The sequence below is a fragment of the Grampus griseus genome (assembly GCF_964374135.1).
Source record: "Grampus griseus genome assembly, chromosome: 13".
NCBI lineage: Eukaryota > Metazoa > Chordata > Mammalia > Artiodactyla > Delphinidae > Grampus > Grampus griseus.
In genome coordinates, this window is record NC_139007.1 from 54,389,708 (window position 1) to 54,533,886 (window position 144,179).

Below are 144,179 nucleotides of genomic sequence, written 5' to 3' on the forward strand. Positions count from 1 at the left end.
ACTGTGTACATATTTGAATTTAGACTTTAAAAAACTCTCAGCTGGAGTTTCACCAGAAAAGGAGGAAAATAAAAATGTTCCTCACGTACACCGATGCCACAGCAAGTGTTTCCCCACCTATTTTACTTGATAGCTTCCAATGACTGAAGAGATTTTAGTATCAAGTAGTTGTTTGTCAGCAACTGTGCCTCAAAATAATTTAAAAAATCTTTGTAGGAAAGCAGATTCTCCTTTTTTAGGTCCAGATGTTTTCTCAGGATGACATGGAGTCTGGCTAAATCCTCTATGTAGAGGTAAATCACTTTTTGTGCATGTTAATATCTCATCATCTTCGTTGTCTATGTAAAAATAAATGAAAGTTACAGATAATTTTTGATCAAATGAATTATGCAACATCATTTATATTTGGCTTTGGGCATAAGGGAATATGGAGAACTCGGGCAAGGGTTGTGCACGCGTGTGCACACACGCACACCCACAGAAACTCAAGCACTCTTCTCTGCCTCATTCTTATTCCTTTCTGAGATCAACCTATAATATCAATAACCCTCTATTGAAATAATATAAGATATCCCACCCCCAAAAAGTCTGCCAGGGAAAACTTCTAATCAAGTGCTCCTGAAATGTTTACAAATCCCTTAAATCCAGCAATGATGGCATAATAAAGGGTATGTTGAGAAGAAAGTGCCCATCCAAAGTAGAAAAACTACTGGTTAAAAATCACGATACATCAAACATGTATTTTCAAGGATAATTTCCATTTAACTCGTAGGTTTTTCCATAAAAATTGTAAAATATTTAAAGAGAGAAAACAGAACATTCAAATAATCTTTGTTTTAGTTTTTCCGTCTTTACAATCAAGGAGTTGGACTAGATGCTAAGTTTTTTTCAGCTCTAATATTCTATGATTTTTGTCAACACAAGATGTTAAAACGTGTTCCCCTCTTTCATTCAAATGGTTAGAACAAGTGGCATAAAATTGTGATGCCTGACAATATTACCCTTTTAATTTACAGATAACAAAGGCAAGTTCCAGAGAAGTAACATGACTACCCAATGGTGCCCATCCACTGGGGTATGAATCAATGTCACTGCTTCCAAATCTCCCTAATCATCAAATATTTTGCTTTGTTTCATTAAGGACTCAAGATTCCCTCCCCACCCTTGGAAATTCTGCTTTAGTAATTATGGGGTGAGGTCAGGATCTAATTTAAAAAACAATCTTCAATATTCTGACTTGTAATTCAAGTTAGGAACCACAGATCCACATCAGACTACCTGGAATGCAGTGAAGGAGAGGAGCAGCTATGTCACACAGCCCTTGGGCAGGCTCTCCAGTGTTACACAGCAGAATCTTCCTACCAGGTCCATCATTTTATGCCATAGGCTACCACCTCCCCAGTGTGTTCTCCCTTCTAGATGAAAAGCATATTATATGAGTGACATCATTTGACGTCCAGGTTACTTTTCTCTGATAGTCTTCCTATGGAAAAGGATATTCCTGAAAGAAACAAGAATTAAAAGACTGGATCTATAGCCTTTACTTATCATCTGCTCCAACCTCACATTCTAGAAGTTTAATTCTGCTCAACTCCTGGAAGCTCTCCTATTGGTAAGTATGAATCTGTCCATCATCATGCAACAGTCTTGAGCCTTTAAGGCAGTCTGGGATTTGAAAATTAATTACTTTACCTCAAGTCATGGTATAATGAAGTGAATCTCTCTAAATTGTTAGAATGTATCACAAGGAGAAGGTTCTTTGAATACTTTTGCCGTAAGAATTCCTTAACCTTTTTGCTAGTAAAAGAAAAGCTTAAATAGACTTACTATCTAATAATGTAGCTGGTTTTACAGAGACAATGGAGAGCAAAGTTGCTTCTAAGACCTTTCATGTAGAATTCCAAGCACCTCAACATTCATATTTCTGTCAGTTCTCAATATAGATATAATATGCTCACTCTTCATGAACTGTGGCCCAAAAAAAGCTTCTGCCCCTTATGCTGCCCCATGGATGCCAAAGGTTAGTTTAAGGCTTTTTTAATGTAGTACACTATAAGAAATATAATTCAGCTCTCAATGAAATATCATTCCTGATTTTCTTTGTTAATAAAAAATTGAATTAGTCTCTTATCTACTAATTTTAGGGGAAAGGTTAGAAAAAGGAAAAAGTGAATAACTTACCTCTCAATATGTAGGACTCCAAATAAAGTAGCTGAACAAAAATTTACTATAATTTTACCAAAGAGTAGAATTCAGCATAATTGAATTTCTTTTAATATCCTATTTAAGGTATTTTGTTACTGAAGTTGCCAAAATGAATTCACGGTTTAGTCACGTCGTTTATAAAGCAGTCTTAGGATGCTGGCTCTGAGGATCAAGTATACAGGGAAAGCCGCAATAGACTGCTGAATGATATATCAAAGCTTTTGTGAACATTTTATGTTTGCTTTAGAAGGTTAATCTGTTTAAACCTGTGACACTTTTATTTATTTAAAAGAGTAAACAAGGAGATCAATGGTATTAGTCTATCTTTATGGGTTAAGGAACTATGAGTCGTCTGTAGAAATCTACTAACGTTAGATATATGTATAATTAGTTTTGTATGTAGTTGAGACCAAGGAAGTGGTTAGTTAATATAGGTACCTCAAGAGCCTTAAGTGGATACCTATTAAAAGGTATAAAAAATATAAATAATACTGTATATTCTTAAAAATTTTAAATAAACACAAAGAATATATAGGTATACATGTTATAATTTCAAAGTCAACACTAGCACATAAGTTTTTCTTATCTAAATACATACTGATACTTCCTATATCAACACATGCACCTACAAAACACACGGCCATGCAAATAACCTTGCTTTCTGCCACTTGCAAGAAAGTTGGAATATACAATATAGTACATTGTTTCAACTTAAATCATATTGGCAAATTAATGAGGATGGCATTAAAAAATTCTGATCTAAAAAATCAAAATACAGGAGGATAATTGTTCCATAGATTAAAAACACTGAAGACTGATGGGAAGTTAAGATTTCAATTGTCCCAGTAATCTTGAAAAATACAGAAGAGACAGAATTGGTTGTAAACACTCAGAATACTCTGTTTGGCAACTGGGACTTTTGTAATCCAGCAATCCAGGCCAGAGACTCAGACCATCGATGCTTCTGATCGCAGAGAAATGGGAAAGTTGTGGACAGTTCTCCGCAAGGCAGGGGGTGCCGATGGAGATCTGGATGCCCACCTGGACGGGAGACGGCGATTTGCTGGTCTAGCCGGTCGGGAAAATCCTTTTCCATGTGAGCATTTCACTGCCACGGACTCCTTAAGACACAAATGAAGACATTCATCTCACTATTCAGGCACCAACGATGAGCTTAATATATTATGGATCCCAACTACAGGATTAATGTATTGTATTACCGTGTTTACAAGCAAGAAAAAGCATTGAAAATTAAAGAAGCTATTCCTGGTCTTGAATGTTTTAATCAAAACAATTCACTTTTAATATGAATATGGCATCTGATAATCTTGTAGATCCCCACACTGACAAGTTTTAATACAACTGATTTCTTTTTAGAACTAACTATGAGTTAATGTTATGTTAGAACTCAAAAGTTCATGTTAGATAAAATTGATATGATACAACTAAAGTTTTTCTTAGTGGAGTGTTAGGATATTTTACTGGGTTTTTTTTAAAGATAATAATTTAAAGAAGAATTAATTTATGTCCAGTTATTTTATGTCAAGTTGATATTTTTAGAGATCATAAGCAAAAGACACACAAACCACCAAATGAGTTGTCTGATGCTATCTTTTTTTTTCACTAAGAACCACTGTTACTATCTCTAAAAACTTTCAAAATTATCATCAAAATACTTTAAAATATAACTTCATTCTATTTGTTAAGAAAGAGTTGCGATCTATCTTGGGTATCTTCCGAAGACTGAAAACTTTTCCCTTCTCTTCCCTTCGCTTTCTTTCATTTCTTCCTACTTCTCTTTCTTTTTATTTTAATAAAAGAAAGCATTCTAGGAAGAAAAGCATTCTAGGACTCTTGCCATTAAGAAACAGTTAAAAAGCTTTCATGACACATTTTGTACTTTGATTCTTATTGACCTTCTTAACAAAGCCTGTGCTCTTTCACCTGAGACGGGCAGTAAGGACAACCTTTATTTCTATGAAAGTAACCTGCATTTGCTTTTTCTCTCCTTGGAGTCTTATTTCCTGGGGGTTCCTGGGGGGGAGGGATGTGTTCCTGGGGGGGAGGGATGGAGAACTACTCTTAACGATCGACAGCAGAGAACCCTTCCCAAACCTCCTATCAGTACAAAAATAGGAGATATTTAGTAATATTTGTTCATGAGAATTTTGGCTGATTATTGTATATGTGGTTTCATTTCCCATCTGAAGCCACAGGACCTTACAGGTATTTATGGGCTCAACTAAAAAAAACAGAAATAGAAAAGCAGGATTAATTATTTGTACTTTGGGCAAACAGGCAAAGTTTCTGATCAACTATATGTAAACTGATACTTTTGTAGGGCTTGAAAGCCTCATAAAAATAATTTCTTACACAAGAAGGAGGCAACCTGCCTCGTTTAAAACAATGGTGCATATACATCACACTATGTAAAACCAGGATTTTCAAAGCACTGGCTAATTATAACAGTATGTCACCTTGTAACTTTTTATAAATCATGCATAAAATGTGCTGATGGATAGCTCTTCATTGTAAATACAAATCTCTTCAACCTCTTTTTCTCCTCTAAAATTATACTCTTTTGCAAGCAAACTGGAATAAAGAAAGGATAACAGTTTATTTAAATACCCATTTTTTGGGGGGGGGCAGGCAATTTCCACACAAAGAATTTATACAAATAATAATGACCTTAAATTTTTTTACGCTATACTATCATTTTTCTTTCCACATACTGCCTTTTAGCTCCACAATAAGAGAACTGCATAAGGCACTATTTTAAATGATTTTTTTTCACCCAAACTCATATTCATGTGACTAATCCCCTGAGGAAGAACATGAATCAAATTCTGGGAATGACTGAACCAACCATAGCTAATAACCGAAAAGTGCAAGTTATTTATAAATACCTCCCATGTACTTTTAAAAATATAAACACTTTAACAGGATAAGATTCTATAAATGAACAGATGCACATTCAGAATGTTTTTTCAAGAAAGAAACACAGCAAACATTTGATCTTTTTGAGGTTCTTAAGAATTTAATTTATTAGATTGTGTTGTGCCATTTCAGAATTTAAATAAAAGTTATAATGTGCTAAACCCAGACTTAAGAACTGTGCTTTTAAAAGTTCATGTTGAGTTACAACTCTAAGGTTTATATTTATTCACAAATGAAGGGTCAAGGAACTAAGAAGATGTCAAAACACGTGCCTACCTTCTATTTATATGAATGGGCAACTGACTGAACTCTGAGCCATTGCTAAATATGGAAGCAGTTCTACCAAAATATGTTAAATTTCTTTCTCACCTCAGTTACCTTTTTCCGATCTGCTCCTTGCCTCACTTGCTGTGCTCCACACACAGCTGGCTTTTGCTGAAGCTCTTGTTCTATTTGGAGCTTTTTAAAATGCTGACTTAATGTGGCTCCACCACTGACCTCAGAATTACATTTGGTCCAATTAGCCTGGAAGCATTTAGAATTTTGCAATGTGGACCCCGCTGATGTCTCATAGGTTTTCAGCAGCTTTTCCACCACACCATAATTTGACCTGGGATCAGCTGACCTTGGTCGGCCAGACAAATTACTTGGTCTCCAATCATGCTCGTGGAGCATATTCCGGTAACTGCTAGGGCTTATGTGTTCCTGCATTTGTCTGAATAGGCCTGTTGTGGGTTTTTTGGTGGAATTATCATGCACATTTTCCCTGGGCACAGGCATGGGGGCACTGGTTTTCAGAATGTCAGAAACACTGTCACTTTCTGAGATGTTATCTGTGCAAGAAATTAAAGTATCACAGGGCTGAAGATCTTCAGATGGTTCTGAGTAGCTTTGACTTTGCTGTACTGCATGACAATTTCTATTTGTTCTAAATACGATTCTGTTAAATTCATCAGTCTTTGCTGCCAGCTTTTCATTCCTAGTAGTCCTTTCAAAGCCACAACTGAAACTTCTCAGCGGGCTGCTGCTCTGTGTCACCAAGGAGCTACAGACATTGCTTATGTGAAGATCAGGATGACATTTAGCAGGGTGATCTGGAATCACCTTTTCATATTTTGGCTTATTGGGAATAGAGCAGGTTTTCTGAAACCATGGTGTAGAGGGGCTATTTTTTGCACCAATCCCAGTGTCGCATGACCACACGGTAAGTCCAACATTTTCATTACATGAAGGCTTTTTATCTATTTTGGTTTCTGGTGCCAAAGAAGAAACTGTGATACCATCTTTCAAAGTCTTCCTTTCATTTAGACACAGCGTAGGCATCTCGTCGTGCCTCCACAGGAAATGAGGGTTGCAGTTCTTTTTGCCTTGACCTTCTTGGGCCACCCAGCCATTGTGGTCTGAACTTTCCTTCAAATTTTCATGGGCTTGTGCAGAACATGAGCTGGGAAAATTTCGAGATGTACTTCTTGGAGGAGGAACTGGTGGGGTTTCATTTCTTTGCAGATCAGTTTTATCAATTCCACCTTTTTTCTTAGAATTGTTTTGGAAAACATCAGTACAGCTCAGATTCTTTCTATTTTTCTTTTTCTCTTTTTCTAAACTGGTTGGAGTAATGCACTGGTTGTTGTTGATTGTGTGATCTCCATAAGGCATATTAGTTACAACTGGTGTTTCCTGGAGAAAAGAATCTGACTTCATCCTAGACAATTATAAAACAGGGTATATTAGTGATGACTTTATTTATGCTAAGCTTTTTTTTTTTTTTTTTTGCAGTACGTGGGCCTCTCACTGTTGTGGCCTCTCCCTTTGCGGAGCACAGGCTCCGGATGCGCAGGCTCAGCGGCCATGGCTCACAGGCCCAGCCGCTCCGCGGCATGTGGGATCTTCCCAGACTGGGGCACGAACCCGCGTCCCCTGCATTGGCAGGCGGACTCTCAACCACTGCGCCACCAGGGAAGCCCTACGATAAACTCTTAAAAGACACTGGGGCTAAAGCAATGGATTCTGTTATAGGAAAAGGAGTCACAACTTCCCTAAACATTATTTTTATATAAATCCCATAGTACAAAACTTCAAGTCCCTTTACTGCAGCATAAAGGCCACCTCTCAGTGTTGTATTCAACACTATATACATAGTCTGACCCAAGCTACCTTTTTAACTGTGTCTCTCATTGTTTTCTATTACCTAAACTTCACCTACACTCAGACTCGACTGTGTGTAGTCTCTTGGGTGTCTGCTATTGGCGTTCCCACTTCTCTAGGTTTTCTCTTGCCATTTCCTTATATCCACTTTGCCTACTGAATTCCTATTTATAACGTCTTCTGAGCTCAAACTCCTCCCCTTGAATTTGAAATAACATTCTAAGTAGTGTGACAGAAATCTGAATCAAAGTGCAAATAGACATGAGCAATACCAAATGGAAGGTGTTATTTGGGCATAAAAGAAAAGTGATCATCTTTTTTTAAATTTTATGAGTAAAGGACATATAAGCAAAAGAGAGCTGCAGTACAAATAGTGTGGCTATTCAAGGAACAGTGAGTACTCTGGTGTGGATGGAATATAAAAAAGTGGGAAAGATGACGGCAAATAAAAGAGAAATATTAGGTCAAACTGTAATGACTTTGAATTACATACTAAGGATTTTGAGCTTTTCTCGAAAGGCAATAAGTGGCAGTGAGAACTTTATACCAGGTGTGGTTTGTAAAAACAAATTGGCAAGTAAGAACTATTGAAACAAAAACCTAAATATTGCAAGAATGTGGGTTCACAAATTAACATTAATTAATCATATTGATACATATAAATCATATTTATATCTCTTCAACTTATATTACGAGATAGCTTACAATAAAGTGCAGACAAATACCCATTAGCAGAGAGTAGCAGGCAAAAGCTCAGTGGAAAAGTGGAAGGCAAAATTATGTAAAAATCATGGTTGGGTAAGAAAATCTGTTGTAAGTCAGTACAAAAATTCTCTCTGAGCTTCCAAAAAACTAAAGAAAAATAAGGGTCCACATTCCTACAGCTTCTAAGAGAAGTATACCGCCCCACTAGGAGATCAATGGTGATCTTAGAACAATCCATCTTTACTTAACTTGTAGAGAATTCCAATTTATTTTTCAATTTGGCTAAAACCTACCCTTACAGTTATAAGGGTGCTTCTGAACTGAAAGAGCATGTTTTACAGCACTGTATAAATATGTATGTGTGTACATACTTATAATATGTTATTCTGAAAATTATGAATGCTTCCATTATATATATAATAAATGTAGAAAAATAAATGGCTCAAAATGTTTCAGTAGAACATCATTATATAATTAAAACACCATTGTTAAATTTGACATAGTTTAAAGATGTATTTAACTAGATTAACCCAGGATACTCTTCCACTGGCCAAATACTCAAAATAAAAAAGAACTCCATTGGAGTATACTTGTTAATTTATTATGGTTAGTATAACTTCACTAAACACCAAAAAAGTAAAGTACGCCTAAGAGTCAAACTACAAAGAGAACTAGAAGATTTGCTTTAAGAATTAGTGAACAGAGAAACATACAATTTAAGTTTTTATCTCCTAAGATAACGTATTTTAACAGCATTATTAATTCTCACTAACAAAGTGTTAGATGCTAAAGGAAGTTTGGAGTCATTAACTAAAAACAACATTCTTTTTGGTTTTCCAACATAAAAATCATCATAGATGTACCAGCCTACCTTCTGTGGTTAGAACGCTTTCGAATTTCCTCTTGAAAGCTGCATAATTCTTCACTAACTTTGGCAAGTTCTTCAAGAGCCTTTATACATATAAGCAATAGCATGTTAGCCCTTTGAAATGTAAATATGTCTTTAGAAACAGTTCTAGGCCAATCCTGGCTTACTTACTGTGTTGAGGGCACCAGAGCACCTCTTGTTCTCTTCCTCAGAAGTCCTCAGGTCAGGCGGGGTCTCACATTCCTTTTGGTTGTCTGCGGCCACAGAATCCATTAACCCTACTTTTGATTTTTTGATTGTTTTTTGTTCCTTACACATTTGATTTCTTTCACTGAGTAAGCTCTGCTCTGTTTTACCTTTCTTCCCCAGACCATCCCTGTGATTCATCCCTGTAAATTCACATTGTCTTGAATTGGGATAATTTGGAGAAGATTCCATCATTTTGTCTTGAATGGCCTTTTCACGATCAAGATCAATAATCGCACGTTCACTCATGTTGATTTTCCTCCGAAGCTTTACTTCATGGCAGAGCTGTAAAGAAAGCAAAGATAAAAATTTCCCCCTAATCCGCTCTCTCAATATTTTTGATACTAAGCATATTGTTCTGAGTTCTCTTTGCCATATTACTATATACTACCCCATGGTATTAATGCTTATGCTTCCAAATAACATTTCTAAAGTCTGGATTAGCTGGAACAACTTTGAGGAACCATAAAGACTACTTTCAGTAGGTCAAAGCATGGATGGTAATTTCTATTCTTCTGAGTAGAAATCAACCCATTCAAAAATGAAACAAACCTGTGTTTATATATAGATATCATGATGATACAGAAGCACTGTTAACAAAATTGGAATGACTCGAATCAATTACTGGCAATGCTCTCTAACTGCTTTCAGAGAGAAGCAAGAGTTTAACTAACATTAAGGTCATATTTTAAAAATATATGATCCTATATGCCAACATTTAACTATCTAAATAGGTGACAATCTCATATAGTAACTCAGCTAATTCTGTCCCTAAGTAGACATTTTGCAATCAAAATATGTTACTTTTGGAAGTTACATTGTTGAGGGACAGGTAATTCTGAGACTTTTTTTTTTTCCCGAAGGCTACATACATTCAAAAAATGTTTCCTGTTGTAATTAAAACAAATGTGACCCTGTCCTAGGTAATACAATAGAACTCTAAGGCGTTGATCATCTATTAGTCTATGCTAAAGTGGGCCCCAAATTAGTTCTTGAGAGTTCAGTTTAACATGCAGGCTATTACTGGCTTTCTCTTCAGGCTTGTGTTCTGGGAAAGCTTGTCAAATTCCAAAGACATTCAGAGAACTATTAAAGCAAATGACTCTACGTTTTACAATCACAACGTATATCTGCACTACATCTAATATTCAAAGAATAACAGAGAACTTCTGCTCCCAGATCCTTGTCCTGGCCGTGAGCCCCAGCCGAGCCCTAGCCACCCCCCGCCTCTGCAGGATACCCTCCAGCATTAGCAGCCGAGTGGCTTACAGGGTCTTGGTGCTCCGGCCAGGAGTCAGGCCTGAGCCCCTGAGGTGGGAGAGCCGAGTTCAGGACATTGGTCCACCAGAGACCTCCCGGCTCCATGAAATATCGAACAGCGAAAGCTCTCCCAGAGATCTCCATCGCAACACTAAGACCCAGCTCCACTCAACAACCAGCAAGATACTGTGCTGGACACTCCATTCCAAACAACTAGCAAGACAGGAACACAACCCCACCCATTAGCAGAGAGGATGCCTAAAATCATACTAAGTTCACAGACACCCTAAAACACACCACCGGATGCGGTCCTGCCCACCAGAAAACCAAGATCCAGCATCATCCACCAAAACACAGGCACCAGTCGCCTCCACCAGGAAGCCTACACAACCCACTGAACCAAACTTACCCAGTGGGGGGAGACACCAAAAACAATGCGAACTACGAACCTGCAGCCTGCGAAAAGGAGACTCTAAACACAATAAATTAAGCAAAATGAGAAGACAGAGAAATACACAGCAGATGAAGGAGCAAGGTAAAAACCCACCACATCAAACAAATGAAGAGGAAATAGGCAGTGTACCTGAAAAAGAATTCAGAGTAATAATAGTAAAGATAATCCAAAATCTTGGAAATAGAATGGAGAAAATACAAGAAACGTTTAACAAGGACCTAGAAGAACTAAAGACCAAACAAACAATGATGAACAACATAATAAATGAAATTAAAAATTCTCTGTAAGGAACCAATAGCAGAATAACTGAGGCAGAAGAACGGATAAGTGACCGGGAAGGTAAAATAGTGGAGATAACTACCACAGAGCAGAAAAAAGAAAAAAGAATGAAAAGAATTGAGGACAGTCTCAGAGACCTCTGAGACAACATTAAACACACCAACATGAGAATTGTAGGGGTCCCAGAAGGAGAAGAGAAAAAGAAAGGGACTGAGAAAATATTTGAAGAGATTGTTTCCTATATTCCTTCCCTAATATAGGAAAGGAAAGAGTCAGTCAAGTCCAGGAAGGGCAGAGAGTCCTATACAGGATAAATCCAAGGAGAAACATGCCAAGACACATATTAATCAAACTATCAAAAATTAAATACAAAGAAAAAATATTAAAAGCAGCAAGGGAAAAACAACAAATAAAATACAAGGGAATCCCTATAAGTTTAACAGGTAATCTTTCAGCAGAAACTCTGCAAGCCAGAAGGGACTGGAAGGGCATATTTAAAGTGATGAAAGGGAAAAACCTACAACCAAGATTACCCAGCAAGGATGTCATTCAGGTTCCACGGAGAAATTAAAACTTCTACAGACAAGCAAAAGCTAAGAGAATTCAGCACCACCAAATCCGCTTTACAACAAATACTAAAGGAACTTCTTTAGGCAGGAAACACAAGAGAAGGAAAAGACTTACAATAACAAACCCCAAACAATTAAGAAAATGGTAATAGGAACATACATATCAATAACTACCTTAAATGTAAATGGATTAAATGCTCCAACCAAAAGACATAGACTGGCTGAATGGATACGAAAACAAGACCCGCATATATGCTGTTTACAAGAGACCCACTTTAGACCTAGGGACACATACAGACTGAAAGTGAGGGGATGGAAAAAGATATTCCATGTAAATGGAAATCAAAAGATAGCTAGAGTGGCAATTCTCATATCAGACAAAATAGACTTTAAAATAAAGACTATTACAAGAGACAAAGAAGGACACTACAAAATGATCAAGGGATCAACCAAAGAATAAGATATAGCAATTGTAAATATTTATGCATCCAAAATAGGAGCACCTCAGTACATAAGGCAATGCTAACAGCCATAAAAGGGGAAATTGACAGTAACACAATCATAAAAGGGGACTTTAACACCCTACTTTCACCAATGGACAGATCATCCAAAATGAAAGTAAATAAGGAAATACAAGCTTTAAATGATACATTAAAAAAGATGGGCTTAATTGATTTTTATAGGACATTCCATCCAAAAACAACAGAATACACTTTCTTCTTAAGTGCTCGAGGAACATTGTCCAGGATAGATCATATCTTGGCTCACAAATCAAGCCTTCATAAATTTAAGAAAATTGAAATCGTATCAAGTATCTTTTCTGACAACGCTATGAGCCTAGATATCAATTATAGGAAAAAATTTGCAAAAAATACAAACACAGGGAGGCTAAACAATACACTACTAAATAACCAAGAGATCACTGAAGAAATCAAAGAGGAAATCAAAAAATACCTAGAAACAAATGACAATGAAAACATGACGAAGTTTACAGCAATACAATCCTACCTCAAGAAACGAGAAATCTCAAATAAACAACCTAAACTTACACCTAAAGCAATTAGAGAAAGAACAACAAAATAACCCCAAAGTTAGCAGAAGGAAAGAAATCATAAAGATCAGATCAGAAATAGATGAAAAAGAAATGAAGGAAATGATAGAAAAGCTGGTTCTTTGAGAAGATAAACAAAATTGATAAACCATTAGCCAGGCTCATCAGGAAAAAAAGGGGAAGACTCAAATCACTAGAATTAGAAATGAAAAAGGAGAAGTAACAACTGACACTGCAGACATACGAAGGATCATGAGAGATTACTACAAGCAACTATATGGCAATAAAATGGACAACCTGGAAGAAATGGACAAATTCTTAGAAAAGCACAACCTTCCGTGACTGAACCAGGAAGAAATAGAAAATATAAACAGACCAATCACAAGCACTGAAATTGAAACTGTGATTAAAAATCTTCCAACAAACAAAAGCTCAGGATCAGATGGCTTCACAGGTGAATTCTATCAAACATCTAGAGAAGAGCTAGCACCTATCCTTCTGAAACTCTTCCAAAGTATGGCAGAGGGAGGAACACTCCCAAACTCATTCTACGAGGCCACCATCACCCTGATACCAAAATCAGACAAAGATATCACAAAGAAAGAAAACTACAGGTCAATATCACTGATGAACACAGATGCAAAAATCCTCAACAAAATACTAGCAAACAGAATCCAACAGCACATTAAAAGGAACATATGGGGCTTCCCTGGTGGCACAGTGGTTGAGAGTCTGCCTGCCAATGCAGGAGACACGGGTTCATGCCCCAGTCCAGGAAGATCCCATATGCCGCGGACGGGCTGGGCCTGTGAGCCATGGCCATTGAGCCTGCGCATCCGGAGCCTGTGCTCCGCAATGGGAGAGGCCACAACAGTGAGAGGTCCGCGTACCACGAAAAAAAAAAAGGGAACATACACCATGATCAAGTGGGGTTTATCCCAGGAATGCAAGGATTCTTCAATATATGCAAATCAATCAACGTGATCAACCATATTAACAAATTGAAGAATAAAAATCATATGATCATCTCAATAGATGTAGAAAAAGCTTTTGACAAAATTCATCACCCATTTTGATAAAAACCCTCCAGAAAGTAGGCATAGAGGGAACTTACCTCAACATAATAAAGGCCATAGATGACAAATCCACAGCCAACATTGTTCTCAATGGTGAAAAACTGAAACCATTTCCACTAAGATCAGGAACAAAACAAGGTTGCCCACTCTCACCACTGTTATTCAACATAGTTTTGGAACTTTTAGCCACAGCAATCAGAGAAGAAAAAAAACAAAAGGAATCCAAATTGGAAAAGAAGAGTAAAACTGTCACTGTTTGCAGATGACATGATACTATACATAGGGAATCCTAAAGATGCTACCAGAAAACTACCAGAGCTAATGAATGAATTTGGTGGTGTAGCAGGATACAAACTTAATGCACAGAAATCTCTTGCATTCCTATACACTAATGATGAAAAATCTGAAAGAGAAATTAAGGAAACACTCCCATTTACCATTTCAACAAAAAGAATAAAATACCTAGAAATAAACCGACCTAAGGAGACAAAAGACCTGTATGCAGAAAACTATAAGACACTGATGAAAGAAATTAAAGATGATGTAAACAGATGGAGAGATATACCATGTACTTGCATTGGAACAATCAACATTGTGAAAATGACTATACTACCCAAAGCAATCTACAGATTCCATGCAAACTACTCTCAAACTGCCAATGGCATTTTTCACAGAACTAGAACAAAAAATTTCACAATTTGTATGGAAACACAAAAGACCCTGAATAGCCAAAGCAATCTTGAGAAAGAAAAACTGATGGTGGAGGAATCAGGCTCCGGGACTTCACACTATACTACAAAGCTACAGTAATCAAGACAGTATGGTACTGGCACAAAAACAGAAATATAGATCAATGGAACAGGATAGAAAGCCCAGAGATAAACCCAAGCACATATGGTCACCTTATCTTTGATAAAGGAAGCAAGAATGTACAATGGAGAAAAGACATCCTCTTCAATACGTGGTGCTGGGAAAACTGGACAGCTACATGTAATAGAATGAAATTAGAACACTCCCTAACACCATACACAAAAATAAACTCAAAGTGGATTAGACCTAAATGTAAGGCCAGACACTATAAAACTGTTAGAGGAAAACACAGGCAGAACATTCTATGACATAAATCAAAAGCAAGATCCTTTTTGACCCATCTCCTAGAAAAATGGAAATAAAAACAAAAATAAACAAATGGGACCTAATGAAACTTAAAAGCTTTTGCACAGCAAAGGAAACCATAAAAGATACGAGAAGACAACCCTCAGAATGGGAGAAAATATTTACAAACAAAGCAACTAGCAAAGGATTAATCTCCAAAATTTACAAGCAGCTCATGCAGCTCAATATCAGAAAGACAAACAACCCAATCCACAAATGGGCAGAAGACCTAAATAGACATTTCTCCAAAGAAGATATACAGATTGCCAACAAACACATGAAAGGATGCTCAAAATCACTAACCATTAGAGAAATGCAAATCAAAACTACAATGAGGTTATCAACTCACACCAGTCAGAATGGCCATCATCAAAAAATCTACAAACAATAAATGCTGGAGAGGGTGTGGAGAAAAGGGAACCCTCTTGCACTGTTGGTGGGAATGTAAATTAATTCAGCCACTATGGAGAACAGTATGGAGTCTCCTTAAAAAACTAAAAATACAAGTATCATATGACCCAGCAATCCCACTACTGGGCATATACCCTGAGAAAACCATAGTTCAAAAAGAGTCGTGCCCCACAATGTTCATTGCAGCTCTATTTACAATAGCCAGGACATGGAAGCAACCTAAGTGTCCATCAACAGGTGATAGATAAAGAGGGTGTGGCACATATATACAATGGAATATTACTCAGCCATAAAAAGAAATGAAATTGAGTCATTTGTAGTGAGCTGGATGGACCTAGAGACTGTCATACAGAGTGAAGTAAGTCAGAAAGAGAAAAACAAGTACTGTATGCTAACAGATATATATGGAATCTAAAAAAAATATATATATATATGTGTGTGTATATATATATATATATATATATATATATATATATATATAGTTCTGAAAAACCTAGGGGCAGGACCAGAATAAAGACACAGACATAGAGAATAGACTTGAGGACACAGGGAGGGGGAAGGGTAAGCTGGGATGAAGTGAGAGAGTGGCATGGACGTATATACACTACCAAACGTAAAATAGCTAGCTAGTGGGAAGCAGCCGCATAGCACAGGGAGATCAGCTCAGTGCTTTGTGTCCACCTAGAGGGGTGGGATAGGGAGGGTGGGAGGGAGACACAAGAGGGAGGAGATATGGGGATATATGTATACGTATAGCTGATTCACTTTGTTATACAGGAGAAACTAACACACCATTGTGAAGCAATTATACTCCAATAAAGATGTTAAAGGAAAAAAAAAGAATAACAGATTTACTGCTGCTCGATACTTACCCAAATCTCAGATGAGTGAAGCACTATAGCATAGTTAATGCCTGAAGGATATGCCATGCATTTATGCCCTAAATACTTATAAATCTGTAGTTGGATGAAGTCAGGATAGCATCAAATTGCAGCCATGAATCAACTGCTTTGGCCCCTGTAAAATTATCTGTACTGAACAGTTGTGGCCATTATAATTTTGGCAGAATTTGAGGGACATCATAAGAAGCAACCCTCAAAACACCATGCTAAATCTAAGGATGCTATTGGTAGCACTGTCCTCTTTTAGAGGAGTCATGGGTGGACACAAAATTGCTTTAGTTGCAAAATCAGGGACGAAAGTGCTATTTCTGGGAAATAGGTTTGCTTTTGTTTTCTGAATACTGAGAAATATGCATTTGATCATTTTTTGTTACTTACTAGAAAGACAGATTTGCTGCATGCATTTCACAAAGGATCCTTCCTCTTGTCTTCATCTCATCTTTCTCTTCTAGTTTTGGAATACTTTACCTTACATAGAATTTTATTTGACATCCTAAATTCTCTTGGGGACTTAGGTGAAGTATGAATAAACAAATATCATTATATTATTGATGGAAAACCATTTATTTTGTAAAAGGAAATCTGTGTTACTTGGTACCTAGCTGTTTTCAATGGTTATCTGATCAAAGGAGACAATCAGGAAAGATGGCAATGTGATAAAAAAAAAATTGCCAGGCATCTATTAACTCTATTAAGGGCATCTATCTGGATTAGTCCAGGTTTCAAAGATCCAAGTACGTACATCTTTGTTTTGTAATAGCAAATGCAATGATTGTGGATAGTCGCTGAACAAAGAATCATTAGCATCTTAATACCCAACACTGATCCTCTCACTAAGGACATTTTTACTTGGAATCACAGAAGTTATATGCATGCACCGGGAAATGTATAATTTTCTAATATATGGCTTAATAAGTTGTGTCTGATTTAATACACAGAGCTTAGTGATAAATACGAAAGAAATACAGTCTATTATGCTTGCGGCATGTTACATTTTTTCCAAGTGTTGATTTTTAATTTTAGTTAAAAATATTGTCTTGATTTTCTGTGATATGTGAAGACAATTTCCTCCTGTTCTCTACTCCCAGCTTTGTAGCCTCTAAGAAGGTACATTCTTACAGGTACAAAGCTGGGAGTGGGAAAAAATACATACATACTATGCCATTTTATATAAGAAACTTGAGAGCATCCATGAATTTTGGTATCTACGGGGGCTCCTGGAACCAATCTCCCATGTATACTGAGCGACAAGTATATTAGTACGATAAGGGGAGCACAATGCTAGTATTCAGGTATTGAACAGCATCATCTCTGGGTCGGTAGTTTGGGTAAGCACATTATCTAAACATATTCCCAGGTATGGTGTTGTATACTGCAGGCAGAATGACATAAACAGCAGCACAGCTACTATCCAAGATAAAGAAAAAAATATTCCAGCCCTTCTGTCAGTATTTCTATGGACTATCACCTATGTTTAACGCCTGCTAATTGATAAGGCTAATATTTTCCATAGATGGAATCTACAGAGCTGTCAGAATAATTATTTGACAATAACAAATTTAACCAGACAGCAGAACATCTTAGCTACATGGCTTAAACAACTGGCTAGACTAATCCTGACTCCCTTAATTATTTTGCTTGGATGCTAGAATTATCTGAGATTGTTATTAACTGGACCTTCCAAACCTTTGGAAGCCAATGAGCTCAGGTTTCGAATTGGAGTTGTGGATTTTGATTTGACCTAGCCATCTCCCTGTTGATCCAATCTGAGCCTCTGGGTGGAGAAGTTAAGAGAGCAAGCAAAACGCATTTTCCAAACTATAGAAGGATGAGAAGTAAATTCTCCTTTCAATCTGTAATCATCTGCTACATGCCTGCCTTCTCAGCTCTATTTTAGAAGAGTCACATGGCTATTCTTTTTTGTTTTTCCTTTTAGCATGCCAATTTGTATTTTATTTATAACCAATTATAGGGCTGTTAATAAGAAAAATATTTGCACTATAAACACATAAAGCACCAGCTTTGATTGTCTGTGAATAAAGGCCAAGGAGTCTGTTAAAATAACTGTCTTGGCAATGTGCACAAAACCATATAAGTCAACAGCAGGGAATGTTACAAGAAAGCAAGATAAGTATAAATAATTTTCAGTTGGAACAAGCTTGAATATACATCAATGCAGATACTTAAAGGAAATATTCTGGGCCAAACAGCGTGAAGGAATAAAATTATTATTTGTATCAGAGTCTCGGCATGTCATTTTTTATAAATTCTTTCCAAATAAATGTGCCAATAAATGTGTCACACATTGCCAGGATAAATACCATGTCCACCTCCATTTTCTTTTTGATATATGATGCTCTTTTTGATTATACTGAATTATCTAATACATAACTGCCTTTAGTAGACATTATTCATAAGTCATCTCTGAAAAGATCTGTGTTTTAATGCCCAGTTATAATTTTACTAAAATATGTTCCACCAATTATGTTTTTCTTCTGTTTTCATCCTGGGCCCGGAATTTGAAAACTTATGCAAAATACATACCTCACTTTTGATACCACAGCACTCTAGTCAGAAAATAATAAATTGATACACTTTAGAAAGACATTTCAAGTTCCAATTTGCATGCAAAGCTATAAATTAGCATAGTCTCTACAGTAACATTGGGTTAGGTTATGCTATTTTTGGTCTAGTAAATATCACTGAGACATGCATCTTTTAGGTGAAATTGGAAAGTAAAAATAGTTTCCAATACAAAACAAACCAACAGAATTTTCATTCTGAGTTTTAAGTTTCCAGTGCATTCAAAACAAATCAACCTGTACCTCTTCTATCTTCTTCTGCATGATCTTCCATTGACTTTCCCATTCCTTTCTTTCATTGTCAAACTGGTCCAGTAATTCCATCTTTTCCTTGTGCCAGTTAGTCTCTGTGTTCTCCCACTGCTTATGTAGGTCCATGGCAACCGTGTTAGTGTTAGTGAAGGGGTGTTTCTGCCCGTCTCTGCCTTCTCTTAACTGTTTCTTGGAAGCTTGGAGTTGTTTTATTTGAAGCAGTCTCACTTGCCTTTAAAACAAAGCCTAATATAAACATAACAAGAGAGAGTTCCAAATCCATGTGCTTTCTGGAAACATTTTATCAGTTTGTCAAGAGCCATTGACATAAACAAACTTTAGGAAAATTGGACTCAAAAGAAGAGATGACAAAAATATCTGCCTAAGGAGAAACTAACAGTCAAAGAAAAAAGTATCATCCAAACTTTTTTTCTGCCCCTTTCTGAGACCAGACAGTAAAATTACAGTGGACAGGATGGTTAAATGCATGTGTGAGATATAAGTATTCCTTTAACTAACCACCTAATCTAAACATAGAATTTTTCATGAATATCTAAGAGTGGAAATATGAAATTCAACTGTTTCGTCACGTCTACACAACTGTGGTAGATTCTGCTGCAATGGAATTACTCCTTCTGTTCTGATGCAACCAGATTATACATTTCTGTGACTTAAAGTCCTGAGGTGGTGTTGGGCTACAATCTCAATTTTACACTCATAGAGTTCAAGCTTGTGGCAAACATGATTGCTGTATCAATAAGACCCCAATGTTGGTAGTAAGTCTGGGACTGATGTATCAGTAAGAAACCAAACTAAAGCATAAAAAAAAATTGTCATTATTTTATTTCATCAAGTAAAATGTAAAAGCAGCAAAATTATCCTGAAAGCCATATGTTAACACTTATCCATGCTCTTTTTTCCTTCTAATAGACTATATATCAGAACCTATCTTCTGATACTGAACACAGAGAAATGAAAAAAATGTTTTCATCAGTTTGCAGGGAAATTCTTGATCATATTAAGGAGTGACTGAAATAATTAGATTTCTAGCATTTAGGGCATGTGTTCATTCAGGCTCTGAAGAGGCACTTTAAAATACCCGATTGGCAACTCTGTTATAAATCACCTAAAATTTCTGAGATTTATTTATATTAAAATGGGGGATATCCACAGGGTTATTACGAAGATTAAATGACATATGGACTGCAAATTGGTTTGAGAAATATAAAATTTCCCCTATTTTTTGCTTTAAAAAAATCTTGTGCTGACATCCACTGAAAATATTTTTATTACTAAAGTCAGATACATTTTTTAATGGGTAGAAAAGCACATTTAAAATGTCTGAATCTCCTAAGATAATCACGCCTATAAGAAGTCTTAACTTTTTAGCTTTTAAAAAGCTGAAGAGTTGGCCAAAAAAAAGCCAATTTGGCCATGACCAAAATGCCTTAACTTACCAGGTGGTAGCTGATGCTAATTTTGAGCAAAGTTCTCGAGACTCAGTAGCTGCCTGGGTTCTGGGATTGTCTAATGAAGCCCACATAACCAGGAAGCAAGCCCCATTCTGCAGGCATAGAAGACGGCCGCATATTTTATATCCCAAATATAAGATAAACATAGAAGACATTAGATTTTTGTCAGACTGCTCTGAACATGCATATCCAAGTGGTAAACTGTTCCAAACATGTATTTTTGAGTTGCAATCTATTAATGAATTATAATAGACTAATAAGGATTTTAAAATGTCAGTGCTGTATGCAGGGCTCCACCCTCAAAAACACCCTAATATTGGGATCTATATGGTTACTCTTCTCTCAAAAATTTTGCTACAGATACTTTGATCATCCCTACCTATTCCTTTGGCACTCACAAAACTATGACTAATTCAGCCAAGAAAAACAAGTCATTACAGATTTAGCCATTAAAAACAGTATCACGTCTCATTTTATCCACTCAGCCGTGTCTTTTTTCTAATCTCATTTTCCATCCTCTGTCATCCTTCCTTCCTTTTGCTACCCTCCAATCCTGTGAGACAGTGACCACAAGTACCTGCCACAGCAAATGCAAGTTGCCCCCAAATAAATGTGTCGATGGAGACATAACAAAATGAAGATTGTAAAGAAAGTACAGAATTTTGTGTTTTGGTGAAGCTGTTATTGATCTTGATTACCTATTAATTTCTAGGTTCATCTAATAACTATTCACAGGCAATGCAGACGGTGCTAATTTTCAGAGACTGCAGACTGCTTTAAACTATATGTAATTAACTGTGAGCTGAAACTATCTTGCTGACTAGCAGGTATTTAACATTGAAACTTCTTAGGAAGAGTGAAGTGGTTTAAGACGTCAAGAGGTAGTTGCAGATAACAAAGGGTGTTACAGAAAGAGAGCAGACTAATTTCAAGCTACCTGGAGAAGAGGTGCTATGATACTCCATGTTTCATTCTGTCTTTAAACACTAAATGTTCAGAAATCATCATGAAGTTTCTCCTACAATTATGTAGCAAAGGGCTCCAATTTTTCTTTTTATTTCTAACTCTTCTTGAACCACTTCCAGGTCCAGGTGAAAGGGCACCAGACCCTTTTCTTTTTTACCTACCTGAAGAATATCATTCAGGAAAACCCTCAATCAGGCTTGCTCCTGGTAACAGGACTATACATGAACCCAGATAATGTTCCCGAAGCAGACAGAATCCTGCACTTAATTGCAAAGCGCCAAATTCATCACTTAATACGGAGAAGGGCCAATCTACAGGGCTTCCCCTTTCCAGGACCAGAGCAATATCTAGTGCCTTAAAATGTAATGATTATGGATAAAAAACAAGCCTTGGAAGAAAATTCCTATAGGGCAATATCTGTGCCAGTTTCTGTGGGAGGGTTTATTTCACCTTTCTAGTATCTATGTCTTGTCATAAATGTCAAATGTAATACGGTTGAATATATTGCTTTCTCCTCTAAAAATAAAGTGGGGTCCATAGAGTTTTGGGAGAATTAAATGTGCACGAAAGAGAATGCTTAATCAAAGCGACTAACACTGTTTTGGATCATAATGCTCAGTAAATGCCTGTTTCTTGGTTTCTTCCTTCTGTCCTTGTCTCCCTCCCGTTTTGTGTTCCCCCTACCTTCCTTCCTTTTATTTTGTGTTCCCCCTACCCTCCTTCCTTTTATTTATCTTCCTCTAGAATAAAACTGATTTTGATTTCATTAGAAAATTCATAGAAGCAAGTGTAATTGTGTGAACTCATATTTTTAACAGTTTTCCTTTGTCCTCAGTATTTTTCAAGTATTTTAAGAATACAAGGCAGGTTAAATATTTAGGAAATGTTTTTATTGTTAGCAAAAATTTGAATAGACAAATCTTATATAAAACTGCTTTTGTTATAATTCTCCCTAAATGTTAAAAAAAAATCCAACTAATAGAGCAATCTTGTAGGGACATAACGTTCTGTAATGAAAAGTTATGGGGTAAAATGGCTCAGCCGTTCAAAAACTCAATTTCAGTGCTTTCTGCTGAGGCAAATATAAAAGTTCTCTTTGTTCCTAGTTGTCACTTGTTTTCGCCCACAGATATTGGTATCTCTGTGGGAGATAAGGAAGAATTTCTGCAATCTGCACCCTTCACTCTCCATTTCATTTCACTCCCTCCAGAATTTCATTCAGAATAAAATTTGATTAGAGCAAATATAAAAGGACAGAGGGAGCTGCACTACTTAGTCATGCACACGTTCTTCCCCCAACAACTCTAAGTGAGCATTACATAATCCATTTTAACCTACTTCCCCCTCCCCAAGGCCGGAAGCCAGAATTGTAGAGGGTTGTGAGTGGGTTGCATAAGTATGGTGACGGGAGGAAAACAGTTCTGCTAACCTTCCGGCCCTACTAGGAAGCAAAATTTAAGATTAACACAGGAGTTTCACAATAAATCATTTCTATTTCCCATGTTAGCCTCAAGTAGGTCATGGTAACACTTCTTCGTCTGAGGGGTGCTCCCTTCTTACTACACCTTGGTTGTTACCATTTCAACCTTCATCTCCCCCATTGAAAACTGGACTTTAGCCAAACAAATGAAACAGCGTTAGGGGAGTTGACTCGATTGCAACTTCTCTCTTCTGAGAGTTTTGTTCAGAGTGTTTGTTTCTTGCTCTCTGCTTTCCTTTTTATAAACATACTGCTTTTCATATAATTGAAAAATTTTCACTTGTAGGAGGTTACATATTCCAATAGGAATGCCACACACAGTAGGTACTGCCAATCTCACAATTCCTAGAACCATCATTTGCCCTGGAGATGCTTTGCTTCCTCTTAACTTTGAAGAATTAGGAATCCCCAGGTCTATACCCATCAAAGTTATGCACCATTTGCCTCCAAGATTCTCTAGCCCTTTCTCTAGGCTATTATGAATCACTTGCATCATTTCAACTGATTATAAGACCTTATTCCTCCCCTACTGTTCACTGGCGAATGCATTTTTGCAAAGAAAACTATGACTTGATTTTGTTACAGTGCAAAAGGGAATTTTGAGAAATTGCTATTTCTTGCTACTTCAGCATCGTTCCTCATGTTCCAATAAGGTCAAAGGAATACTACCTCGTGCAATTCTGAAGAAATCAATTTTGCCTTTTCATTTTATTATCTTCTCCTTGTTTTCTCTCCAGTTATATATTCAAACTAGAAAATATCCAACATACAGGGGCACCGATTTTACTTCTCTTAGCTCATAAAAGCTTTGAAAGACGCATTTGGCTTGGATAAACAAAACACCTAAACTTAACCAGCTTAAAGAGTAGAAGCTGTAGTGCTAAGGTTCCCTCCTAATTGCAGATTAACCCATTATGAATGGCATGCACTTCAACTCAAACCACAGAAGCACTTATCATGCAGTAAGCAAACCATCAACTTGGATGAAATTTCACTGACTTATTTTTCACTGCAATTTTCAAATACCAGCAATTTCAAGGGTTGTGAACTTTACTTTGCAAATGTTAAAAAGTCTTCATCCTAATGAAAATAGTGTTCTAAAAAATAAATTCAGTGAAATCTTATGGTAGGGAAAGTGGTGTTCAAAGTACTGAGAAGCAGTGTTTCAAAAACCGTCTCAGAGAGCATATGGTACCATCAGTCCGGAGTCAGGAAATCCACTCACAGCAGCTGGACCTTCTCTTCCCTGGGAGTCAGTAAAATCCGTTACACACCCTGCCCCACTGTTTTTAAGCCAAGACACAGACACTGAATCAGGCAGATGTTGAAATCACCCTCCACTTAAACAAGTATCTACAGTTTCAAATATGTCAACAGCGGCCCCTCTATATTTTGCCACAATTAGTCACTTGCTTTCAAACTGCCAGAAAGAAACATACCTTTTTGCTCCGGGGAGAAATCCTATGGATGTCCGACCACTGGTCAATCTAGCAATGGGAGGACAGCCGGTTGTTTTAAAAGAGAAAAGTCTCAGCACGGTGACTCTTGCTTCTTTGCACAAAATGGGGATGCAAAATGAGTCCAACCATTCAACAGAGAGATACTGACAAGTCCCTTTGAAACCTCCACCATCTCACAGATCAAAAAGCTGCTCAGCTAATGTCACAGCAGCAGCTGAGGCTACTGTGACGTCAGTTTCTCGGAGGCGGCCTTCAAGCCATCTCTTCCAACCAGAGCTCTGTAACTTTAGAGCAGCTCCCACTCTCGGTAAACAACTCCAGGTCCAGGACATTTTTAACTTTTATAAGGGAGCCCAGTATTTCCAAACTTGCCAAAAGAGCTGGTGTTAATATCACACAATGACAATGGCCAATTTTACATTCCATTTATTTGGAAAAGTTAACTCCTTTTTTACAGGCAAGAATCATCTCTTTGCCTACCTCTCTCTTTCCCCTTTTCAAAATGTACTTTGCGGTGCCTTTGGAAGTTGGTCTCTGGATGTGGCAGAATATGTGTAGAAATTTTATGTATATAATGGCAAAAGATTTGTGAAAAGGTATCAAACTTCTGTCTTGAAATAAAGTAGAAATGGCATATATGAAGACCAGCCTTCTAGTTCTTTGTGATTCTGTGGCAGTTTGCTGCTTGTATCTATAGTGATGGTGATGTCTTTCTGCTAGTGGAAATCAGAGCCCGTGGGAAAGGATGATACGTATTGTGGTAAGGAAAAAACCAATGAGATCCCCATGTAGTTGTTTTCAGTGAAGGTGTGCTGCAACCTAATTCAGCAAATAAGCTACATAAAAGTTTAAATAATAAGGGCTTATCCTCAAGTCTAAAGTCTGTGTGGTCATTAAAGCATTTAATAATCCCTGTCACATTATTTTTGCCTGCTTCCAGATTCCAGATAAATATTTCATGGGGAGTTAAAAAGTTTACTAAGAATAACCTGCTCATAGTAGAACTTTAGTACATGTAGGACAATTGAATGAAATCATACTCTGTGTTTTGAAAGCCTGGCATCAAAAGCAAAAAAAAAAAAAAAGCAACCCCCACCCCCCGTCCCCAAATCTCAAAAGCAATAACAACAACCATAATAGTTAGAGTAATAATAGTGATGACTCATGGAGAGACAGCTCTCTGCAAGGCTCTGTGCTAAGTACTTCTAATATCTAATGTATCTTTATCTTAGCTCACTCTCACAGAAAATGTGTCTGTAGATATTAACCCAAGTTTACTGATAAAACCAAGGTTCAAAGAGGCAGAGTATCTTGCCAAAATTCACAGAAACTCGACCACGCAGAGAAGTAGGTCTTGGAACCGGTTTCTCTAACTGAAGACCCTGGAATTTTGTCACAGAGATATTGGTTTCAAATTACTGCCACTACTTATCAGTGTGAACTTCGAGTTTGTTACTTCTGTAAGGGGATAATTATATTTAATTTGTAAGGAGGTTGTAAGAGTATGAGGGGGTACTTACAGTGCCAGGCACTTAAGAAATGTTAGTTCATTCTGCCTTTGCCCTTATCAGGACACTCCGGACCTCTCTTCCGCTCCAGACCCCTTAATTTCCATGTGTCATTGGTAAATCAAATTAAGATTGTTTTCTACACCCCATCAGAACTTCAGATAATCTGTAGCTAATTACAGGAGGAATTATGCTGTGCTGTCCTCTATACTATCCCTCAATAGTACCTGTTTCAATGCCCTTTTTCATGGATGTCCCAGTAATTATTTATTGCAGGTGCTTCATCTGCTTCTTGTCATGGTAAAGTTGACCTCAAATTATATCAAAAATAGAATAAAAAACTAGGCACAAAAAACTTTGACAGAATTTCTCCCAAGTCTACCATTAACTGTAGTTACCAACCCTTTCTGTTGAACAATTTTTATGTATATTAGCTAAAATTTCCATGCTATATTTCATACCCCAGAGAAATAAAGCAATGCAATTAGATGACTGCATACAAAGGCAATAAATACTCAGCTCAGGTATTTCTGAACCTTTCCACTAAAAACTTCTAAGAAAGCTTTGTTTTAAAAAGTTCCTGCTGTTATGTACATAAAACGAATGGATTTTGAAAACAGATGCTGGTATACCCAGCCCTATAGTGATATTCAGACATCTTGAAGCGTCTGACATTTTCAAGCAGGTGTCAAATGGCTGAAAGCCTTATGGAAAAAAATGCAATTTGTTGCACAATCCAGGTCACTTTTAATCCATTTAAATATTTAAACCTTCAAATATGAAAGTGACTCAAATTATTGCTCTATATATTAGAGAGAATTTGGAGGAATCATTCATATCTGATGTCATACTAATCCTATTTCAGTGTATAACAAATATGTAAAGAAATGCATGTAACAATTCTTAATGTAAAGTAAATGCAGAAACACGAGCTGCTATCAAGAAACAAAAAAAGAAAATCCTGGAAAGGGTTTGAAAAGATCTATATAAATGATGCTATTAAGCCACAAACTAAAACATTTTGGAAAGGGGGAAAGAGCAATGAGTGCATAAATGTCACTAGCAGGTGTTTCCAGACTTACAGAATTTTAGAGCCAGAAAGAACGCCTGAAATCATCTAGCCACGCTTCTAATTTTACAGCTGAGGAAAGAGGCCCTGATGTTAAGCCATTTGCTCAAGGTCACAAAGGCACTAACTAGCAATGCCAGGAATAGAATCCAGGTCTTCTAATTCTTGGAGGAGTGCCTTAAAGTTTAAAATTCCAAGGAGCTCAAGGAAGGGAATAGAACCCAGGGATAAGAGTTTGGGGCGTGAGACATTTATTTCTGGCTTTATTAAATCTTAAATTCAGTTCTCTTCTAAGTCCCAAATGAGGGAGCTAATACTTCATCTTCCAAGTATAACATAGGAGTCATATAACAGAGTATTTATCTTCATGGCCATTTATTTAAAGAGGTTTGTATCCTTCAAAAATGTAAATCCTCGGTCGGAATACGAAGACAAAAGAATTTTAAATTAGTGATGGAAGAAAATCTAGGGATAAATGCACCAACTTTGCCTTTAGTATCCCACTGCACATTTAATTTACAGTTTTCTGTCTGAAGGATGATCTTGAAGCACCACGAAGCAGTTATTTATTTAATCTCTTTACACTGGGTGGCTTCTGATTTCTTGCTTGTATAGTTTTTCAGCCCCTTCTTCTTTTACTCTTTAAACATATTTACCAGTTAAAGGGGTATTGTATTTCTATTTTCATTGTAAACGATATGGAAAAAATTGGAAAAGAGATTACTTTGAAATATGGAACTCATTCTTATAGCATATTATAACTTAGAAGCTAGGGGACTTCGCTGGTGGCGCAGTGGTTAAGAATCGCCTGCCACTGTAGGGGACACGGGTTTGATCCCTGGTCCGGGAAGATCCCACATGCCGCGGAGCAGCTAAGTCCGTGTGCCACAACTACTACGCCCGTGTGTTCTAGGGCTCGTGCTCCGCAACGAGAAGCCACTGCAGAGAAGCCCGCGCACCGCAACAAAGGGTAGCCCCTGCTCGCTGCAACTAGAGAAAGCCCGTGCAGCAACGAAGACCCAACACAGCCAAAAAAAAGAAGCTATTACATGTGGCATTTACAATTTTCAAAGCGCTTTACGATACATCTCAGTTGTTTAGCAGAACTCTCTTGAACATTAAACGATCTTCCATTCTTAGGTAGAGGTCTTGGGCATTCCAATTAACATTCCACTTAACAAATATTTGTGAGCACCAGCTCTGGGCCAGCTGTAGCGTTAGATCCTGAGGACCGTTAGAAGAATAAGACAATCTTTGATCTCAGCAAGCTCCATCAACTCTGAAGATCCCTGAAATGTGACCTGCAGCATGACTGTCCACTTCCTGAGTATTCCTTGAAACAAATTTATAAGCAAATGTGGGGTGCTTCTCCTGGTCATCTCCATAGCGTTCCACCAACGGGACCACAGTTCCGTGTTGTGTTACTCTCAGGCCTTGCTGCACCCTGCAATCGCTCAAAGAATTATTTAAAAGTTCCTAAAGCTGGAACTTTCCTCCACTTTCTGAACTAGACCATCCAGGGGTGAGGCCCAGTTTTCTTAATTTTTATAAAGTTCTACAGCTGAGTCTGTGAAACTTGGTCCTGTGTTATTTGAGTCCTAGAATGACAGAGTTCGGACTCTGTGTTAGTAAAAGAAATAGGTTGACACTTATCAGAATCTGTTTTAGATTATAAAATGATGAGAGTCACACACAAAGTATTTATTATCCATGGAAGTTACATGCTTAGGTTGTTGTGTTTCAGCTAACGTGCTCTTTTCCCAGTGCTGAATGTTTTTCCTTAGAATCACGGGATGCTGGCTGTCTCTCCTATTCTGAGGGATGGTGACATGTCAACAGATTTTTTAGCCAAGCAAATCTGTCATGGGGATTATGTACAGGCATTTCCAGATGACAGAAATATTCAAAAGAAACAGTTTCAAACTATCTGTTTTATTTTATTTTTTAAAGTACTTGTCTATATTTTGAAGAAACAAAACAATAAAACATTTTTTAAACGTGAGCTATTTAAGACTAGAGACAGATCTTCCTTACAGTTTTCAAATTTGTTTTTAGCATCTCACTATATTATTTCCAGATTCTTTACTTGGGAGATATTGATAATGATGACAACAAAAGCTAAGTGATACAGGAACTGTTCTAGGGCTACCTCTCATTTCATTCCAGAAAAGGGCCTTGGGAATGCCTTTCCACCACAAGAGGGCCACCCTGAGTCACTTCTGTTAGGAAGTTCTAGCAGGAAAGCAGGGCTGAGAGAGGCCATTTAGGGAGTATAATTTGAAGGACAAAGGAACTGATCTGTATTCTCCCCGTCCTGCCCCATCCCAGGGTGTTGCTACCCCACCTATATCTTCTACCAGAAATAGGAGACAGCATTATATTTTTAGTAATTGTCTAATCAAATGCCATTGACAAAGGAAGCGATTACTGGCTAGTCACAACTTTGCTCAGAAAAGGAGAGCTGCTACTCCCAATTAAAAGAACAAGAGAAATCCCCTGAAACAACAAACAGTGAAACATCTCTCCAGACTACTAGACCCCTAGTTCAAAGAGGAGGTAATAAAAATGCTAAAGGAGTAAGAAAGAGGATTGATAGAAGTGCAGAGCAGTGTAACAAGGAACTAGAAACTCTAAAGAGGAACCAATTGAAGTTTAGATAACTCAGTTGCTGTGATTACAAACCCATCTAAAAGAAAAAAAGGAACAGCTAACACACAAAAGGGCTGGAAGGAACAGTCAATATAGGTAAGCTTTGATCGGCGGAGCCCGGTGGGCCGTGGAGCAGGGAGAGAGACGGAAGATCAAAAAGAGGAACTGTTATGAGTGGTGCTAGATTTTGAGGTGCTAATGTGAGAGGTCTTGGTGCCCAGGTGCAAAGGAATATGGCATCATGATGTGAGAAGGCTACGGTAAAGGATCTGGAGATGAGGGTCCAGGAAGGGAGGCCCACAGTCACACTTCAGTGTAGCCTTGGGTCCACTCCAATCAGAGGACTTCTGCAGAGACAGCTGGACCCACTCTCTACACCAAGATCTCTTTTTTAAGTCCACAGAGACTCTAACAATGCCCTGACGCCTATGCTTGGCCCTTACACTATATTCTTTTGTTGTCGTTGCCACTGAAATATTTCGCACAGTAAGATTCTTTCGTTCTTTCTTTTCCAATTATTTTGCATCTATCCTACTGTTTTTAATCCATCTACTTTCCACAAATATGAGTACTTCAAACAAATAGCTACTTGGGAATAAATCACATTCCCTCGAAAGTGACAAGTGTGACCAGAGGCATGAGTTTCTCTTCCTGGAGAGCTTTCTCACTCCAAGATTTGAAGGTCCATTGCTGGGGGATCCTCATTTTCCTTCAACTACCTCCTCTGGCTGCTTTCCTGGGGCTTTTTCCACTACATGGAGTCTAAGCAGGTAGAATAATGCTAAGACCTTCCATACAGTGGTTCTGGTGCTTCTGCAGATACACATTTCCTTTCAGGTAAAGGAGCTCAGATTCCAAAATCCAGAATAAATTAATTTTGCTGACTCATTATGTTAACCACCATCCCCTCCCCCCTTCAAAGTTCTAAACAACTGATCTAGGCTGACACATAGGATGTCTATTTAAATAGTCTAAGTCTGTTTTATCTGTCCAGGAGTTAATAATACAGAGGGAATGACAAAGGGAATGGATTGTACAAAAATCGCACATGTTCATGAAAAAGAAGGGAATTACAAACTAGATGCTAAACTGAGTTTTCTGACATTAACAAATAAAAGACACTATTTTTTTTTTAAAAAGCTCTTAAATTCTCTTTCCTTACTAAGCCATTTGAGGCAAGTGGACAAACTGATGAGCTTCTCTCTGCCCCTCAGTCTCTTTAAATTTTCAAACACGTAGGTTAAGGCAGGAACTTTCAACATGGACTCAAAGAGCTGACTTGCTGACTTCACAGGTACATTATGAAGAATCTCAGAAAGGAACAAATGTTTGTCAGCCTTCAATGATCACTCATGCCTCTTGCTTGTTAACACAGATTTTATAAGCAGCTCAACCCAAAACACTCAGAAGAGACTACAGGAAAAAAAACATGTAAAGACACTTTTTCAGAATCAATGATTTCCAGAGTTCCATCTTTGGAGTCGGCAGTATAACAAAGCTCCTGAAATAGTCATATAATTCCTCAATACTTCAGGGTCCCTTCCCATTTTGTGAAATGAGTAACTCTTCTAAACGTTTCTGAAAGGCTCTAGTTTTTCAATTAGTGCAATCCTCCAACATACTGTTTATTTAATATCTATCTTGGTACAAGATAAAACTTTTAAATTATTTACCTAATATGCCTGAAAATGTTCTGATAATTTAAAAGAAAAAGAATCAAAACAAAAGCAAAATATTATGAACTGAACTTGAAATACCCTAAACAGAAATTTTGGTTTAGACAACATTCAAAGAAATATTCTCGTCCACAAGTCAAAACAGTTACATGAATATTTTTTGAAAGGCTGAAAAACTGCTGAACACCACTGATTATATACTCTTATAGTAAATTTTATGAATTTATAAAATCTTACAATTTTATCTTCAGATGTTGGATTTTCATGGTATTTGATTTAGCTATAGGAAAACTCAGATAACTATGAACTAAAAAAACCTTTTATAATTGTAACAATGAAATTGAATAATCAAGAAATGTCACATTTAAGCTTAGTAAACATAAACATCTGAGTCATAAGATAAGATGAGGTTCTTTGAGACATCACAGCCTGGTCTGACAGTGGAAAGTGAAAGGTGGAGATTTTTCCTTATTTTTAACAGGCAAGTGTTGCCTTTGCTGCTCCTGTTCTCTGATCAAGCGAGATGATAACAGCACTCTACTTGAAAATTGTTCCTAAAAGTGCTGTCAACTTTTCCCACTTTCTGATATTACCCTCTACCACTTTCTCTTCAACCCTTATATTCAATTAGAGCACCTCACCCAAAGCATGACTCTACCAGAGGAAAGTGGGCTGTGGTTCTATAAGAATATAGCTACCAACACTGCATGAATATTTAGAGTTAAGGCTTAGCTACCAAATTGACATTCCAAACTTCAACGGCAACTGATGAAATAACCGCATCCCACTCTACCACACAGATTGAAATGAAGGCTGGAGAATGCAAGCCAATACACATTCCAGGCTGAGCACTGGATTTTCCCTTGTTTTATGAGTTTGAGCCTGTTCTGCTTAAAAGTAGCCAATTGAATTTTTTTTTCTTAAATCTAGGCCAAATTATCAAAGACACTCCTTCCTACACCCAAGAATGTGCACACAAAGGAATTTTTTGTTTGTTTGAACTTATTTTCAGTGTGATGTTTAAATAGCACAGATTCACAGATTCAAAGGTGCAAATATGAGAAGATTCCTTGTCTCAATAATTGGAGGATTTTGTTTTCTTCATGAACAAAGAAGCCTGGGTGTTCCTCTTTTAGAGCTAGCTGTATACAACAAAGATAATGCAAGGAACAGGATCAAAGGGGAGGGGAAGGAGATATTAGGGACTCTCTTTCTGAGGTCTTGGGTGCCATCTTTGTTAACTTTTCTTCCCGTGACTATGCCCTGTGGTGTAAGGGAGAGATGCACCCTAGATCCTTGGTGCTCACACAACAGCCTGAAGTGCCAGGGAGAAGAAAGCAAGGGACAAGGTCACCTTGTGCCCGCTGGCAGTCTGCTGAGACCACCTTCCAACTACCGGCCCCCAGCAGGCCCCTAAGATAGATGCAGGTCTGAATTCTCTGACACTAGGTGCATTTCCTATTGTACACCACAGTGTGTAAAGGTGTGTGCACACACACAGGCACAAACTGAGAAGCCGGCTTTGCAGTGGGTAGAGCACAGTTGGAAAGAGCCTCCAAGTCTGTCCTGTTTCCCCTCATCATTATCTTACTGGGGTTGCATATATGAAGAGCCTGGATGGAATTCAAAATTGTCATGAAATTCTTCTTTAAAGTCAATGCCTTAGGAAGCCATAGGTAAGATTAATACCCTTGTTGCCAGGATGACTTTAATTCCTCACAAGAGATCTGAGGGCAAGGCTGGTGTTTTGGTTAGCCCAGCCATCCCTCGGTTAGCATCTCCTTTCTTGTCCAGGTCACAAGATATTGTTGAGGTATATGTACCAGCCCTGCATTGATTTATGGTATTATTCCATCCAAGAATGCCTAGGGATTTTATTGTGCTCTCTTAGGGAAATCTAACATGCTCTCAGGTATGCAATGAACAATAAATTGCAACCACAAACCTTTTCTTGCACTTCAATAATAGTACCTGTCAGAGTTAGCTGTTTACATGTCTGTCCTGGTCAATCAATCAATTGAAAGCTGTGAAAAAGTAGAAACTGAACCTCAATTTCCTCTATACCTAACATAGGGACACTTCAAAATGTTTGTTAAGTAGGGGCTTTCCTGGTGGCGCAGTGGTTGAGAGTCCGCCTGCCGATGCAGGGGACGCGGGTTCGTGCCCCGGTCCAGGAAGATCACACATGCTGCGGAGCGGCTGGGCCCGTGAGCCATGGCCGCTGAGCCTGCGCATCCGGAGCCTGTGCTCTGCAAGGGGAGAGGCCATAACAGTGAGGGGCCCGCATACCGCAAAAAAAAAAAAATGTTTGTTAAGTAGACAAAGGATCCATGCTCTATCTTTTTGCTCCGTTCTCACATCTCTTTGTGTATGCTTTCTCGTCTGGGTTTGGAGGGCAGAATCAGTTGGCATCCATCATTCTTGCTGGGACACCATATCCTCTCTGTGGATCACATGGGGAAGCTTTGTAGCAGAGATGACTGTATAATGACAAAGTGGTGGTTTGTTAGGGTGCGTGTGAGATCATCTTGAGGCTTTAATTCAGCATTCACATGTGTCTGTATCTCCAAGTGTGTGTGTGACCCTGCACGTACACAATATTGACCTCGGTTCTCCTTTCTGTCATGTATTATTCCTATTCGTCTTCTCTGATATTGTTTGCTTTGAACACCTGTATGAATTCAAGGGGAGTTTTCTAACACTATCACCAGTGTGGAAAGAGAACTGCTTTGTCATTAGAGGACTTGTGACAAAGGCCATATGACAAAGGTGGAAATGCCTTAGAGAGGATGTGGATATCCAATGAATGCCTGGAACTTTAAGGTCTACTAAAACCTAGACGACTGATGATTCTATACAGCTATTATCACATGGTTTACTATATAACCTTGGTATAAGCTGTATCTACATATTTTTGATAATTCAAACATCTTAAGAATTAGTTCTTGGGAGTTAAAAAATATATATATATAAATGCTTGGGCTCATACATTCAGTTTCAATTAGTGTGAAGTAGGGTCTCAATTCTAAAAGCATGCCAGGAATTCTGATGCATGGCTAAGGTTGAAAACCACTGATGTAGATATTTAGTTCTTGATTCTCCTTGTGGTAAAGAAAGTTTCAATTCTAAAGCCAGTTTCTTAAAGCCACACAGGGTACTGAACATCCACGATCCTTCTGAAGTGAACAAGCGCACCGCATGCCATGCTTCCCCACAGGGATAATGTTAGGAATCTGGGCAGGACAATTATTTGAAATTCTGACCCCTTTCCTCTAAATGCCAATGAGCTTCCAGTCATTGTGACTGGAACTGGCAACACCTCCATAAGCTACCAAATGCTCCATAGGTAGCTGAGAGTCATCGCTTAGCTGGCTGTATCTGGCTCCCAAGGCAATCAATATTTCAGATAAATTTCAGCCTCAAACATTTACCTTCAGTTCCACTTCCATTGCCAAAATGGTTCCTCTGAGATGGTGGTCTAGGGGTTGACCAAGGATCTAACAGACAACTTTTGATTTTTAAAGTGGTTGCTTTTCCTAAGATGAAAATTTTTAAAATGTAACACTTGAATAATTAAGTATAGCATTTATGTTATTTCATTTGTTCTTGTCATGACGTTCTATCTAGCCATTTGAATCTCTAAGACAAAAAGCCGCAAGTATGTAGTGACAGATTTGAACTGTTGGTCAACCACTCCTCACTCCCGGTCTCTCCTCCCCTCAAAACAAAACAAAATGAAAACCAAAATTAAACTGAAAAACATGGAGATTAAGAGCAGGTATTATAAACTAAATTTTAAACTATTATGTAGTTTTTCTTTTTATTAAATTAATACTCAAAGGGAAACTGACGTGCTGGGGGATGAGGACTCAAAAGACTGTTGCCAGTACCAAATTTTGTATTAGAGCCAAGATTTTCCATATATTATTTTTTATGCTGAGGGCAAGACACTTCACTTTACTACAGATTTTCATATCCACCAACCAACGTACAAGTATCTCTACGTCTGTGACGTCAACGAGTGCTAGTATTTCTGAATCTTGGTGACAGTAGTGCAGTCCAGCTTTCCACTCTGTAAATTGCCAATTGACAGGTTGACAGAATAGGACCTTCTGGGTACAGGAAACCTATCCAGGCCACTTTAGGTAGGAGGAGAAAGGGTAATGTTGAGGTTCATCAAAGTAAGTTTGTCTAGAGAGCAACTCCCACTGGAACTATGCTACTGGCTTTGGACTGTGATTTAATGAAATTCTACAGAATGACTATTCTTTTCCCTACTCAAAATATTTAATATACTGTATTTCTAGCATACTTCCTGCCCCAGAAGCAATTCTGTGTGGTAACCTATTATAGAGGACAGGACTCCAGGCAAAAACTTGACTGGCAATCTATGGCTCCAGGTATAACAGGTAAACGCAGAAGTGGTTGGTTTGGTTGGAATGGTTGAAGCTGGTCAAATGTAGCAGGATGAAGATAATTACTTTCTCAATGGACTAAGGCCTAATCCACTCTCATGCTTCCAAACACATCTTTTTAGACAGAACACCATCAGTATCACAATAAATAGTTTAGTTCCCATGATGGTCACATTTCATTTGTTCACCATAATTTTCATTGGTATTTATTGGTTATCAAAATTATGCTGTTAGTCTGTTGCAACCTAGCAAAAGTACTTTATAAGTCTATATATTTTCTAAGATGTGACCAACTTGTGAATGTCCAGCTTTTGAATTATCATAGTAGTCAAATACTGAGAAATAATTGAGAGACCTAGGCAATTTTTACAGTCATTCTTACAGTGATTTAAGAAGAGTGCAAATCAAGATGTAAAAGAAAGAAGTAAAAATTAAAATGATTTATAAAAAGAGAAGTCATACTTACTCCCTTACCTGAAACATTTAATGCTCAGCTTCTTATTGAATTTAGTAGTGGTAAGATGTGTCTTTTTAAAGAAACAAGCAGTCTTCAGTGTTTTTACAGCATTGGTTACTACAGAAATTATACTTCTTTTACTTCTTGTCTTGAAGGGTGAACAAAACAAACAAACTGAAAATACTACAATGAATGGTAAATGATGAGAGATTTACAGTACAAAAAACAGTGTAAAAAGGAAGACAAGTTTAAATATTGTTGTGTAAGAAAGTGATGAAAATAATACAAGAATGAGAATAAGTAAAATGATAGGCTGGAACATCTGGGAAGGTAAATGCAAAGACAAAAAGAAGAATTCATTAATAATAATTTTTAAAACTTAAGTTTATATCAACTAATCTAAGCATTCATTCAACTTACAATAGAGAACCCTCCCTTATATACATTTCCAAAGTCTGAAAACCTACTATTATGTACAGTACTTTCTCTCACTCTGATTTCTATCTCTTCACCCTGAGAGTATAATTGAAAAGTCACATACTCAAAGTATTCAAAAATCTGAAACTAGAAAACTAAAAACCAGCTATGTGATATAATACATAGAGGAAAAAAATCTTTAATATTTTGAAATTCAACAAGTTTTATTATAAAAGTTTGTTTTTTTTTTTTAAATAGCAAAGCAAAGCAGCATGCGAGATAAATAAGCGATAGGTTGCAATTTTTCTAGTTGTGACTAACAGGCAGTTAATCTAATATCATGCTTCTGTGTATAAACTGATTTTTAAGTTTAACCCTCTTGCGTGTTTTAAAAGCCATGCATGCTGTTGTTCTTCCGTGGGTTCTCCAACGGTTACAAGATACCAGCCTTGCTAGAGGAGTGGCACTGCCTGTTTGTTTTATAAACTCCCTTCCGTGCTTAACCCTGACAAAATGCATCAGTCTTTGGCTACCATACCTGGCTAGAGCAGATCAGTCCAACTCATCGGGTGTGCCTCTACAATTAGGATGAAGGAAAAATGCTGGTTTTCCCTGTTCGGGAATAGTTATTACTATTTCTCTGAATTAGTGTTGCCTTAAAGCTAAGGTATAACACTCCTTCCCCAGTCCCGAGATTCTCCGTTATAGAGCCGACAGTGATTTTCTCTAGAAATAAAGATCATGTTACTTCGACGTGTGGTAGGTACATCAGCGGCTCCTATTTGCTCCTCTTGGTAGGGATCCAGACACAATATCATCTCTCTTTACCTCTGGTTTCTACATTCTTTCCAGGAGTTATGCATCAATCCTGATCATTTAGTGATTTGAAAATATTTTAAGCTTAATTTGAATCTCGGCTTGAAAACCACAGATGAGCAATTGAAGATTTCTATTCGGAATCTTCTTGCAGCTCAATCTATTAGAATCAGTAGAGTAATATTGAAAATGTCGACCTTCAATAATCATATATTTTAGAAATCCTTTCATCTTTACACAAAAACTGGGGGTGGGGGGTGGAGAGAGGGGGAGGCGGGTAAATTTCCCTTTTAAGCAAAACAGAGGGAGAATAGTTGCTAAGTGATTGGATTACGAAAACCTCAGGCCTGAAGAAGGACAGTGTAAAAGAACAAGTGCGCCATGGGGCTTCCAAGCCCAGAGAGGCTCTGAGCTGGGACTTCCCTAAAGCGGGGCTTGGAGGTCGGTGCGCGGAGTCGCCCCTCCAGGGACCGCGGCTCCGCGGACCGGCCTCGCCATCGCCGTGGCTCGCAATAGGCAGAACTGTACCTGACTCACGGATATGGGCTCCTCGGCGCCGGCGTCGTCCGTGGACTTGGGCACCTCGAGGCGGTCGATGAAGGTCTGCAGCTCCTTGCGGAAGGCCTTCATCTGCGCGTTGATGCGGTAGAGCAGCTCGTGCTCGCGGATGCGGCTGCCATCGTCCTCCTCGTCCATCAGTCCGAACAGGTCCCCATTGGCCACGTAGATGCGCGCCTCGGTGATGATGGTGCTGGTGTCAGCGATAAGCCGGTCGATGGTCTTGCCCAGGCGCTCGGCCTCCGAGCGGATGTCCTTCATCTGCTGCCGGTCTGAGAAGCTCTTGGGCCAGGGCCCGGGCGCGGGGTAGAAGGAGCGGGTGGGCGTGAGGCAGCGGATGTTGCGCACCTCCTCCGAGTCGCTCTCGCCGCCGATGGGCCCTTCGCGCTTGCGGTGTGGCGGCCGCGAGTCGTCGTCGCTCTCCTTCTTGCCCGCATCGCTCTCGGCGTCGCTGTCGCGGGGGCTGCCGCGGATACCCAGGTGCGAGGCCAGGTCGTAGCGCTGCATGTTGGACATGAGCACGCGGTTCTCGTACTGCAGCTGCATGACCTTGCCGCTGAGCTCGTTGATCTGCAGGCGAGCCGCCTTCAGCTCCTCCTGCAGGGCCTCGGTCTTGGCGCTGTCGTGGTGCCGCGCGCTCTCGTGGCCGCCCGACTTGTACTTGTACTTGTTGAGCTCCGCCGTGATGCGCTTGTTCTGCTCCTCCAGGTCGGCCACGTTCCTCCGCAGCAGCTCCGTCTCGTCTTCCACCAGCTGCAGGTGCTGCCGCAGCTCCGACAGGGATTCGCTCTGCTCCCGCAGGAGGGGGTTGGCCGAGCCGTTAAAGTCGTCGCCCTTCAGGTCATCCAGTTCCGCCTTCAGGCCTCTGTTCTCCACCTCCAGTTCGACGATTTTTCTGCCGAGGATGTTGGCTTCTTCCTCCACCAGCCTCAGCCGCAGCTTGAGCTCAGCCTCTCTGGTGCTGGGAGGCCCCCCGGCTTCTCCTTTAGGCAAAGGACTGTCCAGATCCCCATAAAAGGATCTGTACTTCTGGAGCTCGTGTTCGAATCTGTCCTTTTCTTTATCAATCTTGGCCATTTTCTTTCTCATCAAAGCAGCTTCTTCCTTCACGAACTGCAGCTGGCATTTCAGATCTTCATTGTCCTCCTCATTTGGGGAAAAAAAAAAGGGAAGCGGACAGGAGATCATTTTTATGTAAATAAAACAACCAAAAAGGGACACCTGCAAAAATAACTCCTTTTTCTTGTAAATAAGATTTAATGAGACAGAGAGACAGAGAAGTAGATGCTGTACATTTTTTCCAAATCATTTAAATTCTTTGGCAGAGAAAAGACTAGGACAATATTACATCCTGGAAACCAAAAGAGAAGGGAATATAAAAAGAAAAAGTGTGGTCATCACTATTCAGAGAATTATACGTTCTCACTGCATACAACTGTTTGGCTGTCATTTTCAACAATGTTCATTTTGTTTGTTTTGTTTTTCTCATGGTTTGAGTTCCCCTGACTGTAGTAAATATGAAACCTCTTCCCTGGAAGGAGCATGTGGCTTAATATGTACTCACTGCCATTTATTGAGCTCTGACTCTCAGCCAGATACTGTAAAGTTCTTCACACGTATGACCTAATTTAACGTGCAGAGTAAGCTTATGAGTAGGTATTAAAATTCCTGGTTTAAAGCTGTTCGATAGCTTGTTCAAGGTTACATAGCTCATAAGTGGCAAAGGACAAAGATGAAACTGGAATTCGGTTCTGACACTAAAGCTTAGTTTGGTACATGATCACTCGGCCATACAGCAAGTAATTTGTCCCCCATCTTTATTCAAGGGAGAATTGTTTTTAAAGGGCTTTAAAGTAGGGAAAGTTTAACACTGGAACGGTCCATCCAAGAAGAAATTGGTAAGTGTTCCATCTAGATCACTTTTAAAATTGGATTTATTTCCATCAGTCTGAAATGGATAGAACTGGTTCTGCCTGGTAAAAGGATGATGGCGTAGACCGTGTAGAAGTTCTTCTCACACATTCTTAGGACAACCTTCAAACCCTGATCATTAACTAAATGGAAAACTACAAACAGAAAAATGGAAATCAACTCTTTCTCAGAGAGCTAATATAAAAACACGTTATTATATCCAAGGACATATTTCCCAAAACTCTCTTTTAAGTATGCACTTTGGGCATACCATGTAACTTCTGTGGACTTTGGTTTCCTCATTTTAAAAAATGGGAAGGAATAAAAATGCCTTTCTTTTCCAGCACTGAGTCAGCTGTGTTTGAGATGAATTCTGGTAAAAAAGTAGCAACCACTGATGGTGAAGGTGAGGAGAATAATGAGCTCCTGCCAGAGATGCTCAATAAATGTGGCCCAGAGCTTTTGCGAGAGAAGAGATGGAGAGCAGGGCACTGGGCTCCTATGCTCCCATCCACTAATAAGAATTAGATGGGGACTCCTATGCTCCCATCCACTAATAAGAATTAGTATGAGAGTTGCTGAGTGTGCAGAGCCTGAATATCACATTCCTTATATCATTATATCCTCACATGAGCCCCACGAGGAAGATGATATACTATGTCTACTTTGCAGATAAGGCAGCTACATGGTAGAGGGCAAATTAATGTGACAGAGCACATCTGTATTCAGACTGATTCCAAAAATCATATTTTTTCCACTGCACATGTTGCATGAAAAGATGCATGAGAGGAAAGAAGTAGGGCAATGAGGTAAAATAACAAAATCAGATGTGCTGGCTTTTATGCTTCCCTTTAGAAGGAGTTTAGAAGAAAAGAGAGAAGCACAGAGAACTGAGAGAACTCCAGGAGCATAGTGAAAAAGGATAAGAATATATGTCACAGATAGATTCGATGTGAGAATCCGTTTCACAAGCAAAGAAAGAAGCTGCCCTGCAAGAGACTATGTGTTCGGGTCCCTGAACTAATTCTGTGAGGATGAAACCAAGGACGTATTACAATGTCTAACATCACATCAGCAGAAGAGTCAAAGATAACCCCAATGTTTTGAGCTTGGGTGTCTTGATGGATGTGTTGCCAATAATAGGGACAGAGACTGAACAAAGAGGATCAAGTTTTATGGGAAGAATATGGATTTAAGTACATTAAAATGCTGCCTTTGAGGTGTGTCGGTGGAGGGATACCCAGTGGAAACATCTATCAACAGGCATGTGGAATCTCAGGCCCAAGGTTACCAAGATTACAGCGCTGGACCTAGAGGACAGCTCAGGCCCAGAGGGGAGGACATGAGGATGAGATGCATAGAGGTGATGATTGAAGCTATTGCAATGGCTTCAGAGGCAATCAAAGAGGAGAAAAAAAGAAAGGGAGACTGAGAAGAAATGATTAAAAGTTGGAGCACAGAGCAGGAGAGTCAAAGGTCACTAAAGCCAGAATTAGAAATAATGTTTGAATAGAAAGTTGACCAACAATATGCATATCAAATATGCTTTTATCTAGACTCGGCTCTGTTGGGAAGTAAGAGCAGGTGAGACTGGGAAGCTAGCTGGGCTGCATGTTCTATCAAAGTCCTTGATCGCAAGGCAAGGTCTTTATTTGCTAGTAAGAAGAAAAAATGTTATAATACTGCACTTTGAATCTAACCAAAATGGCAATGGATGTGATATAAATCACAGACTGGAACAGAATAACACTTCGCTGGACTATGTGAAGCAAATATAAAAGAGGAGGATATTTGATTTGTGTATGTGTAAGCTCTCCTGCCCAAAGGGATGAAAACATGAAAAGTATTTTAAGAGTTGGACCTATATTTCATGTAACAAAGTCATGATAAAGAAGGAAGGAGAATGATGGGCATGATGATTATTTTATTTATTTTAAGAGAAATCTTTTCAAGATACCACGTATGGTAGTTTCTGCAATGACCAAGGTTTAAGAATCCTGTATGCCAATGTGCCTTGCATCCTCATCCTATAACCTAACTATTGTAGGTTCCGTTTGGAACTGGGCAGGGAAATCCCATATATAAATGTGAAATCATTAAAATCAGAGATTGTATGGAAAGTGCCTGGTTGAAATGTAACTGATCAGAAACGCTTGCTCCTGTTTTCACAGTGAATGCCAGTCAAGAAACATAACAAAGCTTTGAGATGTGAAGCAAGCTGTCTCTTATTTTTGTGTATGTTAAAGACTCAGTCTTGAGAAGATACAGATGACGGAAGAGGAAGGGGAACATAAAGATGATGAGGGCCCAAAGAAGTGAACTGAGCTTGGCTTTAACCTAGCCACTACTGGAAGCTAAGTTGCACTCTGATAAATTACATATACTAACTCATTTAATCTGTACAACTCTCTATTATGACCCCATTTTAAGGATGACGAAACAGCTTGTCTAAGGCCATGCAGCTGGTATGTGGCAGAGAGTTCCATGTAGGCAACCTGACCCTAAAGTTACTGTTTTTAACTGCTATGCAATACCATTTCTCAGTATATAAAGTCACTGTGCTGCTGGAGGAACATGTGAGGAATACATAGAAGAAACTGAACAAAATGAAATAAAAAGCTATATAAATAATAGCAGGTTGAACCATATGAAATTGCCATTCGTGCAGGTCAGAACAACAGCATTGGCAATTTCATATGGCTCATCTAGAAAAGGGGGACATGGGAGTATTCAAAAGTGCATATTGATCCCGCTGCAGAGTGCCAGACACTAGACACTGATGAGTGCAAGCTGGATAAGATGGCCCCTGCCTACAATATGCCCTGGCTAAGCACGGGAGATGAATATGTAAATATGAATTACAACAATATAGGATGCTTGCCCTAACGTAAGTATGTGACTCAATGGTCCTCAACCTTGACTGAGCAATAGAATCAACTATGGACTATTTTATAATTGAGATCTCCCATCTGAGACAGTCCAATCAATCTTCTGGGGTGGGTTTTTGAAAAAAGACAGGTAATAACCTCTGAAAATAAATGAATTGAAAATGATAGCAGGGACTTCAAAGGCCATAATAGCGTCCTTGTAAATTTCCCAGGACATTTATGTGCATGAAATAAAAACTGGTGGATTGCAACATGTCTTGACTGCTTTAAGGCCCCAGGTCCCACTGAGAAGTTGATGAAAGCTGCATATGTCTTTGGCAGAAAAGTGCCCCTGTACACATGGAGTGGGGGTCCACAGAGCCAGGAACAAACAGTTAAGAATTCCTGGATTAGAGAATGTTGTTGAAAAAAATAAATAAGCTTTACCATGGGAAGTATAAGAATAGGACAAACATGAGTTAAAAAAAATAAACTGTTGATTAAAGCTGACTTAAGATTTTTAGAACAGGGAGCATATAGCACCTCTCCCTCAGTGAGGTGGGGAAGAGAACTGATGCATAAAATTATGGCAAAGACACAGTGGGAGAGTTGTGGTGACAGAGCATATATGAACTTATTACGGGGATGATGGGAAAGGTGCAAAAAGGAGACGACTTTGGTAGGAGACTCTGGGATTCTAGAACTGCTGAGGTCTATAAATGTTCATGTCCAGCACCAGGGGAAAAATTAACCAAGGACAGAGCAGGGAGAGGAGGGAAAGGAAAATGAACAATTAATATGTTATGCTTTTAAAAAAATGAGTGAGATCAACTTTTTCAAATTTTGAATATTTAAGTATTGCTTTAGTTAAAATTATTATCTAATGAGAAAACCCCTTGTAAGAATAAAAAAAAGTACATATGCTACAGTCCTATAGATCCCAACATTTAAAAATCAATATCTAGCCAAGTATTTTTTTTTTTTTTTGCGGTACGTGGGCCTCTCACTGTTGTGGCCTCTCCCGTTGCGGAGCACAGGCTCCGTACGCGCAGGCTCAGCGGCCATGGTTCACGGGCCCAGACGCTCCGCAGCATGTGGAATCTTCCCGGACCGGGGCACGAACCCGTGTCCCCTGCATCGGCAGGCGGACTCTCAACCACTGCGCCACCAGGGAAGCCCTAGCCAAATATTTTTAACGAGCCATGATATCATAGCTGTCCCTAAATATTTCCTCTTCTGTTTTAAAATCTCCTTTATTACATCCACCAGCACCTCTGCTCACCCTAAAAGTAGACCTAGTCTTTACTGTGGCTGTGTTTCTAAGTCTCTTAACAAGCCCATGTTGAAGACATGTTTTAAGTTTTATTTTTATTCCTTAATTTCCTTTCTTTTGCTTCCCCAGTCATTGGTAGAGAGAACTACTTCATTCTAGGACTCTCCAAAGCCATCAGGAGTCTCTCTCTCCCCTCTGCCACCCTTCCGACAACATTCCTTTCTTTACTCTCTCCTGATACTATAGGAATAGCTATTTTATTGTCCTTATTAATTATGAGTGAACAAGATCAGCACCATGGGTACAGTTCTTAAGTGTAGCAACACATAAAGTACTAATGACATTCTGCTGTGTGCTTACAATGCAAAAGCAATAACAACAGGGATGTTAGCGCTAGCTTTAAAGAAAAGATACTGAATCTTTATATTGTCTCCTGCATCTACAGCTACATAATTGATATGCATAATTTAACTCTGTTTTACATGAGTGTATCTGGTTACTATGTCTACTTATAGATGTAGCTTATTATTATATACATTTAGAGATGTCTGATGTACTAGCTGAAATTTTATTTCCACATACCTCTGTGGGAGTCTGTTGAGCCTTCTTTTCAGATTTTGGCAAATCTTTGCTTCCTCTTCTCTTTAAAGATAGCTGAAATAAAGCATGAGTAGATTTAGTTTGGTAAACTACAATTTTAATTCAATTTTATATTTTTAAGTATCCTAATTTCCTACGATAAAACCAAGCCAAATGAAAAGTGTTAGTTTAATAGCCATAAGGGAGGGAAAAAAACCCCAAACCAGATAGATTTAGATATATTTTACTTTGGATGGGGATACATATCACAATAGAAGTGTAGCTGGCAATTGTCAAGGTGATTTGAGAAATACAGGAAACCTACTATAAAAACGCAGAAAAGCAATTTGGAGAAAATTTAGATCGATAACTCAATATATTATATTATTCAAATGAAAGAAATCCTTGTTAGCATTCTACATCATTAAAGAAAAGAAAGGAATACGGTATTATTTGCAGTTGGACTTAGGTTGTTATAAGCTTATAAAGACAAACTTTCAGTGGATTTATGTAGAATTCGAAGAATTTCCTCACCACATATGCATGTAGACAAACATGATACACATGTTCATATACACTCTTCCACACACATGTAATACAGCAGGGAATAGTAGGGGTTATAGTAAAATGGAGATGGCATGCTCCATCTAAAGGAGCCAGCTGAGAGGGAATTAGGAATGTAGGCTTTTTCAAAAGAAGCCGGAGATCTGGATTTTTATGTAAAATCTCCCCCATTTTATTGGCTGGCTCTAATTGAAATTCAAACAAATAACACTTTGTAGGTCAAAAAATACACATCTAGTGTCAAATCCTTTCATGGACCAGCAGTATTGATCTCTGGTGCTCAGTTCCATTTCTCACCACCGTTAAAATAAAGTTCCTCTGTATGAACAGTAACTGTATGTATGAGTATCTACCATGTACCAAATACTGAGCTGGATACACAATTAAATAATGCACCTACCATTAGTAAGCTCACAATTTAGCGTGGGAGACAGGGATGCAAACAAAGTACAAGTTGGCAAATGCCGTGCTTTAGGTTCTGTAAAGAAGCGACTTTGTCCTAGTGTAGCATCACCACCATGAGAGTAAGAGCTGCCACACAGCAGACGTTGAAAACAATATTTGCTGAACTAATGAGTGAATATGAAATATGAGATTCTGAGGTCAAAGAGGAGGACGGCGGTACAGGCTGACAGGAAAAGGAGGCACGGTTTCTCTGAAGAGCAGGCTTCATGAATTTGCCAAGAACTGCAAATTAAATTCTTCACATGTTAATTTCTAACCCAGTTCCAGTGTTAAAGGCTGGCATACGTTCGTGCTGCAACTGCTTTCATTCAGCATAAAAAGGAAACTACAGAGCCAAATGAATAGTCTACGTGGTTATTTATTTCTAGTTCACAGACATTCTCCATGTTGCTTGTATAATTTTCTTAGAAACAGAAGCTGTGGGGACTGATTCACCATAACCAAAAGTGATTTAGGAACCAAGCAGCAAAAACAGTCTCAAGAAAACCAAGAATATAGTGAGAGCTGAACTAGGGAATCCTGGAACATTCTGTATAGGGGCTACCTACAAAGAATCACCTAAGTTTATTTTGTTAAATATTTATGGAATGCTCTTACTTTGAATTTACTCCATTATATGTTTATTTAGCACCTACTAATGCACTTCATAAGGTACCATAATAAAAACAGCACAGTCTCTGCTCATTATGAGGTTCCTGATTTACTTGGCAAATGGTCACTTCAGTGGGCAATTTAATACAGTGCGATGAAAGCAATGATAATGCAGAAGCAATATTAACTGGCATTGATTGAGGACTAATTCATGTCAAACACTTTATATACATTACCCCAACTAATTCTTAAAACACCCCTTTAGGCTCCTTTTGCAGATGGTAACACTAAAGCTTAGAGAGGTTAACTAGATTATTTAAATCAGTGGTTCTCAAAGTATGATCCCCAGAACAACATCATCAGTGTCACTTGGTAACTTGTGATACATGCAAATTCTCGGGACCCATCCCAGAACTACTGAATCAGAAACTCTGGAGATGGGGCCTAGTGAGCCACAATTTGACCAGCTCTCCAGGTGATTCTGATGCATGATAAACTGTGAGAAGCATTGGTCTAAAGTCACTGCTTGGTAAGTAGCAAAGTCAGATCTTGACCCAAGGCTTTCTGATCCTTATTATTTACTAGATCACAAAGAAGAAAGGCTTAATCCAGTCTAGGGCTGGAGATGGTATGGGGACCTAGAGATGATTTCCAGAAAGAAGTAACAGCTTATCTTGAATCTGGTAGACGAGGACTAACACAGCTAAAGATGGAGAGGAGGGCGAAGGGAAGAACAAAGCATTCCATGTAGAAAGACCATTTCTGGAACACAAAGAAATTTGGGATGGCTGTAACAAAGTGTGAGGAGAGGGTGACATGGGATTTACTATCAGATCTTGAAGGACATTGAATAAAGTTTGGATTTTTACCTCATCAAGTCAAATTATTGTCCTAAGGTCAATTAGAAGTATTAAGAGGTTTAATTACTAAATTATTAATTTACTAAATTTAATTATCCAATTAATTAGAATTAAATAATTAAATCATAATGATTAAATTACATTATTAAATTAGTTAAATTTAATTATTAAGTTATTATTAAAGGAGTATCCATAATCAGATTGCCATAGAAGAAATACAAAGACACAAAGGTGGCAGTCCAAATGACCATGAGGTAAAGGGATGACATGCAAGTGAAATGAGGGAAAGTGTGCTCTGGTTCTGAGAACGTTTGGGGGGGGGTTGTTTTTCATTCATTCCACATATATTTGTTGAGTTCTGGCATATATACGGTACAGTATGATTATACAAATATGAGAAATATTTTACTCTCCTCCCAAAGAGCTAACTGTTTATGATGGTAAAAAGAATGCAGATAATTAGTTAAAAGAGTAGACAGAATTAACTGCATTTATGAATAAAGAACAAACAAACGACTGAGAGAGCAAAGAAACAGCTATGGTTCCAGATGTGGGGAAATCAGAGAAAATCACCCAAGAGCGCTGACCTTTGAAGGACATGCAACATTTCAACAGAAATAAAACCAAGTCAACAGCAAGGGCAAAGGTGTGGAGGAATAAGCATGCCTTACAGATGAATGGAGACAGAGACACTATAGAGACGAGATAGAAGAAGATGCTTCAGGGACTGAGGTCAGCTTGTGGAGAAGAGAAATTTAGATTTTATCCTGTGGGCAATGTAAAAATGAGTCCTCTAAATTAATACAGGAGAAATGCTGAAACTAGACCATCCTTTCTTAAGAGGCATTTTCTATTTTACTTCTATTTAAACATCACTTAAGTGGTGGGTCAAACTCAAATAAAGCTCTGAGAGAAGGTTTCCCCCTAAATAAAAATATATTGCCTTTAAGGAACCCCCAGGACTACCTGTACCTTTAGGTATCACATTTAAATTTTCAATAAATATTTAATCATCTTTTCGTATTCCTGTAAGTTTTTATTAACTTTCTGAGCCCAATGAAACAAAGATGAGAGATTCATTTGGGAAGAGAAAGCTGGAGAAATAAGGTAAGTCTAAACAGTCTCTCCTTCCCATGAGGATAAAATTTTGTCACCGCCCCCCCCAATCATACCATCCCACATTCATGCACTAAATCTAGGAACCTCTATAAGGGGACCAGTTTAGGAGGCTAGAACTAAATCTCACATTTTCATCTTTGTTCTCAAAGTAGGCGCTTCAGGTGGCTCTCTAGATAAATATGTTGAAAACATGTCTTGTCCACATCTTAATCCTTTGCATTCCCATCCTCAGCTATCCAAAAGAGACTGCTGCTCTTTTTATCCACGTGAAGGCCAGGAATTAGAAAGTTTTACCAAAAATTGTTTGCACAGCAATTATATAAATTGGATTTGTGTTCTAAAATGTTTTGAGACTGACTTTCTTCCTCGATTAAAATTTGGTACACTTCTTAATATGTGATCTCTTTGTGTTTTTAGCAATTCAACAACAGAGAAGAACCTGTCTAAAATGTTATTTTTATACATATTATTTGTACAAAAATCTCCTATGTTTTTAATAAAATTAAAGAGGGATCCATTTGTACGGTGATTAAATCAAGTAGGAAACTATAACTGTATTAATATAGGGTTTATGGAGCACTAAATGTGTGCCGTGTACTTCCCTAAGTACTTAATATGTATCCATTCATTTCATCTTACCAGTCTTAGGAGTTTGCCACCATTATCCAAAGCACACAAAGGATAAACCACTTAGCTAGCAAGTGTTCGAGCCAGGATGTAAGTTATCCAGCTTCACAGCTTTTGCTCTGAACAATTACATCCCACTGCTACTCCAAAAGAAGTAAAGTAGAGGGTTATATTATTTCTGGGCATATCCTTCTGTATGCTATTACCTCATAGCTGCATGGGTTTGAGGCACTAGTTTACATATATTACACATGAGCAATGTATTTTTCTATTGTCAACAGAGAAGTCAGCAGAAGTGACATATACACTCACTGGTTCTCACAGTCATCCTGTGAATGCTTGTGACTTCAGGGTGACATTGGAAGTGACGCATGGGGATTTCTGACTGAAGGCTGGAGGAAAACTGAAAGAGCCAGGAACTCTGGCTCTGCTACCGTCTGAATGTTTGTGTCTCCTCAAAGTTCATATGTTGAAATCCTAATGCCTAAGATGGTGGTAACAGGAGGTAGGAACTTCGGGAGGTGCTGAGATCATGAGAGTGGAGCCCTCAACAATGGGATTAGCGCCCTTTTAAAAGAGACCCCACGGAGCTCTTGAGCCTCTTCTGCCATATAAGTACACAAGTTTGTGACCTGGAAGAGGGCTCTCACTTGGCCATGCTGGCATGCTGAGCTGGGACTTCCCAAACTGTGAGAAATAAATTTCTGTTGTTTATAAGCCAACCAGTCGGTGGGATTTTGTTATAGCAACCCAGTTTGAAAGGGAACAGGAGAGGCTCTTGTCCCTAGAAGTCCTCCTCCTTGCCTTGTGTGTTACATCCTTGACACCTGGCAGAGGAGGGGCAGGTAAGAGCACCCAGAGATCTTGCCCACAACCACATTCTCCACTCTCTCCCCTCAACGTATGAGGCAGGGTCCCAAGCTTTATACAAGACATGATCTTGAGAAGCAAAGGGAATGTGGGTGAAGGAGGCATGCTAGGATGATCAGGTCTTGTTACTCTTCTCTGGCAAATCTTCCAGTGGTTTTCCAGCTCGCTCAGTCAGAGCCATGCTTTACTAAGGCACAGGAGACCTTGACTACACACTGGATTTGTCCTGGTAACATTTTAAAAAGACATGACCAGGCTTCAACCCAGACAAATTTCAACAGATTCTGGGGTTGGGCTCAGGAATTTCTTTCAAGCTCCCACAGTGAGTAAAATGTACAGCTGGCTCTGAACCACAACCCTGCGCTATGTGGTCAGCCCTGCCCCCCACCCCAAACAAGCTCTCCAACCTCATCCCCACCTCACTCCTCCTCTGCTTTCCCGGCTCCAGTGTCACCAACATCCCTGTGGTTCCTCAAACATGCCAAGCATGCTCCAGGTCGGGCCTTTCCTCTGCCTGCAACACTCTTCCTTCATACACTCTCACCACCCACTCCCATAGCTCATTCAGGGTCCCTAATTAGAGAGGCCTTCCCAGACCACTTGGTATAAAAAAACAGGGAAGCCCCTATAAAATACCTCCTCTACTCTCTTCTCCACACATTCCTTGTCTTCCTAACTCCGCTTTATTTTTCTCCAGACCTCCTCTCACCCTCTGACGTGTGTATCTGTTTCATGTCTGTCTCATTCTGGGATGTGAGTTCCACCCATGCAGGGCCTTTGTAATGTTCTGTGATAGCTCTGGCTCTTAGAAATATACCTGGCACAAAGTAGTTGCTCAGACAATGTCAGTTGAATGAGAAAACAGCTACTTCGACCTTATTTTTTACGTAGCTTTGTTTTTGAAGCATCCTAATCCAAGAAATTGGTAGGTTAAAACAAACAAATAAGTCCATTTTAAAAGTTCCATTTAAAGCTTAGAAAAACAAAGTGTCTCAACCTTTTCAACAAAAAAAGAGTAAAAAATGTATGAGCTGAAAAGTATTTAAAATGGGACATATGATACACCTTTGTTCTGTTCTAATACTTTTTTTGATTTTTACAAATTCACTTTCCCAGCGCGATAAATTAAGATTCTAGGTCTCAAAATCATTTTGTAAAGGATATTTGGTACCAACACTCTTTGATGGCCTATCTGCCTTTGTGGCTTCTTCTCATCAGCACCTCTACAACAGTTTCTCTTCTGCCCCTGGCCCTGGAAGTTTACAGAGTCTCTGCTTCTCTTCCTGCCCTCAAGTCCGGATCAAGACACTCTACACCAAAGTGCATTCTTAAGTGACCTCTTCTTAGCTCTCAGTCGTGGAAGGAACCAAGTCAATGACTCTCCATACTCTTTCACTTTCCCTAGCCTTGGAGAAACATCAATGTGATAATTCTTATGTGAACTAAGTTACTTTCCATGTAATATAATTCACCAAGGATTTACAAAACATAATCTGGAAATTATGGGCATAAAGGAACCTAACCTTTGGGTTCCTACCAGTGTCTCTTATACATTAGACTTAAGACTTTATTAGTGATAAAGGCTTTCCACAGTAAAACTGTTTACAAAACTGGCTGTATTTTTCCCCTCCCAGTAAATAGTCCATTTACAATGTGCCCCATTAAGAGGCAGAGTCTTTTTCTGCACCTCTTCAAACTGGGCTGGCCTTGTGACCCGCTTTGACCAATAAAATACAGTAGGAGTAAAATGTGGTAGGAAAGATGACATGCTAGTTCTGACTCTACCCTCAAGAGATTGTGCAGATTTCTGCTCATTCCCTCTTGGAAACGTGCTGCCCCGTGTGACAAGTCTGGGATAGCCTGCTTGATGAAAAGAGTCACATGGCCTAGTTATTCCCATTGTCCTAGCCAGCAGCCAGCCAACTCCCAGAAGCAGAGCTTCCCAACTGACTGTCAGCTGACCACAAATATATTCGGGGACCCAACTGAGACCAGAATAATCCATACAGAGGGCAAAAGAATTAGGCAAATAAATGATAGTTTAATGCCACTAAGTTTTGTGATAGTTTGTTGCACATAAACAGCTATTACATTTACCAAATATTTTTCATCATTGAGTTTGAAAAATATTCAGTTGATATTTATTCAAAAAAATCCTTTATTCAAATCCCAGAAAAACAAAAGACATACATAAAAGGCTAGTAGAAGAGCTGAAGGGAGGATCAAAAAACATAGGAAAAAAAGAAAATCAATGTACTTTCTTTGTTTTTATTTTTCCCCTATTTTTGTCAATATTTTGATTCCATAAAATATTTTTTTAATAAAACTGAGCTTTAAATAAGTTATCACAAAAGCTTACCTTTCAGTTCTAAAAGGTAGATGCTTCTCTTAAGATACTTCTTTTAATAGAAGAAGGTGTTTAATTAGCACCGAAGGCGTGATACAAGTTAAATGCTAATAAAGTTCATCCTAACAGTCAAGCTTAATACAGGGTCTGGCTCAGCACATTTTTGAAGTACTACTATTTGAACTTAGCTTTTATTCTTCCCTTTTCAGAAGAAGTGATGTATACATCTTTACAGTGCTTGCCTTGATCTAGGTTTCTAATTTATATCTGTCAATTTTATTTGTCCTTTTGTTTCTATAGTTTTCTTAGGCAAGGGAAGAAAAATAATTTTACAAAACTTCCTAATTAAGTCAATTTACAGAGTTGAAACATAAAAAATTCAAAGAAAGCTGTATTGAGAAAATTCTCAATTGCATTTTAAGGACTAGATTTCCCAAACTCCTACTGATTGTTAGTTTAAAAGGCCAGAATTTAGAAAAGAATATTATAGAGAAGAGAGGAAAAGAAAGCTGTCATTAATAAATCTATTCCAAGAAACAACTTTGGAAGATTTGGGGAAGAAAATTAATCAACAATTTAAATCTGGGATTTGTTCCCAGAAAATACTAATATTTATTAGTATTAGTATTTATTTAAAAAACTGCATTTTTCATTCTTGGGGAGGATGGGGATCCCCTTCTGAATATTATCACAGAGGTACATGTCACACACGGAGAGGTGTATCTGGCATACAGAGTGTGTGTCATGGAGGTGGAGACCCACATCTGCAAGAATAAATCAACCCTCTTCTGCCAGAAGGTTATCTTCTCCTTCTGTCCCATAAGCCCAGGCCTCTTCTGAGTTATGAGGCTTCAAAACTTATTTTTTTTAACCTACAGTGAATGCCTAAGTAAACACTTTTAAAAGCTGGAAAAGCTAGATTTCTGCTCTACTTCGAACCAATGCCAAATTGAAATAGCTGGGATCATATTCTTTGTTATTTAAAGGGTTTTTTTTTAAAATAAAAGAATCCTATGAATTTTCCTTTTCTTGGCTCCTTCAGCCTTCTCCCTTTGTGCTGATGTAGATATCCACAGCAGAGGTCAGACTGAATATAGAGTTGTATAAATTCTTTATTGCTAAAGAATATTAATGTGTGGATTCTGTAGAGCATGCTATCAAACCAAACCACCAATGAAAGAGAAAACATTAGAACTTTTGCCTATGTGGGAGTCAGGATTATCTCCTCAGGGCCACATGGCTTTGAATGGCTCTAGAGTTGCATAGTGTCTTTCCTTTTTAAAAGTCGTTCTTTGGTGCCAGTCATTATTTTAGATCTCTTCTGCTCTCTTCCTAGAATATTACTTGTTACTAGTGCTTAAATGTTGTTAGATTGGAACTCATTTTCCATAATTAGTACAGTGAAATTTAGGTAAGCCAGAAACTTGAAAAGCAAAATACTGAACTTAACTCCAGAAAATCCAAAAGGTCTGAAGGACCATGTGATGTCAGAAGGGAAAAAAATGAAGGTTTCTCCCATTAATGGGATGTGGTTGCTATAGAACTAGAGGAAATGAAATTGGGAGGAAACTGGAGATAATACTATAATAGTTGGGGCTTATAAAATCTTTGTAAAAAACATCCCTTTTAAAAGTTAGGTTTGGACCTAATAATTCCCTGCCTTCCATTGTGTGCCTTCCATTGTGTGCCTTATACTATACGACCAAACACCTCCTGTTCCTTAGACAGAATTAGTCTCTGTATTCTCTAAGCTACTTGAAGATATTCAAAGGGTTCAAGGCTACTGGTGAGAGAGTTTCTGATACAAGAATCTCTTACATCATTTTAGAAATCCTCTATTGGAGTAGGGTGTAGGTTGTTAGAAGGTCTTCCAAATTATCAATAATAAACTGATCCCCAAACAAGACCACCTTGCTTTAAAAAAGCAAAGGCAACATGATAAGAGTGCTTCTCTGATATTCATATCACATATTACACTTGGATAGGTAAATCCTGAAAAGGCCTCAGAAAGTCCCACACAAATGAATAGACACAGGACTGGAAGCTTTCTCAGTTGAGACTATTTTTTTTAAACCTGAGAGCCTGGTTAATGACTTTTGAAGTAATAATCATTAAAAAATTATTTTATGTCTTACATACTTGATCCACAGTAAATGTACGCTTACTAAGCGATGAATGTCATCGGCAAATGCGGAGATTTACATTCCCTTCTAATTTGCTCTAGTTAATGAATTGAGTTCTAAGCACCACTGCGTTTAGTGATTAAAATGCATTTAGAAATTAATGCATTTAGAAAATTATGGCTGGGCAGTGAAAGCAGTTTCTTATGGCTTTTCTCTATAATAAGGCAAAGAAAACAATCGCGGCCAGCATTTGTACGTTAAAATAATGATTTGTCCAGTTTTTATATTGTGTATCGACCAGCTTCTACTTAATTAATGCAGTGATATTAACATCATTTTTGTATCAACTTTAGAATCTTGTAAGAAATAGGTTTGAAGTGCCATTAAAGATGACAGGATGCTAAGGGGTGGGTATTACAGGTGCTTTAAAATTATTCTTTACACAGTCACACATTTAGATATTTCGTGATAAAATTTCAAAGGTCAGAGTATTCAGTAATTCCCAAAATGCACTTCGGAGGCGGGGGAGTAGAAGCAAGTTTCTGGGATAATTCCTAAACTAAGTTAAAAAGTGATAGCCCATAATTGTGCTTTAAAAATTTTGGAATTAGTTGCTAAATTTTAAAATGTGGACAGTTTACATTTTAAAAATTAAGATTTCTAGTTTCAGTTGAAAAACTGGAAGACCTGGTAAAGTTGGGTCCTGATTATGGCGTGGCAACCTTAGATTGGAACTGACTACTGAGACATACACAATATCCACTTAGCCCCATCACTCAACACAGATAGCCTCACTCATTCATATAACCTGTTTGACCCCTGAGTGACAGCAGAATGATCAAACTCTGCTCTGGACTGCTAAGGTCACATATGTGGAAGGAGCCCAGGAAACTCAATCTTCCATTCAGTACCTTACAGGAATGCTTTCTATACCACCTAGACCCTGCCTGTGCTCTTCCAGGAGCTTGCTTCAGTAGGAGGCAGGCAATACAATCCCTTTACAAATGGCTCTAATGGATAAGATGTCTTTATTTTCATCTCAAATCCACTTAAAGTAGAAATCACTTAAAGTGATTCAAAGAATAAATCTACTTTATCTTCTATATTAAATCCTTTCATTTAGAAGGGAGTGATCACATCTGTATATAATACCCAGTACTGTATATAATACCCAGTACTTTTAAGCATTCATCATGTGACATGGTTTCATGTCTAGCTTACAGTCAGCTTAACTCCCTAAGCCTATTTTGTGTAAATAGCTATGAATATATTTCTCTCCTTTTTGTATTTCTGTAAATTTTAAAAAATTAAATTGTAAGACATCACATTTATTCATATTAAATTTCATTATTAATTTGGGTTTACTGGTCTAGTATGCTAACAATTTTTTTTTGTTCTGTCCTTGCCTGTATTTTTCTTGATTGCTACAAGAAGATTCTGCCTACATATTCTTTTATTAGAGTATAATAGGTATGTACTAGACATGTAGTTGAAATAACATGAAAACATTTATAAATACAGCATGCCAATCAAAATCTCTGTAACCTCAATACATGCATCAAGTAAAAATCATGGATAAAGTATAATCATAGACTATTTTCTCCACAACTCTTAAATAGATTGGAAAAAAATCTTGTTTCCATGGTTTAATTCAATGATAATCAACTTATTCCTGGGAAATTGGCCTTTTACCATTTTTAAAGATAGAGAAAGTAGAGGCAGAAGTAATTGGTTTTAAAAAAATTCACAGAGTATATTTAAAAGCACAAAGAACTAAATCCAAACTTTTAAAAGCAAATAATACATCCACAGACTGTATTTTGTTTGCATGTATATATGCACATTCATAGAGCAAGTGAGTATGAGTGTATGTCTATGTGCATACATGCATATGTAAATATGTGTGTGTATGCATCGGACCATGTGAGAGTATGCGCATGTGTACACATGTATGTGTTTTAGGTCCTGGAAAGAATTTCTACACATCTTAAAAATTGCTCAGTGAATTCTAAAACACAAAGATAGTCAGAATCTCTGTAACCTCTATCCATATACCAAACACATAGTTTGAAGTCTATTAGAGATATGAGAACACACGCTCACTGAAATAAGTTATAATCTTATTTTACTTTATATTAAGGGATATCTTGATATCCTTTGGAAGTGTACTGTTTTTGATCAAATCAGCTCATTTCAAAGTTACTTTGGAATAAATGGAAAATCACTAAATTTCTGAAATTTTAATTTGAACAAAAACAAGTACCATATTTTAGGCTAAATAAATTTACTTAATTCCTTAATACAATGTTAAAGAATGCACACATATTCACACACATCTTCTTTAGACAGGAGAGCAACTTAACAGCTACACATACATTAGTCCCTTTATAAATAATAAATAAGTACCTGGAAGATACATGCATGAACATAGAGCACGAGCTATCACCGGAATAGGAAGAAAATATTCCATATATTAAGGAAGTTATGGAAAGTAATCACAGATGAACCAGATTCATTTCCTAATTTATTATTTTTTAAAGAAAATCTACCCTGTTCACATTGTTACTCTAATTAAAAGAATTTGGGATAACATGACACGAAGCTATCTCTTTCTTCCTATTAAAATATACTTGAAGGCAAAGATTAAAATGTACATGCAGTAAGACTGGAAACTAAGATTAATGGTCAAACATTTGTCAGAATCTGAGAAAATTTTCCTTCAGTGATAGCATCAGTGGAATTCAACAAAGAAATACTGTATCTTATATGTAGTCTTTACGGTCTGAAACAAAAGAATTGGAGCTGCAAATGAACCAGGACTAGACATCCCTGTTTCTTAAAAGTTAAACACAAATTTGCCATATGGCTCAGCAATTCCACTCTTAAGTATATATCCAAGAAAAATGAAAACTTATATTCACCAAGGACTTGCACAAGAATAATGTTAAGCATTATTCATAATAGCTCAAATGGGAACAACCTAGATGTCCACCTACTGATGAGTAGATACATAAAGTGTAGTATCCATGTAATAGAATACTATTCAGCAATAAAAAATGAACTACTGATACATGATATGACACAGAGGAGCCTCAAAAACATTATGTTAAGTGAAAGAAGCCAGGCAGAAATCATACACTGTATGATTTCGTTTATGTGAAATGTCTAGAAAAGGGAAATCAATAGATATAGAAAGTAGTTTAGTGGTTGGGGATTAACAGTAAATGGGCATGTGGGATCTTACCGAGGTGATAAAACTGTTCTAACACCGAAAACTGTTCTAACACCGATAAAACTGTTCTAACTGTTCTAACACGATTTATTGTAATAATTGTACAACTTGGAAAATTTGCTAAAGAAAAAAACATTGAATTGTACAGCTGTAACGGGTTAACTATATCAGGGGTCCCCAATACCCGGGCCACAGACTGATACAGGTCTGTAGCCTGTTAGGAACCGGGCTGCACAGCAGGAGGTGGGCAGCAGACGAGTGAGCGAAGCTTCATCTGTATTTACAGCCGCTCCCCATTGCTTGCATTTCTGCCTGAGCTCCACCTCCTGTCAGATCAGGGGGGGCATTAGATTCTCATAGGGGCGCGAACCCTACTGCAAACTGTGCATGCGAGGGATCTAGGTTGCACGCTCCTTAAGAGAATCTAATGCCTGATGATCTGAGGTGGAGCTGAGGCAGTGACGCTAGCACTGGGGAGCAGATGCAAATACAGGTTATCATTAGCAGAGAGGTTTGACTGCACAGAGACCATAATAAATAAGCTGTTTGCAGACTCATATCAAAGCCCTAACAGTGAGTGGCAAGTGACAATGAAGCTGCATCTTACGGAGTAGACTGGACATAAGCAACATGCTTTGGGTGTCACTGTCTCCCATCACCCCCAGATGGGACCATCTAGTTGCAGGAAAACAAGCTCAGGGTTCCCACTGATTCTGCATTATGATGAGTTATATAATTATTTCATTATATATTACAAGGTAATAATAATAGAAATAAAGTGCACAATAAATGTAATGTGCTTGAATCATCCCCAAACCATCCCCCCCTTACCCTGGTCCATGGAAAAATTGTCTTCCACGAAACCGGCCCCTGGTGCCAAAAAGGTTGGGGACCACTGAACTATACGATATATAAAACATACCTCAATAAAGTTATTTTAAAAACCCCAAACAACTAGGCAGCCAACACTTCTACATCCCTACTTTCCCCAATACATGCAAAAATATTGCACAAGCTCTACTTTACCATGTATCTGGAGAAATGGCCTGGCCCCTTTGCGATCAGCAGCTCTCTGGTTATTAAAACTCCAAAAACAAGTAGAAACCAAGTAGGGAAGGAGTTAGATAATTAATTGTGCAATGAATCAAGAGATATACTCTTTCCTTATCCAGGGCATCATGGGTAGAAGCATAGACAGAAAAGCCTTGGGGGCACCTATATTGGGGTTTATTGTTTTTCTTATACTAAAGTAGGAAAAGAACAACTACAAGCTGCTTCAAATGTTTCTAAGATTCAAATTTTCCTCATGGTCAGTGTGCCTGAGTGCTGCAGTAGTAGACTTTCCTATGTTCTTTCAGAATAGGCCAAAAAGATGAATGTCTACTAGCCAACAGAAATTGGGTTGGAGTTGTGCATATCAAGTTGCACCACAGCTTTGGATCTGAGAACAGGCACCAAGGGGGACTAAGAAAAAGTTACACAGTGAGTGTCTTGAGCCAAGATTGAATTTAAAAAGAAAATCTGACATTCAATGATAACAGTTTCTAAAAAGAAACAAAAATTAGAAAAAGAGACGAAAGTGCATTGGACAAAGACACTTCAATAGGGAAAGGATAGTCTTTTCCCCAAATGGTGCTGGGGCAACTGGAACTCCACATGCAAAAAGGTGAATTTAGAAACCTAACTCACACCATACACATAAGTTAATTCAAAACTGATCGTAGACCTGAGTGTAATTTCTAAAACTAGGAAACTCTTAGAAAAAAAAAAACAAAACCAGAATGATTTTCCGGTGGGTTAGGTGAAGATGTCTTAGATGTGACACCAAAAGCACAAGTGATAAAAGAAAATACTTTTATAAATCGGACTTCATCAAAATGTAAAACTTTTGCATTTTAAAAAGCACCATTAAAAAAGTGAAGACAATCCACAGAAGAAAACATTGCAAATCATACATCTGATAAAAGGTTTGCATCCAGAATATATAAAGAGCTTAAATTCGAACTGAAGAATATGTAGACTAATAATCCAATTCAAAATAAGCAGAAAACTGAATAGACATTGCACAAAAGATATATGAATGGAAAATAAGCACATGAAAAGATGTTCAGCATCATTGGGGAAACACAAATTTAAACCACAAAGGTATCCCGCTCAACGTTCAATAAAATAGCTATAATAAAAAAGGTAGGTAATAAGTGTTGACAAGGATGTTGATAAATTGGAACCCTCCTCTCCATTGCCGGTGAGAATGTAAAGTGGTTGGTAGAGACACTTTGAAAAGAAGTTTGGCAGCTTCTTTAAAAAGTTAAACATAAATACATCGTATGACCCATAAATTCTACTCTTAGATATCTATTTAAAGATATTGAAACACAGGTCCACACAAAAACTTATATGTGAAGGCTCATAGCAGCATTATTAATAAAAATGGAAAAAAATCCAATGTCCATCAACTAATGAATGGGTAAACAATGTGATGTGTGTATACACACACACACACACACACACACACACACACACACACACAATTGAGTATTATTTGGAAATAAAAAGGAATGAGGTATTGATAAACGCTACAACAAGAATCAAGCTCAAAAACATTAGGCTAATTTGCAGCAACATGGATGGACCTAGAGATTAGCATACTATGTGAAGTAAGTCAGAAAGACAAAGACAAATGCCATATGATATCACTTATTTGTGGAATATAAAATATGACACAAATGAACTATTTAAGAAACAGAAACAGACTTAGGGTTACCAAAGAGAAAAGGGGTGGGGGAGGGATAAATTAGGAGTTTGGGATTAGCAGATACAAACTACTATAGATAAACAAGGTCCTATTGTATTGCATAGGGAACTATATTCAATATCCTGTAATAAACCACAATGGAAAAGAATATGTATATATATGTATAACTGAATCACTTTGCTGTACAGCAGAAACTAACACATTGTAAATAAACTATACTTTAATAAAAAATAAAACAAATCAAAACATTAGGCTAAGTGAAAGGAGCCAGATGCAAAAGGCCACATATGGTATGATTACAATTATATGAAATATTCAGAAAATACAAAGCTATAGATGTAGAAAACATATTAGTGCTCGACTGAGGTCAGGGGTGAGAAGAGAAGGTGACTGCAAATGGCCACTAGGAATCTCTGTGCAGTGACAAAAATATTCAAAAACTGATTAAAGAGATGGTTGCACAATTCTGCACATTTACTAAAAAACATTAAATTGTACACTTAAAACAAGCGAATTTATGATATGTAAATTACACCTTAATAAAGCTGTTAAAATAAAATGTATTGGGTCAATTTTAAACAACTATTCAGGGAATTCCCTGGCGGTCCAGTGGTTAAGACTCAGTGCTTTCACTGCTATGGGCCTGGGTTCCATCCCTGGTGGGGAACTAAGATCCTGGAAGCCATGCGGCATGGCCAAAAATAAAGAAAGAAAGAAAGAAAAGAAAAGAAAAAAGTTCAGAAAGAAAGAAAGGAAAAAAACAAAAAAAAGGCCTGAATATTATTTTGAAATAATTTTCAAAGTACAGAAAGCAGCTTTGAAAACTGCTTAATATGATAATAAATTCTTAATAACCTTACTCTTAATAAGATAATAAATATGGCCTCTATGAACCAAAAATAGAACGTCATAGAAGAGATTAATCTCTGAAATAGGGAACTGTTGGGAATAAGAAAATTCACAAAGGACACTAAAATTCAATGCAAAAATTAAATTTTGCACTGGAATCTTTAAAGAGCATGACGTGATGAACACAGCAATTAACTCAGTGATATTAAGAACAAACTTGAGAAATCATCCAACACAGGTGGAAAGGATAAAAAAGGTGAAAGGATGAGAAAAATAGGTATAAGAAGTACAAAGTGAAGAAAATCCTAGGGAAAAAATAGAGCATATGTGATTATCAAGCCTAGACTACAAGAAAGTTCCTCTGAAATAATTAATAAATAGATGTTAATTTTCCAATTAAAGGGTCTATACATTTTGCGTATATTACAAAGACCATCACCTAGATATATGCCCTGGCAGTGTTTTTAAACTGGTTATTCTCCTTCAGCTGTCCAGATTCATTCTTGCCCCTTCTCTGCCCTGCTCTGCACTTTGAGAAGTTGACCTTTGCAGACCATTTTACCCAGGCTCCCTCCCCTATCAATTACCTTCTATTTGGGTTTGGCCAATTGAAGGCACTGGCAGAAATGCTGAGGGATAGAGGGCAGGAAGAGAGAGAGTTCAGGGGGCTTCTCCTTGCTCCCTCACTTTTTTCAACACCACATCTTAGTAGTAGATAAGACCCCTCCAGATGACAGCTCCCACTAGGTGGATCCTCTCCACAGTTCCAGCTTTCACGGGCCCCTGTAACACTATTTCCTCAGCAATGTCCTCATCTCTAGAGGTATTGATGGCTTCCAAGTGTTGTTGCTAGTCTTCTCTGAATGCCTCATCAGCTCAAATTAAGAGTTTGTTCCCTTAATCCTACCTACACCACTGTGAATAATCCTATTCATTTGAGCCATCTAGGGTGAATTTTACTTCCTACTGAAGGACACTGATTTATACAAAGGGTAAAGAAAAATAAACATGCAGAGAGAAAATAATTTGATATACAAAGGACTCAAAGTCAGACCAATCACACGCTTCTCCACTGCAAAACAAATGCCAGAAGCTAATGGAAAAAATACATATAATATGAGAAGAAAAAACTTTGACTCAAAAATTTCATTCTGCGTTCCTATGTGAAGTCAACCAAATGCTAACTGGTTGTATTAAAGCTGTTTGCTATGTATTAAAAATAAAAAACAAAACTCAAAGTTAACACTAGTAGAATTAAAAATGTCTTTAAAACTTTTTAAAAATTTATCTTCTGAATCACTGTAGAACATAATTATTCTAATTTAGCCTTATCTCTAAGTCAATGAATTTGATAATTGCATTTTATCCTTGAAGGACAATACTTTCCATATAACAGATCCTCCTAAATACAAACAGATGGCTACCGTTTCATAAAGTTCTATGAAAACCCTTTTTCCATGTGCAAGGAGGCAGTGGATATAATCACATACCAACATATTAGTCACTCATTATGCACTTGAATGCAATAATCAGTTGGGTTGTCTAATTATTTCTACTATTATTCAAGGCTCTTGGCCAATGTAAGAATGCTTACTTTGTGAAGGAAAGAAAAAATAATGTACTTAATTTTATTTACCACTATGATTGATGGGCTAGACAAATTAGAAATAACTGAGCTAGCCAGAAGATGAAGATAGAACACTTTGGATTTTTAATTTTAAGCGCTTCTGAGTTGTCATGCTGAATATGGATGGCTCCATTAAGTAAAATATATAAGTATAAAATGGAAAATGTCAGGAGAGCAGCTAAATGACATCTTTAAATGTCATCTTCAAATGTCATTTACCATCTGGATAAAGATCACTTTAACTGACCCTGAAATGTAAAAATCAGAATCAGAACAGACATCAAATAAGTGACTGTATTTCCATTAAAATGCAATCAAGTATAAAATACTCAATATATGACTGAATTTTAAATTTGGAAAATACTTCCTAATATACAGTGAAATTGCATGTTATATTTACTCAAACGTAACACAAGTATTGGAAAACAGAGGAACCAAGTAAATTCTAACTTTAGGAGCTAAAGCTGGGCTCTTCTGACAGCAATCATGTCTTCTGAAACACTGCTTCTCTTGCCTGTGCATTTATTGATAGCTTTTGTATGTATAACGGTGTGTGTGTGTGAATTAAATGAAATAGGGTTCTTAAATTCAGAGAGCATAGAATTTAGCTGTGGAGTCAACAAAAGCTACAAAACAATCTAAAGTATCTTGTGCTTGAATACAAGAGCCCTCTACTCCCTGCTAAGATGTTTCTTTTTAAGAAGAATGTTTATAGGGCAGCAAAGGTAGGAGAGAAACATTTATCCAGACAAATTAGTGCTGTGAGCCCCTTTGATGGATGCAGGGGCAGACAGTGCAGCCTTGTTGTAAGCATGTCCCCAAAACCATTGCAAATGTGAGCTAATGGATGGTGAAGCAGCAAGGACTCAGGACATGCCCCATGCCTCATACCTCAGGACAGACAGAAGTTAGAATGGTTCCATAGTGAAGCTAGATGTAAGGGGGAACTTCAGAAAGTAGCAGACATTCACGGGAAAAGAGAAAGCAAAAGTGTTTCAAAGGCCTGTATAAAAGAATAAGCACCCTAGATAGATCTAAAGTTTCAACGTCATGGACTTAAAATTTCTTTCTAGGAGCTGTCTTAATCAGCTAATCTAGAGCTATGTGATAATAATAACATTATTAACACATATTCTTATACTAACAACAACACAATCTGATGTCTATATCATACCTTACAGTTTTTCAAGCACTTTCACCCATGTTACCTCCTGTTATGCTTGTGAATAGACTGGATAGGGAAAATATTTATTTTCCTTTAAGAGGTGATTAAATTGAGAATCAGCCATTAAATAACCTATCTGAAGTAACACAGGTATTAAATCTGTAAAAAGAAGAGCCAGGATCAACAGACCTGAAAACATTTTTCTAGCTTTATGTTCTTAGTTGTTTGTTTTTGGTTTTTTTCCTCCAAAGACTCCCTTTTTGTGAGATAAAATAGATTTTTCCTATAGACACACCTTGGAAGTATTCTCTCAAAGCCTGCCCAGAGCAATCCCTAAATGTGTGCTACAGGTACAGAACTTAAAGATTCTAGGAGTACTGAGGTCCCTACCGAGGGCAGGTCATGTGTGGGTCAGGAAGAAGACGGAAGGGGCAGCCTGAGTCCCTGCAGTGAGGCCAAGCTGGCTAGTGGAGACCATGGGCTTGGAGGCAGATGGACTAGTGTGGACCTGGCCTGCTTTCTGAGCATTGAGTGTTCAGCTCTAAAATGAAACTATTAACAACACAATGATACATAAAGTGACTGGCTTATAATTAGTACTCAACACTGGCAGCTATTGAACAACTGCAGCCCTGGGGTAATTTTCCACATCTCCCCAGCCAAATTAACTGCTGAATTGACTGTCCCAAACATTGAAAATTGAAAGCAAATTTAGGCAGTTTTTGGGAGTGAAAGGATCTGCAGCCTTCTCCCATTCTCTAAACATGCAGTTCACACTTTCTCACCAGAGAACACAGAAGTTAAACTGCAGAACTGATACCCCAGATATCAGGGTTGTCCTCTTGTTTTTGAACTCCCATCCTCATTCCCCTTCCCAAGAAGCCTATGAGATCTTGTTTCAGGGAAGAGTTGCTGCTTCTGGAGAATAACTGGGGTTTGCGAGAAGCAAGGTAGAAGCCTGGAAATTTCTAGGAGGTAGCAAAAATCTCAAGAGACCTCTAATTCTGGAAGTGGGGTGAGGCTGGAGTTAGTCATCTGCTTCCTTCTCATCTTATTTGTAGAGCCTCAGCACCATGGAAAGAGCCCTGATTCTGAGTCACATTTTTTGTTCTCTCTGCAAAATAGGGCCTGAAACACCTCTCCTAATTTCCACTCACTCTCTCATTCAGAATTATTTATTGTTTGTCAAATTTTGTCAAGAACTTCTGGTTGTTGTGGATACAATGATGAATAAGACAGATTTAGTCCTTAACCTCAGGGAATTTACACTCTAGTGCAGGAAAAAGTTCTAGACAAATTCAATATGAAATAGAAGTTGTTATAATATTACAGAATATATGGTCTAACTGACTACAAGCCAGGCACTGAACTGGACGCTGAAGGTGCCACAGTGATCAAAATAGGTAGGGCCCTGTCTTCATAGTGTTCACCACACTGAGACAATGAACATCAAAGTATTCAGTACTCAGTATTCAGTATTCAGCAAATACTTTGCTGTCAAATACAACCTCTACAAGGTTGTCTTTTCTATCAGAAAGTAATTAACTTTCTGATAGGAAAGACTACTACTCTCATGGCGACATTAACTGTTACTCCCTTATACACACTATACACATACTCAGTAAATGTTTGTTTAAAAATATTTGCTAAACTAAAGTCAGATCAAAGTCTGGGGATTTTAGCCTCATGGAAAAGGCTGAGACAGAGAGTAGGTGCTATTTTCTGCCACTGCTAGAGGCAGGGCCATTCTCAGGCAGCCAAGGGTGGCCGTGGGTAGAGGGCAGTGGTAGAGAACAGTATTGATAATTACTGCCCCAAAGCCTAAAAGCACCACAGGGACAAGTTAGGTCACAACTACACCCCTGAGTAAGGAAGGGACTACGTTGTTTAATGGGGGCTGGTTCTACATGAGGTTTTTGTCTGTCATACACACAACAAAGGCCAAAGGACCTCAGAAAGATTCTTATTATGCTCTTGGAAACATAAAGACTTTCACCTTCAAAAAACATCAGAGAAGTCTCATATTATTTTAATAATAGCTAAAGACAAATGTTTGGATGTTTAACTGATGACCAGCACTCATTAACTTGTGCCACACACCATAGGGTGAGAACCTGGCAGCCTTCTGGTGGCAGATTTCACTGCAGAGAATTATACGTTTAAAGAACTCACCTCAGAGACTTTCCGCACAACTTAGAATGTCTAGGTACCATCGTTCAATACTCTGGTTTATTTCTTATTGGAAAAGATGGTGAATTCTTTGGTCATCATGATGTCTTATTGGCCTCCTGGGTTGGAGAACTAAGACTACATACAAAGTGGGGCTCAGATTATTCAGAAAACTTCACTTCTTCTCAGCCCTGTACATCGGGTCTTCAGTTCTGATTTCGACACTAAACCAGGTCCTTGAATGCTGAATAGTAGCAACAACCAGAGAGAGTGTTGTAGGTCTTGGTCTCTGTGGTTGAAAACCCTTCAGCAGAGCCCTCAGTGAGTGCAAACTCTCAGTTTAATGCAACATTCTGATATCTGTGTGTGTGTGTGTGTGTATGTGTATATATACTGCCCAGTGTATATATTCTGCCCAGTGTATATATTCCACTGCAGTGGAAGCACAGAGTCTTAACCACTGGACCACCAAGGAAATCCCCTGATATCTGTATATTTGTAGCCTCCATGGTATCCATATGGCCACATTCTAGCAGATAATAAATTACTGTTCAATAAATACCTGTTGATTGAATATACAAAAAATTACAGTAATAAAATAATAGTAGTGATATGAAGTGGCATCCTGACTATGAACAGAACTTTCAGGACGCACAGAGATGGATAACTGATAATGTCGAAAATGACATTTTCATAGAGACCTTTGAGAGCATTCAGTTTAATTTCTGCATTTATGGATAAAGAAACTGAGGCCTAAAAATTTCAAATTATTTGCTCAACATAACAGGGAATGAGAGGTGAGACTTCAAAGCCAGTTTCTAGACTCCATGACATACGTGATTTTTAATGTCACCCTCAAATTCACAGCTAATGACAAAATGTCTTAACTTTATTTTCTGAAAAATTTGAATTCCTAATTTATTAAGGGTATAGGTGAGAACTGACAATTTTGACAAAGGCTCATCCATCCATTGGTTGCCATCCATCATCACATAAAGTCTGTTTATAATTGTCAACATTCTGCTGTACTGTAATTGATTTTCTTCACGGTTATTCTGGAGACCTCTCACGAAACCTGGTGTTACCTCCATATTAGGTCACAGCTAGGTAAGAATTTCATTCAATATTTCTCTCCCTGACTTGACTGCTACTAAACTTAGATTAACAGTGTACATCCCCTGGACTAAGTTTTCCTTCATGTTCCCAGAATTCTTCTGTGACCAGTTTTAAACCCTTATTTCAATGGTTATGATTTACTAAGAACCATTTCAAACCCCTTTTTAAAGTAGGTTGGAGGGCTTCCCTGGTGGCACAGTGGTTGAGAGTCCGCCTGCCGATGCAGGGGACACGGATTCGTGCCCCGGTCCGGGAAGATCCCACATGCCGCGGAGCGGCTGGGCCCGTGAGCCATGGCCGCTGAGCCTGCACGTCCGGAGGCTGTGCTCCGCAACGGGAGAGGCCACAACAGGAAGAGTCCCGCGAACCGCAAGCCACAACAGGGAGAGGCCCGCGTACCGCAAAAATAAATAAATAAATAAAGTAGGTTGGATAGAGAAGTCAGAGAAGTAAACAACTCTTCAAAAACTATGTGGCAACGGGCTTCCACGAAGATACCGAAACACAGGTCAGCTGCTCAGTTTTCAGAGGCAGATCACTCCAAGTTCGGCCTAAAGCCCCAGGTCCTCTGTTAAACCGGCAGAGTCCAGGGTGAGAGACTTAGCGCCCATGGATATGGTTTATCAGTAAGTGCAACAACCATTTCAAAATACATTTATCATTTATTAAACAATTTCTATGGAGCCATGGGAACTGCATGTGTCCTCAATGGGAAGTGCTTAGTCCATTATTGTAAGAGTTCATCATTTGTACAGTGCCTTACTCTTTCAAGAATATAAAGTTTGAAATTCCAGCCAAGAAAAGAACTGAAATCTGATCCATTGTACAGGGTAATGCTGATGTGTACTTTTATGTAAAACAAAACCCAGAAATTTGTGGTTTATAATAAAAAAATCAATATTTTTCACAAAATAAGCCACCAACAGGGATTTTCTGGTCTGTGCACTACTTCACTTTTACTGAGAACTCGGCATCAGGGTAAAAAAAAAGTGCCATTTACCCAAATGAGTCTTGGGACTCACTTCAAAGTGCATATAATTGCATATGTAATTTCGTTTAAAAAAATCCAATAAGGTTTATAATTCCGAAATCAATATATATTTAAAAATGCAACAATCGGTAAAACCTGGAAGACAAGCTTTTCTATGCTTACCTGGCACATTATTCTTTGCTTTTAATTTAGTTTCTTTTATTCCTGCCTATGTTATTCAACAAACTACTGCCTCTGAGAAGATGTGACTAAAGTCACAGTGTTTAATTGATGCATTTCAAAATATTTACAGTAATTTCATCAAAAATATCAATGATTACTGTTCCATTTTTTCAAATTATAAGTTAACTACCAGAACCAGGGGAAAATACTTGAATGCCAAAGAAATTCCCCATTTAAACTGTCTTTTGGGCTGCTTCTTTGCTGATTTATCACTCAGTATTTCTTTTTGCACTTTATAACTTAAACATGCCCTATCAAAACCAAGTATGGTTACAATCAGTTCTTTATTTTATATAAGAAAATAAGTAGGGTGGGAGGGAGGGAGACGTAAGAGGGAAGAGATATGGGAACATATGTATATGTGTAACTGATTCACTTTGTTATAAAACAGAAACTGACATACCATTGTAAAGCAATTATACCCCAATAAAGATGTTAAAAAAAAAAAGAAAAGAAAATAAGTAGGTAGTTGTAAACAGTCAGGACAAGCATTTGTTTATTAAAGTGTTCTGCCTGTACAGAGTCTGAGTAAACAGATATATTCTCTATGTACTCGATAAAATTTTTTTTAAAAAACAGAGGCACTACTGTTGAAATTTATAGTACTAATTATTTTTGTGTTCTAGAATGAAAGTTCATTGTAATAGATAGGATATATTAACCAAGTGCACAGAAAATAGAAGTCCCAAGATAGATGGTGCTATTGCAGTAGGCCAGTTAACAGCCCCCTAGAGCAAAGGCCAGTAAAAGCTAAGAAAATTATTTTCTTTTAAGATTCTTGGGTCGGGGTGAGGGATGAGACGACACAAAGAGATTCTGAACTGAAAAAGATCTAACAGAGTTCTCATCGTCATCATCTCAGTTACTGTTACTCTTTTTTCCTTTTCCATCTTTAAAGATCCTCTGTTGGTTCATTCTTTTCTCAAATATCTGTCAGCAGTGCTTCTCCAAGTACCAGACTTTAAAGGTGACATGAGAAGACACCTTCCTCCTGAAGAGCACAGGGCTTTCAAAGCTTTGAAAATAAAGGTTGTTCCCACAGCAGTAGGACTTCAGAAAGGGCAGTGATCCTCAATTAACTGTAGCAGAGACTCACCCCTCATAGAACCTCCTCCATACTATATATAGCCTACTCTATATTCTCACTATGTGTGCATTAACCCATCCTGGCATTCAAAGAACTAGTTGTAGTTTCCATAAAATAACTTTTACAAAAACCTCTGTCTCACTGTTTGTGATGCTGAAAGATAGAAAAGCATTTTTCCCAGGTTACATAAAGGTAAAGGCATTTTTCTACTGCAAGAAAACATAATGCCAGTAGTAATCAATGTTTTATAAGTGGGATGAGAATGCCATTAAGATTCTAAGGCAGCATCCTAAGAGATCCCTCTTGTTTACAGGTGGCAGAACATCAGCTGTTCAACACAAGCAATGAGTAGTAGTAGAGTCAACTAATTACCTCCATCCTGCCTCTGCTCAACTCTTCTTTCCCCCAGTACCGACTCCCTACTCTCAGGGGGAGAAGATAAGCAGATGGATGTGAGCAGGTGCACAGGACCTTGTGCAGCCACCAGCCCTGAGAGCAATTGGGCAACACCCTTGAAGCCAGTTAAACTCTTAGAAAATGGTTTCCAAACTCCAGCAGATGGCCTACTGTTCCCAGTTGTGCTGTTCTACATCTATATGACTCCATACAGGAAACTAAAATCTGCGAGTTGGAGGATTGCTTCTCTGTAGTGTATTCTATTGGGCATTTTATGATTTTACTCCATAACTAGTGCATTTTCTTCATAATGGAAAGCTTGGCCTGGTTATGTTTTCTCCACTGGTGGAACGCCTCAAAGTGATAAAAGTTGTGTGGTTAACACTCACCAAGGACTTGAATATATTTTCATTTTACAAACAAGAAAGCAGATGATTAACTGAAGTTGTTGAAGTTAGATGGGGACAAGTCAGGCTTCAAACTCACAACCTCTACCGCACAAAGTAAGCCAGTTATGATTGCAATTCAGTTTTTATATTTATTTTTTTGGAGAATAACAAAATCACCATTACAAAAATCTTAATTTTAATGAAACATTTCTGATTTCTAAACTACTTTTAAACTACTTTTTCTATTTCTGACACTTTTCTGAACACTATGAAGGTCAACCTCTAGTGAATGATTATGGAACTTTTCTGCCAAAATATATTTCATTTTCTTTTTATTGTACCATTTAGAATCCTTCAGATATTTAATTTCTGCTTTCTCTCCCTTCTTCTCTATTTCTATTTCTTTTCCCTATCACCACTCACCTACTCAAACTGTGAATGCTATTTTAGAGTCCATTTTAAAAATAAAAGGTCACTTTAAAAGCCAATGTCCTGCATACCTGCTCCTAAATTTTTTACACTTTTATTGTTGTAGTCTCTAATTAGGGATTGGAGTTTGGCTTTTGTAAGTCCAAGGAGGATGAGAATTTCTTCTTTGGCATGAACATATACCCACACTGCCTAATGCAGCAAGAGTATCTTCCTAATTCAGAGTTAGAACCCTGATGGGGGAAACAGTTATAAGAAAAAGTGTGGAAAACAAATGGAAAAGCATTTTTACAGTGATTCTCCTGAGGACATCCCCAGATTCCAGTCATTTTTTTCTAGTAGCCAGATTATCATGGCTTTTATTTTAAGATGGGAAAAGTCTCATCTCTCTGGCTAATGGACAGCCAGTCTATAGGAATTTCCCCCTTTCCTGGACACAGGATGAAAATCAGAAAGCTCTTATGCCATTCTTAAATCCAACTTTCCAGATATCCACTTGAAAAACATTGATATAATGCCAAATCACGAGGCATTTTTTTAACCCTTATAATCAGTGAAGTTTGTTTTTACTTGAATTTTTTTTTTTTTTTTTTTTTTTTTGCGGTGCGCGGGCCTCTCACCGTTGTGGCCTCCCCAGTTGCGGAGTACAAGCTCCGGACGTGCAGGCTCAGCGGCCATGGCTCACGGGCCCAGCCGCTCCGCGGCATGTGGGATCTTCCCAGACTGGGGCACGAACCCACGTCCCCTGCATCGGCAGGCGGACTCTCAACCACCGCGCCACCAGGGAAGCCCTGAATATTTTTAATTGGATAAACAAAGAGTATGGAAGAAGGCAAGTGAGGTGTGAATATGGAATGGAGCCTTATGGAACTGACAATGAGCTTTCTTTTTGCTTGTCCATAAGAAGGTATTTAAGAGCTATTCTTATAGGTTGAATTGTGCCCCTGCCCCAATTTACATGTTGAAGTCCTAACACCAAGCAAGTACCTCAGAATGTGACCTTATTTGGAGAGAGGGTCTTTACTGAGACAATCAAGCTACAATAAAGCCATTACAGCAGGTCCTAATCTAATTTGACTGGTGTCTTACAAGAAGGGGAAATTTGGTCATAGACAGCTATGGGGAGAATGTCATGTGAGTGTGAAGATGCATATACATAAGCCAAGGAGAGAGGCCTGGAATAGATCCTTCCTTCACAGCCCTCAGAAGAAACCAACCCTGCCAACACCTTGATTTTGGACTTTTAGCCTCCAGAACTGTGAGAAAATAAACTTCTATTGTTTAAGCCACTCAGTTTGTAGTACTTTCTTATGACAGCCCCATCAAATAACAGCTACCTACTTAATTTTTTCAAACTTCCAATTTTTCACAAACTTCAACTGTACATTATTATCGAAGAAACCTATCCTTATATTGATATTAATTTAATATTTGATCTCTCAACTTTAGAATAAAATCTATGCTGTTCTTTAATGGTAGTGTCCTGGACTTCATGATAAAAGTCATGATAGCTGCAAGACGTACAGAGTTTCATTGAAAATAACATTTTATAACTGAATACACTGAGGCAAGCAGAAGTTAGAGGACTTTTAAGTCAGCCGATTAGTTACTGGTGAAGATAGTCCCACGGCTCCCAGTCGCCATGTTTTTCTGCTGTAGCACACAGCCACCCTTAGGTATTAGCTAAGAGTCACATATCAGTACAATGATTTTTTTTTTTTTTTTTTTTGGTGGTACGCGGGCCTCTCACTGCTGTGGCCCTCTCCTGTTGCGGAGCACAGGCTCCGGACGCGAAGGCCCAGCGGCCATGGCTCGTGGGCCCAGCCTCTCCGCGGCATGTGGGATCTTCCCAGACCGGGGCACGAACCCGTGTCCCCAGCATAGGCAGGCGGACTCCCAACCACTGCGCCACCAGGGAAGCCCCAGTACAATGATTCTGCCCTAATTTGTCATGTTAAAAATGTTTAAATTCAGGATAATATAAGCAGAAACTTAGATCACAAAACAGGTTACCCCACTGAAACAGTGTTCTACAAATTCCTGCCACACATTCTTAATTGACAACTGATCACTGTTACACGGTAGTTATATTTTTTTACCATTTCGAGATAAACACAGCAGTGGAACGTGCCAATATCTCAGTTAGTCTACGGGAAGATTAGGATTTTCATTTAAATTCTGCATATTTAAGCAGAGGAAGTGTTCAGAGGACCACGTGTGTATTTGCTAATTCTCAATAATGGTTTTCACAAGTTGCTCTGTACATTTTCAGGCAGTTTTCAAGGAAGAATATTATTTCAATTCAAACTGTTACTTATCACAAAACTATTTCTTTTTTTTTTTTAAACGTCTTTATTGGAGTATAATTGCTCTACAACGGTGTGTTAGTTCTAATTATTTCTTGATACATCTTTCTGTTTCTTTTATTCTCGTTATTTTCTTTGATACTGATTTTGTGCTTTGAGAAGATTCAGGGGAAACATGGTAGGAATTTTCTAATAGCTAATGTGGAAGAGAACTCTGACTCTTGTACCCGAAAGGGTAGGACCGAGATGAATTTATTAAAGTTACAAGTAGATAGATTTCAACTCAAAACAAAGAAAACCTTAAACAGAGCTATGCTGTGATAAAATTGGCTACTGGAGATGATCTTAAGGGCTAGTCACTGGTGAAGTTCTAAGTATTAGACCATTTGGGGGGGCTTTGTTATAAGAAGGAATCAAGCAATGATTAGATTAGATTGAATGGCCTTTATGGTCTTTTTCATCCTAAAAGTCTGTGCTTCTATGAACTCAGTAGTAATCTCACAGGATTAGCACTTCCCCTCAACTAACAGAAGGCTTATTCCTTCATATTCTTGATATCCTTTGTGTTTGGTATAGCTGTGTAATTTATTTAATTAACATCCATTTAGATATCACACACGAAGCATCCGTCACAGCTCATATATGTCAAGTCAGAGGCAGGGTAGAGGTCAGAATTTCTTCTTTGCTACTTATTTATTACTATGAAATCATGTATCTGTTACTATATTGGGTGAGAACAACAAACTGTCCTATAATCATAAAAAATTTAATTATTTTAACAGTCATATTAGTCTTTGGTACGCTCTATGAAGAGCTAAATATATACAGCACGCCATGAGATAACTGATTACTAACCTCCTTCATTTTTTCCAGTTCATTCTGCAGAGCTTGCTTTGCTATCTCAACTTCTATAAGCTGTTGCCTCAGTTTCTCATTTTCATCTTCTGTTGTTGTTCGCTTTTCTTCCACATTTTCCAATTCATGGTGAAGTCTCACAGATACATCCTTTGCTACCTAAATTAAAGTGTTTTTAACAATAAAATGTAATTAAAGACAATACAACAAATGGGCTAAAGTTATATTAAAAGTACTAGAACCAATATGTATATAGTGTCTACCATGTGCCAGACATCATTCCAGATGCATTACATATAAGCCATTTCACATACATAAACCATTTAACTCTCTCAACAATCCCATGAAATAGATCCTATTATTATTCCTGTTTTATAGATGAGGAAAACTGAGTCTCATGGAGGTAAAGTAATATGCTCAAGGTGACACAGCTAGCAAGTGGCCAGGTAGTCTGGCTCTCCACTCTGTTCCCTTAATGTCTACGTGGCATCATGGTTATAAATGTTCAATTGTGTTTTATCATGTGTAGAGATTTCACAAGTCTCTAATTCCACAACAAAACTATGAGGTAGATGCCTCCATTATCACTTATTTTAAAGACTAGAAAATAAAATATTCCCAGGTAGGGTCTGGGGCTTGAATTTTGATCCTAACATTCCAGGTGCTTAGTTTTAAGAAATATTTTAGTCTTTGAGAATTTTGTTTGTTTGTTTAAATTAGTGTGTGCATTTTTGCCTCCTGTTTTAAGATTACCTCAGAAATTTTAGGGTTTGGAAGAAAAGTGGGGCAGTCTGGTGCTGTAGCTCAGGACACAGGCTGTGGTTTTGGACTGAGTGGGGAGCCAGCCTGACCAACTACTAGCCAAGTCCCAGGGCTAGGGGCTGGGCACTTAACTTTCATAAAAGGTTCATTGTGGGCACCTGTAAAATGATGCTATTCATAATCCCTTTCTTACAGGTTTTTCTCCTTGAGAACTAAATGAAATAATAATATGGGTAACAATGGTTGCCACAGTGCCTGGTGCCTAGTCAACACTTGACAAATGTCAGAAAAAGGAAAAAAAGAGAAATGATACAACGGCTTTCATAAAATGTTTTCCCATGGCTTTCTTTTTAAAAAAAATACAAGATAATTACACTCGGCTTTTAAATCTTCATGAAATTAATACAATTAAAATTATATTTCGTTTGCTGTCCCAGACCATGAAGATAACATCTGATTTGCGTTGTCAGTGAATCTGCCTACAGTAAAACCGAACGAACAGACCACACCTATCTAAAAAACGCACTTCAAAGTTGAAATTTCTCCACTGGGGGAGACTCTGAAGAAGCAACCTCCCTAAGAACATGGTTCTTTCATTTAGCGCACTCTCCCTTTACTTTTCCAAAAGGGACCACAAGCTGGACAGTTTTCCTTTCTGGGAGTTATCTAAGTGGTAATTACAGAAAGGAAGGAGTTCTGGAAGAAGGCGTTGGGGACGGGGGCGGCTTTCAGAGAGAAATCTTAACTCTAATATCTTTCCAGTGCTGTTCCTATTCTGGGCTTCAACTCCACTGAAGGAGTCTTCACCGCGCTGCTCCAGAGGGCCTGACTCCATCTGGCCTGCGCTTGGAGGACAGTCTCTGGAAGTCAAATCAAGGCCTGCGCTCGGCCACGCCGTTTCCGCCGCGGAAGGAGGCGCCCTCCTCCCACCACCTCTGTAATCGTCACCGTGGCTCCCAGGGCAGCCCGCAGAGCTCGCTCTCTGCAAGACCCTCCCCCCACACAGGACTCTTCAGACCCACCTGTCCGTTTTTCCTCTTCCCTTTCCGGGACCTTGACATTCTGTGATTGGCGCTGCGAAACTCCGTGTCCCTAGAGCTCTTTGCCAATCACCACTGAAGGCCTTTCAACGCAAAGCGCCCGTGACCTGAGTCCCCACCCACCGCCCCTGCCGCGCGCCCCCCGGGCCCCGGCGCCGCAGACCTTGAGGTCCTGCTCCAGGCTGCGCAACAGCTCCCCGTCGATCTCCCCGGTCTGCGCGTAGCGGAGCCTTTTGCGCTCGGCTTTGCGGAGGCGGTACTGCAGGATCCGGCAGTTTTTGTTGGCTCTCTCCAACTCGTGGCGCATTTCCTGCAGTTGGCAGGCATCCTCCTCGAAGAAAGTGTCCCTCATCTCGTCCATCTCGGTCCTCAGTTCATCGATCTCGTTCTGAGGCGGTGACAGGCCGCGGGTCAAAATTAGCTTCGCCTCCCACCCCTCGGACATACACCGTCTACACCCCATCCCAGCTCCAAATTCTCAGCTTTACTGCTCCCTCTCCATGAGACAGGAATGACCCGGAGCTGAATGAACAAGAAGAAACTAGAAAAAATGGACCCTCTTTAGGCCTTCCCTCGCTCTCCTACTCCAGCTCTGTCCGTGAAAAAGTGAGCCAAACCATAATAATAGGAGAAACGAAGGCCCAGATTTGGATCTAAATAAAAACCTAACGCTGCTGATCGCAAAGCCCTTTTAGATGCGGAAAGGGCCTAGGGACCCCCTCCCCTCATTTCCTGTTCCCCTCCCTCTTGAAGGCTCCCTAACAGGTTAGCAGCCTCTCACTCCCGCCAGGACACGCCCTAATGCTCCGAGGCCCACACCTCCCCTCCTCCAACCCGTCCCCCACACCCTCCTCACCTTGAGAGTCTCGTTTTCCTCTCGCAGCTTCTCCATCTCCTCCTGCATTTCCTCCTGCTCCTGGAGCTGCTGCGGGTGCGGCTGCGACGAAGGGGGCGCCGCTGCCTGCATGCCGCCGCCGCCGCTCGCGCTGCCCTCTGCGCCCTGTTGGGGGCCCTCTGCTGCCGCCGCCATTGGGGAGGTGGGAGGGACTGCGAGGGGCTCACAAATGGCAGGGGCGCCAGCGACCGGAGAGCTGCGGTTGCTGCCGCCGCCGCCGTTCTTACTGTGCATCTGAGCCGCCGCCGCCGCCGCCGCCGCCCGCTCTTTCTTGAGATGGAACTGGATGAGCTCAGACTGCAGACATCCTTCCTTCCAGTAGCTCCCTCCGCCACCGCTGCCAGGCCCCACAACGCCAATCCCAGAGTTTCTGCTGCCGGAGCCTGGGGTTTTGCCCGCAGAGGAGGTGGATGGCGAGGGGGAGGCCCCCTCCGCGCCGCTGCCGCCCCTCGGCTGAGCGCGTACGCTTTTCCCTCGCCAGCCCCTGGGCGGCGGCGGCGGCTGCGGAGCGCCCCCCTCCCTTTCCCCAGAGCCGCTGCCGGCTCCTCCTCCTTCCCCACCCCCTCCTCCTCCTTCTCCGAGAGGAGGGGGTTCCCCGAGTTTAGAGGACGCGGGCTCTAGCTCCCGGGGCGGCTCCTCCGACGCGCCAGGCCTCCTGACACCCACCGGGGCCAGGGTCGCCACGGGGGCCACTTCAGCACCAGCCAAGGACTGGACAGCTCCCGGCGCGGCCCCCTTGGGCGCCAGGGGCGCGGCCTTCTCCGCCCCTCCTCCGCTTCCTCGGGCGCTGGCCGGAGGCGCCGTGCGGCTCCCGGTCTTGTTGCCCTGCTGCTGCTGCTGCAGCTGCTGCTGTCGAATAGAATTGAGTTTAGTGCCAGCCCCTACCGGGGACCGGGTGGCCGCGGTGGTCTGTCGGACCGAATTGTCTCTCGGTCTAGCGGGTGACTGAGCACGCTGCTGCTTTCTGCTGCTGCCCTCCGGGTGCAAGCGAGCCTCAGTGACAGCTGTGGCGGCAGAAGCTGCGGCTGTGGCAGGGGCAGCGCCCCCCGTCGGTGGCTGACTCATTGCGGTCTAGGAAGAATCTATCAGAGGCGATTTACAATAGTCTATCACCAGGTCACTCTCTTCCCTCCTCACTGCCAGCAACCTTCCTTTCTAATCTGGGACAGAAACAAAAGAAGGAAAGCACACAGCGTGTCTGCATTGTTACAGAGCAAAGAGTGATTTTCCGTAACAAGAGAAGCCCTAGAAAATGAGATTTGGACGGCGCTTAATAGAAGACTAGACTTTAGAACTAGGATGTAGAATTGTCAATTCTCATTTTGCCCAGGGAGGCGCTATCTCCATCTTACGCCACCTCAGTAAAATGAAGATCTGAAAGCCGCTGAACCTCCCATTCTCACGGTAGCAGGTTATGGCAAGGATGGAATCAGAAAGGAACTGATGGGAAGGGAGTTTTTTGTTTGTTTGTTTGTTTAAGAAGATAAGGTCAAGAAGCTTCAGAAGGAAAAGAAGTCCAAAGGCTAGAACTGTCAATACCCTGATTTTTCAGCTTTGGTTTCCTCACTATCAAATCTGCGTTTCAAAGCCTAATTTCATGGAGAAAGTTTTAATTGATATTCCCAAGTGTCAATTAGATGAAAAGAGTTATGAAAGGGTTTTTCTTAGAGAACACGTGTTATGGATAAATGATATTTTTCTCAAACAGCTCTAGCCCTTAATGTTGCATTTTGTGAGAGAAATACACCCAATTTCCTTTAGACTAGAATTAAAAGAAAATATAAATAATGAATGACTTTAAGCCAACTTCAGTTTCAAGAAAATATGGCATTAAAAATCATCTATGTGGTTTAGTCATTAGCAGCGCTGAAGGGATTTTTCTTTTAATTTATTTATTTTTTAGTTTTGAGAAATAAATTAAAAATCATTTGGAAAAATTTATTGGTGGCTCTGCACAATTTCTTAAATTACAGGTGATAACTTTTTCTACACTTATCTAAATTTCAATGTTCTTGTGAATTGCTTTAGTTTTAAGTGTAATTGCTAAACAAAGTATTTTCATTTATTAAGCACCTTCTCAGATGGTACATAACAGGCAAAGGTGTACTTTTAAAGTGCCCAGTCCTTTCCATGAAGCCAAATGCTAAAACAGAATGACCCTGCACCCAAGAAGGCTGGTGCATCCTCACTCACGGTGGTAAGATCAACTTCTGTTTTGTATTTTTTCCAAGATAAATCCATCACTGGCTTTTAAAATCTGGAAAATAGCAACTCAAAACCCACTGCCTCCTGGTTTTTTCTCCCTAGTGATCCAGCTGCTTAGCTAGTCAGTTAGGTGCGTTTTCCTTAGAAATATAATTTCTCTCTAAAGGGCATGACTGAAAAGGGCATGACTAGGCAGAAAGTTCTGCTTAAAAAAAAATCCTCCTATTAGGGGAGGAGATACTTGCTAGTTACTTTACTAGCATTAGTCCTGTTATTGTCTAAGTATCATAGCTTAGTCAATGTGTAGTAACCCCTCATTTTATAAAGAAATATTACTGGAAGGCTCCTCCACCTCCCTTTCTCTTTCTGGGATCTCCTTCCAACTCAATTTGGAAAATAACAGTGAACAAAGAAGACATGGGGAGGGAGAGGGAGGAGTCATCCATCAACTTATTTTCTACGTGTTCTCCCAGAGCAACATGCTCCTAGAATATCTGGTCTAGTTCACTAGCAGGTCACACTAACCGGGATCACCCAAATAAGTTATATTGCCAATGCAAACTTATTTTTGTTTCGAATTAGGCAGAACCACTCTGAAGCTGAGAGCCACCAGAGAACGCTTAATTCGGCCCCCATACAGCTCTATCGCAAGAGAAAGCTCGAGTTCCAGGAACTCGGCTCCCACAATCAAAGGTACCTGGCTGCTGTCACGTGGTTCTCACAAAGTACCAGGATGCCGTGTCTCTTTGAGGCTTCTCCTATGAAATTCGCCAACCCAGCAACCCCAGCACGGCCTAAACCAACAATTTTAATCTCAAGTTTTATCTGCCCACTCACCCTCCCCATCCCTTTAGAAAATCCAGAACTGCTCACTTCTTGGCAGAGGCGATGTTTTGAGGCTGGAGCAAATCAACAGCGCTTTCCTTCTGATCTTCCGGGGACCTCAGGGTTCTTACTGTGTCTTTTCGGAGACGAGGAGAGTTTAACTTCGTAGTTTTATATATGCGACTATCTGGCTGAGCACTTTTGACTTTGGACCGGTTCGCCCCAGTTCCACACCCACTCTGTTTCTCCAAACAATGGCGTTAACGTGGAGGCTCAACGGCCGGAAGAACGGATTACTCCTTGGCGGCCCGCGGCTGGGCTGGAGATGCGGCTCTGAGCAGGCGAACACGCAAGGTACCAAGCCGTGCCAGACGCTCCCCGGGAAGTGCACTGATATTCGTGAGCTGGCCTCACCGGACTGGGCAGGGGAGGGGGCGGGATTGCAAGGGAGGACTGCGTAGAAGTAACCAAAGAGAGGCTACTTTCAAAAGGGAAGAGAAGAAGGCGGAGTGCGGAGGCGGAGGGGCGGGCGGCAAGAAGACAAAAAGACCAGAGCCACGCCCGCGATGGAAGACCGGTAGCCAAGCTCACAGTCCTCGCTGCACTCGCATACCCCTTACTCGGCGGAAGATTCCCAAACCGCTCGAAATCGGATGCACTGGCTTTCCTCAAAGCTTTGTCCTGGACCGCGTCAATCGCCATCAATTATTTACTTGAGCTTTTCGCAGGGAGGCGGATTCCAACAGCCTTCCGGGCTTGACTGACGTCTCCTGATGCAGCGGCAAGGCGCTGGCGGGCGGCTGCTGGGAGTTCTCTTTGTTCGCTCCCTTTAATTCTCAGTCGAGCTCTCCACGCGGCGCGCCTTCCCCACCCCCAGCCCGGGCGGAGTCTTCAGACGTCTTTTCCACGGGTAGATGATGGTTGCCAGACCAACGGTCCCACAGACAAAGGGTTCTTGTCATGCCACGACTAATTTAGTACAAACCGAATAAATACCGGTTTACAGCGATCCTTTACAGATGGGTTTGCCTTCGGTACATTTTCTTCTCTCCTTTATTAAGTTCCAGTTTCCACTGTGAATACAAGGAACAATTACCAGGATCCATAATCTTTATAGTAGTGCATGCGGGTAACAGGAATCATCTAATATATTTATTATAAGATAGGCATTTAAAGGAAATTCAGGGGGAAAAGGGAATTCAGAATATGTGCCTTTACGATGTACAAGAATCCATAATACTTCCCAGTAATAGTATTTTTAAATGACCGGAAAATTCTCTCTTCCCTTCTAGTTTTGTTTATTTTTATTTTTTGGTGGTGATGGGAGGGGGAGTGGTGTGGAGGAAAGTATGAAGTTCTTCTTACCTTTAAGAATTCCTTGGTGAACTTGAAGACAAGAATGAAAATAAACACTGTTTTAGAAAGGGCATTTTATTTATTTTAAATTTCTCTTACATTAATATTGTGGTTTTGTATGTAGAATGAGGTCAATATCTTGAATAATTTTTTATATTAATATGAATTTAAGTGTAACAGATTTTATTTTCCAGGTGTAATATCTTGCATTAAAAATGAAATAACACAATTTAGGAGTGTTTTGCATTCAAACAATATCATTAAAGCAAAATAAAAAGATGTTCAAGCCCTGGTGATTAGTATCTCCAGCAATATATAAGACAAATATAGCAGCAGGACAAAATCATTCACGTACTCATATGCTCCCAAATAGATAAATGCCTAGTTTATGCCTGGCACTGTCCAAGGTCCTGGGTATGCAAAGATAAGAAATAGTTCCTGTTTGGGAAGGCTTAAGCATATTGATGAGAATTGGGATAATTTCCATATAATCCTTTAAATACTTTTGGAAGGTGGAAATGTGATGTCTGTGACTCTATAATGAATAGCTCAGACTTTGGCTAGCATACCAAAAATACAGAGAAAAAGGCAAAGTAAAATGTAATCACAGTTTACTTGGAATTTATGCTAAATAATAAATTGTCATTATGTACTCAAATTTGAGTTGCGATTTCCTTAAGAAATATTAAGATTCATTTAACCAAAATGGATAAAAAATTTTTCAGGTTAATCTTTACAAATCAAATAATATTATAAACATAGTCTGTGGACAGAAAACCTACCTGGTCCTGCTTCTTTAAGAACTTGTACTCTGTTCAGGCATCTATGTTTCAATTTTTCCTAAGGCAGTATTATTTATTTCAATGCAATTAGTAACTTTAAGTCTAATAAAAATCAAGAATTCATTATCATGCATTCTTAAGCACATTCTTAAGCACATTATCATGTGCTTAAGTGTGTCATTTTATAATATAATATTATGCAATTTCAAGGTTTAAAACTTTTTAATAATAAAGATTAAGTATGAGCAATATTTAGGATGCTTCTTTACTCATGTAAATATGCCATAAGAAGAACTTTTGAATTGGAAATTTCTCTGATTTATTTTATTTTCTAGTTAAAATTATATTTCTCCAATTAAGCAAGCACCAAAGATGATTATTCAAAGATTTTGTCAGAATTTAGAAAGGCTTAGGTATTATGTTTACTGTGTTTCAGAAGCAGACTGGCCAACTGACCTTTTAATGTGTGTAATAATAAATCATCCACTCTGTAGCACAGTAATGTGGATCTTTGATCAAGGGAAGGCTAAGGTCTCAACTTCGAAGCCCTTAAGAAATACGTAGCTTAAAATATCTACCTTTTGATTCTCATGACTTTAAATATATAACAGCTCTTTACCTACATAGCTTTACAGTTTGCAAGGGCATTTCACTTTGTATGCTCAAAATACTGTGAAGTAAATACTATTTTCTCCATTTAAAATGTGGAGTAACTGAGTTTCAGTGATGTTAAGTGACTTACTCAAGTTCAGTTTCACAATCAGAACTTGAACTTAGGTCCTCTTCCATTGTCTCCTTTTTCATATTTTTCCCACATGTTTTTCATACCATAACTTAAAAATCTTAATCTCTAAGCCTGATTTTTCACCGGTATCCTAGTCTGATCTTTTCACATATGCACAGGCTCTCTACATGTGGAAATAATACTATCACCTCAAATGTCATGTGAATTTTTCCTCTTTCCCCTAACTAGCATCGATTTCTATTCTATTTTTCTTTTAGTTGAGAAAAACTGTATTCTATATCTTTTTTCTTTTAGTGAAATCATCATTTTATATACTTTCCCACTAAACACTGAGTTCTTCATTGCTTAATATTTTTCCTTTGCTTCTATATCCATTTTTTTCTTTCAAACTATTTCCTAGGCTTATCTTTTTAATTAAACTTCCTGTGCAATCACTATCAAAACCCAGATCCTAAACTACTGCAAATACTTTCTATATTAGATAGATTCTTTTTTTTTTTTTTTTTTTTTTTTTTCCCGGTACGCGGGCCTCTCACTGTTGTGGCCTCTCCCGTTGCGGAGCACAGGCTCCGGACGCGCAGGCTCTGCGGCCACGGCTCACGGGCCCAGCCGCTCCGCGGCATGTGGGATCTTCCCGGACCGGGGCACGAACCCGTGTCCCCTGTATCGGCAGGCGGACTCTCAACCTCTGCGCCACCAGGGAAGCCCTAGATAGATTCTTTCTGCTAAATCCACACTGTCCAATGCTGCCAGTTTACACCTTTATTAAACAAAATTTTCCTCATGTCACTCTTATAGTCACTGCGTCATGTTCAAACTCTTCTTCTTAGACTTTAAGGGGCTGCACTGTCCCCATCCTATGCCAAAATGTATTCCCTAATACATATTCTCTGTCTTCTTAGACTTATAGTCTCTTTTCCCCATAAGTATGTGGTCTTGTTTTGCTTGTGTACTTTTCCTCTTGTCATTTTCCATACTTGGTATGTCTGTCTTCCTTTCCTGTCCAAAAGTTACCCATGTTTTAAGGTTTAGTTTAAGTTTCAAATCCTTCTTTCATATGAATTTAGGCAAGTTATTTAAAATTTCTGAACCTCAGTTTTCTTCACACTAACTCATTCATTCATCTATTTATAAATTTAACATATATTATTGAATTTATTTTAATAGACCTAATTTATGTGATAATTAATACAATGGTGAAAGTAATTCATATCGCAGTGCATGAAACATGCACTAATTATAGCTAATGATCAGTGATAATTACTATGTGCCTGGCACTGTAAGCTATCAATAAATGTTAGCTATTATTGTCAATTAATACTTTAGGAATATAATTATATTATACCAAATTCTACTATTCTTGAATTTCCACAGAACTAATAAACAGTGTGACACTGTTAGAAACGCTTGGTTAATCTTGGATTATTTTATAATTATCCACTCAGATAGTAAATATCTTAAAATTATACTCTTGTTTCCCTCATTGTCTTCAGCAGAGAGCTGGGCACATTGAGGCTGGTTAGTATAGAGATTGGATTGGTTGGTAAATTTCTAGTGACGGAGAAAAGCTGATATTTTCAGATCCATCCTCTGTTTTTGGAGAGTAATTTAGCTTGGATATGTGCCATTGTCTTGACCTTTACTGACATAGGTATGCAGCCACCTACCACATTTGTTATCTGGATTACATTTTAGATAATAATTTAAGAATCATAGACTCTTTGGGTTGTAAACACCATGATTTATCTTTTTATCTCTAAGCAGGCTACCCACACCATATAATACTTTGGGTTTAGCCTAATTTCAGCCCTCTCAATAAAGTCTGTTCTACAATCTCTTGGACTAAATGTACACATATTTTAATTTAACATTAGGACCAAAAACCTATGGTTTAATTCGTATACTGGATTAAGATTGCTACTTGTGAATGGCAGAAATTGCTACTCTACCACAGATGTTTTATTCACTCTTGCTTTTGCTGTTGTGGAAGTTTGCAGTTGGGTATTGCATAGCCAACGTTCTGTTGCATTACTTCTATAAATGCTCATGAATATCAACCCTTGCTAATTCAATTTAATGTCATTATAGCCAAAATATTATCAGGCATCTGATTTCAATCCCATTCCATATTCAGTCTTAATCTTACTGGAGATTTTTAACAAGTCTAGTAGTTATTATGTAAATGTTATACACATTTAAGTTTGTTATTAAATTTCCCCTAATTCTACTAGTTTAATAGCTCAGAACTGTCAAATTTCATATGGCAGTGCTTTAATAAATTTTTATCTTCTTACCCTAAATCCTCCTTCATCAATAATTAAATTTCCCTAATATGAGTATAGTAGCCATCCTAAGTTACTCTATACTTCACTGGGAAATCTGAGTACAACTTTTTCTATATTCTATTTGTAAATATTGTCTCCAGAATGTCTTTTGTCTTTTGACTTTATGGCGTTTTGCACAAAATTTTTAATTAATATGTGGATACATTTTTCAATCATTATATTTATAGCTGTTAGTCTTTATATCTAGCTTAGAAAGGTCTTCCCATTACAAAATTATAATTATATTTTATGCATAGCTTTAATTCAGATATCATTTAAAAAATTTTTAAAATTAGTTGTTTCAAATAAATCTGGAAATTATTTTTGTGAATGATGTGATATAGTAATTTAAGTCTGGTTTAAGTAAACGAATAATCAGTTATCCTTTCTCCACTGATAATCGTACTAGTTGTTGTTGTTCTTTGTCTTACTGTGATGATGAATGTTATAAATAACATCTTTTGATTGCTGATGAGGGTAGTCCAACCTTTCAAGTATTTTATATGATTTATCAATTTAATCTTAAAAATACATAGGTACTGACACTACCCCCATTTTATACATTAGGAGATCAAGGTTCAGTGAGATTAAATAATTTTCCCAAGGTCACAGTTTAGTGTCAGACTCAGACTTGAAACCAGCCATGCTAGATCCAGAATGCATGCTGTTAATTATCATACTATTTTTATAATATTCTATATTCCGATAATAATGTTGTCTTTTCTGCATACCCAGTCTGTTCATTGATCTATTCCTATGCTGATATATGCTACTTTAATTATAATAAATTCATAAACCATGTTGCTTTCTGGTGGGGCTTGTCCCCTCTTATTCGTTTAAATCTTTTCTTGTTTCCTTATTTCCATTTTCTCTCTCATGTGAACTTTAGAATTAGCTTATCAAGTTTTATGGAAATCCTGCTGTGATTATCTAGCTTTATACATTTACTTGGGAAAATTCATGTCTTTATAATATTAGAGTATTTTTGCTAGGAACATAATCTACCTGTTGATTTTGATTATTTTAAGTGGTCCTTAATAATGTTTCTTTTTTGTCGTTGTTATATAGTCTTGCACTTATGTATTGGCCTTATTTTCAGGTATTCCAAAATATCTGTTTCAATTGTAAACAGGATATTTCTCAACTATATTTTCCAATTATTTGTTGCTATGTATGAAAACTATAATTAGTTGATTTTTGTCTCTGCCATGTAGCTGAATGATGTTGTAAATTTCGTTTTTATTCACTATTTTAAATGTTTTGTAGAAATGAAGAATATGAAAACCTTTTGAATTGCCTTTAGAAATGAAGAATGTAAAATCGTTACACAAACGAATAAACATTCCCTGAATCTACCCACTAAAAGTCAGTAAATTTTATGGATTTTGAGCTAGTCGATGTGCGTGTGAACAAATTTTCTTCACTTGAATGATTTTTTCTTTGCTGTCTTTTTTTTTTCACTTTTTGTTTTTCTTTTGCATAAAGAAGTCTAAGAAAAAATGATATGCCTGTTTACATTATTAAGATAATCTCAAGTCTTGCTTAACCAACTACAGAGTGCCTGACAAAGTGAAAATATCAGTATTGTGCAGTGATTTCTTTCACTACGTTTTGTCAATCTCAGCACTTTTAAAAGGCAAAAACTTCATACTATGAAGGTCATTGATGGTCTGAGACAACCTGAAGAAAATTTTGTTTAAAGAACACACACAAATACACACACACACACCACATAAAAGTATACACCTCTGAAGTGTAAAAAAAATCATCAACGCAACAAACTAGTGTCAACCATTCTAGATGAAAATCCCCATTTTGACCAAAAGCATCTTGCCAAAGATGGACAGAACTAGCATAATAGCAGGTTTTAGTAGTTTAGAAAAATATGCTACCTTTACAGAATGCTTCAAACTCTATAGTGTTTCCATACGTTATTTCTTTTAATCTTTATCACAAAGTCATAGTGCTTTAAATCAGAAATATTTCAGAGGAAGTTAAAGTAACATGCAATGCCTGATGAAAGGAACCTTTAAATCACACATCTCATGATTGTAGCAATTGTACGGAATATGTGGAAATAGTGCAGTTGCTTGATTTAAAGTCTAAGAACTAAAATTAGGGAACAAGCATTGTACTAAGTCTTTCAACATTTAGTGGATTCCTGTTTGGGATGATATATATATATTTGTATATATAGACAAATATATATATATATATATATATATATTCAAAAGGTGGAAGTTTTCTGGACTTTTGGGAAGACTCTCCTACCCTTCCACACTCCTTTTCCAAAAGCATTTTAAAGCAATATAAGACATTTTATAGTATTCAGGTATATTTTGTAATGTTTTTACAATATTTAGTGTTCACAAATTTCAAAGGAAACTAAATAAGATGAAGTTCCTGCTTTCATGTTTACATTCAAGAGTATAACTTATGGATACTTCTAAGAAAATATAAACCTAAGCGAAAATCGATGAGTGCTGATTTTATGTAGGTGTTCAGGAAACTTATTGGAGAGACATTTAGTTAGGGAAAACCTCATGGAAGGATAAAACTCAAGCTGGCCTTGAGAGAACTGCAGGTTTGACCCATTTACTGAATTCCCCTGGCTGACAGTGATCTATTTCTGCCTTAATTCTGTTTCATTCTTTCCATATTTTTCATTGAACTTTCACTGAACTTTCAGCATATGTTATAAGCTTCTTGAAAACAGGGGCCATGTCTTGCTCATAGTTACATCCCTACTGCATATGTACCTATTCACTGTTCTTTGCTCACAGAAGTTTATTTATCCATAAAAATGTGAATATTTGAATGATATTGCTGTATTATCACAAATGCATGTAATATTCCTCTCATATGGATTGGGATGTGTGAAGCCACATCTTACATATTTTATACCCTTCCCAGCTTTTAGACCAGGGTTTTGCCAATTATGAGTGCTTCATAAATATTCTCAATTGAATGGGAATGTTGCGAAAGGGAAGAGGAATCTAAGCAAAGGAAATGAAACATATAGACTAAGGCAAGGAAGGAGGCCAAAGTGAAAGACGTAGAATCTTTCTGTTAATGACTACTCAGGTATCTTCAGCAGTTTTCCAACAACAGTAGTAACTCCACCTTTCCAGTTATTTAATTCAAAATTCTTGACTCCTTTCTTCTTCCCTACACAACCCCTTGAGCAATCAGGTAGTCTCGTCAGCTGTAAATACAAAATAATTTCCATATAGTCTCATTTCTCACTATTCTCACTGCTACCACCACGGTCCAAAGGAAAATGATCACTTCCCTAAGAGCATCTCCCTGCTTCTACACTTGCTCTCTTTCCTATGTAAGTAATGTCCACAGGGTGACCAGAGTGATATTTTCAACTGCATGTCAGAACATGTTGCTCTTCTGCTCAAACCTTAAAACGACTTGCCATCTCTCCCAGGGCAAAACCTACGGTACACGTATTGTTCACGGAGGCCAGGGGGTCTGGCTCCCTCACTCTCTCTGCCCTGGTCCTGTCCCACTCTCCCCTTTCACACTGGACTCCTTGCTTTTTCCTCAAACACTACATGCACACTCATGACTCAGGATTTTTGAAGCATTGTTTCCCTTCCGTTAAGAATGTTCTTCTCTAAAATAGTCACTTGCCTCACCTCCACACCTCCTCTGGTCTCTTTTCAAATGTCGCCTTCTCTGACTGTCCCAATATCGTAATTTCTTTGTACAAACTTGTGCCCATTCAACAATCTCTATCTTTCTTACCATGCTTTTTTCCCCCTTCATAGCACTTATCTGCATTTAACATACTCTATAGTAATTGATTTTTCCTGTCTAAAATGGGAGCTACAAGATGGTAGAGCTTTGGTTTCTTTTACTGCTCTATCTCTAGGACCCCAAACACAGGACATTAGTAAGCACTCAAAAATGTTTTTATTTATTTGAACAAATGAACGAATAAATACAAAGTCAGTGCGTAAGTAAATAAGAATTCATGGAGGTTTCAAATGTCAAAACAGAGTTTTGCTTTGATATACAAAGAAACAGAGATATACTATGGATACTAGAAGAAAAGATTAAAGATTACTTGCAGTCAGAGAGAGAATAAATCTCAGGAAGACAAAGAGAGTAAGGAAGAGATTACTGTAATCCAATCTGAGATCGCTGGAATGTGGTTTAGGAATGGTTATAGAACTGGAGCAAAAGTAATGAATTCAAAAGGGACAAGAAGTGAACTGGTTGAAATAACTACAGTGGGTGGAGGGAAGTGGCATTTCACAGATATTCTTAATAATACTGCGATCTTCAAGAGCTGGAAACTGTTGGGCCACTTTCAACAAGAAAGAAGGTGGGAAGGTTTGGAAGAATGACACTGCTGTTACAGAGGAAGAGTGATGGTTTATTGAGATTTTTTTTTTAATCGTTTTGAACCCACAGTGTTCTTTATTGCAATGATGTAGGGGATGAATGAAAACAAACTTTTAAAAGTCATAAAACACTTTTTTAAAAGCATGTTTTTACTTTTTATGTTTTACATTGCTCCTCCATACATCAGACAGCTGTATTTGACCTGCATACTAATCAACAGAGGAGTGATTCTGTACTGCTCCAAGTTAATTTAGGGTATGTTCCTGCTGGGTCTGAAAAAGGCATGAAACAATAAATGAGTCCCCAGGTTCTTTCTGATCCTGTCCCCCAGCAGTGTCCCCATCTTAAGACTCTGCTTTCAAAGACATTAATAGATCGCAAGATACTACATTCTTTTGCCAAGACAGAGAGAGCTGGAGAAAAAGGGAGAGGGAGAGGAAAGAGAGAAAGAGAAAGAGAGAGAGATCTACATTGGTTTATTGCTTTGAGGTTCTGCACCAGAACCCTAGTATCTTCTACTATTTCCTTTAGTCTTGAATTTCTGAGAATGTAAGTACTGCGAAATATATATTTATTCCATTAGTTTTTAAGAGTAGAATCAGGACCACTATAAGTTAACAGAATAAAGTTATGCCACTTACCTACCCTCCAAAACTATTGCTCTTCCCAGTAGCAGAATATTTGGGAAAGCTGAGCCATCCAGACTTTTAGGACTGAAGTGATGGTTGTAAGAGTTAACATCCATTTGCAAAGTGCTTGGTATTTCTGGAGAGGCACTTCCTTTCAAGGTTCTACTCATATCTAATGGGTCACAAGCTTGGAACTTATTCTCCTTATTTTGCCTTTTGCCGTCTTTGCACTTTTTCTCTTTTGGTATTATTAAATACGATGGGAGTTAGACTTGAACAGATTATGGGGTTCTTAAGGACTTAAACTGCTCGCTATACTTTTGAATGAACAGAATGAGTGACCACCTGGATTAGTAAGAATTCCTCTGGCTAAAGTGATGATAACCCAAATCAAACTTCCAAGGAGGCACTGGCTGGCTTTTCCTAATTCTAGTTTGAAAAAAACCCAGGGAAGGATTCTGAATCACTCTTTTTTAGGTCATAGGCTCACCCTTGGTGTATTCTGCCACGACCAAGAGGCCATGACATGGAGTCCTGCACGAGGAAAGACTCTTCTGCCCATTTCATGGATGAGGAAACTGAGGCACAGGGAGGATAACTGACTTGTCCAAGGTCATTCAACTAGTACAATGCCATTTGATCACTATCTAGAGAAGTCGTTAAATAAATATTAGTTAAAATTGGACTTGCAATCATTAAAAAGCCATCTGGAAGGAGCCTAAAACAGAACGGTGAAAACAAGGTGGTAGGCTATATTTAATAGGTTATATAGCACCATCTAGTGGTTATCCAGAGAATTTCATTATTCACATTTCACTGTAATAACTGAGGAAGTTTTGTTTACTGTCATCTTTAAAAAGGGATAATAAATTAGAAATATATTTACATTCACAAATTTACATACTTTATGGGCCTAGTCATAAAACAGTGCACAGTTAAAGGATCATTCCAGTCTTGTAATGTTGATGTTAACAATAACTTTGAATTGAAAAACAAATTAGAATGAATTCTCTTTCAGAAAATAGTCATTTGTTATCAAATGCAGTCTAAAATGAGTCAGATTTCAAGGCTGGCAACCAACAGTCTAGTAAAACAGATAGTCTTCTTTCTGGGGAACAAACAGTTGCTACTATGAATGAAGTTAAAAAGTAAGTGCTAGAGGCCTTTCCGGAGATGTGCCTGCTTATCCTAGAAGCGAGCACTGGCCCTGCTCTACAGTTTGCTGCTAGGATAGGAGAGGAGGAGCTGTAGGGTGCTGAGCTGGCCAGTCAGCCAGGTTCTGAATCCATGTATCCACTCTGGTGCAACCAAATGTGTGATTTACAAGAGCAGGATTCTGGCATTTATCATTTCTACATAGTACAGCACAATTTTCAGGTAAGGGAAAAGTGATTTCCTTACACAAAAAAACTGACCACTTGACCGAATATTTTTAAGGTTACATTTAATTCAACATCATTTGATAATTTTTTAGTATAAACTCACATTTCTATTGCAGAAATGATATTTCATAGTGTTGCCGAAATACCAGCTTTCCTGTGCACCAAGGCCAAACAGAAATACGGAGACAGGGATTTTGGAGGAAGAGAGAGATGGCTTTATTTTTCTGCTAGGCAGAAGGGAAGACACAGCAGGCTAGCACCTCAAGAACTGTGCCCTCCCACCTTGGAAATCACGGAAGATTTTATACGTGGGGATCGCAGTCCGGGTGGGGTATATGATAATGATCAAAGCAGTGAAGGTCTTGCATTCTTCCTTTCCTTTGCATTATTTCAAAACAGTCATCACTGGCGTCAGGCCACCCGGTAATTGGGGTCCTGCAGTCTGGTAATTGCATCCGTTTGCCTCTGGTTTATCAGCCCGTGACCTTGTTTCTCAAATGCAAAAGCTATAGGGGGTGATTTGTTAGGAGGGGCATATAGAATGTAAGTGCCGGGACATAATAAGGTTTCGGAGTGAGAGACACGGGACGTAACTCACACAGAGTTAGGGGTGATAGGTGCCGAATGTAAATTACATTGTGTAATTTACGGAATAATTTACATAGTAAGGTTAGCTTTGTAAAGTACAAATCTAGTTACTACAAATTAGTGACAGTTAAAGTAAAACAAGGAGTGATTAACTCTTTCAGGCCAGGTTATGTTTCTTCTCTAGCCTGTTCACTGTTCCCTTTATTTTCCTTGTTCTCAGGGGATGGAAAACTTCATTTCTATTTTTGCTGCAACAATAGTACATGTGATCAATAAATTTGTTCCTGGAGCACTAGATGTGTAATAAGAGATTTTATATATCTTTAGAAGATTCACCATACCATGCTCTATAAGACTGGAATCAGGCTAATATTTATAACCCTCCAGTTATTTGATGAGGTCGTTCAAATTATGATATGATCCACAAAGGGAAAAGAAAAAATCATGAATAAGAGGTAACTTGAACGTGATATTTTCTTCCCTTGAGGCAACTAGATTTCATGATGTGTGGAAACATCACTCCATCCTTCCCTTAGGTAAAAAAAGAGCTGCCATTCCAGCTTGTTAATTAGTCTAATTTTCAATTTCTGTATCTACTGCCATCATGGGAGCAGTTTCCAGGGTCCTGGTATATTAAGGTTTGGGCAAATGCAAGGAATTGAGGAGTAAGATATAAAACTAGATACGTTTTGCATATAGATCTCTTTTATGTAGAAGCAAAGTTGTCTTTCCTTTTTAACGGAGTCTTAAAATAATAAAATATATATCTGTAGTCATTACTATATTTTATTTGGAATTAATGAGTGGGTAATTTTTTTTTTTTTTTTTTTTTTTTTGCTGTACACGGGCTTCTCACTGTTGTGGCCTCTCCCGTTTCGGAGCACAGGCTCCGGACGCGCAGGCTCAGCGGCCATGGCTCACGGGCCCAGCCACTCCGCGGCATGTGGGACCTTCCCGGACCGGGGCACGAACCCGTGTCCCCTGCATCGGCAGGCGGACTCTCAACCACTGCGCCACCAGGGAAGCCCGGGGATAATATATTTTACTAAGTATATCTGGAATATTTATTGAAACCATCTGGATTCCTAGTAGTTATTTTAAGTATCATGTTAACCACAATTTAAAAAATGTTTTACAAAGCTATAGAAAGCAGCATGCCCTGCAGTAGCTCCTCCTCTACCTGATTCCTTCCTTGTAGGGAAATTTGGAGGTGACATAGGAATTGCCTGGGATTCCTCCGGAATCAACACTGGTATACACACTCAGGGCTCAGAACCTCGGGGATCGGCATTCGGTCATGTTCCGCAGACTGGGAAAGTGTACTGGAGAGCATTTCTGTATCCAAGCAGGACGCAGGATTCCTGGCCATCCTCTAGGCATGGTCCACAGCCTTGCACATTAAAACGAAGCGAACGCTATTAATCACCAATTCTCCATGATAAGACATAACTTAGCCTGTTCTTGGCAGTGACCAGGAACAGTTTTGCAAATTATTCAGTGACACTAAGAGACAAGTCAGCTCAGGTGTGGCTAGAATGGGATCCAGGCAGGTGTGTTTAAGGGCTAGGGAGTGTCTGTGCATCTTCAGCACACTGTCGGAGGTCCTTCTCCAAGGCCTAGTGCAGTGGACTTGTCCTTGCCTGGGTCAGCTGTGCCTGGCCCTGCCTCTAACCTGACCTAAGGATTTAGAAGCACAACTGCCTCCATGACTCTTCCTAAGGTCAATCTTTTTTTTTTTTTTTAAGAAGATGTTGGGGGTAGGAGTTTATTAATTAATTAATTAATTTTGCCGTGTTGGGTCTTCGTTTCTGTGCGAGGGCTTTCTCTAGTTATGGCAAGTGGGGGCCACTCTTCATCGCGGTGCGCGGGCCTCTCACTATCGCGGCCTCTCTTGTTGCGGGGCACAGGCTCCAGACGCGCAGGCTCGGTAGTTGTGGCTCACGGGCCTAGTTGCTCCATGGCATGTGGGATCTTCCCAGACCAGGGCTCGAACCCGTGTCCCCTGCATTAGCAGGCAGACTCTCAACCACTGCACCACCAGGGAAGCCCCTAAGGTCAATCTTTAAAAGGAGAGGTTCGTTGGGCCCATCACTAATGCTGACAGGACTTCAGGCTTTAGCTGAGTTGGTTTATGATGGAAACCAGATGAAAAAAGAAGTCTCTTCCCTGGAGCCTCTGAAGGATAATTCAAAGAGGGGGAATGGGGCTCCAAAGAAGGTGTGCTTTAATCGATTTTGTGACCAAGTCTCTGGTTCCATGTGGTCTTTTTAGCCCCTCCAGGTAGGACCATCCCAAGCGAGCTGATTCTCAAAATGGGTCCCTTCCGATGAGGGCCCTAATATTGATGAAATCCTTCCCCTTCCTTCCGTGGGCCTTGAATGAGAATCAACTCCAAATTGCTATGTTCTCTACAAATATTTCCCACATTTTCCTCAGTCCTCAGTTTCCTGCTGGAAACTCACAGGTCCAAAACCCCCAGGAGAGCTTGCAAATATTCTTTTGCCTACATCCACCATGATTCCTGCAGGCCCACAATTTTCTATCCCACCTCACTACTCATTTCCCCTCTTCCCTCATATTAGGCACCTGGGTGCCTTTCTAAGCGTACCATTTACCAAGGGGTGGGAAACTTTTCCTCACCCAGGGGGTGTGCAATAGGGAGGCCAGCCCTCTATTAGACTGTTGTTCTCACTCCCTGAGCCTGAGATTGGGGCTTTTGCAACAGTTGGCGACCATGGTTCCTATACCTACCCTTCTTTCCAGGACAAAGTATGAGGCAAATCTTGGATACAAAGTCACCTTTTGGAAATGCAATGTAAAGTAAGGGAAGGGGGAGAGACAAATTCAGCAAAATAATCCTAAGGAGACATGCAGGGAAGGGGCCCTTCTTGGTTCTTAAATGCTTCCCACTGCTCCACTCATTACTCCAGGTCCTTAGAAATGGATGAAACGGAGCACGTGACAACCTGTACCAGGGCAGGATGAAGAGAAGAGGCATGAACCTAGGTGAGAGCAAAAGGATCCCCCCTCCTCCCTTTTTCCTTCTTTTATTTCCTTCTTCCTTCTTTTCTGTCCTTCCTTTCTTGCTCCCTTCCTCCTTCCTTCCTGATTGTGTTTTCAGATCTTTCTGAAAACTGTCCATCGACTCTCCAGGTAAGCTAGAGAACTGCTGGGTGGTTTGTCTTCACCAAGTTCAATCTCACTGTAATCATGTCTTCCAGAAATTGCTGGAAGTTATTTTACTCTGATTGCTCTTAATTTAAAAAAAAATTTCTTTACAATGTCAATGGGTATAATGTAAATAAATCAGCTCAGCCAACAAACTTGAAATGGTAAATGGCTCTTTCAAAAATAAAATCTACTATTTTCAATTCTTAAGTGTCAAAATGTAAGTGAATCTTCCTTTAAGTATTAAAGACGGATGGAAATAATATATTAAAACTCAGCTCCAACCATACACCAGTGGTGGTAGCTGTCTAAAAAGTGTTATCCTGGGCTTCCCTGGTGGCGCAGTGGTTGAGAGTCCGCCTGCCGATGCAGGGGACACGGGTTCGTGCCCCGGTCTGGGAAGATCCCACATGCCGCTGAGTGGCTGGGCCCGTAAGCCATGGCCGCTGAGCCTGCGTGTCCGGAGCCTGTGCTCCGCAACGGGAGAGGCCACAACAGTGAGAAGCCTGTGTACTGCAAAAAAAATAAAATAAAATAATAAAATAAAAAGTGTTATCCTGATTAACTTAATTAACACTGCATTAAGAACTGTGGTTCCAAAGTGAAAATATGAATATAAATAGGTGTCTCTTTCCAAAAGAAGTGAAAACTAAGCACATGTGTTGAAAACATGTTTTTTATTTAAATTATTCTATGAAATATTTTCCTTTTTTATATTGGCAAAGAACCTTCATAGGAAATAAGGCTGAATTTTAGATCAACACTGTGTACTAATCAGGGGGAAAAAAACCTACTCTCTTATTATTCTCTCTGAATAACAAGTATTTTTCCAGTGGGTCCACTATAGGTTTGAGCATATCAATGCCTGATTTTTCAAAAGACTTACTACTCCAATCAGTTGATCGATGTTTTTTGCAGTGGTAGGTTTTATTGCGTCTTTCACAGTGAAATGTCGTCATTGTTTGAATCACACTTTTTGGCAGGATGGTGTTCTGTTACAGTCCATGGGAAAAAAACCCTTCTGTCGTATATATCGTATATGTCGTATATATATATACACAATGGAAGATAATTCAGCCATAAAAAAAGAATGAAAGAATGCCATTTGCAGCAACATTGATGGACCTAGAGATTATCATACTAAGGCAAGTAAGTCAGAAGGAGAAAGACAAATACCATAGGATATCACTTATGTGTGGAATCTAAACTACAACACAAATGAACCTATCTACAAAACGAAAACGGACTCACAGACGTAGAGAACAGAATTGTGGTTGTCAAGGGGGAGGGGGGTGGGGTAGGGGAAGACTGGAAGTTTGGGATTAACAGATGCAAACTATTATATAGAGAATGGATAGAAAACAAGGTTCTACTGTATAGCACAGGGAACTATATTCAATATCCTGGGCTAAACCACAATGGAAAAAAATATGATAAAGAGTATATATGTGTAATCGAACCACTTTGCTGTACAGCAGAAATTAACACAACATTGTAAATCACCTATACTTCAATTAAAAAAAAAAACTTCTGTGACGCTTGATTTAAAAAATTAGTTTCTTGCAACAAAGGGATGCCACTTAACACCAAAGCTCTTTTCTCAGTTGTTTGTATGCTTTTAAACTTAGTTCACAATTCAGAATGAGTGTTAGTGCCGCCTCCAGTCTATGCCACTGTACCTCACCTTCATTCTCATACCCAGACGTCTTCAGACAATTTACATCCTCATTTTATTTCTTCAGTGGAAAACAGCACTTTGGTCCCAAATCAAACCTGTTCTCTCTGTCCGCACTCCATGCTTGGGATCTCTTCTGTTTCTTTATTTAACTCAACTAGATCTCTGACGTCTATAATCCAGTTCGCTGGCTGATCTGTCAAACTCATTCTAAATCTAGCCGTAGTTGTCTTCATTTTCTCTAAGATGTAATCTCATATTAACTCATTATTGTGACTCTATTAAAGATACCATAGGACCAAGGGCTTGTGTTATTTTTTTCAGGGACTGAATACTTGGTTTGACAACTCTCTGCCCTCAGCCTGGATATTTACAATAATTCCCATGCTCTCAATCATACTGAAGCTGATCCACAACTAAGGTGTCCTTAAAAAAATGTCATCTCCCTCTTCTATAGCCGTCAAATTGACATAAGTTAACATCTCAAAATTCTACAAAGTCCCGAAACAAGTTGTCTTCAATGACACAAACTGTGGATGGTAAGATTTATCTTCTCGGTAACTTCTTAGGAGGATTGAAATTTTTTTCAAGAAGGTGGCTGTGTGCTCCTTGCTGGCAAGCTGTCTCATTGGTATGGCAACCCTGCGGAAACGCTCCCCTGTTCCCAAGAACTGTTTGTTCTTCCATGTGGCTAGAATCATCTCCAGCTCACTCTCTTGACTGGTCCATTGTTACAACCTTCGAAATGTAGGGCACACCTCTTGCAAATAAATGTGCCAGACGGAAGAATCGTAATAGCTGCGTTGTAGGCCTGTTTCTATTCCTGATGCAATACGTGATTTGGGACAAATCAATGTCTCTGGACTGGACCTCAGTTCCTTAGGACATAAAATGAGTGTTTTGGATTATATGATTTTTCATGTTTCTTCCTGTTCTAAAGTTTAAAACTCTCACTCATCTCAAGGTGCCACCCCTACTTATTTATTACTTACTATCACGGTCCACTGGCTCCTGAGAGGGAGAATGAGGCAGGTATGGTAACTGTTAACTCAAAACTGCTAGGAAATTAAATCCTAGCCCATACATGTGTTTTATTTTTCTCTTCTATAGACCTTATAATTTATCGCCACATCGTAGTTAAAAGTTAAAATAGAGATCCATCCTTCCTTCAAGAGGATTTTATTAATCAAACCCAAATGATAAATTTCCCTAAGAGAAATGATACACGATCTATGCGTGTTTCCTAACATCAGATTCTGGACGGTGGTTAGCACGTTTGAACCATAGGACCATCCTCTTCTTATTGATCCTGCATGGGAACAAGGCCTGGAGTTACCAGTGAACCTGTTGGCTTTCCTTCATCTAGATCAGTGTTTCTCAACCTTGGCATTAATTTACATTTCTGGGCACATAATTATTGAAGTGGCTGGCATGTGCGTTGTGGGATTCGTAGCAGCATGTCTGGCCTCTGCCCACTAGATGTCAGTAGCATGCTCTCTTCCAGGTATGACAACAAAAATGTTTCCAGACAGTGCCAAATGTCCCCCAGTTGGCAAAATCGCACCCAGTTGAGAACCACTGGTTTAGATCAACACAGGGCCTGAAGCGCTCGTGATCGGATCTCTTGAGTCTATGTTGCTGGGGAACACAGTGGTGAGTAACTATGACAGCACAGTATTTAATGCTCTTACTGAGTTTTGGGTTGTGTCCTGGCCAGCAATCTTCTGTGAGTGGCACATAATGTCACTATGTTGTGACTTTAGAGTTTGTTGATGGAACACCCATCGTTGGTTTATGGTCTGTTTGTCCATTAAATTTCTACAAAGAGAAATGTTTGTCACCAGGATTTGGAATACATCATTAGTGCCTCGTCTCTTTGCTCTTTGTATCTTCTCCCTATCTCCTTCACCATATAGACCATCATTAGCCAAAACATCGACCAAAACTCTGTTGCCCTGTGTCATTCCTTGTATATTACCTTTGTTATATTTTGCTACTCTCCTCTTGATTCTGTTAAACAGGGGTTCCCTGAGTTTGAGAGTCAACAATCCCTTGAAGGAAATCCCAGTTCCTAAGAGCAATATGTATTGTAATTTTAATTTCTGTGCTGATTGATACATAATGACTAAGGCATTGCTAAAATCATTTTGAAAAAAAGGGCAATTGAAGGATTTCTAGAGAAAATATTATTCCCAATTTTAAAATGTCGATTCCTTAAGAAAAAACTTTTCTGCTATAATTTATCATACAAACAAAAGGACTTTAACTTTGAATCAAGTTAATGGCCATGCTTACAATGTTACTATATAAGAATTTATAACACAAATTGATACATATCAGAACTATAGGTTTTTAACCAATGTAAAAGTAAATGGGATAAAATGTAAAAATAGTTCAAGTAATATCCTAAAATTTGATAAATACTTAGAACCTTAGACTGGGTTGATACTATCTTCTGGATTTTATCATAGTTTTACAATAATGCTAACATAATGTTATTGTTTTTAGGTTACAGTTTTACAGACATAAAGTTATATTTTTATAGACAGCTGACCATCAAAGGCTAACATTACTTCAGCAAAATCTTAGGATTACAAACATATAAACATATATGTTCAAGGAAATTGAATTGTAATAGCTGGGGTTGATTCTTGTAATTCTTTTTAATATGTTAAAAATAGCAATTATTCTGTTATTTTCTGACCATCTTAATTCTAAAAGAAACTCTTTATACACTCAACTCATATATTAGATCCAATAAAGACATAATTGTATCAGAAAAATTAATAATCTTTGTATTTATTTAAGCCAACATAATCAGAGTTGGAATATATGCCTCACATTACAGAAAAAAATTAATATCCAGTCCATATTATATAATTAGATTATATAAATCATTAAGAAAAAGAAATATCCCAACACAAAAATAGATAAGAAAGTGATGAGGCAATTAATTCAAGAAGGAGGAACTGGTTAAAAATTATTTGCAAAGGTTCTTGATCTTACAAAAAGAAAAAGAAAAGAATTAAAATTTTATTTTATCAGTTATATTGGCAAAAATTACAGCAATTTATAATAGCATTGCTGAGAGTTGTTGCGATGTGCACATTAATAAGATTAATAGTGTAAATCAATATTATATATCCTTCCTGAAGTTCCATATGATAACATCTTTCAAAATTTAAACTTATGTATATTTTGATCTACAGGAAAAGGTTTCCTACTGCAGGTATACTTTAAAAATATTTTTTTATTGAAATATAGTTGATTTACAATGTTGTGTTAGTTTCAGGTGTACAGCAAAGTGATTCAGTTGTACATATATATATATAGTTTTTTAGATTCTTTTCCATTATAGGTTATTACAAGATATTGTAAGTATAGTTCCCTGTGCTATGCAGTAGGTCCTTGTTGGTTATCTATTTTATATATAGTAGTGTGTATATATTAATCCCAAACTCCTAATTTATCCCTCCCCCATTCCCTTTCCCCTTTGGTAACCATAAGTTTGTTTCCTATGTCTGTGAGTCTATTTCTGTTTTTTAAATAAGTTCATTTATATCATTTTTTTAGATTCCACATATAAGTGACATCATATAATATTTGTCTTTGTCTGACTTACTTCTCTTAGTGTGATAATCTCTAGGTCCATCCATGTTGCTGCAAACGTCATTATTCCATTCTTTTTTATGGCTGAGTAATATTCCATTGTGTATATACACCACATCTTTTTTATTCATTCACCTGTTGATGGACACTTAGGTTGCTTCCATGTCTTGACTATTGTAAGTATGCTTCCATAAACATTGAGGTGCATGTACCTTTTTGAATTATAGTTTTCTCTGGATATATACCCAGAAGTGGGATCGCTGGGCCATATGGTACTCTATTTTTAGCTTTTTAAGGACCCTCCATACTGTTCTCCATAATGGTTGTACCAATTTACACTCCCACCAAGAGTGTAGGAGGGTTCCTTTTTCTCCACACGCTTTCCAGCATTTATTACTTGTAGACTTTTTGAAGATGGCCATTCTGACTGGTATGAGGTGATACCTCTATGTAGCTTTGATTTGCATTTCTCTAATAATTAGCAATGTTGAGCATCTTTTCATGTGCCCGTTGGCCATCTGTATGCTTCTTTGGAGAAATGTCTATTTAGATCTTCTGCCCATTTTGTTTTAAATTTGTTGTTTGTTTTTTTGATGTTGAGCTGTATGTGCTGTTTGTATATTTTGGAAATTAATCCCTTGTTGGTAGCATTGTTTGCACATATTTTCTCCCATTCTGTAGGCTGTCTTTTCATTTTGTTTATGGTTTCCTTTGCTGTGCAAAAGCTTTTAAGTTTAATTAGGTCCCATTTGTTTATTTTTATTTCCATTACTCTAGGAGACAGACCTAAAACATTTCTGCTGCAATTTATGTCAAAGAGTGTTCTGCCTATGTTTTCCTCTAGGAGTTTAATAGTATCTGGTCTTACATTTAGGTCTGCAATCCATTTTGAATTTATTTTTGTATATGGTGTTAGAGAATGTTCTAATTTCATTCTTTTACATGTGTCCAGTTTTCCCAACACCACTTGTTGAAGAGACTACCTTTTCTCCATTGTGTATTGTTGCCTCCATTGCCTGGATCATATGGTAAGTCTATTGTAACATTTTGAAGAAACTCCATATCGTTTTCCATAGTGGCTGCACCACTTACATTCTGGTGGGTGTCTCATATGGGAGTGAGTTTACTGCCTCTCTCCAGCAGCAGTGGTCCTTTCCTTGGTATCAGTACAGCATCTTGGATATGAGGAGGCTTCTGCCCCTTGCAGTAGCAGATGTCCTTTACTTCTATTTCTCCCTCAGCAGCAAGTAACCTTTTCCTGGGACCAGGAAACAACAGGGTTTTCTGTCCTCCTGAAGCATCAGAGAGCTTTTTGTTTCATATGAGAGAATGGTCCAAATATTGCACCTGTCTCTTAGCAGCAATCATCTATGGAGGGAACTCCTGCAGGTCTCCTGACCTGTACCAAATCTTTTTCATGAGCCGTATGATGCAGCAGGAAGAAGAGCTGCTGAGTAAATCTGTATTCCTATTATGTCTTGGGATCCCAGGGATTCTAAACTGTCATATTAGCCCACACACAGCTTTTAAGAATTTGTTAGAATTTCAGTTGCTTTCCTCTTACCCATATTATGGCTGCCACCTCTTTCCCTGTGCTTTGCCAAAAGCAAAACTTCTTAGGGCTCATCTCTCTTGGAAGGGCTTGATGTTCTCTAGAATTCAGCTCACCTTTTTGCCTTTGATTGCATTTCTCCACGGGCTGAAATAAATTTATGATTTTGAATATTACATGACTTTTTTTTTCTCAGTATGAGAGTGATATTCTCCCACGGCTTCTGCTTAAGCAGAACTCCTTCATTTTTATATATGAAGTGCCTTGATCACCTCTGTTCATTGAGTTGCTAAGTAGTGTAGAAAGGACACCTCTTTTGCCATGTTATCTAGGCTATAACAGCACACAATGTAGAAAAAGTAAAAATCCTGTAGGCTTTTTTTTTTACTTACCCCAATGTGTGTTTGGAAAAGAAAAGCATAGCAATAGGAAATCATATGCCCTAATTCTTGTTTTCCCTAACTTTTATGTTTTTAAGGTCTATTGAAATATTCAGTAGACCTGGGCAACCAAAGAAACTCAGAAGGAGAGCCCTCTCTAACACTTCAGGAAAACTGACTGCAAGTTCTGGAGGAAACCTCATCAAGGGCCCTTCCAACATGGTGTGGTGTGAACGAGGCTAAAGACATGAGCCTGAGGCAGCAGTCATGCTTCCCACTGGGAACAGAAAGAACGATTACTGGATGAGGAGACATCCAGCAATAAGATAAATCATCCATAGTATGGAATTACGTAACTCCTAAAGGTCAGACAGCTTCCTGGCATTCACTGATATGGAAAGGAAGGCCTGCTGGCTACTCTGGCAGAACCAATGACTATCTCTGGGCAAGTAGGGAGGTGAGGACCCTTTGCCATCCTACTTCTTTCAAGAAAGAAAAGTGTAATTTCAAATAGATGCTAACAGCTTATTTCTCTACAAAATACTTTATTTTCTGACTCATAGGTAGGTGTAGTAAGGTCCAAAAAAATGTCTCACAGCTGTAATAATTTTAAAATAAAGGCATTCTTACTTAGGCCTTATGCATGAAAAAGGCATTTTGGGCAGGATTTAGTTGAAATAAGTACCCTCTACAGATGGAGTAATTTGAAACTATTTGGAGATCTTGGGTAATTCAGAGCAAATAGCACACTCTTTTACTGATGCATAAGCTGAAAAATAATCACTTCTAAAATAAGCTCATGCACATATTCAGACCAGACATCAATGACATTGTGCTCTCAATATTATTTATGACCCACAATATAGTCTTCTGAGTTTGAGCAGTAATGACAGTAGGAAAAATGAGAAAATAAACCAAAGGCTGTAGAGAAGTTACTGAACCAGAAACAAAGATGGCTCTTTTTGGCAGATTTTATGTAAAAACTGAGCCCCACTGAAGCTGAAGAACAGGTGGGATGACTTTAAAAAAGGAAACCATCGATACAATAAAGAAACAAACATAGAGTGGTATATTTTAAAATGAGAGTTTAAGTGTAGTGCCAGCTTATAGTAGAAGTGAGAAAAAATTAAAAATAATAAATACAGTACAGCTGAGAGAGGACAGCTGATAATCAGAGGTGATACAAAGTGGGGGTCTGAGGATGCACAAAGGATAAGGACTCAGAGTAACATAGCAGCCTGGGTGTAATCAGTGAAAGATCTGAAAAGTTTGTCATAACATTTAAATAGTCCTGGTCTGAAAATGTGCCATCACTACCCCATGCTTGAGGCATCAGTAAACAAGCAGAATAAATTGTTCTCCATATAATAGTTCCTCACATCAACAAGATATTTCAGGTAGTGCAGGCTATGAAACTGTGAACACTACAACAGGCCATGGAAGCATTTCCTGTGACACAAGGAAAATAGGGCAAAATACAGTGAGGCCTGTTGCCTGGGCAGTAGGGTGTATAGAAAATGATAGAACGTAATAATGTAAGGTAAAGTTACAATTAACTTAAGCAAGAGAAAAAAAATCTATGCTCAATTTCAAAGTCAAGCAGAGAATATTTCCAATGGGTCAATTCATATATTTTTTATAAATTAAGACTTAATAGGGTATCTGGTAAAATCTATTTATAGAACATGAACAAATGTTTTAAAAAGAGAAAATATTAAAAAAACATTAAAAAATATGTTTCTATTTAAGATGAAGGACATTTCAAAGTATTAGACGTTCTCGATGTTGCCATATGTATTTTGCTGCTAGAGAGTTGTAGAGATAAATCTGAAGCAGAGAAATTATCAAGTAATATTACTACTTTTAAATTTATTAATTAGAAATTAATATTAATTAATTCATAAATTAATACTATTAATTCAATAAGAAAAAGGTAATACACCCAAAGAAAAAGTGGGCAAAAGATGTGATGGGAAAATGCAATAATAAAGAAATACAGATGGCTAATAAATTTATAAAAATATTTATCATCACAAAGATAAAGCTTAAAATTAAAACTATGACTTATCAAATCAGAAAAAAAAATGTAGATACTATCAGTCCAGTGTTAGCCCTAGACGGAAAATAGACTCTCATTAGCAGCTATATCATAAATTATTGTAAATTTTTCATCGTAATTTGGCAGTATGTATCAAAAGTCTTAAAAATGTTCATATCCTTGGGTTCAGAAATCCCAATTATAAAAATATATTTAAGAAACATAATTGAGCAAGAGTGGTAATATAGAATGACATGGAGGAAAACTGGAGAAAGTTCCAATTGGATTTCAGTTTTGTTTCCTCTTTCTATCAAAATGCTGATTTAGAATAATTCCTCATTCCCTCCTCCAAGATTAGCCCATAGGAAAAGTACCAAGAAAAAAACCAGAAAATTACAGAAATCCCTGAAGTGACTGTGTGAAGATGGTGGTGGCTTTCACCTGGAACAGGATGCAGCCAGGCAGTGAGAAAAAAAAAAAAATAAAACGACCGCATTTCCTGCTGCTTTTAAAGGAAGAAAATCAGGGCAGTATAAAAGACCCCTGTTTAGAAGTAGTTAAGGAAAACAGGAGATGAATTAACTTCTGGAAGTCACATCCTCACCTTTCCTCTTCCAAACTACCAGGGTTGATGAACTACAATTGCCCATTTGGAAGGTTGGTGTCCCAACCAGTCTTAACCTACTCAAGCTCAAACTGGACACAGCTGATTCCAAGTTCCTGAAAAACAGCTCAGATAAACATCTTATTGTTTAGGCTGTGTGATGCTTGGAGGACATCTAAGTTTTTGTAAAAACAATAAGAGTGAGCTTGATCAGTGAAAGCAAATTACAGTTCATTATCTATTAAGCAAGTCATAGTTGAATGGATCTAACTGATGACTACCCTCGATTTTACAATACATGTACTTTACATTTGGTATTTTTCTAAGACGAAAAGAAATTTTATCAAGGTGTTTAGTTTTATTCATTTGACTGCATAAACTTCATAGATCTCTTGCAAGATCTCGTAGACTTCTTTCTCTTGTTTAGAATACTTCATTCAAAACTCATTCAGTCTTCTGAAATCTAGGGCCTCAGGTTGCAGTGAATAAACTTTAATGTGTTTGATTATGGGATTTGGTTCAGACTCTACTTGAGGTTATTTAACTGCATATATTTTCTTATGTCCTGAAACGTAAATGACAGTTTGATAGGATATAAAATCCTCGGATCCAAGGTTTTTTTCCTTCAATGCTTTGAAAATTCTACTCCATTGTCTTTTTGCAGTTACTGGTGGAATATCTAAGTCATTTGATTATTATGTTTCTCTCTGCAAGTTTTTAGAATGTATCATGATTTTTTATATTCTCAAACTTACTTACCTTTCTAAAACCTGAAAAACTTTTGCATTCTAAATTACTAGTGTATTTGTATCAGTTGTCTATTTGCTATGCTACAAATCACCCCCAAACTTAGCAGCTTATAACAACATTCATGCATGAACTCACCGTCTGTGGGTCAGCAATTTGGGTTAGGCTCTGCTGGCAGATTTTCTGTTGCTCTTGCCTTGGCTCACTAATGTGATTTTTTAGTAATCTCGGGGCTGGATTGAAGCTGTATGATATAGAACAACCTCAACTTTGGTGATTGGCTTCCTGTCATCTGATTCTCCACCATGTACCTCTTCAGCAAGCTAGATGGAGCTTGTTCACATGGTGTGTGCTTTCTAAAAGGGCAAGAGCTTCCCTGGTGGCACAGTGGTTGAGAGTCCACCTGCCGATGCGGGGGACACGGGTTCGTGCCCCGGTCTGGGAAGATCCCACGTGCCGCAGAGCGGCTGGGCGCGTGAGCCATGGCCGCTGAGCCTGCGCGTCCGGAGCCTGGCTCCGCGGCGGGAGGGGCCACAGCAGTAAGAGGCCCGCGTGCCGTGAAAAAAAAAAAAATTACTAAAAGGGCAAGAGCAGAAACAGCAAGGCATCTTAACGTCTAGGCTGGCAAGTTGCTCAGCATCACTTTCACTGCATTCTATGGGCAAAGCAAATCACCAATCATCTCAGTTGAAGTGGAGAAATACACTCTATCCCTTCATGGGTGGAACTGCACAGATTTTGTGGCCATTATATCTAACACAGTGATATTATCCATACAGGATTATGGACCTACTTTATCACAGGAGGGTGAGTGTCAAAACTATCAAGGAAAATATTCCTGTTTCTACCGGAGTGTCTAATTCTGAGAATTCATTTTGACATAATGAATGATAGAAAATAAGGAGAAACACAACAGGTAAGGTTTTAAATAGAACATTTAAACACGGAAGAATTATTGTTAAAAATCCACAGCAATCACCAAAAGAATGGAGAAATGGAAGTGAAAGTAAATGAAATGATGATGTTATAGGAATGTGTCCGTATGGTGTTCAGTGGGGTAGTTTCCATCTTGGTGAGTCTGTCTGGTAGTTACGAGCTGTAAGTGAATAAGGATGCCCAGGAACTATTCTCCACGGAAGACAAGTGTTGAAGGAAAGACAAGTGCCAGTAAAGACAAAGCAATGGAAATGGAGGGAATGTCTACGAAGGGAGTGAGGATTATATTTGTCAATTATTTAAAATGGAGCAACTACCAAATGTAAAATAGCTAGCTAGTGGGAAGCAGCTGCATAGCACAGGGAGATCAGCTTGGTGCTTTGTGACCACCTAGAGGGGTGGGATAGGGAGGGTGGGAGGGAGATGCAAGAGGGAGGGGATATGGGGACATATGTATACCTATAGCTGGTTCACTTTGTTATACAGCAGAAACTAATACAACAATGTAAAGCAATTATACTCCAATAAAGATATTAAAAATAAATAAAATAAAATAAAATGGAGCAGAGGACACAATGGAAAAAGCTCAAAGAGGATTCAGTGTAGCAAAAGAAAGGTGAGCCTAGGTTCAAGTATTTTGAAGGAAACTATTTGTGCTTGAGAATATTTGCTACAGCTAACCCCCAACATCTCATTTTTCTGACAGAATGACATGTCTCTAGCTGTTGATTGTGATCAACAAAGGATGTGAAGCCCTTGGGAAAAATTTTTATTTGGATAATAAAGAAAGGACAGTCAAAGCATCACTGTACATAAATAAATCAACTCAATGACCTGGCAACTTAGAACTGGCAACATATCAAAAAGGAATAATAAATATTAATCTATCTTTGTACAAAGATGAGTTGCATTGAATTCTGAGTTATTGTGGTTTAGGTAATCTCAAGGCACGAACACACTGAAGCTGGAAAAAGACAAGTTCAAGTTTTCCATTCCAAGGGTGAGTCTGGAAAGAGTTAAACCTCTCGCCTAAGACTGGATGGATATACAGTGGCCTTGGGGATTCTACCCGTATGTGTCTCAGGCCAAGCCAAATATCTGGGAGTCACCTTTCAGATTCCTCTTTCCTTTCACATCCCATGCACTTCAGCAAAAGACAATATTATTTCTTACAAGAAAGACCACAGAGAGTCTTGAGAAAGGTTCCTCCATGTGCAAACAGAGAGGGGGAGTAGCTGCTTCTGGAGAAGGGACAAAAAAACTCCTTTTGGCCCCTTCTCTCTTATTATTTCATGGAACAAAAGCCCTAATCTCTGTGTGTGGAAATAATATGTCAACAAACTGTCACTCTGAGAACACTGGGAGAAGGTAAGATATAAACTGTGTAAACATGGGGAAAGGGGAATACATGGCAGAAGGCCTAAAACTAGAACGAGAGAAGGGTGAATAGCACTTTTCCACCTAGATGACCTAAGTTCCAATAGCTCAGAATTCAAGGTAGCCTGTCTTTGTACAAAAATAAATTAATATTTATTATTCCTCTTTGGTACGTTGCCATGTTCAAAAAATTTTTTGAAGCATATGAAGTCAAAGAAATGAATGTACTTCCAAGCTGGAAAGAAATTAGCACCAGACTCAGATATCGAAGATTGATATGTTAAAGTCCCTAATGGAATAGGTGGTCAACATACAAGATCATACAGCTAATTTCAGCAAAGGGATAGAAACCTTAAGAAATAAGAAATGGAAATGTTAACAGAGATGAGGAATGTCTATGAAAGGTATATCAATATCTCATTAATATACCTTGCTGAGGCAAAAAAATATTGGTGAACTTGAAAATAGGCGAATAGAAATTACCAAAACATAAATGAATAAAAGATAGGGAAAAATAGAAAAGAAAAAAGAGAATGGGCAGAAGAAATATTTGAAATATTAATGACTCAGAATTTTCCAAAATTAATGAGACACATAAAACTACAAACCCATGAAGTACAGAAAACACCAAACAGGATGTATAAATTTAAAAAAATAATTAGCATATTATATGCAAACAGCTGAAAACAAAGAAAACTCCTGAAAGTATCCAGAGGAAAAAAAGAAACATTTCGTACTGTACTCTTCAGAGTAACTGAACTCTTTTTACATTGGCCTATTCAGAATATATTCAGAATACATCTCATTTCTTAAAGGCAAATGAAATTAAGTCCACTGAAAGTGTATCTATTGCATGCAAAGCAAGTTGCTGAATCATGGAAGACTTGTGAGAATAGAACTTGAGATGATTGAGTTAGGTAATCAAAATCATGTGTAGATGTGATTTATCTCGCACTTTCTTCTCTTCTGGGGTTTCAAACAGGGTGTCTAGTGATATTCTCCTCTTGTGGCTCTAGATCTCACAAGAAGTTAATGTTTAACCTGCATACCAGGTCAAGGAGTTCAGGGTACATCTTTGTTTTAAATATGTTTCTAGTGTAAAATTTTCAAGTATATCCATGTCCTTGTTCCAATGAAGATGCAGTTTTGGTGTTTTTTTTTTTTTTTTTTTTGGTTTTGGTTTTTGCTTTTTTCCCCTTTATATTTCATTCCATAGTAGAGGGAATAAAGATAATTTTACAAAGGAGTTAATAATAATCCATTTCAGACAAAAAGTATAACCAAGGAATATTTAATCAGGAAAAATATAGCCTATCTGCTATACTATTACACTTGTATAAATATATCACCTGTAATTAAAATATTAACTATAAAAGTATTTTACATGCTCTTAAGTATAAACCAGTTAAATATTTAGGGATACCTTATTTTATTTGTTTTTTAAAATTAATTTTTATTGGAGTAGGGATAGTTTATTTTAGAAACCTTGACTATACCTTCTGTTTCTGACAGCTCAAAAAATTTTATTGATTACTAGGACTCTTCATTTGTGAGCATAAAGCCATGTGCTTTGCATACAAAAAACTCTAAATCTTTTTACTCTTCGACCAAGGGTGGGGAATAGAAGAAGGATGAAAGTATGGCTCCATAGTTCTCTGGCATCTAGCTTTGCATTCTACCATTCCCAAGATAGTATCATTGTCCTTAAGCGTCGAGATGGAATTTTAGCCATCACTTTCACAATCCAACCCACAACACAGATGAAGGGATAAGGAAGTGGCATGTCCTGTTCTTGTAAGGGACATGTGGGCACCATTTCCATGTATGTTCCAGTGGCCAGCAATTAGTAACGTGGTTGCTTGGGCCAGGGATACTGGAAATGTAGTCTTAATTCTGGTTGTCCATGTTCCTAACTAAAATTCTAAGGAAGAGGAAAATTGGAAATTGACTAGGAATTTTTGCCAACAAACTGGCTTGGTCTGTTGGATACACAGGCACACTTCAAGCTTCTCCCTTGCAACAGAAACTTCTATTAAGTGGATCTTTCATATATTTTTCATAAATTCTAGTATATCAACATTCATATTTACTGTGCAATATATTAAAGCTTTTTTTTTGAGAAGGAAGTACTCTAATATCATATGTGATATATTTTTAAATCATAATTTAGGCTTGGGAACTCCTGGAAGGTGTCTGTAGCTTTATCTATAATATTATAGGCCATCCTAACCTAAGCTATTCTTTAGGTTCTGATGCAGGAGTTCCAAAATTCAACTATTTTATATGTTAGCCAATATATCAATTTCACGTACTTTACCCCCGCCCCCGCCGGCAAACACTAGTTGAATAGCTTTTGCATGGAGAAAACTCAGCCCTTTTAGAGGATTCCATTCCTTTATAATGAAATTGTAGTCACCAGGAATTTTTTTTTATATTAGTTGAAAATTACACCTGAAATTAGAATCGGTTAGACTTTGTCTTTCCCTCTGGAATCTAGAGATATGTGATTCAGTATGGGAGCTAGTAGTTTTCATATTCAATAAATATACTAACTAAATGTATAAAAAGTTTTTTCTTAGTCTTTGGTGAGAGATAAACTAATGGGCATCTGAAGGTTTTCCATCAGGGACCTATAATCAAACATTCTCTAGAAGTACTCACAGGACTCAGCATGTAGTTATACTCATAGATAAGATTCTCTACAGTGATGTAGTAGGATATGCAGCTGAACCCTAAGGGAAAAGACGCAGGCAGAGTCTAGAGGAATGCATGTGTAGGTTTCCAGATATGCTCTCTCCCTCCCGTGAGAAGTCACACAGGGCACACTTTCCCCACAGCAACAAACGTGCAGCAACATATGTGTGATGTTTCCACCCAGGGATGCCCATTCAAAGCTCAGTGCCCAAGATGTTTATGGGGGGCTAGTCACATAGGCATCCTCTGGTTTACTAGGGGGCTGGTCACATATGAAAATTCCAGACTCTACTAGGAAGCAGGTGTTTCACACATACCTTATTGTTTGCACAGTCTAGGTAGAGTTGATCAGCTTGTCACTTAGCTGTAGATTGGGAACTTTGAGAGCTAAGCACACAAATGCCAGCCAAGGTCAACCTTGCCAGCAGGTTTTTCTTATAATAGCAATCTCAGGTTTGCTATGTAAACTCTTTTCTGCAAAGATAAGTAAATTCCATGTCTTTATGTTTCCAGATGAATAAGGTCAAGACAGATGTGTAGGAGTGTGCTTAACTTCATAGGCATTAAAGGACAATGTAAATATAGTAGCAGTTTCCTAAAAGTGTTTAAAATATTGACTCATTCAACATTAAAATTTTCAACAGCTTTTTTCAACTGTCATGTGAATAATATATTGATGATGTTATTAAACAAGGGAAGCCCCCGATTTGCTTCATTTCCTTTTTTTAAATTGAAGTATAGTTGATGTACAATGTTATATTAGTTTCAGGTATACAGCATAGTGATTCAACATTTTTATAGATTATACTCACTTTAAATTTATTACAAAATAATAGCTATATGTACATTGTGCTGTATAATATGATCTTGTTGATTATTTATTTTATACATAGTAGTTTGTATCTCTTAATTCCCTACCTCCAACTGCCCCCCTTCCCTTCCCTCTCTCTTCTGGTATCGTCTGGTTTGTTCTCTTTACCTGGGGAAGCAACCTGTTTTCACTGGTAAGACTTTCCCAGGGAAGGACTGTGATCTCTGGGAAAAAGAACAGAGATTTGATATGCTAGGATGTAAGCAAATACCATGACTCCTTCCTCCACTTCCCAATAAAAGCTCTGCCACAATCTCCACCCCCAGCTCGGGAGTGATGGCTTTCCTTCCTCCTTGGGCCTGTGCACTAGTTGGTTGCATTTCTGTTTCTTTAGCAGGAGCTTTCAGTCTCTCAGATCTGTATCCCCCCCTGTGGAATGAGAGTCCTGGTCAGTTCAGTGACTACAGGGTGGAGAATGGAAAGTATGTTATTGATCCCTGGGTATACTCTAAGAGAATGGGGATGTATAAAATCCTCATGAACAAAACAGCCAGTTATTTTGAAAAATTTGCACCAGATAATGAACAAAATTTTTTATGGGGATTGCCTTTACAGCATGGCTGGCAATATACTACAGGTAAGAATGACCCTTGTTTTTATTCTAATGATCTTCCAATCTAACCATGTTGTAATTGGGAAGTGGAACTCTGTATACACCAAAGCATGTCTTTGAAAATTGATTCTTTTCTTTTTCCTCTTTTCCCCTCATAACCATTATTTTTCTACTGCTTCTCCTTCTCCTCCATCAATCTTTCTGTGTTGCCTGATTTGACTAGAAACTGCAATGGGGCATATGGCGTAGTTGCCAAACACAAAAAGACTTCATATCCAACCTATTGGCCATTCTACAAATATTTATTGAAGTCCTACTAGGTGCCAGACTCTATTCTAAGCACTGGGATGAACAAAACAGTCAAGGAGATATGGACTAAAAGCAGAAGGTGATGTCAAATTAGTTTGAATTTCGTAAAGTTCTAACTATGATAACCTATATATGGAGATGGAGAGAACAGGAGTGGCACCTTGTTCATGAGGATGTTTCTCTGCAAAAGATTGATTCCTTTCAAAAATAAAATACATTCTAGTGTTTAGTTAGAAGATATGTTTGGGCCAAAGACTCCAAATGATAAGATATTTTGGCTGACGGAGAAGCTCATGAAACAGAGTGGGTGCTTCCTTCACTCCATACTGATAACACCACCAATAAGGAATTTTGTTCTGTTCTGATGGAAAAAATATAGAGAGAAGATTAAGGTTTATCTAAGATCTGAGGAGGAGTCACATACAGGAGCTACCGAAGTTGGCAATTCATGCACCTTTGTCAGGTGATGTCTTGAGACTCAAACCAACTCCTATTTATCTGGCTTTCCTCAGAGTCCAAAAGATAGAGATCCAGGAGAAATTATTAGCACGTAGTCCACCATGGGAGGCATGCCAGACTCCGGGGCCTTGGGGGCCAGCGGTAGATGGAGGCTGAATGCTTTTCTTATTCTTTCATTACATTCACATATTATGATCAAGCCTGACTAAACTCATCCAATGATGGGCTTATACGTCTCCAGCATTTTCTAAAAGCAGCTGTGGGGTGCAGGTAAGTAAGTATTGCAGACAGTTTCCCTGCCGTCAAAGACCTTACAACACAATTGAAACAGGAAAGGTATTAGAAATTAAACAGAGAACAATAAATAACAACTCTTTGTTAAAAATTAAAGTGCAAAACAAGGGACACAGTGGAGTCAGCTGGAGTAATCAGAAGAAAAAAATGCATTTGAGCTGAGATTTGAAATGTGGACAGAATTTCACTGTGGAAAAAGAAACAAAATCTACTAGGGAATAAAAGAATGAACAAAAGCAGAGGTTCTCGCGTGTAGCTGCACGTTGAAAAGAAATACCTAGTTTTTAAAAATATCAATGCCTAGGTCCACCACCAGAAATTCTATTCTGATTTAATAATATGGAAAATTAAGCTACAGAAAAGAGCCTGGAAATAGCATGGCATAGGTATACGTGACTGAGTGCAGGTGTGTGTGCACGCTCACGTGCGTGTGCAGTCTGAGGAATAATCAATTAGGAAAACTCACACTTGTAATATTCATGCAGGTTAATAGCATTAACAAGTTCTTTATCAATCATTGCTTTGAGAAGGATTACGTTAGGAAAAGGAGAATAATTACAAAAGCAAGTAATATTCAAAACAGATAATCCAAAAGTGGAATACTGCGGTGATGTTAGATCAAGGAACAGAAATTAGTTCTGAGATGGGAAATGAAGGGTAAAGAGTGATAGGAAGATAAACACAAGTCATCAACAGAGAAATGTTTGTGCATCTTTGCAAACAAACTGCGCCTAGGTAAGAAACAATTATCACCAGCTTCAAAATGTGCATAATAAATAATCCATGCATCCTCTCTCTTCTAGGCAGATTAGTTGATCCCAGCCGAAGGACAGACTGTGGCTATGAATATGGAGATCGTTTGTGCATCTCTGTGGACAGCTGGTGGGCTGGTATGTTCATTTAATAGAAAAATAGGTAATAACCTTCCCGCAAAGAAAATATTCAACCTAAAATCTGAGGGACAGAGACAAAACAAAAACAGCACTATTCCTCTGTAAAAAGGAATTTACTTCATCATGTCCCTGTGGCCTTTATGTCACATTCTACGATTTATGGCCACAATTTTAATAATGATTCCTTAGGACATATTTCACATGGGGACTGAATTGAGGAACAGCAAAGGACGATGGCCTTTGAACGACCAGCATTGGCAGTTAGATGGGAGGTCCCACTAGCCAGAGGGTCTCCAAGGACGAGGAAGGATGAGAAAGGAGAGGACAAGAAAATAATGCTTTCTTCTCATTTTGCTCAGATAAAATGTGTTTAACTTTGAAACTCATAAAAATGTCAGAGATTAATCTACCACAAATTGTTCTATCAATCAGTAATCTAAGGCCTCTGTCAGATATTTAATACTAAAATAATTAGAAGGTAGTTTCTAATTCTTTAGCTTTATTTTGTATTTTAGTAGTGAAATTAATTTACACTCACTTTCTTAGAGATATTTCCCAATAATTAGAAACAAGGTCACATTAAATTTCACTTTCTTGCAGTGACACACATCATATACACCTTTACCTATTTTTCTCATAGGATACCAATGGAGTCTTTTCAGACTCACAAATAGTCATGACTACGGATCTAGAATTCAGGCTTCTTTTGTCTCACATGGACTCCATAGTTTGGAGTATAAGCCTGCTACCCTGGGGCGTAGGACTGCATTCAAAATACAGGTCTATGATGAAAAATGTTCTGCATCACCAGTGGGAATCAGTACAACAAGCTTTACAGTCAACTATATCATGATGTCTAAATTTGCTGGAATAGGTTCCATTTAGAGAGAAATTTTAAAAATCTTAATTCAGTGTTAATTTAATTATCCAAAGATCTATTGCCAACACTTACCCAACATTTTTGCTTTAAAGACCTAATGTAAGACAAAGACTTTGTGATGTCATGGTTGCACATTAAACTTGGTTAAATAAAATACAAAATATCAATACTATAACCATATTAAGATAATTTAGGAAAAAAATCACATTTCATGGTAAAACCCCAGCTAGAGGTGTTGTATCATTCTTTGCACAAGTAGATATCTTTCTTTCATTTTTACATAATGCTTTGAAAAATGAATGGTACCAAATTCATGAAAATTACTTTTTGTTTTAAAATATTGTAGTCAACTATTTTAACCCATATTCATTTCTAATTGTAGGGTTATTAACAGAAACATGTTCAAGTTATGTATAGGATCCTTAGGGAGATTTTCAATATTTTGCAGTGACTTTTTTTCATGTTCCTGGATCTGTGAGTTTTTGCTTAATGGTTTACAGATTACTTTAAAATATCCTCTATCACATTTATTAGTGCTTGTGGTAATAACAAGTACTTTGCAATTACAGATATAAATTACTTTCTATGTGCACTACCCTTCCTTGCTGCGGTTGATTCTGGCATAATGGGGATATCATCAGATCAAGTCCTGCTTTTGCCACCACCCAAGGACCAGACAAAGTTTTGTCTTAATATTTCTAGTTGTCAGTCATCCTTTCCTAAGACGATGAAGAAGTGGAATGCCCTTTACAAGGTGCCTTTATTAAGTTTTATAATTTATTCTCTTAGGAGGTGGTAAGGTAATTTCTTTTCTTTTTTTTTGTATAATGCTTTCTGTTTAGGTTTTTGTGTGCATTATATGCTATAAAAATGTAAAATTTTATGCCAGCTATATTAATGTCATTACATTACAGGAGGGCATTACATGTCATTTACACCCTCTGAACCAATGCAGCATTAACAGAAAATCTATCCACTTTCTCACACTAAATAAGCCATACATAAATGTGAGAGCACATAGGATATCTCACTGAATGAAAGGATTATTCTGGTAAATTGAACCTTCAAGTCAACTGAGCAATAACACTTGGGAGAAATATGATTATGGAGTTGGTTTTAGAATAGTCAATTAACTTATTTCAAGTGATTTGATAATCGGTCACAAATAGGTATATCTAAACAATTACGTGGCAATCAAAACCAAATATTCAGTGACCAAAATAAAATACATTGGTTAAGCACACTCATGAACCAAAATCAATGCTAAAAGATAGATTTACTAGTTCTATAGATTATTAGTTCATTTTTAAAGATGTGATTAAATTAAATATTCTGGTAACTTCCCCCTTTTCTTAATGTTAAACTTTTGTGGTAATTTCAACTATGGTAGCAGAAAAACAACTGCTAATCAAAAAGTAAAGTTCTCTAGGTCAGTATAAAATGCTGACTTTCGGGAAAACACATGCAGTTCATCTCTTATAGATGCACTCAATATTACTACTAATAATAGATAATTATTATAGTCTTTACAGAGTGTTAGTCACTAATGGCTTACACAAATTAATCCATAGAAACAAAATTTTCCTGTCATGTAGAATATTGCTAAATTGTAAACGTGAACAAAATTAAATTGTAGAGAATTGTTATAGTTGCTCAAATATGAATACATTTCTTCTCTTTACTATAGCGTTTGCAGTCACCTTCTAGTAGCTTTGATGACTTGTTGAAGTACTTGTGGGATGCACATCTCTCATCCTTGAAAGATGCTTACAAAATTTTTGAAGATAGGTAAGAATGGATCTCAAGTTATTTCTACTTAATACGGCAAATAATTTTTCATCTTACTTATGCCTTTTTATTCGTTTTCTAATATAAATCTTCCTATTAAATGTTATATTTAATCATTGGGGATTTTAATGATGATGTGTGATTATTTTAGTATGATCAGGCTTAAAAATTGTTTTGTGAAGAAGGGGCAAAAATTTGAGAAAAAAAATCTTGTACCAACCAACCAACCAACCACCACCTAACCAACCAACCAACCAAAAAAACATACAACAAATTTCTCTCTATTAAAAAAAAAAGAAAAGAAATTATCACTGTTTTTTTTAATCATAGGCACATAATATGGTAGCTACATACTTGGGGAAGAAAATTCAGTAGCATCAGGGTTTGCATACTAAATAGCCTAGAAGATTATCAAGCCACTCCACAGGTACACTTAGAAGTATTATATACCTAGATTTGAGAGTGTAAGAATGATTTGTGTTAAGATGTGAATAGCACTGTATTAGTTAGTGTTTTCCACAGAGACAGACCCAATAGGAGATGATAGATTTATAGATAGATGATAGATAGATATAGATTTTTTGTAAGTAACTGGCTCCTATGACTATGGAGGGTGGCAAATCTATAATTTGCAAAGCCAACGTCCAGTTCAAGTAAAAAGGCTGCAGCTGCTATAGAACCAGGAAGAGCCTATGTCTCAGTCTGAAGGCCATCAGCCAAGAGAATTCTCTCTTACTCACTGAAAGATTAATTTTTGTTCTAGTCAGGCTTTCAACTGATTGGAGGAAGCTTATCCACATTATAGAGGGCAAGCTGCTTTACTCTGTCTACAGATTTATATGGTAATATCTTCCAAAAATCCCCTCACAGAAATACCCAAAATAATGTTTGACCAAATATCTGGGCACCCTGTGGCCCAGTCAAGTTGGTGCATAAAATCAATGATTACAGACACTACTTAGGGGGTGGAGTCAATCCCCAAGAGTGAAGTATGGGCTAGAAATCTGGGTATAGTATAAAACAGGAACAACAACAACAACCAAAATCAGGGCTCATTGGCATTATACAAGCAAATTTGCAAATCCACGCAAGAATGTTGGGTACCTCATATTCCACTGGTTGTTGTCTGTCTCATGAACTCCATCATCCAGTAAGGTAAATAAATCACCCGATTAGCAGATTCACAGCATATGTCCTTCTTTACCTATTGGTTTCAACAACTAGGTATTAAATTGGGCAATCCAAACAGTGATAAACTCAGTTTTCTCAACTTTGAACTTGTAATAATAACAGTACATACTACATAGGGTAATTTGGGGGATTAAATCTATCTATGCATCATGCTTAACTATCATCATCACAAGAGGCAGTAGAGGGCAGTTGTAAAGAACATGAACTTTAAAGCCAAGTTGCTAGGGTTTCAGTCCTGACTCTGCAGTTAATTAGATGTGAGGCCCTGTATTGCATCCAGTTTTTCTCACACGAATGTGAGGCACAATCAACAGCCATTAACCCTCAGCGTCATATGACAGTAAGTGTTGATTGCTCACGTGCCTGAGGTTTAGCCGGGCAGCTCTGCGGATCTTTCCTGAGCTCATGTCATGTTGGCTGATTTTTACCGGCCCCACAGGGGCGAGTGGGAAAGCTCAGCTCTGCTCCTCTTGTCTCTCGTTCTCCATCAGGCAAGCCTGGGTGTTCTTCACTGTGATGACAGAATAGCAAGAGAGAGAAACCAAGTGTGAAAATGCATTTTAAGCTTATGCTGTGTCAAGTAGGCTAATATTTAATTTTTAATTGAAGTATAGTTGATTGACAATATTGTGTTAGTTTTAGGTATACAGCAAGGTAATTTGGTTTTATAATATATGTATATAAATATATATATACTTATATACATGTATATGTACATATACATACATATGTATCTATATTATTTTTTATGCTTTTCCATTATAGTTTATTACAAGATATTGAATATAGTCCCCTGTGCTATACAGTACATCCTTATTTATCTATTTTATACATGGTAGTGTGTATCTGGGGAAGGGGCACTGGAAAATGACAAGCCAAAAAACAGGGACATAGAGAGTATTGAAGAATTGAGGCCATGTTTACAATCTGTACAGCCTGGGAACTTCCTTAAAACCTCATGAGTTGCTTTCTTTAGGTAAAAATAAACACTAGTTGTTTCTTTACATGAGACAATACTGAACCCTGTGTAGTCTACATATACTTAAATAAAACTGTGGTCCTGGATCCGCAGATTGGCTGGTACATGTATATATTTTATGTTTTAAAATATATTTTAAATTAAAATGAGCCTTTTAAGGTGTATTTTTCTTTTTGCTTGGACATATTTTAACTGACTTATTGGTTCAATTGTTCAATAGCACATTCAACAGAATAATGTGAAAGGCTTCCATTGAATTTCACTTGTGCTCCTATGGCCTCTGTGTCTTGATCTGGTGCCCACATCCCTTTCCCCCTTTCCTAGTGTTGCTGACTCCCCTGCAATTTGTTTAACCCATTGTTACTAGGGACATGTGGCTATTGGTCAAAATCCGTATGAATTCACATTTCCTTTAATCCTTACTTCATAATCAGCTGTGATGTGACTAAAAATAGTCAACTGTGAATCCAAACCAAACTCTTCTCTCATTAAGAGTCCACTGTATGCAGTCTTCCACTTCTGGGTGTTAGAGGCAGGGAGGAGCCTGTGTGCATGTGAATGAAACACAGCAAGGTTTCTTCTCTGGGCTATGTCATGATTTGCTTAACATTGACAAACATGATGCAAATGTTTTCTGTTTAATAGACCCTACATATGTACTTTGGAAACAGAAAAATTAGGATATAACCTAATTACTAGAAAATTGAATATAATCTAAAGAGAAAACAAACTTTTAAATATATGAGTAGTATAGTGCTTTGGGAATATAGTGGAGTAGGAAATAGTTGATTCCACCTCAGGTGGGATGGCAAACTTTGTGAAGGAGGTGACACCTATGATGAGACTTAAAAGAGAATGTAGCTGGTGAGCAAAGCAGGGAGTAGACAGTGTTTCAGGGGGAACAACTTCGTTCAAAACCTGCAAGTTGTTCAGCAGTGGGTGGGGACAGGAGCCATGAATTATATAGTTATAAAACTAATTACTACACCCTAACCTTTCCACTGTAATAACTTGTTCCCCAAATAGGTGAGAGTTTGGTTTCCCGGAAGATTTCCTCCACTAGAATAAAACCCATGTATTCAGAGAATCAGACCAGAAAATCAGACATCTGTCTCTCTAGGGTGCTCAGTGTTTTAGGGGTCTCCTGACGCTAGGAAATCAACAGTTTTACTAAGGCTGTCTGAGTCTAGCAGAGATTTTACCTTGGAAACTTTTATTTTTATCTGCACATTTCTACTATTTAGTCATAGTCTAACACCTGGTTATATGATTCCCAAGGTATAAGGTATCTGGTTAATAGAGATAAAAAACTCAAAATAAACTATAAACAACTGATGGGATGGTCCTTTCCAAATTTAAAATTTTAACTAGTTATATCTTCAAAGGCAGGCACTCAAGCCATCAAATTCTAAAACTAAAAACTATATTCTTAGTTTGTTGGCAGAAGGTGATCTTTCCTAGAAAATGACGAGGCTGAAATTCTGAGTGGAGTAATTATAATTGTACATGTTTCCACTTGTCTTTTAGGTTAGAATATTATTCTAAACCAGAAGCAGATTTTGGAAGAGATTGGTGTGTGGCTTTGGACTATTTAGCTGCAGCCAGCTTTCCTACAACCTTTATTCAAGTATCTGGGTTCCAGAAGGGCCTGCCACCACGAGTGCTTGTTGATGGGGATAAAGCCCCCTTCATCAGTGACTTTACTGACTTTCAGAACACAGTCCTGCTTGGTCTAAATCTTCTTCACCAAGTGGATAACGCTACAGGTAAAGGCCTTACAAACAATACCTTAAAGAAAATCAATATTGTGTTGAATAGATAAAGGAAGAAATGATGATTATCAGAGATATATGTTGTTAAAGCACATACTCTGAAAGAAAGTCATGGTTTCTTAAGGGTATCCATTACACACATTTTGGTCCTTGCATTCATGGCTTGTCCCTTCTTATGGGTCCTGTTAGACTGCACCCCACAGTCCTGCAATCCTTGCAACAGCCCAGCCATGTCAGCTACAGAGACTTCAGCCATTTACCAGACAGGGAATCTTACAAAGTGAGAGGCAAAGGGCCTGGAGCGACGCCCCACGGTGGTACAGCCAATAGCCGGCAGGACACAGTAACAACCTTCGCTACACAGGGGAGGAGGAGGCTATCAGTTATAAGGGACGTGACATCAGAAGGGCTCCTTGGTTTCCAGGGGGATTGTTGGAATATGCCTCCCCTCAGCTCTTTGGGTTAGAAACTCGCATGGGCCACTGTTTCCTGTTGAGTACCCAACATACTGGAGCCGTTTGGTCCGAGGACTAGAACAATCATTAGCTGAGGGTTGAGCTGATCACGAAGGTAGCTACTGATTAAAGTTTCAGCTTAGGAGGGGGAGGCAATCATGCACATAAATTAAGGGTAAGGCAGTGCCGGGTGGAGTAAGGCATATACAGACAGCAAGAGAGCAGCCATCTTATGGGGCCTGACCATACAGGTCCTTATTTACCCACGAAGCTACCAGACTACTTCGTGTACTTTATTCATCTACAAACACAGATATATTCTTTTTTGTTGTTGTTGTTATAGTATTTTTTTTTAAAGAAAATCCTTAATATCACTCTCAGATTTAGGAAAAAAAAAAAAAGAAAACCTGCCGTGATTAATGAGAAAACTAGCAAACTGACTTATGTGAGTTCCCTCCATCCAGCCTTACTAGTCATGGCAGAAGTATTCTGCTTCAGCCCCTCAATTGTAGGGTTTCCTAGCAGAGTGAAAACCGGAAGAAATCTTTAATTGCAAGTTTGACTCACTACATCATCCTAATTTTCCAGACATGCTCTTATGCAGTGAACCAAACTTAAAACATAATTAAAATATTAGTATTTTAAAAACAACAAAGTGAATCTGAAAGATTTAAAAGACATAAAAGCAAAGAAAACATTAAACTATAAGTTTTTGAACTCTTATTTGCATTAAGTAGAGTAAAAAACCCAAATGTCTTAGGGGCTTCATACAACTGAAGTCTTTTCTTGCTCCAGTAATGGTTCCAGGGCAGTGTTCTCAGTCCGTGGCAGCTTTCCTTCACACAATGAGTAGCAGACTGAACATCCTTACATCTGTGGTTCTTCCAGCCCCTGGCCTCTACATTATTCACATTTCACCAGCAGAAAGACACTATAGTGTTGGAGAAAGCCTGGATATTTCTCTCACTTCATCTCATACTCTATTGCTATGAAATAGTCACATTGTCCCATATCTGGACACAAAGGGGGCTAAGGAATTAAATTGTTGCCCAGGAACCACTGTTGTGTGACAAATCTACACCATGAAAGGAGATGCATGAATTTTAGGAGTCGCCTAGCCATCTTTGCCAAATTATTACATAGTATAATTGCATTCTAGGCCTGGATGGTATAAGCTGGCTCTTACCTGTTAACATGTAAAGGGTAAAGAAATGAGTCAAGAGTTGAAAGCCCTTGAAAGCTTGGAAGGCCCATACTACAATATTTTATTAAAAGATTCAATTTTATTTAAATTTAGCTTTGGATTTAATATGTGGTTTTGAGTTACTCTCACAAGAAAAAAATTGGTGATTAAATATTGAAAACTACTGATTTAAAAAAAAACTTTGATAGCATAATTGTTTAGATATCACATAATAAGGCATTTACTATTATCTATCCATTATTCTCATGGCCAACCACTCTCCACATTCCCACTGACACTCAGACTTCAGGAACAGTGCCAAAGGCCTTGGAATTTCCAAATAAGCAGAGGATAGGGAAAACATATATTAAAAGCAAAGCATAATTAAAAAACAAATAGTGCCATTTAAAAATGAACATTTTAAATTAATTCAATAGAAATACATATTTACATTCACAAAAATACTTTCAAAGTATCATTTAACACTTTTTAGTCTCCAGAAGTATTTTATGATGTTCTTCACAAGGAACCTGAGTTAAATTCATTTGAATAAATAAGTAAAATCAAACTTTTCAGGCCTCAAGTTAGCTCTTTAACATTTTCACTGATGATAAGAATTGGCATGGAGGAGTTTTTTTATTTCTAGTTATGTAAAATTCTCAACAACCTCTCCATCTTCAGTGGCAACAGCTTTTAATCCTTGACTACACATATTCTAACACTAGAGAACTCATATTAAAGCTGAGAAATAATATTAGGTAATAAATAAGTAGTAAGAAAAGAAAGCTTGCATAGGTTTTTTGTTTTTTTCATGGGTGATATTGAAAATAAACAATGAAGACTGAGTGAAGGTTCAAAACTGTCAGAAGCTAGATTCAAGGTAATGAAATTCAAAGTGCTTTAAAAACTTATTAAACTTTACGTTTCAAGGCTGAGGCCAGCTGACCCCTTCACTGCCCCCATCCTGACCAAGAAGGTCATTGCCTCATCCTCCTTTCTTTGAATGGGGACAACTGTTTGCTGAAGTGTGATGCATGAAGAAGTGGGAGAAAATGAGCTTGGGCATCTCAAAAGCTTCGATTCAGATAGCAACATAGGAGGCTCCTGAGCTTACCTCTTTCAATAGACACACCTAATCTAGGGCTACATACAAAACAATTCCTTCTGGAAAGAATCCAGAAACTAGCTGAGTGACTCCTACACATCAGGCGAATGAGAAAAAAAATCCCACATTGAAACAGGAAGGAGGATCTGTGCTATAAACCCCCCCACCCCCACCCCGGCACAGTGACACATGCCTCGGAGGGATCTTACAACTCCCAGATTCTCCCTGAGTAGTGAAGGGTTTGGATCTGCCATCTCAGCTTTTAAGACCTCCACCTGAGAGACGGGCCGCCAAAACATCTAGCTTTGAAAGGCAACAGGGATGGCATCCATGAGACCCAGGAGGCTAAAGTAAACGAGAGATACTTCTCAAAGGGCTTGTGCAAACTCACTGTGGCAAGCCCCTCAGAGCCCAAAGCAGAGGCAGCAGACTGAAATGGGCCCAGTCTTTCCATGAAAGAGGCCTATTTGCTTATCTTCATAGCTGCAGACTGAACGGCAGTCTTGTAATTTAATGCACATCAAGGGGCTGGCTACAATATTCTCCAGAGACTGGAATCCCATTGGTGCCATATTCACGCTCTTCCTCTGTCTCTCTCCAGATTGCTGATATATCCTGGAAAGGAAATTGTGCACACATTTGGTGCCCCACTTTTTTACAGCTGCCATGCTAGGGGATACCCCTTGAGTGCCTGGCTGCAGTCTCCAGCCCAGTTTAAGTTCATGGGTTCCACAGGACTGTAACAAACAAAAGCTATTGCCTGAGGATCCAGCTTACAATCAGTCTACATCTAGGTGCTACCTGAGATCCTCCCCTTTGGGACACTGACAGGTCTTGGCACACCCTCAATTACTGGAAGACACTAAGCACACACAAAAAAAACTGCTTAGACAATCACAAAGATTGAGAAACAACCAAGAACTGGGTCAGGGTTAAATGATAAATTTCATGTCCTATACAAGGCCACTCCTTCAAGACAGGGAGGGATGGCTGTTTTATACAATGCATAGAAATCGAAACAGAAAGTCAAGAAATGTGAAGAAAAAAGGAATATGTTCCAAATGAAAGAACAAGATAACACCTCAGAAGAAAACCCTAATGAAACAGAGATAAGTGATTACCTGATAAAGAGTTCAAAATATGGGTCATGAAATGCTCACTGGGGTCAGGAGAACAATGCATGAACATTGTAAAGTAAAAAAGTAAAAGTAAAAAAATTTGACGCAGAGAAGATACCAGATAGAAATCGCAGAGCTGAAGAATACAATAGCTGAACTAAAAAATTCAATAGAGGGGCTCAGCCACAGACTGTTGAAGTGGAAGAAAGGATCAACGAACTCAAAGACAAGGCCGTGAAATTCATCCAACTAAAGAAGCATGGAATTCCCTGGTGGTCCAGTGGTTAGGACTCTGTGCTTCCACTGAACTGCTGGGGGCATGGATTCGACGCCTGGTCGGAGAACTAAGATCCCAGTGTGACCAAAAAAAAAAAAAAAAATTAAACAGAGTAAAGATAGCTTAAGTTCCAAATAAAATGAACCTAAGGAGACCCACACCAAGACACATTATAATTAAATTATTCAAAAGTTAAAGACAAGGAGAGACTCTTAAAAATAACAGAAGAAAAACAACTTATTATGTAGAAGGGAACATCCATAAGACTGTCAGCAGGTTTTTCAGCAGGAGCTTTGCAGGCCAGAGGGAGTGGCACAATATATTCAAAGCACTTGAAAGAAAACCCTGCCAGACAAGAGTGCTCTACCTGGCAAAGCTGTTTGTCAGAATTGAAGGTAGCTTTTTGAAGAAAAGCAAAAGCTGGAGTTCATCACCATGAAGCAGCCTTATAAGAAATGTTAAAGGGACTTTTTAAAGCTGAAACAAAATGGTGCTAATTAGTAGCAGGAAAACATATAAAATTGATTTTATTGATAAAGGTAAAATACAGTTAAATTCAGAATAATCTAATGTTGTAATGGTGGTGGGTTTATCATTTATGAATCTAGTATGAAGATTAAAAGACTAAAGAGTAAAAATAACTATAACTACAATTACTTGTTAATGGGTACATAAGACAAGAGATGTCAATTGTGACACTGAGAACATAAAACTTGGGGGATGGGGCGTGAGAGTAAAAATGCAGAACTTTAGAATGTCTTCAAACTTAAGTTGTGGGCTTAAAGTAGACTGTTATAAATATAACATATTTTATGTTAAGTCTCATGGTAACCACAAAGCAAAACTCTATAGTAGATACAAAAAAAGGTAAAGAGAAAGGAATCTAAGCATATCCTACAGAAAGTCATCAGTCACACAGAAAGAGAGCAAGAAAAGAAGAAAAGCACAAAGGAGTTATAAAACAACCAGAAACAACGAACAAAATGGCAATAAGTCCATACCTATCAATAATTACTTTAACTGTCAATGGACTAAATTCTCCAATCAAAAGACATAGAATGGCTGACTGGATAAAAGGTAAGACCCAACTGCATGCTGCCTACAAGAGACTCACCTCAGCTTTAAGGAAACTCAGACTGAAAGTGAAGGGTTGGAAAAAGATATCCCATGCAAATGGAAACCAAAAGAAAGCTCAGGTAGCTATACTTATATCAGAAAAAATAGACTTTAAGACAAACATTGTAAGAAGAGACAAAGAGGATCAGTATATAATAATAAAGGTTCAATTCCACAGGAGGATACAACATTTGTAAATATTTATGCACCCAACATAGGAGGACCTAAATATATAAAGCACGTATTAACAGATCTGAAGGGAGAAATAAATAGCAAAAAAATAATACTAGGGGACTTCAACATATCAATAGATAGATCATCCAGGGAGAAAATCAATAAGGAAACATCTAGGATTGAAAAGTATTTTGGCGATTATTAGAGTTTGCAAACCACTGGCCCAATAATGGATCAAGGCATTTTCGTTTGGTCTACAAATATAAATATTTAAAATATCAAATTATTTGTGAAAATATAATAATGATAAATTTCATGAAAAGAATCTAAATTTCTGAGACTCTCCTAAAAACATTATAATGCAGGGTATGGTGGGCCCATATTTGTGCATGTCACCAAGTTCCTGAAGTTGAGTAGGAACTGCCTCTCCTTGAAATAGTTTTTATAGCTACCATCACTACTAATTTTCTTTTTTATTTTCTCTTTATTATTCTCCCTCTTTATTTCCACCCCAGATTTATCTTAAGGTGAAATTCCAGGATCCCTGAATTCCCTCCATGGGTTTTCACATGGCCAGGTCTGCAAACATCTGGCCCCAGTGAACAGCGTCCCATGGACACAGCAATCCTTGGGTGCACAGCTAGCTGCACAGTGCACAACTCCCACTACTAATTTTCTATATTTATCTAATCTCAAACATTTATGTTACCTTCCTAGTCTCTGTGGACATTAGCTTTTGCAGCCTCCAATATAAGTAATGACTAGTGTTATATATATGAGTTAAATCCCTCAAGGAATGAGTACTGGTAATTGTGCAGTATCAATAGATCACATTTTTTTTGCCCCTATGCAAAATCAAAACCAGTTGAGACAAGCAAAGGAATGAGTGAATGGAACCTCAGCTTTAATGCTGGAAAACAATTGAAGAATATGATTTAGGCATGCAGCAACAATGTTCTTCCTACTACATACCCTTACTCTAGACCTGGGAAAGGGCACCCAAAGGAAAGTTTGCAGAATAGGTCAGTATCCTAGTATCACTTCCTCACTAGTCTAGATAGGAAAAGGAGAAAAAGAGCTATTCCTGGATCTTAGGACTTTAGTAGATTAGCTCTAGCCAATTGAAAAGCATGAACTGAAGGCTCACACCCATTAATCAGGTAACATGCTTTATCTCCATGGAAAGGAGCAAAGGATGTTCATGAAAATAGCTCTTAATGGAAATTAAGCATTATCCTCCTATCCCCAAAGAGCCTAGGAAAAAAAAGAAGTATACCTGGGACCAAGTATTCTGGATACTGCCAAACTGTTACCTCTTATACAGTAACAGATCTAACCTAAAATCTTTCTTCTTTTCAAAAACTGTTTTTAAAACTCTAACTTATTTTCTCTTTAGTTAAAATGCACTTTAATTGCTGTACATTTTATTGATTTATTTTTAAGTATATGTAATATATTAAAACTTAAAAAGTCTAAGTGACACATCAAATGAAACCAAAGTCTTCTTTACCATCTTTCTTCACTTGTATCTCTTGGTCTTCCACCTAATTTTAAAAAATCAGTCCTTGGTGCAAATTTATTGAATTTTAAAAAATACTTAAAACAGTGCAAATAAATGAATAAATAAAACCTATGTTGTCTGTACAAATGAAATTATACTCACTGCTCTGCACTATACTTTTTACTAAAAAATCTTCATGGAGCTTTTTCTGTATCAGGACATATTGATCCAACCCACTCTGTTTAAATGATATGTAGTGTTTCATTTAATGAATATACCATAACTGTGGACATTATTTTCCATTATAAGCTGGTAGCAATAATGTAACAATGTCATTTTATGTATACATTTCTTGCCATAATTTATTATTTTACCAATAAATGTGTAGAAAGGAACTGTATTCAAGTTGATGGGTCATATATTGCCAAATGGTATTCAAAAAATTTTTCAGGAGTTTACATTTTTGTTATAAAACTATGAATTAAGGTTCTTATTTTCTCCAACCTACTATCATATAGCAATTTCTATAATTTGTGTGTAATGTAGAAAGTGCTACTTCACTCATGAATTTACAATTCTTTGACTGTGTTTGTGTGCTTTTCCCAGTTTTCTGGTTAATTGCTTATATTTCTTACTGATTTTTGTATGAAGATCTGGTCAATTAATTTTAAATTAAAACACTTTATGTGTATAATTATCATGTAATGTACATATATATTTGTATCCAAAATACATAGAATTAAAAAAAATAAACATTTTAGCAAATGCATATACATTTAAATTTACATGTAATTATTTTATATTTTTCCCAGATTCACTATCTTTGACTATATGGAAAATTTTAATGAAGACACAGGTTGCAAAGAAGCTAGCTCAAGAGATTTCTGAAGCAATCCTTGCAATCTTTAATCCAACGTTTCTGGAAATGATTAATGAATTAAAATGAACAATTCTAACAAATTGAACAACAGTAATTTCAAAATTTAACACAATCATAATCATACAGTTTTCTTGTTTTTCGTGTTTTTGACTTATGCTCATTTGTTAGGATTTTGTCCATGCATTCCTAACTTTAAATTCAACTTAATGCAATGATTATTTTGCTCAATTAATAATTCTTGATTTTTGAATTCATTAACGCTTAAAATGTTTAGGATCTAAAGAAAATTGTATTAAGCTATCACAAATCACTAGGAAATTAATAAACAGACAATAAACTTGTATGGCTCTTCTGTTGTTATCCTATGTAACCCGATTTCATGAAATTTAGAGCAATGTCTTGCTGATTTATAACCAAAGTCCAGAACATTTTAAAATGAAGTACTGACATTCAATTAAAGTTTTAAAACTCATAAAACTGACCTGGCAAATAGAATATATAATTAGTTTGTTAGGGTTTTTTTGTGTGTGTTTTCACTGACAACAAGTGTACAGCAATTAGGTAAGTTTCCCCTCCTTTGGTCCACAATTGATAATGAATGCTTAAGGATCAAATTTCTCAAGGTTGCTCTGGTAGGACAGTATCCACTGGCTAGGAGGTGGTGACTTGTAGAGCCCCATGAAGCTTTCATATAAAGGTTTTCCCAGTGATAGGGACAGAGTAAAGGAACAAAGTAGGTCAGTTTCAGGGGGCTCCAAGGAGCTCCAGTTCTTTATGGCTCAGCGAAGAAAGAATTCGGTGAGAGGCAAAGTGATAAATAAGAAGTGATTTATTAGAATAGGACACTTCTGAGGCTTTCAGGCAGGCTAGCAAAAGGGTGCTGTGCCCTGAGAACTTAGTGGGCTACACTTCTATAATCAAAGGAAAAGCGGGGAGGGGAAAGAGACCACCTTCTTCCTCATTGTTTTTTTTTTTTGCGGTACGCGGGCCTCTCACTGTTGTGGCCTCTCCCGTTGCGGAGCACAGGCTCCGCACACGCAGGCCCAGCGGCCATAGCTCACAGGCCTAGCCGCTCCGCAGCATGTAGGATCTTCCCGGACCGGGGCACGAACCTGTGTCCCCTATATTGGCAGGCGGACTCTCAACCACTGCACCACCAGGGAAGCTCTATCTCTTCTTAAAGGAGAGAAATGTTGCCCTCTGTGACCCTGAAGTATTCCATAAAAATGAAGTATCCCATAAAATATGAACTAAAAATTTCTGAACATAATTTTTAAATTTTTTCAGAGAGAACATTGCTAAATCAGGTAATACATTCTAAACCAATAGTTCATTTTTAAGCATTTTAGAAATTCAAATTCACTATTCAGATTTTCATTTAAAATATTCTGCCTCTTGACTACTGTCCATGAAAATCTGTTCCTCTAAATTTCATGAAATTAATTTAAGTAGAATAATATCCCAAAAGTCCAATCAGCGTTTTATTACCTTTATTAACTTACCAGCATTTGCCAGTTATTCAACTGAGAATCTATACTGGACAGTTAACATTTTAGTTATTATTGGAGAACACTGTTCCTTGAAAATTTATCATTGTGGATTTTTATTTTATTATACATTTCCAGGAGTATTTAGTTAAAACAATGAAGAATGAATTCCAAAATCTCTAGAAACAGTTTTCTTGTAACTTCATTAAATTTTCCCATATAACGAGAGACAGTTTTCCTAGAAAATTTAAAGACATTTAAAAGTTGTAGGTAAAATTTTAACTTTGATCCCAAAAGATGAAATTATTTAAAACAAAATTCAATTTAACAAAATTAATTTCAATTAGTATAAAATTAGCATGTTTTCATATACATTTTAAAATAAAACATGTTTTGCTCTTTAAAATTATGTTATGCCTTCATATTCAAATTTATAAGATACATAAGTAACTGAAGAGAATAGTGGATACAGCAGTGATTAAAAGAATAAGACCCATAAAAAGTGAAGTGATATTTTTTGCATATTAGACTATTACAAATTTTAAAGTTTGCTAATACTCATTTTTGGTGTCTATGCAGAATTATGAATCTTAATAAACAGTTTGTGTGGGGTTTTTTTGTGTGTGTGTCTTTATTTTGATAAGAACATAATCTATACCACACTCTTTCACTGCCATTTGGCAATACCTGATCATACATTCATTCCCAGCAATTTAATCTGTCACCATTCCAACAAATTAAATTAATGAAAGTAGACAGCAAATGTCACTTTGCATTGCTTAAAACTGGAAAGAATATAAATCCATTCAGTGGAAAGTTATTTAAAGAGAATGATGTCTGTTAATATTTGTTAACTTGCTAATATCTAAAATATACATGATTAGTTAAAAATATATAGCATAGAACAGTTCCATTCATATAATCTCTTTTATGCAAATACAGAGTTTTTAGCAAATAATTTATTCATTTATTTATATTCACTAGTTCATATAATTATTTTTGTAGAAGTGGGCCCAAAACTTAAATATATGTAAGTATATATATCAGGCAAGAAATCATGGTATGGAGGTTAAGGGATGATGATGGAGAAGATAAGTTTTATTTGCATTTAATAACTTTCTGTAGTGTTTGAATTTTAAATAACAGACATGTTGAATATATTTTAAAAATAAGGAAAATAATAGTCATAAAATGAAATGTTATTAGGAAATAGAAAAAAAGTAGTAACGGTTGTGAATTTTGGGTGGACCAAATATGTCAGAATGGATTGATCAGTTAATGAACAAGAAAGAGGATACAGAAGACTTGAGCTTGAGCTACTGCTCTTTTTTCTTCTACTAGTTCTCTGTTGGGAAAATCATATTTATTTCCCATTATTTATTTTATGAGCAGTTATTTCCATTAACATCCCTGGACTCTTGCTCTACCCCTAATTCTTCTACAGGAGGTCCTTGACTGGGATTGGTTAGAACTTACACATCAAAGTCTCAGGAGTCAGGAATCACTCTTTTCCCCATATTTTTCCACACTAAGAGTGAGGCAGGGCAGCCACACAAGCAAGTGGTATAATCTGCAGACTATACTTTCCCCTGCATGACTTTTCCCAAGTTTGGTTAAGATAAATAAATAATTTTTTTTAAATGCCAAAGTAATGGAGACTTGAAGTCACAAAAATATCATGGCATAAAGGCTAAAATACAAGAAAATTTAGTGCAGTTGCTAGTGTAAAGAAAAATCTTAAAATTTTTTATATCAAAAATGTAGTTGAATGTTACGTTAAAAAGTTTAATATATGTTAACTATGAACCAGACATGTTCAACTGTAAAAATATTTTGATTAATGATATTCTATTTATTATTATTTTGTCTATACTTGAGTTAACTAAAAACATCTGCCAGGGTTTTCAGCACGGTTTCTGAATTTTGAGCATCAGTGGGGGCACGCAATCACTAGGGGAAGTGAGGAAGCTAGGTAACTCATTTAACTATGTTCCAATTTACTGTTTCTTTTCTGCATCTTTTTCTTTTTTATTGTAGCCTACAGTGAATTCAAAACTCCTTACTAAATCCAAAGCTAATTTTAGTAAAAGTAGAGCTTACAAAAATTTAGAAATTTTATAATTTTTAAATGAAATAAACTCTAACCATTCATCTCATCCCTCATTCTTTACATACTGGGAAGTTCAAGTTTGCTAAATCATCTTGGCCTAGATTTTACTTTCTGTATCTGACAACGTGGCAAAGATGACTGGCAATTCAACAGATTTTGTGATTCCCCTATCAGTGGGGCTCAGACAAGAATGAACTTTCCCAAGTCCCTCCCATCCTCCATCCAGTGGGGCTGTAATTTTGCCAAAGTTATGTGAGATAAAGTTATGCTTATCTCTTCTAGTCCTAGGCCTTTAAAAGGGGGTCTCTCTTTAAGCTCTCTAATTCTTTTGATTTTTGTACTGAGCATACAATGGTGAAGCTGTAAAGATTGACGGAGCCACAGTTTGAAGGATCCTAAGTCCCTGAATTACCATGGAAGAAAGCCTCCTTTCAATTGAGTAAACATCCTGAATCATTATGCGAGGGAGAAATAGAATCCTATTGAGTTTTGCCATTATAATTCAAAGTTTATTTATTCAAATATCGTGTTACCCTAAGTAAGGCATACACAATTTTAAATTTACAATGCATTCATTTTTATTTTGACTCATATCTTATTTCTGAATTTGACTTTAGGGAATAGAAATTATATATATATATATATATATAAATATATAAAATATATATATATATTTTTTTCCTCAATAGAACAAGGGTAAATGGTAAATAGTATCTGGGAAATTGAATGATACAGTGATTTTCAAATTTACCATTATGTGATTTCTTCTGTTTTCCACTATTAGTAAGCCTAGGATTTGGAAATTTTGGAGAAATATACCTCCTCCAAAACCAGAAATTTAGGGGATTAGATTTTTTTCTTTATGTCTATAATCTGTAGAACTGGCTGAAGAAAGTTCACATAAAATTATTTCATGGTTCTGTTAGTCATGGCAAGTATCATTATTATATTTTTCATTTTAAAACAAAGTAAAATAAAATAAAATAGCTAAACTTATCCAAGAAATAAATAGAGGTTTCTCTTATCTCCTTGTCAAACTAAAATGATCTGCTGTTTTTGTGCGAAGACCCCAGAAGAGAGGACATGCTAAGTAAGGGAGGGCCTATAATATGTCCCATTAAATGAAACCCATCATAAGCCCACAAAGAGGACTTCCCTGGTGGCTCAGTGGTTAAGAATCTGCCTGCCAATGCAGGGGACCCAGGTTCGATCCCTGGTCCAGGAAGATCCCACATGCCATGGAGCAACTAAGTCTGTGCACCACAACTACTGAGCCCACGTGCCACAACTACTGAAGTCCGCATGCCCTACAGCCCGTGCGCTGCAACTACTGAGCCTGTGTGCTGTAACTACTGAAGCCCATGCGCCTAGAGCCCGTGCTACACAACAAGAGAAGCCAACGCACTGAGAAGCCTGTGCACCGCAACGAAGAGTAGCCCCTTCTCGCCACAACTAGAGAAAGCCTGCAAGCAGCAAAGAAGACCCAACACAGCCAAGAATAAATTAAAAAAAAAAAAGCCTACAAAGGTTATTGTGAAAACTTTGAAACAGATACGTACAGGAAGTCAACATTTCTTTCTTTAGACGATCTGTTGTAGTGATTCATAATTATGATTCTAATGATATTTCATTACCTATGAAATCAACACAACATATAGAATTTACAAAAAAATAAAGTCTTTGTGTCACTTCCCTGTATACTTATACACTTTGTGGAGAAAATTTACACCAAGCAGGACTGTGTTCTGAAAGCCTGTAAAGTCACTGATGAAGGGGGCATTATTCCCACTAACAAGCATTTGTGTTGGCAGGCCCTTCTGGAGTCCATATGTTCTAATCAAAGCTGAAGGGAAGAGGGGTGGAGCTAAATAATCCACAAACAAAGCCCTGCTGCTTTCAAACTCTGCTTCTTGTTTAGAGTAATGTTGTAACCTAATAGACAAGTGAGGGGGAGTATGCATTTAGAATTAGTGAACTCAGAACTTTGCCAACTGAACTTACAAAACAGCTAATTTCTTCAAAACTACATTATTCTACTTTTTAGATTACAGACTGTAAAAACATGGTATTGATTTAGCCCCTAGATTTGAAACTTTGAAGAGATGTTCTTAGAATTTAAATCTAGAAATTATCATCCCAGAAAATATGTACTTTTAGTCAAATGTTTTGCCTTTTTCATAAAACATGCTCTACTTGCATAAACTCTGGAATGTGACCAACTCTCATTGTTTCAAAATGTAAAGATATAAATCAAAGAGGATTAGCAATTTCAATTTCTGCTGGATTTGGATATCTCTTTAAGAACACATGATTTTCATTTCAGGTAACCACTGAAAAATGAAATAACCTATAGAGAATTTTTCCTGATTTTCAGGTAGTTTGATATTTTTTTCTAATGATATATACTAGACAGACAATCTTCCTCTTTTTTTTAGTTGTACAACATAATGATTTGATATTTGTGTATATTGCAAGATGATCACCACAAGTCTAGTTAACATTAGTCACCCTACACAGTTACAAATTTTTTCTTGTGATGAGAACTTTTAATATCTACTCTCCTAGAAACTTTCATATATGCAATACAATACCATTAACTATAGTCACCATGCTGTACATTATGTCTTCATGACATTTATTTTATAACTAGAAATTTGTACATTTTGACCCCTTTCCCGCATTTCACCTACCTCCCACCTCTGGCAACCACCAATCTGTTCTTTGTGTCTATGAGCTTGGTTTTTGTTTTTGGGGGGTTTTGTTTTTGTCTTGTTTTGTTTTAACGATTCTACATATAAGTGAGGTCACACAGTATTTGTCTTTCTCTGTCTGACTTATTTCACTTAGAGTAATGCCCTCAAAGTCCATCCATGTTATTGCAAATGGCAAAATTTCCTTCATCTTTATGGCTGAATAATATCCCACCGTGTATATATACCACATTTTCTTTACCCATTCATCTGTCGGTGGACACTTAAGTTGTTTCCATGTCTTGGCTAGTGTAAATAATGCTGCAATGAACATGAGGGGTGCATATATTTTTTTCAAATTAGTGTTTTCATTTTTTTTTCAGAAAAATACCCAGAAGTGAAATTGCTGGATCATATGGTAGTTCTATTTTTAATATTTTGAGGACTCTCCATACTGTTTTCAATTTACATTCCATTTTCTCTTCTTATTGACAAAGAAATTTTCATTTTTAATTTGTAATGAATAATGTTATATCTGTATTATCTGTATCATCTGGTCTGGAAATATACCTACTTATAAAATACTTTCAAGTTTTATCCAGTAAAATGTTTTCTTATCAGTTTTATCTTTATCATAATACTTCCCGATGGTTGACATATAGGTAAATTGAAAAACATTTCAGTGAAAAAGATAGTGTAAGATAGAAAGATAGTGTAAGATTAAAAAAATAACTTTAGATCCATTCTTACCTACTGTGAAATTTTTCATGAACAACCTTCAGGGATGAGACATGTGCAACCCATAAGTACTTCAAGAGGTCATCAAAGTTTCTGGAATACGACTTTACCTGCTATCCAAGAAGGAAAATGTTATTAATATTTATGCAATTATAACAATCTCTCTTTCTGAAAATCAATTCTATTTATAAATATAATTTTTCAATATTCTAAATGAGGGGAGAACACTTAAGAGTTAAAGTATAAAAAACTTAATGCTTAATTCTCCCCAAAGAGCTTAATATTAGCTATAATAATTACTAGTATTACTGAATCCATTTGAAAGAAATAAACCATATGGTTTTGAAATGCTCAGAATTTTATACTGTAGTATTTCATTTATTTGTTTTTCTCTTGCCATGCAATGAACTTTCCACAAAGTTTTAAAAGTCAGAAATGGGAGGAGGTATAAGAGTATTTTCACCTAATCATATGCAGTATAATGAACAAGTTCTCTAAAGGGAAACCTGATCTTTGGTCATTTACTCTCTCACTCGTGACACTTCACTTTGGACATCAACATTTGATTCTGATTGTCAGATTATCATTTTAGTCAGCGCAGGTGATGGTTTATAAAGTGAGTTCAAATAAGCTGATCAAATTCACCGCAATCTATTCCCTAGTAGTATTTATAGAGTTTACTGCTCACTTGACCTGAAAATGTGATGAACATGCACTATGAAGACATAATTTCTACAGGTTTTGAATATAATTTATTTGGTGTGAAAAGAATGGATAGGGCAGTCTTCATATTAATGTGGGTGCTAATGAGATATGATGTCATGCAGTAATCTACTCATATGAATATTGTTGTCATCCTAATAAAGATTTAGATACTAGAACTTTATTCCTTAGGAACATACTGTTCGATGCATAAAAAATCTTACATTAAATATTATTCAAAATTTACTTGACTACTCTCGAAGAGTATTACTTAAAACCCTAAAAAAAACCCCGCCAAAACCTGGTAAAATTTATTCCATTTTTTCATTGTATCTGGAAAGGATGAGTAACAGCTAGAAACATTATAACAAAAATTCATCTGATCCTTGGATGGTGGCAGAAAGATGACATTGTCTGATGATATTCGCATTATGCCAGAATCAACCATAGCAAGGAAGGGTATTGCAGAGAGATAATAATTAAGGTCTGTATAAACAAAAAGTTATTAATGTATTACAAATTCCTACTTTTGTCCCATGTATTTAAAGCAAGTTTTGAGGTTACTAGTTTTCTCTAATTGATATTTTCATAATTGGATAAATTAACTACTAATTTTTAAAATAGTGTCTAAAACCTCATGTCAAAACATTCACAATATTTGGGTCAAAGAGATTTTTCCTTTTTTTTTTTTGTAAAAGCAGTAGTTCTCATTTCTATTTTTGTTTCTATAATTGGGATTCTAGATTGAATTGATTCGTTGAGGAAAGGTCATCAATTTGAGTTTTGATTGTTACCTTAAACTCACCAGCCCACCAACTGTCCACAGAGATACATAGATGATCCCCATATTCATGGCCACAGTCTGCCCTTTGGGTGGGATCAGCTAAAGAGAAAGGATCAAGGGCTGGGTCTACAAGGCTCATTTTTAAGCTGTAGATATACTAGATACGTTAGGTTTACAGAAATGCACAAAATATTTTTCTTATAAAGAATTGTGTCAGCCTTCCCATCACTGTTGTAAAAAAATTAATAAACAGAAACCCAGGGCTTCCCTGGTGACGCAGTGGTTGAGAATCTGCCTGCCAATGCAGGGGACATGGGTTCGAGCCCTGGTCCAGGAAGATCCCACATGCCACTGAGCAACTAAGCCCAAGCGCCACAACTACTGAGCCTGCACTCTAGAGCCCGCAAGCCACAACTACAGAAGCCCGCGTGCCTAGAGCCCGTGTTCCACAACAAGAGAAGCCACTGCAATGAGAAGCCCGCGCACCGCAACGAAGAGTAGCCCCTGCTCACTGCGACTAGAGAAAAGCCCGTGCGCAGCAACAAATACTCAACACAGCCAAAAATAAATAAATAAATTTATTTATTAAAAAAAAAACCAGAAACCCAAATTAAATTAAATTAAAATTTGGGAGACCAGAATGGAGAGCTCTCACACCTTGCAATGTTAGTAGATCCCAACTGGAAGAAGAAAAACTCCTTTTCTTTCCTCACAAGGATTCAGCCAATGAAAAGCCATGGATTCTTTGCTTACTATAGCCCTCCCAACTTCCTTTTTCTTCTATAAAAGTGTGCTCCTTCCCTTGCCATGCGGGCACTTGCATGTTGTTTTGCATGGTTGCAGACCCTGAACTGCAATTCTCTGCTGATCCTGAAAAAACCCGTATTCCCTAGAGAAATATTTGGCTGTCTATTTATTTGTTTATTTGGTCAACACCTTGGTGGTCCATGCAGGGACCAGAGAAGATCCTCAAAGGCTCTGGGCTTGTGAGCAAACAGGTGTGGTACACACAACTGACCCCATTATCACTCACTGCTTTCTCAGTGACCCTGGAGTTTGAAGGTATGTCTTTCTTCTAGATCTGAGCTCATGCTCTCTTTGCATTTGATGCTCTGTAGGCTTTATTTGGGATCTATTTTAAGTTTCGTCTTTCTGGGTAAGTCCTTGTTCTATATGAAAGTACCTGTTAGGCATTTTGGTGATTTTGAGATTAGACTGTTTCAACTGAAGCAGGCTGAAATGCCTTAGACCCATTCTTTTGGGACAGGGGAAAGAATCCCTTGCTTCACTGAAATCGTGTTGGTTTTTTAGCCTTTGACTTATTCCTTTAGAAGGGGTTATTTTCTGGAAATTGGCTGAAAAGACTTTTAGCCTGGTTTCTCTGGGACCAAGCTGTTTTTTAACATTGGCTGGTATTAGGCTTGTAAGTTGTTTGAGCTGTAAGCTCTTCAAGCTGCTTGAAAATTGTTCTTTGATCTCAGAGAGACAGCAGTTACTCGTCTTGAAACAAGATCTTAGTTCCCTGCCCAGGAATTGAACCTGAGTAGCCTGGATGAAAACCAGGAATCCTATCTGCTAGACCACCAGGGGCTAGAGGCTAGAAGCAAAGTTGCCCTGGCTCTTGCCCCATTTAAAAGCAAGAATATTTCAAGGAGGCAAAAACTGCAAAAACAGGTACAAAGTTTTTTAATAGAGACACAGCACAACATGTGGGGGAGCACACAGAGAAAGAGTTTATTTAGACAGAAACAAAACAGAATACACACCTGGAGAGGAATGGCGTGGGTGTCCTCCTTAATGAGAAGAAGTATAGTAAAGAGAAAGTCAAATCATTTATATAGGGGCAGTTCTTCTGAGTCTTTGTTCTCCTCTGGCCAATTATCTCATTTCTTTTCTCATATCTGACCTATCTTAGGGCCCTATCCAATATTTGCACACATCTTTTTGCCAAGATGGATTCCAGCGGAGGCTTATGGGAGGCTTTAAAACACCTACTATGGAATGGTGCTCCCTCCGTTTCTGACCCCCCAAGGAGCCTTCCTGTACATGTGCAGTTGGGGAGGTTTCCTTGACCTCAGGAGTGATGTGGTCGTCTTATCTCTTTACTCCAGCAGGGCTCAGCTCCTGCCACTAATTTTGTCCTTGGAGTGTCAGGGAAAACAAAGCTCCGATTTACTCCACTTGACAAACCCCAGCTGCTCAGCCCTGGGGTCCATCTACCTCCTACCTCACTTTCACTCTAAAGAAAAACATCTGAGAAATGGGATACCAGTTACCTAAGAATTTTAAGAGTGCCCTCCGCCCTCCCCCCGGACTCCAGCCAATTTTATATTTAAAAACAGTGGTCCTTCCTCGTGCACATTTGCAACTAAATGGATCAATCTGGCCAAACAACAATTAAAAATATCAATGGCCGGGGCTTCCCTGGTGGCGCAGTGGTTGAGAGTCCGTCTGCCAATGCAGGGGACACGGGTTCGTGCCCCGGTCCAGGAAGATCCCACATGCCGCGGAGCGGCTGGGCCCGTGAGCCATGGCCGCTGAGCCTGCGCGTCCGGAGCCTGTGCTCCGCAACGGGAGAGGCCACAACAGTGAGAGGCCCGCGTACCACAAAAAAAAAAAAGAAAAAAAAATATCAATGGCCATTATGGGGAATTTTTGAAATCTCCAAACAATTTTCTTAAAACCAAATTGGACTACAATAGCTTAAAAATTTCCAGAACTGAGTGAAATGCTTATTTCAATTGGTATTTTGAGGCTTCCCAATATTATTGGGAGTCTAAAATTGTATCTCTGCAAATTAAGATTTGAAGATGAACTGAGACAAACAATTAAAAAAAGATAAAATGTCTCCCAAAGCCTCATGCTCTTCTCCCTTGGTTCCTCCTTCAGCACCACCTGTCTCTTCCCCCAGCTCTCCCTGTCCAGACTCCACCTCTGAAGCCATCATCCCCCTTCCTTCTACACCACCCACACCTCCTCTATACCCTCAATTCCCCCATGATAACACTCTCACCCAACTTCCCCTTTCTCTGAAATTCTCCCCATTCCCTTTTCCTCTGAACTTGTCAGAATCTGTCCCTTTATTTATTTATATATTTTATTTTTTTTTAACATCTTTACTGGAGTATAATTGCTTTACAATGGTGTGTTAGTTTCTGCTTTACAACAAAATGAATCAGTTATATATATACATATGTTCCAATATCTCTTCCCTCTTGCGTCTCCCTCCCTCCCACCCTCCCTATCCCACCCCTCCAGGCGGTCACAAAGCACCGAGCTGATCTCCCTGTGCTATGCGGCTGCTTCCCACTAGCTATCTACCTTACGTTTGGTAGTGTATATATGTCCATGCCTCTCTCTCGCTTTGTCACAGCTTACCCTTCCCCCTCCCCATATCCTCAAGTCCATTCTCTAGTAGGTCTGTGTCTTTATTCCTGTCTTCCCCTAGGTTCTTCATGACATTTTTTTCTTAAATTCCATATATATGTGTTAGCATACGGTATTTGTCTCTCTCTTTCTGACTTACTTCACTCTGCATGACAGACTCTAGGTCTATCCACCTCATTACAAATAGCTCAATTTCGTTTCTTTTTATGGCTGAGCAATATTCCATTGTATATATGTGCCACATCTTCTTTATCCATTCATCCGATGATGGACACTTAGTTTTTGCATCTATGTTCATCAGGGATATTGGCCTGTAGTTTTCTTTCTTTGTGACATCTTTGTCTGGTTTTGGTATCAGGGTGATGGTGGCCTCGTAGAATGAGTTTGGGAGTGTTCCTCCCTCTGCTATATTTTGGAAGAGTGTAAGAAGGATAGGTGTTAGCTCTTCTCTAAATGTTTGATAGAATTCGCCTGTGAAGCCATCTGGTCCTGGGCTTTTGTTTGTTGGAAGATTTTTTTTTTTTTTTTTTTGTGGTATGCGGGCCTCTCACTGTCGTGGCCTCTCCCGTTGCAGAGCACAGGCTCCGGACGCGCAGGCTCAGCGGCCATGGCTCACAGGCCCAGCCGCTCCGCGGCATGTGGGATCCTCCCGGACCGGGGCACGAACCAGTGTCCCCTGCATCGGCAGGCGGACTCTCAACCACTGAGCCACCAGGGAAGCCCTGTTGGAAGATTTTTAATCACAGTTTCAATTTCAGTGCTTCTGATTGGTCTGTTCATATTTTCTATTTCTTCCTGGTTCAGTCTTGGCAGGTTGTGCATTTCTAAGAATTTGTCCATTTCTTCCACGTTGTCCATTTTATTCGCATAGAGTTGCTTGTGGTAATCTCTCATGATCCTTTGCATCTCTGCAGTGTCAGTTGTTACTTCTTTTTCATTTCTAACTCTATTGATTTGAGTCTTCTCCCTTTTTTTCTTGATGAGTCTGGCTAATGGTTTATCAATTTTGTTTATCTTCTCAAAGAACCAGCTTTTAGTTTTATTGATCTTTGCTATCATTTCCTTCATTTCTTTTTCATTTATTTCTGATCTGATTTTTATGATTTCTTTCCTTCTGCTAACTTTGGGGTTTTTTTGTTCTTCTTTCTCTAATTGCTTTAGGTGCAAGGTTAGGTTGTTTATTCGAGATGTTTCCTGTTTCTTAAGGTAGGATTGTATTGATATAAACTTCCCTCAGAATTGCTTTTGCTGCATCCCATAGATTTTGGGTCATCGTGTCTCCATTGTCATTTGTTTCTAGGTATTTTTAAATTTCCTCTTTGATTTCTTCAGTTATTAAAGTATTATTAAATACTTCGTTATTAAGTAGTGTATTGTTTAGCCTCCATGTGTTTGTATTTTTTACAGATCTCTTCCTGTAATTGATATCTAGTCTCATACTGTTGTGGTCGGAAAAGATACTTGATACAGTTTCGATTTTCTTAAATTTACCAAGGCTTGATTTGTGACCCAAGATATGATCTGTCCTGGAGAGTGTTCCATGAGCACTAGAGAAAAATGTGTATTCTGTTGTTTTTGGATGGAATGTCCTATAAATATCGATGAAGTCCATCTTGTTTAAAGTATCATTTAAAGCTTGTGTTTCCTTATTTATTTTCATTTTGGATGATCTGTCCATTGGTGAAAGTGGGCCGTTAAAGTCCCCTACTATGAATGTGTTGCTGTCGATTTCCCCTTTTATGCCTGTTAGTATTTGCCTTATGTATTGAGGTGCTCCTATGTTGGGTGCATAAATATTTATGATTGTTATATCTTCTTGGATCGATCCCTTGATCATTATGTAGTGTCCTTCTTTGTCTCTTCTAATAGTCTTTATTTTAAAGTCTATTTTGTCTGATATGAGAATTGCTACTCCAGCTTTCTTTTGGTTTCTATTTGCCTGAAATATCTTTTTCCATCCCCTACTTTCAGTCTGTATGTGTCTCTAGGTCTGAAGTGGGTCTCTTGTAGACAGCAAATATATGGGTCTTGTTTTTGTATCCATTCAGCCAATCTGTGTCTTTTGGTGGGAGCATTTAGTCCATTTACATTTAAGGTAATTATCGATATGTATGTTCCTATTACCATTTTCTTAATTGTTTTGGGTTCGTTATTGTAGGTATTTTCCTTCTCTTGTGTTTCTTGCCTAGAGAAGTTCCTTTAGCAGTTGTTGTAGAGCTGGTTTGGTAGTGCTGAACTCTCTCAGCTTTTGCTTGTCTGTAAAGGTTTTAATTTCTCCATCAAATCTGAATGAGATCCTTGCTGGGTAGAGTAATCTTTGTTGCAGGTTTTTCTCCTTCATCACTTTAAATATGTCCTGCCACTCCCTTCTGGCTTGCAGAGTTTCTGCTGAAAGATCAGCTGTTGTCCTTATGGGGATTCCCTTGTGTGTTATTTGTTGTTTTTCCCTTGCTGCTTTTAATATGTTTTCTTTGTATTTAATTTTTGACAGTTTGATTAATATGTATCTTGGCGTATTTCTCCTTGGACTGATCCTGTATGGGACTCTCTGTGCTTCCTGGACTTGATTAACTATTTCCGTTCCCATATTAGGGAAGTTTTCAACTATAATCTCTTCAAATATTTTCTCAGTCCCTTTCTTTTTCTCCTCTTCTTCTGGAACCCCTATAATTCGAATGTTGGTGCATTTAATGTTTTCCCAGAGGTCTCTGAGACTGTCCTCAGTTCTTTTCATTCTTTTTTCTTTATTCTGCTCTGCAGTAGTTATCTCCACTATTTTATCTTCCAGGTCACTTATCTGTTCTTCTGCCTCAGTTATTCTGCTATTGATCCCATCTAGAGTATTTTTAATTTCATTTATTGTGCTGTTCATCATTGTTTGTTTCATCTTTAGTTCTTCTAGGTCCTTGTTAAATGTTTCTTGCATTTTGTCTATTCTGTTTCCAAGATTTTGCATCATCTTTACTATCATTATTCTGAATTCTTTTTCAGGCAGACTGCCTATTTCCTCTTCATTTGTTAGGTCTGGTGGGTTTTTATCTTGCTCCTTCATCTGTGTGTTTTTCTGTCTTCTCATTTTGTTTATCTTACTGTGTTTGGGGTCTCCTTTTTGCAGGCTGCAGGTTCGTAGTTCCCGTTGTTTTCGGTGTCTGTCCCAGTGGCTAAGGTTGGTTCAGTGGGTTGTGTAGGCTTCCTGGTGGAGGGGACTAGTGCCTGTGTTCTGGTGGATGAGGCTGGATCTTGTCTTTCTGGTGGGCAGGTCCACGTCTGGTGGTGTGTTTTGGGGGGTCTGTGGACTTATTATGATTTTAGGCAGCCTCTCTGCTATTGGGTGGGGTTGTGTTCCTGTCTTGCTAGTTGTTTGGCATAGGATGTGCAGCACTGTAGCTTGCTGGTCGTTGAGTAAAGGTGGGTGCTGGTGTTGAGATGGAGATCTCTGGGAGATTTTCGCTGTTTGATATTATGTGGAGCTGGGAGGTCTCTTGTGGACCAGTGTCCTGAAGTTGGCTCTCCCACCTCAGAGGCACAGCACTGACTCCTGGCTGCAGTACCAAGAGCCTTTCATCCACACGGAAAAAAAGGAAAAGGGAAAAAATCATAAACCTTGCTGTCAAAGTCCACCTCCTTAATTTGGGATGATTCGTTGTCTATTCATGTATTCCACAGCTGCAGGGTACATCAAGTTGATTGTGGAGCTTTAATCCGCGGCTTCTGAGGCTGCTGAGAGAGATTTCCCTTTCTCTTCTTTATTCTCACAGCTCCCGGGGCTCAGCTTTGGATTTGGCCGGGCCTCTGCGTGTAGGTCGCCGGAGGGCGTCTGTTCTTCGCTCAGACAGGACGGGGTTAAAGGAGCCGCTGATTCGGGGACTCTGGCTCACTCAGGCCGGGGGGGGGGGGGGGGGGAGGGAGGGGCACGGAGGGCGGGGCGGGCCTGCAGCGCCAGAGGCCGGCATGACGTTGCAACAGCCTGAGGGGCGCCGTGCGTTC

At 38.1% G+C, this 144,179-nt stretch overlaps 4 protein-coding genes across 8 annotated transcripts; 1 reads left to right on the forward strand and 3 right to left on the reverse strand.

Moving 5' to 3' along the window:
- Positions 1–263: 263 nt before the first annotated feature.
- Positions 264–24,656, reverse strand: KIAA0408. 5 transcript variants are annotated; one of them, XR_014297621.1, is made up of 7 exons: positions 24,455–24,656; positions 19,089–19,343; positions 9,032–9,391; positions 8,864–8,943; positions 5,512–6,844; positions 1,279–3,326; positions 264–338 (listed from the first exon to the last, which is right to left on the reverse strand). XR_014297621.1 is itself a non-coding variant. In XM_082668976.1 (6 exons), the coding sequence occupies exons 2-6, from the start codon at positions 19,221–19,223 to the stop codon at positions 3,153–3,155; spliced, it is 2,082 nt and encodes a 693-aa protein (XP_082525102.1). In that variant the 5' UTR covers positions 19,224–19,343; positions 24,455–24,656; the 3' UTR covers positions 767–3,152. The 5 variants fall into 5 exon arrangements, 4 of the variants coding, with proteins under 4 accessions (XP_082525102.1, XP_082525105.1, XP_082525103.1 ...); XM_082668976.1 differs by lacking the exon at positions 264–338 and having other exon boundaries at positions 767–3,326; XM_082668979.1 differs by lacking the exon at positions 264–338 and having other exon boundaries at positions 767–3,326; positions 19,089–19,329; positions 24,455–24,647.
- An 11,804-nt stretch (positions 24,657–36,460) lies between these two features.
- On the reverse strand, positions 36,461–77,586 carry MTCL3 (MTCL family member 3; the record flags this gene model as incomplete). The annotated part of the gene is made up of 6 exons (XM_082669204.1): positions 36,461–36,571; positions 38,011–39,186; positions 44,674–44,745; positions 73,825–73,983; positions 75,790–76,014; positions 76,483–77,586. The coding sequence occupies 6 exons, from the start codon at positions 77,584–77,586 to the stop codon at positions 36,461–36,463; spliced, it is 2,847 nt and encodes a 948-aa protein (XP_082525330.1).
- Positions 77,587–111,643: 34,057 nt separating this feature from the next.
- Positions 111,644–128,360, forward strand: LOC309831497 (protein LEG1 homolog; the record flags this gene model as incomplete). The annotated part of the gene is made up of 6 exons (XM_082668710.1): positions 111,644–111,944; positions 113,786–113,872; positions 115,325–115,509; positions 116,443–116,543; positions 120,241–120,479; positions 128,227–128,360. 6 exons carry the CDS (start codon positions 111,644–111,646, stop codon positions 128,358–128,360), a joined length of 1,047 nt encoding a protein of 348 aa, XP_082524836.1.
- Positions 128,361–133,576: 5,216 nt separating this feature from the next.
- LOC309831499 (protein LEG1 homolog) lies at positions 133,577–136,944 on the reverse strand (the record flags this gene model as incomplete). Its single annotated transcript, XM_082668712.1, has 4 exons — positions 133,577–133,823; positions 135,332–135,432; positions 136,323–136,507; positions 136,827–136,944. The coding sequence occupies 4 exons, from the start codon at positions 136,942–136,944 to the stop codon at positions 133,577–133,579; spliced, it is 651 nt and encodes a 216-aa protein (XP_082524838.1).
- Between the last annotated feature and the right edge of the window lie 7,235 nt (positions 136,945–144,179).

Excerpts from the sequence above, each read along its gene's own strand:
- KIAA0408 (XM_082668976.1), bottom strand. The coding sequence starts at position 19,223 with ATGGACCTACATAAGCAGTGGGAGAACACAGAGACTAACTGGCACAAG. Across the intron at positions 9,392-19,088 it reads TGCAGAAGAAGATAGAAGAG|CTCTGCCATGAAGTAAAGCT; the intron begins GTACAGGTTGAT and ends CTTTCTTTACAG. Across the intron at positions 3,327-5,511 it reads ATCGGAAAAAGGTAACTGAG|GAGTCCGTGGCAGTGAAATG; the intron begins GTGAGAAAGAAA and ends TTGTGTCTTAAG.